The sequence below is a fragment of the Phyllostomus hastatus genome, unplaced genomic scaffold (genome assembly GCF_019186645.2).
Source record: "Phyllostomus hastatus isolate PE091 unplaced genomic scaffold, TTU_PhHast_1.1 phas_contig_1048, whole genome shotgun sequence".
NCBI lineage: Eukaryota > Metazoa > Chordata > Mammalia > Chiroptera > Phyllostomidae > Phyllostomus > Phyllostomus hastatus.
Window position 1 is genome coordinate 2489409 of NW_025333513.1, and position 142891 is coordinate 2632299.

The 142891-nt window shown below is 42.5% G+C and overlaps 5 protein-coding genes and 4 pseudogenes across 6 annotated transcripts; 7 read left to right on the top strand and 2 right to left on the bottom strand.

The window, feature by feature from the left end:
* The first annotated feature begins 9537 nt into the window (after positions 1-9537).
* On the top strand, positions 9538-10329 carry LOC123816450 (annotated as a pseudogene).
* A 20574-nt stretch (positions 10330-30903) lies between these two features.
* PSMB9 (proteasome 20S subunit beta 9) lies at positions 30904-35666 on the bottom strand. Its single transcript, XM_045835560.1, has 6 exons — positions 35512-35666; positions 33678-33745; positions 32830-32961; positions 32038-32167; positions 31651-31792; positions 30904-31082 (listed from the first exon to the last, which is right to left on the bottom strand). Exons 1-6 carry the CDS (start codon positions 35569-35571, stop codon positions 30955-30957), a joined length of 660 nt encoding a protein of 219 aa, XP_045691516.1. The 5' UTR covers positions 35572-35666; the 3' UTR covers positions 30904-30954.
* Positions 35667-35749: 83 nt separating this feature from the next.
* TAP1 (transporter 1, ATP binding cassette subfamily B member) lies at positions 35750-43717 on the top strand. 2 transcript variants are annotated; one of them, XM_045835527.1, is made up of 11 exons: positions 35750-35883; positions 37266-37380; positions 37517-37647; positions 38558-38763; positions 39212-39409; positions 40239-40367; positions 40526-40714; positions 41270-41443; positions 41696-41858; positions 42194-42330; positions 43115-43717. In XM_045835527.1, exons 2-11 carry the CDS (start codon positions 37271-37273, stop codon positions 43325-43327), a joined length of 1650 nt encoding a protein of 549 aa, XP_045691483.1. In that variant the 5' UTR covers positions 35750-35883; positions 37266-37270; the 3' UTR covers positions 43328-43717. The 2 variants fall into 2 exon arrangements, with proteins under 2 accessions (XP_045691483.1, XP_045691476.1); XM_045835520.1 differs by lacking the exon at positions 35750-35883 and adding an exon at positions 35982-36784.
* Positions 43718-44717: 1000 nt separating this feature from the next.
* On the top strand, positions 44718-47936 carry PSMB8 (proteasome 20S subunit beta 8). The gene is made up of 7 exons (XM_045835549.1): positions 44718-44736; positions 44925-45105; positions 45835-45982; positions 46141-46252; positions 46683-46812; positions 47190-47394; positions 47632-47936. Exons 2-7 carry the CDS (start codon positions 44959-44961, stop codon positions 47718-47720), a joined length of 831 nt encoding a protein of 276 aa, XP_045691505.1. The 5' UTR covers positions 44718-44736; positions 44925-44958; the 3' UTR covers positions 47721-47936.
* Positions 47937-49393: 1457 nt separating this feature from the next.
* On the top strand, positions 49394-61821 carry TAP2 (transporter 2, ATP binding cassette subfamily B member). Its single transcript, XM_045835537.1, has 12 exons — positions 49394-49558; positions 49960-50459; positions 50547-50661; positions 55281-55411; positions 55600-55805; positions 57953-58150; positions 58337-58465; positions 59735-59923; positions 60107-60280; positions 60449-60608; positions 60890-61026; positions 61402-61821. Exons 2-12 carry the CDS (start codon positions 49967-49969, stop codon positions 61579-61581), a joined length of 2112 nt encoding a protein of 703 aa, XP_045691493.1. The 5' UTR covers positions 49394-49558; positions 49960-49966; the 3' UTR covers positions 61582-61821.
* Positions 61822-72785: 10964 nt separating this feature from the next.
* LOC123816135 lies at positions 72786-77036 on the top strand (annotated as a pseudogene).
* Positions 77037-77933: 897 nt separating this feature from the next.
* LOC123816140 lies at positions 77934-81608 on the bottom strand (annotated as a pseudogene).
* Positions 81609-94901: 13293 nt separating this feature from the next.
* On the top strand, positions 94902-101326 carry LOC123816146 (annotated as a pseudogene).
* A 21788-nt stretch (positions 101327-123114) lies between these two features.
* Positions 123115-128560, top strand: LOC123815923 (HLA class II histocompatibility antigen, DQ beta 1 chain-like). The gene is given in 7 exon segments (XM_045834653.1): positions 123115-123298; positions 125140-125312; positions 125314-125413; positions 126286-126567; positions 127073-127183; positions 127640-127663; positions 128235-128560. Coding segments are annotated over 7 exon segments (813 nt in total). The 5' UTR covers positions 123115-123189; the 3' UTR covers positions 128249-128560.
* Positions 128561-142891: the final 14331 nt, after the last annotated feature.

Sequence of the window (142891 nt, forward strand, 5' to 3'; positions counted from 1 at the left end):
TAATCATCATCTATAGAAAGAATTGAATTGATTGTTGAGTGTCTTCCCACAAAGAAAACTCAAAGCCCTGTTTGCTACACCACCCACCCGTTGTACCAAATACTTAAGGAAAAGTAATTCTAATCCTACGCAAGTTTGTACAGAAAATAAAAGAGGATATATCTCCTCATTTTATGAAGCTAGTATAACCTTTATACTAAAAGCATGACAAAGACATTAAAGAAAAAAATTATGTCAGTCATACTCATGAATATAGATACAGATCCCTAAACACAAGTTCCCATGAGCTTTCACACAGGGAGAATAAATCTCCCACTCAAATGAAAGATATCATTGGTTCCTTGGGAAAGCTGAAGATTGTACATAGCACTTCCTTCCAAGAAAAAGCAAGGAGAAAATACATATGGGGTTGGCAAATGTAGGCTTATAATTGTGAGTACATGAAACAGTTTATTCTTGTATTATCATTTATTAATTATTGTATTATTTATTTGTATTACAACTGTAAACCTCCTTTAGCCCAACCCTGTATATCTAGAAGAGGAAAATATATACAGAACTTCCTTAAGTTTTCTTCCTTCCTCCCCTCCCTTTCTTTTCTCCTTGTTTTTAATCTCGGAGTGGTGGGTTGTGGATCTCAGTTACTGAGGAGAAGCAACCAGTTGGAACCTCTGTGTTCTGCACCATGTCCACCCATAGGGTGGGAATACACTCCATCTTAGCCTCATTTCTCACAAAGAATTATTTCAAATCAGATGAAATTATTACTTGATCAACTCAAAAAAGCAAAAGACAGGACATGTTGGAGTAACAACTGTTCTATGCCAGTAGTTTTCAAAATGTGATCCCTAAACCACATTTGGCAGCTTCAGCATCCCCTGGAAATGTATTAACATGCAAATTCTCAAGTCTGACCCCAGACCCACTGAATCAGAAATGGTGGGTGTGGAGCCCAGGAATCTGCATTTTAACAGCCCTCCAGATGATTCTGATGCACTCATTTGGGACCGTCTGCTTTGACTCAACTGCTGCTTATACTGCCAGTGACTTCTTGTAAAATCCTCTAGACAAAAGTCAACAACCTAATAAAACCTCATAATTGTCTCACTTTCTAATAGCTCTGGATTTCCAGTACAAATAATTCTTTAACAAAGTTTTGATTTAACTAGGGAAAGATAACAGAGGTAGGTAAGCTCCCACTGAGGCCCAAAGGGAGAATCATCTTACTTGCCTTAAAAAAAATATATATGTTATTTATTTATTTATTTTAGAGAGAGGTGAAGGGGAGGAGAAAGAGAGGGAGAGAAACATCATTGTGTGGTTGCCTCTCTCACACCCCCTACTGGGGGCCCGACCCGGCCCATAACCCAGGCATGTGCCTTGACTGGGAATTGAACCTGAGAACCTTCAATTTGCAGGCCAGTGCTCGATCCACTGAGCCACATCAGTGAGGGCTTACTTGACTTTAAAAAATTTTTTTTTTATTATGGGCTAATTTTTAGGCCCAGCATGGAATCACCCTCATGTCCCCAACTCCCTGCTTGGTTCTGTCATCCAGCAGTCTCTCACACTTTGTTTAAGAAAAATCCAGGAGAGCCATTTATTTCTGTATGTGAGAGAAAAGGGGAATGCCAATGATCCTTTTCTAGTTTGACAAAAAAAAAAATCACAAATAATTTTACCTTTTTGTAGATGGAGATGTTAACATTGTCACCAGAGCATTAAAGTGTTAAGATGAGTGGTCAAAATTACAGATGTTTCATAGGTTAAGGGTCATTTTAAAAGGTCTGTCCAAAGTCTTTGAGGTCTAGAGGTTTGACAAATTATCTTTGTTAAAAATATTTACAAAGACAGATTTATGTTTTAAAAAATACATTTGTTGCTCTCCCCTGCTTTTGGGGCAGGAAAGAACCTTTTTCTTTCTTATCTGGCTGGGAATTTTGTGACTAGCATTTCAAGGCTAAGAACTAAAATTTCATTATTGACATTGAATTAAAAAGAGGCAGACCCTTTTAGAAAATCAAATTTTATAATGTGAAATGGAAAATGCTGTAGTAGAACTGTAAGGGGTGTGGAAAGAGGTTCAGAACAGGATGTAGGCTAAGAAGCACCCCCCTCCAACACCCCACCAAGCCTAGCTTGGGGGCTGGGAAAAGCAGCAGCACAGGGGTTGAGAGTTGTTTTGCATATCAACAACAGCTAGGCTAGCTTCATAGTCTGCCTGGGTCACAGAGATGGGCATGACTTGGAACTGTAATGTAGCTGGGAGGCAGCCTCCCTGGTCACAGGGCCTGCACAAGAGGTTAGAGATGGTTGGCGCCATGCCCCGGAGCCACCCCTGCCCAGACTCACTAAGGCAGCTAAGGAAGGCAGAAAAATACAAGAGTGATAGCAGGTGTATCCTATTGTGGGAGGAGTCAGAAATGGGGTTACTTATGGAGGAGGATCCAGGCTGGGATTTAAACAAAAAGGTGGGTTGCCTGCCTTATCCACATTGTGACAGGGACAATGCAGGACCTTCTGAGACCATGAGGGTCAATAGGGGGTGAAAGGACTCTTGTCAGCCAGCCGTGAAGTGATACCATGTAGTTTTGGATTAAGAACTGGAGATTACAGTGACACAGCTGATACTGCTGGGAACTGTGGAAGATGTGTTCAACTGAGCACAGATTATGGAGAGGAAGCTGGAGAAGTGAGCTTCAGACTTCTGTTTTGTTTTTTTTTTTTCTTTTGGAAAGCAGTACTTCTGGCTGGAATGCTCTGAGACTGGTCAGACTGGGCAGAGGGGGAGGGCAGAACTATGTCTTTGTGGGTGTAATCTTCGTTTCTAAAGGGAGTGAGATTTACTGGCAGAATTCTGATTGTTCTAAACCTGTATAACTTTTAATTAAATAATTCCTTTCCATTTTACCAAACTCTGGCTTTGAGAGCCAAAATTCCTACCAGTGGGCAAAGAAGAACCATAAAACAAAAAGACCCCTGAGGGTGTTTTCTGTAACAGAACTAGTTAGGTAGGGAGTAGGGGACTTTTAACAATAGCCAAAAAGAAAAAAAGGAAAGAAAGAAAAGAAAAGAAAAGAAAAGAAACAGGAAAGAAAGGGAAAGGAAAGGAAAGGAAAGGAAAGGAAAGGAAAGGAAAGGAAAGGAAAGGAAAGGAAAGGAGACAGAAAGACCCAATTTTCCTAAGGCCACCCCACCCAAAAAAAAATACATCACTCAATTTGGACCTATTCAACCAGGAAAGGAGACAGACAGAAAATTCAGAATAAGAAATAAGAATAAGAAATAAGAAATTAAGAATAAGAAAGGAAGAAAGCAAGCTTTCATTATTCATAGGTGATCTGATATGATTATAGAGAAAATGTAAAAGAATCTAAGATAAGAATTAATAAGAGAATTTAGTAAGGTGGTTGGATAAATATGCAAAATCTCAACTGCATTTTTCTATCAAAGCAAAAAAGAAATGTGATAAAATAATCTCATTTAATAGCAAAATTATATTAATCAGTAATAAAATCTTACAAAGAAAAGACATGCAGGATCTTTTTAAATTAAATTTATTGGGGTTACATAGGTTAATAAAATTATATAGGTTTCAAGTGTACAATTGTATATACATCATCTGTATGTTGTATTGTGTGTTCACCATTGAAAGTCTAGTCTGCTTCTGTACCATTTATCCCATTTACCCACTTCTACCTGCTCCATTCCCATTCCCTTTCCCTCTGAACTCGCCATGCTGTTGACTGTTTTGGTTTTGGGTTTTTTTGTTTTTGTTTTTGTTTTCTTGCTTAGTCCCTTCACCTATTTCACCCAGTCCCCGAGTCTCACTCCCCTCTGACAGCTGTCAGTCTCTTCACTGTACCTATGAGTCTGTTTCTATTTTTTTATTTTGTTCATTAGATTCCACATATAAATGCAATCATATGGTGTTTGTCTTTCTATGACTGGTTTATTTCACTTAAAATAAAACCCTCTAGGGTTCATCCATGCTCTCATGAAAGGTAGAATTTCCTTTTTTATGAGTGGGTAGTATTCATTGTGTAAATGTACACAGATTTTTTATCCACTTACCTACTGATGGGCACTTGGGCTGCTTCCAAATCTTGGTTATTGTAAATAGCATGACAAAGAACATAGAGGTGCATGTATTCTTTTTTAACACTGATTTTTAGAGAGAGAGGAAAGTGGGGAGAGACAGCGAAACATCAATTGGTTGTCTCCAATACACACCCCAACTGGGGATTAAACCCAAAATTTAGGTATGTGCCCTCAATGGGGATCAAACCCACAACTTTTAGTGTATGGGATGATGCTCCAACCATCTGAGTCACTCTGCCAGGGCTATTCTTTTGTTTTAGTATTTTGGGTTTCTTTGGATATATTCCTAGAAATGGAATCACTGGGTCATAAGGCAGTTGCATAAGACAGTTTACTTTTTTGAGGAAACTCCATATTGTTTTCCACAACGGTTGCAGAAACTGCTTTTTTACCAATAGTGAATGAGGGTTTCTTTTTCTCCATGTCCTCACCAACTCTTGTCATTTGTGGATTTATCGATAATAGACATTCTGACAGGTGTGTGAGGTGGTCTCTCATAGTTTTAATTTGCATTTCTCTGATGATTAGTGACATTGAGCATCTTTTCATATATCTATTGGCCAACTACATGTCCTCTTTGGGAAAGTACCTATTCAAGTCTGTTGCCCATTTTTTAATTGAATTTTTCATTTTTTGTTTGGTGTTGAGTGGTTTGAATTTTTTATAAATTTTGGATATTAACCCCTTATCAGAAGCATCATTGGCAAATATATTCTCCCATTCAGTGTCTAGTCTTTTCATTTTGTTAATGATTTCCTTTGCTGTACAAAATGTTTTTGTTTTGATGTAGTCCCATTTGTTTATTTTTTCTTTTGTTTCCCTTGACTCAGGCTATATATATAAAAAAAGTATTGCTTTGAGAAATGTCTGAGATTTTATTGCCTTAGTTTTCTTCTAGGACTTTTATGGTTTCAAGTCTTACATTTGTCTTTAATACATTTTGCATTATTTCTTGTGTCTGGTGTAAGAAAGTGGTTTGATTTCATTTCTTTGCATGAATCTATCCAATTTTCCCAATACCATTTATTGAATAAACTATCTTTATCCCATTGTATGTTCTTGCCTCCATTGTCAAATACTAATTGACCATAGACACATATAGGTGTATTTCTGGGCTATTTTGTTCCATTGATCTGTATGTCTGTTTTTATGAGAGTAGCATGCTGTTTTGATTACTATGGCCTTGTAGTATAGTTGAATATCAGGTAGTGTGATTTCTCCAACTTTGTTCTTCTTTCTCAAGATTGTTGTGTCTATTTGGGGTCTTTTGTGGTTCCATGTAAATGTTAGGAATATTTGTTTTAGTTCTGTGAAATATACCATTGGTATTTTGATAGGAATTTTGTTGACCCTATAGATTGCTTTGGGAAGGATGGACATTTTTATAATGTTAACTCTTTCTATTCATGGACACAGTATATGCTTCTACTTATTTATATCTTCCTCAATTTCTTTCTTTAGTATCTTATAATTTTCTGAGTACAGATCTAGCTCCTTGGTTAAATTTATTCCTAGGTACTTTATTCATTTATTTTTTTTACATGCAAGATCATAATGGGGAAAATTAAAAACACTGAAAGATGTTGCCAAAGTCCTGTATAAATGGAGAGATATATCATAATTATGGTCAGGGAACATCAATGTTACAAAAATGTGAGTCGTTCCCAATATGATCTATAGGTTCAATGCTATTTCTACAAAAATCTATACCAGGTGTTTATAGAATTTAGACAAGAAGTGGCAAGATACAAGTGAAGACAAAGATGAAGTTGGGTGCTTCCAAAAATATAACAAGAGAGTATAGTGTCATTGTAGCAAGACTGTGCACTATTGATGGTGGTAGGATGTGTGGAAAACTGGACCAACAGAATAGGGTGGAAAAACAGCAGCAGGCCCCCTTGAATATGAAGAGTGGGTGTTAAAGATGAGGGTAAAAGATGCACTGTTCAATAAATGATGCTGGAATAATTGTATATACATTCATCATACATAAAAAAAAATTCCAAGTGAACTAAGAACTAAAATGTTGAAGACAAAACATTAAAGATTTCAAACAAAAATGCAAATAAATAACTATGACTTCAATAAAGGAAATATTGATTAAACATGACACAAATGTTTTAAAAAACATAAAAGTAAAAGAAACCTGGCTACATTAAAGTCAGAAACTTTTTATTAAAGTACACTCTAAAGAAAGAAGACTGAAAAGCCACAAACTAGATTTATTTGCCTCACACATAATTTACATAGGATTATATCCAGAATATTTAACAATAATCCAGGAGAAAAATGGTGAAAAGGTGTGAATAGGAATTTCATGAAAAAGGAAATAAAAGTGACCAGTAAATATATTTTAAAATTATGCACATCTATAGTAGTTACCAGAGAATTATGAATTAGAACTGCCTTTGAAATCTCACATTTTAAAATCATTAGCCAGGATGACTTCCAGAGCTATTAAAAAGTAAAATCCCCTGAGACTGTGCCCACCCAACTCTCTGGCCCACCCAAGCTATTAACAGAGATTTTTCCTTATAAATGGCTGGTCTGGGCTTATGCTTCACAACTTCCTAAATCCTCTCAAACAAGCAACAGCTGGCTTCAGTGAGCCCCCAGCCCTTTATCTCTTGCTAAGGTACCCCAATCAGGCATTAGCAGTAGCTAGCCTAAGTTCACAGCTTGGCTTTGCCTGGGAATCTCTAAGCCCAGCAGAAGTAGCAGCCATCTCAGATTGCTTTATAGCCCAGGCAAGGTGACCTGAGGAAACACACAGGTGGGGGCTGAGCTTGGCCTGCACCACCCGGGAAACCCCAGAGCCTGTGCACCCAGTGGACACCTACAGACCATGTTGGAGCACCACCACCCTGCCCCTGCACAATTGATCCTCGACAGAGGGTGGAGGTTGGTGATGAGTGGTCACAGCCAGTCCTTGAAGATGACTGACCTGGGTAAATCCCTCCCCCTCCATTGACCTGCTAACAGCAATCAAGGCTCAACTACAAGAGGAGGGTGTATTCAGCAAACATGAAGGGTGCACCTCAAGGACCCAGCTGGGGTCGTAGGGGAGGCTGTGCTACTGGACCTTACAGGACACCAGTACCTTAGGCCACGCTAATAAGACAGGGAGTCATAGCAGCTCTACCTAATACACAGAAACAAACACAGGGATGCTGCCAAAATGAAGAGACAAAGAAACATGGCCCAAATGAAAGAACAGATCAAAGCATCAGAAAAAGAACTAAACAAAAGTGAAGATAAGCAATCTTCAGATGCAGAGTTTAAAACACTGGTCATAAGGATGCTCAAGGAACTTAATGAGGACCTCAACAGCATAAAAAAAAGATCCAGTCAGAACTGAAGGATACACTAATTGAAATAAAAAAAAAATTTATAGGTAAACAACAGTAGAGTGGATGAAGCTGACAATCAAATCAATGATTTGGAACAGAAGGAAGCAAAAAAAACAGCCAAGCAGAATGACAAGAAGAAAAAGCAATAAAAACAACAACAACAATGAATAACCAAGGATAATGTAAGCAGACTCTGGGACAACTTCAAGTGTTTCAAATGAACTAATGAAAAGATGTGAATAGGAATTTCATGAAAAAGGAAATATAAGTGACCAGTAAATATATTTTAAAATTTATTTTAAATAAATTAGAACAGATAAAGATCTTCCCAGGCAAGAAAAAAACTAAAGGAGTTCATCATCACCAAACCATTATTATACAAAATGTTACAGGGAGTTATTTAAGAAAAAGAAGAAGATCAAAACTATGAACAACAAAATGGCAAACACATATCAACAATCAAATCTATAAAACAAACTAAGCAAACAAGAACAGAGACAGAATCATGGATACAGAGAGGATTTTCAAGGTTGTTAGATGTGAGGGGGCTATGGGAACAGGTGAAGAGGTGAGGGGATTAAGAAGTATAAATTGGTAGTTACAGAATAGCCATGGGGATGTAAAGTATAGTATAGGAAATGGAGTAGCCGAAGAACTTATACTCATGACCCATGGACAGTGGTGTGGGGATTACCTGAGGGAATGAGGGGTGCTCGGTGGAGGGGGTAAAGGGGGAGAATTTGGACAACTGCAATAGCATGATCAATAAAATATAATTTAAAAATAATTTAAAAAATAAAATCATTGGGCAGACAAAAATCAAAATGTCTAACTGTAACTGGAAAAGACACTGGCATTTGGGCTGCCTGTCACTACCAAACCCAATAAGCAATGACAGTGATTGAATCTTTATGGGTGCTTTATTCAGATGGCCAGCGATCTGAGAAGATGATGGGTTCATACCCTAAAAGACCATCTTCCCTTTTCTTTCTAGGCCAGACCTTTTATAAGGGTGGGGGAGGATAAACAAGGTACAGTGAAGGCTTTGAGATTCAGAAGCTGCAATATGCCTGTCATGGGCAGTTAGCTGTTCCCAGGGGACAGTCTACTCTCCCTGGAACACAAAGACCCAGATGCCTCCAACTTGTCCCCTGCGGTAATCTCTAGCAGTGCCCCAGGAGATCGGCTGTTTTTCCAAGAGCCAGGATGGACCTTATCTGTAGTTTCTGAAATAAAAGCTTTAACATACACATCACTTGCTAGACTTACAACTTTTTACCTTAAGCTAAAGTTTTCCAAGTCTTGAATCCCCTGTCATAACATTCCCAAGCTTACTTGACAAAGGATTCAGTGTGCTAAAGTGGGAGAAAGAGCACAAGTTATTAAATTTGAAAATAAATAGTAATGAGAGAAATGCTGTGTGAATTGAAAGGAAATGGCCAGGCAATTAAAAGTAAGTCATGAGGGAGAGAGAGTGATTTTTGAACTTAAAATAGGTCTGGCCCTGGCCAGGTAGCTCACTTGGTCAGAGAGTGTCCCCATATGCCAAGGTTGGGGGTTAGATCCCCAGTCAGGACACATACAACAATTGAATGCATAAATAAGTGGAACAAAAAAATTGATCTATCTCTCTCTCTCAAAAAAAATTAATACATTTAAAAAGAAAGAAAGAAAGAAATAAGTCTGGTTTGCCCATTAGTCACAGGGGAGTACTGATTTCATTGTTAAAATGCTGAAGGTTTCCTGCCCAGTTTGCTGGGAACTCTGACCGGTGATGTTGGAACCTGACTTGTGCTTCCTCTGGAATTGGCACTAGTTAGAATTAAAGAAAATTAACTAAGGCTGAGCTTGAGGGGAGGGGGCACGAGTAGCAAGAGTCATGAACCAGAGTCTGATAGAACACACTGAGGGTTTAAACTGCTGTCCAGTGTGGCAGATTTCAGATCCCAAGGGAAATGGACCTGAGGGGTCACAGGAGCCCCAGGCATAGGGAAGTGAGTTTGGCACACACTGCAAAGGGTCCCTGCAAGATGACACAAGTAGTTCTTAGAAACCAGATCTGGCTTTTGGCTCTCTGAGCAGCACCATGGCAGTGGTCACAAACAAGTGCCTGACAAAAGGTGCAAAAAGGGAAAAAAAGAAGAAAGTGTTTGCTCTATTTTCTAAGAAAGATTGGTATGATGTGAAAGCACCAGCTGTGCTCAATATATGAAATGTTGGAAAAACACTAGTCATGAGAACTCGAGGAACCAAAATTGGGTCAGATGGTCTGAAGGGTCATGCATTTGAAGTGAGCCTAGCTGATCTGCAATATGATGAAGCTGCATTTAGAAAATTCAAGCTGATTACTGAGGAGGTTCAGGGAAAAAACTGTATGACTGATTTCCATGGCATGGATCTTACCTGTGACAAAATGTGCTCCATGGTCAAAAAATGGCAGACCATGATTGAAGCTCTCATGCTGATGTCAAGTCTACCAATGGGTACTTGCTTCATCTGTTCTGTGTTGGTTTTACTAAAAACCGCAACAATCAGATTCAGAAGACCTCTTCCGCTCAGCATCAACAGGTCCTCCAAATCCGAAAGAGGATGATGGAAATCATGATCCAAGAGGTGCAGACAAATGACTTGAAAGAAGTGGTTAATAAATCGACTTCAGATGGCACTGGAAAAGACATGGAAAAGGCTTGGCAATCTATCTGCTTCATGTTGTCTTTGTTGGAAAAGTCAAAATGCTGAAGAAGCCGAGGTTTGAAGTGGGAAAACCATGGAGCTTCACGGTGAAGGTGGCAGTTCTGGAAAAGCTACTGGGGATGAGACAGGCACTAAAGTTGAATGAGCTGATGGATTTAAACCCCCAGTCCAAGAATCTGTTTAAATTCTGACATTTAATGGTGACAAATAAAAAAGCCTATTTGTGACATTTAAGAAAAAAGAAAAAAAAACATCTAGATGTGGCCTCTAGAAAAAAGAAATATGTCACAGGTAAGAATATCCAGATCTTACACCTGCTGGCCAGATCAGACCTGGGGCCCAGCTGGGGTGGGAGAGAGTAAAAGGAACGGGCAAAGGCACTGGGCAGAGTTGTAATGGTCATTGAGCAGACCAGTTAAACATGGGGGGTTTGGGGGCAGAGTGCTGCAACCCCCTTGTTTTTGCTCCTCCTTTTACCCCGGAGACTTAGGGAGAGGAATGTGTGCTGGTCCAGTGTGTATTACTACATTTTTATGTCACCTAAGGAAAAAGAGTGTATATACTTTTATCAATGTGTGTATCTGTTCTCAAGTTTCTAGCATTCTGACCACAGTGGACACCAATTGTTCAGTTTCAGTAGTGGTATACATCTCATGCCAGTTCACAGAAAAGCAGGTTATGGTAGAACATAACCAGAAGAGCATTGCTCAGAAAAGCATACTACGTATCAACTGGCATTTACAAAAGACAACCTTAGACTGAACTAGTAGTGTTTGATTTTCAGCTTAAAGACTATTTCCTCCTGCCCTTCAGTTTCCGACTGATATTATGATTCTTTACTACCACCTAGTGGAAATTCATTCATTGTTTAATGCACACACACCTAAATTCATTCTTGTTATAAAATGTTCAAGCTGCATAGAGTAGTGTAGGGTAAAAGGTATCCATTCATCATTCCCCCCCACCCCGCTCCCCATCTCACTCTGCTTCCCAGAGGGAACTCTGCCATGTCCTGCTAGAACACTGCCTGTGCAATTAAGTATTCAGGTGCGTGGCACCACAAGTTCCTCTGAGATATCCACAGAGGACTGTGTTGTCTTTCTACTATAGAAGCAGATACAGCATTTTCCCTTCATGCTTTGAGTGAACACAGCAAAACAATGGTGATCAAAAGATTAAGCTCTTGAATTTAAAATCTACTATTGGAAGCTATGGTAGAGACAAGATGGAAGAAAAGCCTAGATTAGTAAATATCTGAAGTCAATGCTTATGCATCAGTAACAGATTTGGGAAGGACTCTTGATGAAGGTGGAGCCAGTTTCCTTCCTTCCTTTCTTTTTCTTTCTTTCTTTCTTTCTTTCTTTCTTTCTTTCTTTCTTTCTTTCTTTCTTTCTTTCTTTCAAGGAGAACTGAATGGGAATTTTATTTTATTTATTTATTTTATTCCAAATTATATTTTTATTTTCTTTTTTAATTTTTAATTTTTTAATTTTATTGTTGTTCAAGTACAGTTTTCTGTCTTTACTCCCATCCCAGCCACCCCCATTCTCCCCACCTCCCTCCCATCCCCCCCCCCACCCAGTTTTTGTCCATGTGTCCTTTATACTTGTTCCTGTAAACCCTTCCCCTTTTCCCCTGAAATTCCCTCCCCTCTCCCCTCTGGTCACTGTCAGCCTGTTCTCTATTTCAGTGTCTTTGGTTATATTTTGCTGCCGGGAGCTGACACGGTCCATGGGCTGAGGATGGGGAGTGTCGGGAGTGGCTGGGGGCCCTCGCTCTGCACTTCCTTTCCGCTGTCACAAGTGAGCAGTGCGCCCCCAACTCAGATATTTTTGGCATAAAGGGCAGGACCAGAGATGTATAGTCTGTCTTATTATAAATTTGAACAAAATAAAATATTTCTGACAGTTTTTAAACTGTCTTTGCTTAATGTTCAGGGGAATGGATGGTCATCCATGCTGAAGAAAGAAAGGTCTAGGCAAGGAAAGAAAGAAGCATGGAGATCTTGAGAGCCTGGGTGCAAGAGACCCTGGCACCGAGAGAGAGCCATGGTTTATGACTCTTGGGTAATGGGTAGAGAGGTGACTTACACTGCTGTGCAGCAAATAAAAACCAGCTCAGCATCTTAGTTTGGTTTCTTCCAGAAGCAGTTCCTGACACAAGAACAAGTGAAAGTAGTTAATTTGGGAGGGAATTCAGAAGCACAGGAAACTTCAGAAGCGATGGTGAAGGGTTGGGGAAGGAGGGCAGCTCAAATAACTGGAGTTCAATCCCACAGGGAAACCCTGGGAAACGATGTGGGACTCCGTGCCTCAGAGTTACTGAGGAGTGAGGGAGCTGCTCCTGGCATGTGAATTCCCTGCATTGTCCAAGCTATGTGAGGCAGGGCAGAGTGGCCTCCATGGCTTTGGAGAAATCCTTCAGGAAAGAGATGCAATTGCTGGTGTAAGGGGTACAGCCAGCATTCACTGCAGTAGTAAGGTCCAGGGACACGGGCAGACACTGGGGGCAGTGGCCTCCTCTGGTCTGTTTCCAGGTGGGAAACCTCTACATGGGCTTGGGCCTGTGGTCTCTAAGATCCATTGTATTTGCCATCAAAATTGAAGGCTTTAATAGTGTCATTTTCTTCAGTTGTGTCCAAACCTTCAGTAAAGTCTTATTAAATGTTACAGTCTTATCTAGCAGTTCTTTAATTAATAAAGACTAGGCCTAGGTGCAAATATAGGAGGCAGTATTGGTTTGCTTCGGGCTGCCATAACACAGTGCCACAGACTGGGAGGCTGAAACAACACAAATTGATTTTCTCAGCGTGCTGGAGGCTGGAAGTTTGAGATTGAAGTGTCAGCAGGGTTGATGTCTTCGGAGACCTCTTTCCTTGGCTTGGAGATGATCATCTTCTCCCTGTGTCTTCCTACGGCCTTCCCCTTGTGCGTGCCTGTGCCCTAATCTCTTCTTGTAACACCACCAGTCATATTGTGTTAGATCCTATCCTCGTTGTAACTTAATTATCTGTTTAAAGACATTATCTCCCAATAAAGTCATATTCTGAGGTATTAGGGGTTGGGACTTGAACAAGACATGAATCTTAGAGGGGTGAGGGACTACAGTTTATGACAGAGGATGGTAGGGCAAAGGGAAGATCCTCCTCCTGCATCTCCTTTTCTTTTCCCTCCCAAAGGTCAAGGTGAGTGAGAACAAATGGCATCACGGGGTTTGGGTGGTTCTTTGACTCAGGAGACATGTGGCTCCAATGTGAACAGTGAGCGACAGCAGGACTGAGAGCTAACCTGGGGCTGGATCACACAAGCGTCAGGCTACATTTTCCCAGGCTAATTTGCAGTCAGAACTCCAGGTATAATTTTGGTTCACTTTCTGCTCAGGCATTTCCTAAAATTATTTTGAAAAACTATAAACATCTTCATATATATTTAAAAAATTAACTCTTTTATTTTGAGATAGTTGTAAATCCACATGCAGTTGTAAGAAACAGGATAGTGAGGTCCTCCTAGTGGGGACTCAGGCAGTACAGACAGGACACTGCCCTTTGCTTGGTTCCCCCCATAGTGACATCCTGTGAAACTGTAGCACAATGTCCCAACCGCAACATCGATATTGATACAGTACAGACACAGAGCATTTCCTTCACACCCAGTAGCCTTCCTCTTGCCCTTTTATAGTTTCCCCACCTTCCTCCCACTCCTACTACCTCCTTACTTCCAGACAACCACTGATCTTTTCTGCATTTCTACACTTTTTATAATTTCCTGTATGTTATATGAATGGGATCATACAGCATGTATGGCCTCTCCACACAGCATTCCAATAGGGATAGGCAGGTGAGCTTCATTACTTCCGGAACTCTGGTTTCCCGTTCGGTCCCAGCTGACGCACAGAGGGGTCCTTGTTGCTGGAGTGGGAATTCTATTCCCCACTAGGCCCTCACTGGAACCCCCTGCTGGTTGGGGCAGGAGTGCCTCTTACTACTCCCCACCTGGGAGCAGAACTGACTCCACAATGGGGGTGTGGGTCACAGGTATTGGGGTTGCCTGATTAGCTCTGGGTTGTGATAAAAATCCCAACCGTCTACTAGGCATTGTGTGACACCACCCAATAGGGGTGGGGAACAGGTTCTGCAATGCTGGGGAGTGTGTCTAGATCTCCACTGATAACCTTGGGGACTGGGGGAGGGGCCCATTTCCACTGGGAAGGGATGACTATTCTGGCTCCCTACTCACTTTCTCTGGCATCATCCCGGCGAGCGCGGGCGCGCACGTGTGTGTGTGTGTGTGTGTGTGTGTGTGTGTGTGTGTGTGTGCATGTGCGCTTGCGTAAGTTCTTTACTGCCTGATGAGGGTGGATGGAAGTTTAGGCTCCTCAGTGGGCTTTTGCTGGTGGGGGTGGAGTGAAGTTTTTGTGGGGTTTGGCTGAAGCAGAGCAGTTGTCTAAATGTTTTCCATCTGTCTTGGTAGGTGGCCTCCCTCCCTCCCTCCCCCTTTATTCCCTGTAGCTGTTGGTGTTTCTGGGCTGCTGGCTTTTTGAGCTCAAAGTCTGAGAGATATGAGGCCAAGAGAAAGTGTGGTCCCTTGGGTCCTGAAGTCCCTAGCCAATCTGTCTTCTCGCCACCTTTCTGAGTCTTCTTGTATCTGTTTTACAATAACATTCAGTATCTGTGGTTGTACTTAGCAGGAGAAAGAGGAAAAAGGACATCTACTTTATTTATTGGAAGCAGAAATCTTCTCTCCATAAGATTCTTATTGTAAGTTTAAATATGTGCAAGTTTCTGATCAATATTGGCATTTAAAAAATAAAATTGCTACATCATTTAAAAAATGTATCTAGTATTTTAAATGCCCTCATCTGTATCATAAATATAAACATGTAGACATTTTGCATTGTTTCTTTTTTCCAATTTCATTCTCAACTTACCAGAATTTTATCCTAAATTTAAACTCCCAATTATTTTTTGTTTGGTCACCATATCATACTTCTGTGCAACAACAAACTCAATAAATAAAAAGTTTTTATGGCCATAAAGTTCTAAGAATTATATATTTTTTTGTTTGACTTACTACAATTAGGTACAGTACACTATAGTTCAAAACAGTATTCATTTATTACACATTTTTATAAATAATTATCAGCCACAAAAGTATTTTGGCAGTGAATCTTTTAACTGAATAGATGAGGCTTTTCCAATTAGCTGAATGTATCTGTGAATGAATAATATTTATTTCTAGAATAAGATAAAATTCAGCATCAGTGTTATTTTGAATTCTCCTCTTATATACATATACTTGCAAACTTTGTGCATATAAGTAAGTAGATGGTAATGGAATTTTGTCATAACATTTTTACTTAACTGTTTGAAATACTGCAGAAGTATATTTCCTAAATCATCAAAAATTACTCTAAATGATGTGATAGCTGACGGCTTGGTTAAGTCCTCTTTCCATTCTGTTGGAAGCAAAGAACTAGAAACTACCCAACTTGCAAAAAGGATTCGAGTGGGTGAGAGAAATGGGTAAAGTGTATTTTTTCTTTTAGTTTAAATAAATTGAATAAAGAAGACTGATCTACTAAATTAGGGGGCAGAAAGGAAAAAGGTGTTTGCACTATCCTTGACATAACAACCTGTTTGGTTCTCTGTTGCTAAGGCCCACAGACTCCACACATGAAACTTTTGATCTCATTGTATGGTTTTAAATAAACTTTATTGCGGTATAATTTACATAAACAAATGGAAACATTTAAAATGTTTGGTTTGATGTTTTGATAAATGCGTACTGCTGCAACCACCGCCCCAATCAACATACAGGACATCGTTGTTCCCCAGGAGCCCTCCTCAGCCCAAGTGCGCTCACTCCGCCTAGTCCTTAGCCCTCCCCACTTGCCGCAGCTACTTCTTTGCTTTCTATCACTGTAAATGGTTTTGTAAAAAAAAAAAAAAGGTTCTTCATCCTTAGACTCATTCACTGTCCCAATTTCTGGGATCCAAACTTAAATGTAAACATAAGCATTTAATATAATTTAATTATCATAACAGATGCTTTTATTTGTTTAAACTATTGGCTCCTGTGAACTTTAAGCTGGTAAGAACAGCTTAAGAACTGCCTATGAGTCTGTCTCTGGTTTGTTTGTTAGTTCAGTTTGTTTATTAGGTTCCACATATGAGTGACATCATATGGTGCTTGTCTTTCTCTGCCTGGTTTATTTCACTTAGCATAATGTTCTCCAGGTCCATCCATACTGTTGCATTGGGTAAATTTTTATTCTTTTTTATGACCAAGTAGTATCCATTGTGTAAATACCCCATAGTTGTTTTATCCACTCATCTATTGATAGACACTTGGGCTCTAAAACTTCTTATAATTGTCACACACTTTTTTATATTTATTTTATGTTTTTAGAAGAAATCAGTTGGTTTTTAATTTTTTATACTTTTACCTTAGGACTTATTTTTCCCAATGCTTATAGAGAGGGAGGGAGGGGGAAAGAAATACTGATGTGAGAGGGAAGCACCTACCGATTGCCTCCCTTGTGTGCCCAGACCAGGGGAGTGAACCCAACACTCACCCAGGTATGTGCCCTGAGCAGGATTTGAACCTGCAACCCTCCAACCACTGAACCACACTGGCTAAGGCCTTTATATTTATTTTAAAATGTTTTGTCACTCTGGTCATTGGGATAGAAAAAACTATTTCACTCTCAGGTACCTGTGCACTTACATTAATTAAGTGGTCAGTTTCTGTGAAAATTCTTTTTGATTATTGCCTTCCTGACACCCAGACCCTGAATTCAGAATGTTAAACTATCATGCTATCTTTTATTCTGAAAAAAGTTTTGTTTTTTTTCCCCCCACTGGGTAGTCATTACCCACTTGACCACTAGATAGCACCAAAAGGTTAATCTTTCACCTGATAAATGGAGCCAATTTTAAAATGGAGCCGTAGCTGTGACCCCAGAGGATTTAAATGCCTTGTATGTCTTATGCCTCAAGCCTTTGGATATTAAAACAGGGCAGAATAACCTTTGCACTGGGCCTGAAGCAACATTGTGTCCCAAAGAACTGTTTGCAAAAAAGAAAGCAGATATGACTAGACTGAGGACTATGGGACTGAACATTTAAAACATTGTTTAGAATGAATGTCACTATGTTGTTTTCTGCACCAATAGGAATGCCTTCCTTCTGTGGATGTAATCGTTCCCCTTCCCTTCTCATAAATATCATCGCCTTCGTCTCCTAATCTGAACACTATTTGGGCTTCTGCCTGAATCACTGCATCCTGACAGGCTATTCTTAGTAATCTCAACTAAGTATTTATTGCCTCTCACTTTGAAAGGCCTTTATTTTTAGGTTTAGAAGTAACTAGGCACATTTGGCATGCTTTATGTATTTTAAATTAATTTCATACTATCAAACAGCTATCCTGTGTATCAAATCTACAATGTGGAAAAAGCTGACAAATTTAAAAAAAACAAACCCTTTCTTGATTAATTTTGTTTAGGCAAAAATATTAATATAGGTTTTAATGATTATGTTTTAGGATAGGTAAAAGCATGCTCTTTTTCATATTTCAAGTTGGGCATGAAGACACTCATTTTTAAGAAGATTTTGTTTTTGGGTTTAAGATACCCAGAATTGGTAGGAATTGGTAAGAACCCTAATACACATGTTATGGGATGGCTAGAGGACTGTGGACAGCTGTCAGTGCCCTCACTACCTGCGACGGGGGGCGGGGGAGGCCAACTTTTTGGAGTCTCTGCACCACACTGGAAGAAGAGTCATCTTGGGCCACACATTAAACATACTGCAACACCTAATCACAAAAAAAATCTCATAATGTTTTAAGTAAAACATTACAATTTTGTATTGGGTCATATTCAAAGCCATCTTGGGCCTCAAACCTCATTAATTTTTTAAAAACTAGGTCTTCTGAGGGAAACAACAGAAAAAGACAATCTCAGAAGCTCAGTGTAAATGACTCTGCCAGGTTATTGCAGAGAGTAGAATTATGAGAACAAACTTCCCAGTTTAAGCATTGGAATTTAGGACTTTTAGGACAGAAGCAGATGAATTTATGGATGTGTGTTAGCCCAAGATCAGTAGAACAAGAAATGAGACTGGATGAAACTGTTATCCTATGCTTAGTCATGATAATTAGTTTTAGAATATTGTTTTAAATGTTTTATTTTCTGAGATGAGCATATAAGAAAACTATTTAATTTTCTTCTTGATTTGTCTATCTATAACTCTCAACTTTGCTCGTGGAAACAAACCAAATGTTCTTTGAATGGTGTCTTTTTTCCAATGGAACCTAAGAATTCAGGAAAAAACATCCTATAGTAAATCTTAATATAGATTACAAAATATAAATATCAGGAGAAATTACTGATGACGATGACTCTATTAACTGAAATTCCGAGAAATGCTTCTACAATTTTTTAAACTAAAAAAATCTCAGTTATTTTTTGTTAAAGGACATTAACTGAAATTTTGCTTTTTATAACTACCACACATCTACAAGCCATTGAACATTTCTGTGACAGCATCACTTGTAGAATGTATGGTGATTCTATTGAAAATTTGGTATATAGTTCTTTTCTGCAAATACTATGCAAAGTGTTTTATGGGCTGCTTTATATTTCATGGCAATGTATTGATGTGCAGTGGTTCAGCAGTCTTATCTCCAAACTGGGACCCTGATCATGCCAGAAATGTCCCATTCAAAGGAAAATCCATTCAATTGGGCATGACAAGTCACCACTTAAGAGAAAAGACTGCAGCGTGTGTGGAAACAGGGCCTACACGGCTCTCCTAGCGCTCTCCCTGGCTCCTGGTGTAAGTCCCCGCCTGACAGGTGGAAAAGGACGCTACTTTCGAGCAGCCCGATCACTGGTGAACTTTGGGCACCTCAGAGAAAATGGGATTTCGTCCACAGGTATAGGCACTGCAAGTGAAACTCTGCGGAGTTGAATTGAGGGAGTGTTCTCCGAATGGATGAGCTGACAGGTGGCAACAAAAATATTTCTGGTTATGATAGCAGTGGTTAAAATTATGACTTTATGGGCTAAATCCTTCCAGACAGATGAGAACTCTCTAGGTTTAATATCTTAAAACCTTTGTTTTGTTGACTACACATCAGAAAGTTTTTGACATCTTAATCCTAAAACAGGCCAAATAAAAGAGATTATCCAACTAATGATACTGAATTAGAACATTTCTAGAAATGTTCTAATCTTATTTGGTCAATTCTGTACCTTAGGGGCAGGAATTGACCAGGGAAAGTATTCCAAAAATTATAAATAAGGCAGAATTGTGCTTGCTTAATCATTTAATACCACACCTGAATGTTTTCTCATAACCCTGCCCTGCCAGAGTCTGAGGGTTTTAGGGATTGTACTTGACTGAAAAGAGCCCGGCTGGCCCTGTGCTGGTAGAAAGCTGATACCGTGTGATGGCTTTGCTTTTTCTCTGGTATCGAAGATAATACCAAGGTTATGATTTTGTTGCCCTGTAGTACAGTAAACACTTTGCATCTCTAAGGTAGCGATTTCTTCTGACTACAAGCATAGTTCATTTTGCAAATACTCTTTGATTAAGTCTCTTGTATTCTTCCTGGTTAACTGGCTTGATAAAACTTTAAAGTCTAACCATTTTTCCTCAGAATTGGAATAACAGATGGGCAGCTCATTATAAACAGAAGAAGACGCTCCCTTCCTCCTCACCCCAGATCTGATAAACCGCACCACTGCTGCTGTGTCTCCTCCCTCATTAAAAGGGGACTTTAGCGGACTTTACTGCAACCAGTACTGACGTACCTCCTGAGCCACTGCTGTTCCAGGAAGTTCCCTTTTTTGGTCACCACTTCCCCAAAAGCCAGTTGCATCTTTGGTCACCTTCGTCAGTGGGAGGAATGCAGAAAGAACCCCCATTTCCTCCTGTTGCTCAGATTGAACTGAAGTCTCAGGTGGATGAATTTGATGGTGGGCCTTAGGTTCCACATACGTGCCCCAGCTTCCAAGAAGACTAGGGAAGTGAGTGTTCTGAACTCGCTATGGGGAGACCAGACTCATAATGTGGGGGACATGATTACGGCATTCTAAAGATGTTCAAATCCGACGGGCAGCCGGCAGAGCCAGTGCCTGCACAGAGCATAAGGTGCTGCGCGAGTGGCTGCCGGGGGTGGGAGTGGGGGTGCTTTGGTTCATGGGACGCTTCAGTATTCTTAAGGCCCAGTAAACCCGCAGACTCACAAAAAATAACGAAATGATCGTTTTTGTTTTAAGCCACAAAATTTAGGGGTGGTTTCCCACACAGCAATAGAGAACTGAAACACAGATTGTGTATTTTTGTGTGTATCTGGCATCTTCACTCAATATATTTTTTTTAAGATTTTATTTATTTATTTTTAGAGAGGGAAGGGAGGGAGAAAGCGAGAGAGAGAGAAACATCAATGTGTGGTTGCTGGGGGTCATGGCCTGCAACCCAGGCATGTACCCTGACTGGGAATCGAACCTGTGACACTTTGGTTCGCAGCCCACGCTCAATCCACTGAGCTACACCAGCCAGGGCTCCTCAATATTATTTCTGTAAAATTTATCCATGTTGCTGCATTACCAGCAGTTGGTTAAAATACATTATTTACATAGTATTTCATGATGTAGGTGCCCTACATTTTATTTATCCATCTACTGTTGAGGAATTATTTTGTTAAGCATCTGACAGTAATCTGTGGGCACTATGACGTCATGCCCCTAAACAGTTCGAGGTGTGTGTTTTAAGAGCGAGGACATTTCTCCTGTATGACCACAATACCAGCATCACCCCAGGACACTTAGAGTTGACTCAGTATTATCAAATCTTCACGTCCATGATCGTATTTTCCTGATTGTCTCATTAGTGCCCGGTTGTAAAGCACTGGGTCTGTTTCTGCAAAGCTGTTCTGGGAATTTGGGGTTCACAGTTCTCAGGCTCTTCTGTATCTGTTCATACACCACCATTTCATATCTCAGGATCCAAACCCATCCCAACCCGTGGCCTTACCTCAGCATAACCCCTGTGGGGTTATGCGATTAATATTTCTACAACTTCACAGCCTTTATCTTCAGACCCTACCCTTGGCCCTCATCTGTATCTGTGCTGAGTCATAGGAGAAAAGGTTATAGTGGCTTTTCAAATTTTTTCATTCTTGTCCTGAGTTTGGATGAAAAGCTTTGACTTTAGTCTTTTTTCTTTGTATGCTCTCTAGGGTAAAGGCAGGAGAATGGGGGACATTTGTAATAGTGTCAACAATTTAAATAAGTAAATAAATAAGTGGAACATGTTAACTAGATTCTAAAAGATTTGGAATCAAATTATGCATATGCACTGGAGAGAGGTGCTACAAATGTAGGGAAAATCCGAATATTTTTAATTCCTACCATCTCTAAATCCTGACCTTCAATTGAACACTTTGTTTCCTGTTTATTTATTGGATGGGAAAATATGAAATTATCTATTACTTATCATGAAAATATAGAAGAAATTGCTCTCAGAGCTATGTTTTTCTTTGACTCATTGACTTTTTAAAATGTTTAGATGCAGCCCTGGCTGGTGTAGCTCAGTGGACTGAGCACCGGCCTGCAAACAAAAAGGTCTCTGGTTCGATTCCCAGTCAGGGCACATGTCTGGGTTGCAGGCCAGATCCCTGGCCAGGGGCGCATGAGAGGCAACCACACATTGATATTTTCTCCTTCTCTCTTTCCTTCCCTTTCTCTCTCTCTAAAAATAAATAAAATCTTAAAAAAATAAAATGTTTAGATGCAAATGGCAGAATTAATTATATTCTTCATTTCATGGCACATGCTCATCATTCCATACAAAATATCCTATGTTTGTTATTTCTTATTCATTTTTATCCCCACTTTCCACTTCCAATTTCTGTTCCCTCACTGAGTGCAACCATTCTAATGTGTCTTATGTGTATCTTTTCGTTATATGTATTCTTCCAAAATGTGTATTGTTTTATGTATATTTTTTTTACTTAAAGTGAATAATTTTGTGCTAAATAAGCTCATCCTGTTACTTGTATTTTCCCTCTACCCTCTGTTTTAAACATCCACCCATGTTACTGTGTGTGCATTTAATGAACTTCTTTTTAACTTCTTCCTACTACTCCAGGGTACACATTCACAACATTTTCCTATGGTCTTTCTGGTGGACTCAAAGTTGGCCTCTATTTATCTGCTAGCACAATAACTTATAGATGGCATCCTTGTACGGGTCTTCTCATGGGCCTGCAGGAGGAAGGAATGGGGTGTATTCCCAGTAGTGGAATCATTGGATCATAATATTTTTGCACTGAATTTGATTAAGCATCACAGAATTCTCTCCAGAAAGGTTGCCCTCGTTTGTTTTCACTAGCAGGCTTCCTTATTCCTGTTTTCTCACCAGTACTTGGCATTATCTAAGTCTCTAATATGTCCAGTCTAATAGCTCTAATGTATAAATTTGTTTTTCTGTGATTTTTGTTGAATCCAATTATCTCTTCAAATGCTTGTTATCTTCTTTGTTTTCTTTTCTGTAAAGTCTGTGTCTGTCCCTTGTGCATTTTTCTTGAGGGGTTGCTGCCTTTTGTTACTGATTTGCATTTCATTGCATATTCTGGATATTATCCCTGGTTGGTTTGAGATGATGCAAATATCCTCTCCCATTCTGTTATTTGTCTGAAAGAGTTGTCCATGGTCTTCGTTTAAAAAAAGTCTTTAATTTTGATGCAATGAAATAATATTTCCCATTATGATTTGGGGGGATTTATATAAAAAGTCCTTCTTTGTCTCTAGTCACACAGGTAATTTTTATGTTTTATTCTATCACATTTAAAGTTTCCCATTTCTCTTTTGGGGCTTCAATTCACCTGCTATTGTATGTGGCATTAGGTCAGGATGTAGCTTTGTGTTTCCTTATATGTGAGCCATTTTTAATAATTATACCTATTAAACAATCCATAATTTCCTTATTAATTTTTGGTGCCAATTTTATTGTATATTAGGTTCCCATAGGCTTGTCTGTCAGCTTTCTAGTTCCATACCTCACTTTGGATTTCCATTCCTTTGTCAATTTATTATATTTTTAAGATAACTATTGCTGGAAGCAACCCAGGTGTCTGTCAGTGAATGAATGGATCAAAAAATTATGGCACATTTACACAATGGAATTCTATGCAGCATAAAGAAAGAAGGAACTCCTACCCTTTGCGACAGCATGGATGGAACTGGAAAGCATTATGCTAAGTGAAATAAGCCAGGTGGTAAAAGACAAATACCATATGATCTCACCTTTAACAGGAACCTAATCAACAAAATGAACAAACAAACAAAATATAACTGAAGACGTTGAAATTGAGAACAGGCTGCAGTGACCAAGGGGAGAGGGGAGGGAATTTCAGGGGAAAAGGGGAAAGGTTTGCAGGAACAAGTATAAAGGACACATGGACAGTAACAATGGGGGTTGGAAATGGGAAGGAGGTGGGGAGAGCAGGGGTGGGACTGGAATGGGGGTAAAGGCAGAAAACTGTACTTGAACAACAATTAAAAAATAAAATAAAAAGAAAACTATTGGATTTATAGTATGATTTTTCTCTTTTTAAATTTAATCTTTATTGTATTTTTTCATTATGATTTAGTCCTCTTATACCTCCCTCCCCTGATCAATTGCCATACTGTTGTCCATGTCCATGAGTCTTTTTTTCCTTTTTGTTCAATCCTTCCACTCCCTCCCTTTTCCTCCCCTACTAGCTAGCTGTCACCCTGCTCTCCATCTATGAGTCTGTCCCCATTTTCCTTGTCAGTTCAGTTTGTTCATTAGATTCCACATACAAGTGAAATCATATGGTATTTGTCTTTCTCTCACTGGCTTATTTCACTTAGCATAATGTTCTCCAGGTTCATCCATACTGTTGCAAAGGGTAAAATTTCCTTTGTAGTTGTATTCCATTGTGTAAATGTCCCATAGTTGTTTTATCCACTCATCTATTGATGGACACTTGGGCTGCTTCTATATCTTGGGTATTGTAAATAACACTGCAGTGAACAAAGGGGTGCTTATATTCTTTTGAATTAGTGTTTTGGGTTCCTTCGGATATATTCCCAGAAGTAGGATCACTGGGTCAAAAGGCAGACCCATTTTTAATTTTTCAAGGTATCTCCACACTGCTTTCCACAGTGGGTGCACCAATCTGCATTCTCACCAACAGGGCAAAAGTGTTTCTCTTTCTCCACATCCTGTCCAGCACTTGCTGTTGGTTGATTTATTGATGATAGCCATTCTGACAGGTGTGAGATGGTATCTCATTGTGGTTGTAATTTGCATGTCTCTGATGATTAGTGAAGTTGAGAGTCTTTTCATATGTCTATTGGCTATAATAATCATATAATGTTTTATATACTGTTTTAATATTTTTTAAGACAAGTTTCTCTTTACATTGCATTTACTTAAAGTTTTGCTTAGCTATTTGAAGGCCTTTGTCCTAATATATGTTCTTTTTTAAAAATATCTTATTTATTGATTTTTAGACAGAGGGGAAGGGAGTGAGAAAAAGAGGGAAAGAAACATCAATGTGTGGTTGCCTCTCACGTGCCCGCTACTGAGGACCTGGCCGGCAACCCAGGCATGTGCCCTGACCGGGAATTGAACTGGTGACCTTTTGGTTTGCAGGCCAGCACTCAATCCACTGAGCCACACCAGCCAGGGCCTATTATATGTTCTTTAGGGTAAATTTATAAATTTCTCAAAAAGATCAAATGGAGTTTCAATTGGGATTGCACTCAATTTAAAGATTAGTTTTGGGAGGGGTAATTGATATCTTTATAATATTATGATCTTATCTACGAATGCCAAATGACTTTCTATTATTTGAAGTTATATTCAATAACTTTTTTAGAGTTTTAAATTTTTCAATGAATTCTTATTTGAATTAGTCAGTAAATACTTTAATAATCTTTTAGCTATTGTAAATTATTTCTAATTTATATCCTATTTCTTATTGGTTATTCTGATTCAGAGAAATGCTATTAATTTTCTTGTTGTTCTTATGGTTAGAAATCTTGTTAATTTTTTGTTATTTTGATAGTTTGCTGCTTCTGTTGTTTTTATTTTTAACTAGATGGTTATATAATCTTCAAGTAACAATAGTTTTATCCAGTCCTCTTATTTCTCTTTCCTTCCTCATGCATCAGCTTGAACTCCAGTGCTCTTTCACTAGTAATTACAGTGCACATCCTAATCTTGTGCACTTAAGATTTTTTCCATTCAGTATGCTGCTCATCATAAATCATTTGGAATATAACCTTTACTAAGATAAGAAAGTTTATTTGATTCCTGGTTCCTTAACTGTTTTTTCACAAATCATAAATGGATACTTAACTTTATAAATTGATTGAGAAAAGTGGGGGATTTTCCTCTTTAGTTTATGAATATGGTGACTTACAGTGATATATTTTATTATATTGAAGTATCTTTTCATTCTAAGAATTCTCCATTTAATCTTGATATAACATTATTATTTTTAATACTGTTGAATTTAGTTCATAAATAATTATTTATTCTTCCCAACAATGTTCAAGGTGAAATTGGCCTATTTTCTTTCCTTGACTTTTCCATAACTCAATTTGAAATCAAGATTATGCTAGCCAGATTACATTAGCTGAGCAGCTTTTAATCTTCTTTTTTCCTGTTTTCTGGAAAAGTATATAGGATAAGAGTTGCATATTACTTGAATGTTTGATGTTTTTCACCTTTGAAACCATCCGGACAGGTTTTTTTTAACAAATTATTTTTATCAGAGGTATTTGACAACTTTTTCTATTTCTTCAATGTTTACTGACATAGCAAATTTTGTATTTTTGACAATTTTGGTAGCTTAAAGTTTTCTAGGAATTTATCTATCTCACAGAGGTTGTTTTTTTTTAAGATTTTATTTATTTATTTTATTTTTTTTTAGGGAGGGAAGGGAGAGAGAGAGAGAGAGAGAGAGGGAGAGAGAGAGAGGGAGAGAGAGAGAGAAACATCAATGTGAGGTTGCTGGGGGTTATGGCCTGCAACCCAGGAATGTACCCTGGCTGGGAATCGAACCTGGGACACTTTGGTTCCCAGCCCACGCTCAATCCACTGAGCTACATCAGCTATCTCACAGAGGTTTTTAAATTTATTAGTATATACTTGTTCATAAAACCATTTATTTTTCATATCTTTATTATATCTGATGGTTATCCCCTCCTTTTCATTCTGTACTTTGTTTGTTCATTCTTTTCACTCCTTTATTCATAGTCCGTCTGGTTCTAAGTCTGAATATCTCACAAATAATTTTTAAGAAGCATCTTTGGGTTTTGTGAGTCTTTACTACATAGTTTTGTTCTCTATTGAATTGCTTTCTATTCTATCCTTATAATTTCCCTCTTATTTCTTTAGGTTTGCTCAATTGCCCTTATTCTAGATTTTTAGAAGAATTTTTAGGTTATTTACTTTTAAGTTTGCTTATTCTAATAAATGTATATTTGAAGCTATAAGTTCTAAGTACTATTTTAACCATGTTTAGCTGTTATGTATCAAAGTTTGATATGTCACATTTTTACTACCTTGCTCTAAATGAGTTAACTTCCTTTATGATTGCTTTTAAAATCCATGTAATTTATCCACTTTTCTTAGTTTGCATACCATGAGAACATCAGGTATCCTTTTGTTCTTAAGTTCTGATTTTATATACAGTCTGACCACAGACTGTATATAAATATACCCACAGAATGTGGGTATTTTCAAGGATACAAACACTTTGGAATTTATTGGAGTTTTCTATGTGGCCTAGTGTATATTCTATTTCAGTAAATCTGTGACTTGAAAAATTTTATGTTTTTATGGCTTTTCATTTCTTAATGAATCTTTTGAATCTTGTACCTAATTTCATTTCTTTCTTTGCTTTCACTACCCTGTGGCTCAGAGCCAGTTGGTTCCTACCCATCTATAGCTGGCTGATAAGTGTGTGTCCTGGTAATCTGGCTCTCTGGGCGGGGAAGCTCTGACTGGTAGCATTGCTGGTTTCTGTGGCATAATTTTTTCACCACGGTCAAGGTCCACCTGCCACTGCTTAACAGCTTCCTTTCAAAATTCATGAGTACTTTACAATCTGCTCTTATTACCCAGTATAAGACAGTTCCAACACACACTTTTCAAAAAAAAATATGTATGATGTATATTAGTTTTACCCCTTGGCTTCTTTTCCTTTCCTTTCCTTTCCTTTCCTTTCCTTTCCTTTCCTTTCCTTTCCTTTCCTTTCCTTTCCTTTCCTTTCCTTTCCTTTCCTTTCCTTTCCTTTCCTTTCCTTTCCTTTCCTTTCCTTTCCTTTCATTTTCTTAAGTAATAATTATCCATGCACTCATTGGTTGATTCTTGTACTTGCCCTGACTGGGGATGGTACCTGCAGCCTTGGCCTACAAGGACAAGGTTCTAATCAACTGAGCTACCCAGTCAGGACGAATAAAATTACCTCCTTAATAGCATGTTTAATACTAATATTAAGCCTCCCCCTTCTTGGTTTCTTTGCATTTTGTGCAACATCACTTTTACTCGATTACTCATTAGTCTGTTTGGCTTCACTTATTTCTAAACTTTGTTTTTCTTTGTTCCAATTTCTTTTTCTCTTCTTTTTTTTTAAAAGATTTTATTCATTTCTTTTTAGAGAGCGTGGAAGGGAGGCAGAAAGAGAAGGAGAAAAACATCGATGCGCTGCCTCTTGCACCCACACAGCACTCCCCCAGACCGGGGACCCAGCCCTGCAACCCAGGCATGTGCCCTGACTGGGAATCAAACTGACACCCCCCTGGTTCGCAGGCTGGAGCTCAATCCACTGAGCCACACCAGCCACGGCTCTTGCTTCTTTTTAAATTGTGTCTGTCTCTGTAAATTGCTATAAGCCCTTTTTGGAATAAGGGGCATAAGAACATAATTTATTAGCCAATAAAGAAAAAGACAGCCTTCTGCTTTTAAAAGGTCTAAGTCTTTGCTGTGGTGTTTCGGGCATGTCACGGGCTTGTGCAGCTCAGTGGTCACCGGTGCTCATGAGGTTCATGTCTCATGAGCGAGGGACTCCCCTTCTTCCCACTCCTGTTTTGGAGGTTCCCCTACCCTCTCCCACCCACAGGATCCCTTTTCTCATTTCCTTTGGCCAGAACAAGGGATGTCTCCTGGTTCTGCACTGCAGCTCTCACTGGAGACCATGAGAAGAAAGAGGAAAAACAATTGAAAACCACCCCAGGAAGTTGGCTTTTCAAGTGTTGACTCTTCACAATCTGCTTTGGTTTCTTTTTCAGAGTCCTTTAGTACTTGATTTTGTCTGCTCTCCAGCTCCTAGTTGTGATCACTAGGTGACGTGGGCTTCTAAACTATTATTTTAAACTTTAAAATAAATTAAATATCATGGCTAGAAAGAACTCAAGGATTTAGTAATTTTAGATCCTCCCGTCAAGGGCATAAGACTGTTTTTAGGGTAATTTGAATTTGTATGTTTAGCCTGAGGTCCAGAAAGACAAGCAGACAGAGCTTCTGAGGGAGCCTACTAAGATTTCTAAGTCCTCGGGTATCTCTTCACTGCTCACTTACTAGCAAGCTGGCATTGAATGTCAAAGCAGTAAACCGCAGTAGAAGTCACTCAACAATTTCATTTGACAGAAGAGGCAATGAAGGCCCCAGCGGGAAATAATTTGTGCTGTCACTCAGGAAGTGCACAGCAAAGATAGGACCAGAACTCGGCTTCTTTAATACAGTTAACTCAAGCATCTGGTAACAACTTCAGTTTCCTAAGTGGTAACTAATGTGCTTGGCTAATTGCTGATTTCAAGGAGGAGATGATATATGAAGCTTGAGGGAATGGGAAGCTTTATGTACTGGGAGGAAAGGCAGATTGCAGCTTTTGAACTTGCTATGACTTTGGTCAAGTGACTTGCTCTTTCTAAGCCCAATCTGTCCTTAAACAGAAGTAGTAGTAGGACCTATTGTGAACCCTGAGAAAAAAGACACCTACTAAGAAGGGCTCCTGGTGGCTAACTGGGCTCAAATTAAAAAAAAAAAAAAAAAAAGCAATGCCTAGTAGGCTTTCTGCAGAGGGACCTCTGCACAAAATGCACTTCAGGGAGGGGCCTACACTGTCTTCCTGCCATCTGAGCCAGCCCTTATAAAGGAGTCCCTGGAATCCTGTTTTAACCAAAAGAACCGAAGTTTTTCCTGTCCAATTGGAGCTGCACAGCTCTGACCAATCAGAGTGGTTCTATTCTGACCAATCAGTACAGTGTCTTTTAGACCAATCAAATTTTAAGGATTTGGAGTTCTTATTTGCATGAGGATGGACTAGTCAGGGACTAGGGGCCAGGTGGGACTTGGTGTCAATATAAAGCAGCTCCCCTTCCCACCCAAGACTGAAGTCTGTTTCCCCAGAGAAGACCAGGACAGGGTTGACTGGACCAGGACAGAGTTGAGCTGACTAGCTGGAGAGGGGCCTAGCCCCAAGGTGGCTTTCCAGCCATGCTGTATCACAACTGAGCAGTTCCACAGCTGTGCTGTATCGTCAGTGAGCTGTTTGCACTGAATAAAATATCCTTCACTGCACCCCATCTGAGAGTTCCTATTGGCGTTGAATTGGCTCCAACAACCATCAGCTGACACCATACAGGCTTTTTTGTTTGGGTTCTAAGAGATAAAGTTTATAAGCATTTAGCAAATGACTGGTTTAATAAATTTAGATTTGTTTGGTTGTTATTATCATTTGAAATTCACAAGTGCCCCTTTGAAATGCCTTTTTAAAAAATATTTTATTTATTTATTTTTAGAGAGGGGAAGGGAGGGAGAAAGAGAGAAACATCAATGTGTGGTTGCCTCTCACATGGCCCCCACTGGGCACGTGGTCCACAACCCAGGCATGTGCCCTGACTGGGAATTGAAACTGCGATGTTTTGGTTCGCAGCCTGTGCTCAATCTACTGAGCTATGCCAGCCAGGGCTTGAAATGTTTTTTAAGAAAGTCTAAGCATTTATCATGTGCTGAGATCTAGTGTAAATGTATGCATTATGAAAGAAAGTCTTTTCTGGGTGAGGCTGCTGGTGCCCTTAGTGACCTCTCATGTGTGTCGCTGTCTTATCTACCTCTCAGGCTAGGCCAGCGGTTTTCAGCCTTGTTCACCTCATGGCACATATAAACCAATTACCAAAATTCTGTGGCACACCGAAAAATATATTTTTCCTGATCTGACAAAAAATAGTATAACTTTGATTCATTCACACCTAATGGTTATTGTTGTGTTGGCTGTTGCCATTTTTTAAATTTGACAATCTAAGGAAAAAGAGGTCCATGCCCCTGACTAAAATGGGGAGGTATTGCATGTTTTAAAAACTCTTGCCACACACTGGTTGCTGTGGCACACCACTTGAAAATCGCTGGCCTAATTTAAGGCTTGAAAATTAGCCTTAAAGGGATGAATCCCTACTCTTCAACTTCCACCCTCATCCTTGGGGTGTCAGAATGAATTTTTATTGATATTGTTTCAATATCACTCAGTACATGATGACCTGCCATGTATGAGGCTCTTTCTGGTACACTCCCCACCCTTTTCCTGGGAAAGACGTTTTAGACCTGGGGGCAAAAGGATAAAAAGGGTATGCTGACACCTGGGGTGGAAGGAGCCCCTCCCCTAAGCTTCATTTCTCTGAATACCCATTTCCCATTAACCAGGCTAGGTCACTTATTGGAGAGTTTATTACAAAATAAGGAGAGGCATCTGAGGAAGATTCACTCGTCATAGAATTTCGGCAGCTCATTGCCCAGGATCACTCGATGGTCCACACCAGCAGCTGTAATAGTGGCCAGGTATATGACACCCCCACTAGAGCCATCCCGGCCCATGGCCAGAGTAATAGCTGCAGAGGATTAAAGTTGGAGAGAGAGAATGGCTCAACTTCAAAAGTCATTTCCTTCCCCTCCTGTCCATATGCCTACTACCACCTTCTGACCTCAAAACCCATCTCCTAGAGAGGCATATTAGGTGGTGTGTTAATAAACCAACTTAAAAGTAAAAAAAAAAGCAAAAAAAAAATCCAAATCCTACCTTATATGAAATATCTCCAAATGTCCATGGTCTCAATATTCCTACCATGATCCATTTCAAGTTATAAATAGCTTAAGCAGAAGCTCCCAAATCCTTGAATATTTGACAGTTGGCTCTCATGAGCTAGCCCAAGACAGCTCCAGCACACCACTGGTTCTTATAGTAACCACTTATCTTAACTTGATGCACACAGAACTTTGTCCTGAAGTCCCATCTATATAGTTTAGCATTTGTTCTGCCCCCTTTCACTTTCAAAAGTGTCCCAGTTTGGACATTAAATTAAATGGTCACCCGACATATTCCTCTTCCTGTTCCTCCTACTCTACATCCTTCCCACGTTAGAACCCCTTCCCCTGGTACCCTTTCACTTGGTTAATTACCATCCGTGGTGAAGCGCCTGCACTCCTCAGGAGACATGCCTGGTTTATATGCTGCATCCACATAGCCGTAGATATAGGTGCTCCCAGAGCCACCAATTGCAAAGGGCTGTCGAGTCAGCATTCCATCCAGGGTTCCATATACCTGGGGGAGGCATCCTCAAGTCAGACTAAAGAAGCACCAATCCTCTTCTTGCCACTGAGACAAGCAGGTGGTCTCCATGATCTGCAGTGAAGCATCAGCATCTCCTACCCCCATCAGTGCAGACTGTCCCATGTTTTTAGAGGCAGAGTCTTTGGAACTCAATGCTAGATGGACAAATGACCTCCAGCTCCCTCTCGAGAGGAGTGGGGAATCCCAAGGGAGAGAGTGCACTGCGAGAGACTCACCTGGCCACCTTCGCGTTGGTCCCAGCCGGCTACCATGAGGTGTGCAGACAGATCCTCCCGGTATTTGTAGCTGATATTTCTCACCACGTTTGCAGCAGCGAGAACAAGCGGAGGTTCTTCCAGTTCCATCCTGAAGGAAATGTTAGAAAGAAGGGTCAATATAATTTCCTGCTGTTCTACCCTTGTGTGCCATTATCATCTGCCTTGCCAAGTGACACCTGAAACCTGTAGCTGCAATAGGGGTCAAACTCCAGCTCCCCTCCCACATGTGCAGGGGAATCAAACCACACCATCAACTGGTAAGAAGATTTCAGCCGTTCCCCTCCTTTACCCTGTTCCACCCGCCACCTGCTCCCTGCCCAGTGATATGACTCTCTGGGCTACCAGAGCCCTGTCCTTGTGGGTAAAAGCAGATAAGCATTACTTCCACCCCAGTGGCCTTGGTTTCCCATAGGGTGACATGATACATGGGCCATATCATCATTTTCTCCCTCATTATTTATATTAGGATAGTGATGTACAGTTTTCAAACTGCCTTCACATCTATCATATGATTCTCAAAATAACTATCTGGTGAGTTGGGTAGGTACTATTATCTCCACTTTATGGATGTGGGAATCAGCCTGGAGACATGCAAGTGCCAGTTAAAAGTTAATAAAAGCAGGAGTTAAAACCAGAATTTTTCTTTAAGTTTCCAGTGCAGTGCTCCTGGAACAGGGCGCTCACTGTATGGGGGTCCACTGGTTGGGGGAGCTCCAGCAGGGGTAGTGTGAGGACCCCAAAGCTTCATACCCATGGAGCTCCAGCTGGTAGGCAGCCATGTCGGCCACAGCCTGGGCGTCGGCAGCCGAACCAGAGAGCGCACAGTAGATGCGATCGTGTAAGGGGGACAGCTTGTCAAACACCCGGTTCACCACAGCCTGTCTGTAGAGAGGAGTCAACAATCATCAACATTAGAGTTTCAGGAGAGCGTCCAGTGTTTCCCAAATTTATTTGACGGGAGAACAGCACGAGTGCATGCAATTTAATGCTTGGATTAAAGCAGGAAGCCAAACATCATCTCAAGTAAATGAACCACTGCAAGTAACCAAAATTACACTTATGTTCAGGCTTAGATTTTATAATAAGATAAAAAATATTAAGTTAAGAATAATGCTACTCTTATCAATTTTTCTTTACTGTTAACCATCCTGAGGAAGTTATGTGTTCTATGGAACATAAAGTAATATTGCTCTAATATCATATTCATTTTTCATGTGAGGAAACTGGCAAGGAGGGAGAAAGACACAATTAGTTCAACATGTGGCAGATGAGAAACCAGGATACCTGCTTGTCAGAACCATCTTTTCTATCTCTAAATATAGATGGATGGCAGGCCCCTCAGGTCTCTATCTGTATCCCTTTCTCAGACCCTGTTCCCTCCAGGGACAGGCCACACAGCATTCAGGTCATGGCTCTTCTCCGTGAATTCAGAGACCCAAGTACCCACCCACCCAATATCTTATTATAGTGACCTTTCTGAAAGGTTAACTCCATTTCTCCAGAGTTCTAGTTCAACATGCTCTTCATGAATGGGTAAAAACCTGCATATTTGGGGCCCTTAGCTTATTTCCAAAACATATACCTTCACTGGTACTTACCCTGCAGACACCCGAGAATCAGAACCCACCACAACACCTCCATGGAACTCTACTGCCATAATGGTTGTCTGCAGAGACACAGAGAATGGATGTCAGAGTAAGAAGAGCCCTGATTCCCTCAGGTCAGAGGTGAGGGAACATTCCCAGAGAGGGGAGGGGACTGGCTCAAGGCCACACATTTATTCAGGCCAGATCTGACTCCCAGTATAGGACTTTTCTCCATCTTCCCATTTTCTCCATTGTCCCTCCTGGATGCAAGGGAGTGCCACAGCCTGGCCGTGGTGCAGCACAGGAGGGACTGCAGCGTATGCCCCAACCTTCTGAGTGGAATCCTTCCCACTGCAAAGAGAGAGGTGGGGATGAGGCTCCTAGAGGCAGAAGTCTGGTTCAGGGGGCCCTTCGAAGCACCAGCGAGGCAGCCCCACAAGTGAATTACAATCTCCACATGTGCTTGTATGTGTGCAGATGTGGTACAGACCCGACAGAGCAACTACTGTGACCTTGGAAACAAGTTCAGGTCTATATTGGGCCCAGAACCCTCCACCCACACCCTTCTTAATTAGGATTGAGCCCGTCAATTTAATGAACACAGGAAAACATTGAGGGGGGCCGTGGTCAGCAGGGCAGTGTCTTAAGGAAGGAGGAAAGCAGGAAAGCACATGAGGCAGTTTAAAACAAAGATTTCATTCAAGGATTTCTGACGAAGAGGTAAACAGATACTCAGCAGTCAGGAGAAGAGATCTGTACCAAGAAATGATTTGAAGAGTTTGAGCTGACTTTTCCAGGTCAAGAAAAGAAATTAAGGAAGTGTAAAGGAGGATAAAGGTAGACTTTTCCCACTTTCATTGAGTTGGAAAAAGCCTTAAAGATCCCCGGTTCAAATAAGAAACTGAGTCAGAGAAGGTAAGTGACTTGTCCAAGGTCACATAATTAATAGCAGACCTGAGACTAGAATCCAGGTCTAACTGCCATGTCCCGATGGGCTTCTATTTCCTACTTTCTACAGCCCATTGGCAGCAATGGGAGGTTTTCTAACTTCTCACCACTCTGTAAATTACTCTGGCTCTCAGGGATACTGTCTACTGTCCAAGCAGTGCTTTCCTGAACACTGATTTACCTACTGATTTACTGAATAGAGGCCCAGAGGACAGGGGCAACCACACCCTCAGGGTTAATCCTCTGTAACAAAGTGCCCCCAAGAGAAGGCGGTGGCAGTAGTCTGGGAGCAGAAGCCAGCCAGCGTTGGGCTGCCATCCCCCACCCCTCCGGCAAAGTCCCCGGCACGTGCACGGCAGTGGGCAGGGATGGGAGCTGGCACCCTTCTGGGCCAAGCTGGAAAAGAGCACCACCGTCTCACATGGAACCCCCATTACCAGTGCTGGGGCCATGATTACCCAGGTGCCAGTTTATCAAAAGTCTGCGTGATGAGTTGGCCCTTCTCATTCAGTGCCCGTATTACCCTCTCCCAAATGCTGTCCTATTTCACCCGGGGCACCATTTCCTTATCTCTTTGAACCGTCTCTAATCTCCTGTCTAGGTTTAACCACCCCTTTTTCTAGCTAGAGTGAAAGCGAAAGCGCTTTAGAGCTTCCAGCTAAGCGCCAAAGAACCCCCTTCTCCACCAGCCTCGCGGGCCCAGACCCCTCGGGGGCCCCTAGATGATCCCCTTCGGAACACAAACGCCCTATATTCATTGCGGTGACTGGGGCACTGAGGTCTACAAGCTACCACCTCACTGTTGTTAGTCTCCGCATTCACTCCTTGTTGCTTCCAGAGCCCCCAGTCGCTCCACCTCCTCCACCCTTCTGCTAACTCTCAAGCCCAGACTGATTACCCCAGTGTGGACTTCTCCGGCCCGGGGTAAATCCCCCGTTGGTGGTCCCGCCCGCAGCATCACGGCGCCGCACTCCTCGCTGCCCGGGGCACTGAGTTCTGACCTGGGACTGTGCGCAGCGAGCAGCCTGCAGCCCCGCCCCTTCGCCACGCCCGCCAGGGGGCGCCAAAGTCCTCTCAGTGAGGCTAGCACCTAGGCGCTAACCTGTGTGGGGCAGTTCTGCCTGGAGACTGGTGACCAAAGAGCCCCGCCCTGAGGCTGGGGTAGGAAAGTCTGGACGAGTGGGTTAGCTAGAGGCAGCCAGGAAAGGAGGAGGGGCGGGTGTGAGTGATGGAGAAGGGAGAGCACCGACGCTGCTCCCCAGAACCTCAGGTCTGATTTCCACGCCCTTTCTAAGATAGTCTGGGCTGGCACGTCGTTAGTGGGAGGGTCTAGTGAGCCCAAGGCGCTTTCATTTTCTCTTTCCCCTAAACCGCTCGCTTCTAGCCAGCGCCACTAGGCTGAGCCGGTTCCCGGGACTTTCCGGGAGCAGCGGCCCGGCCCGCCCTTCTCCCTCGCCAGTCCCGCGTCCCCGCCCGCCCCCGCGCGCCCCGGAGGGGACTCTGGCAGCACAGCGAGACTCCAGCCCAGCCGGGACCGCAGAGAGTCCCGGGCCCGGCGGGATCCCGGCGCGCAATGGCTAGCTCAGGGTCCCCCGCTCCGTGCGGGTGCCTCTGCCTCTCTCGAGCTTCCCTCGCGTGGCTGGGGGCAGCCCTGCTGCTTCTCGCCGACTGGGTGCTGCTCCGGCCGGCGCTGCCCAGAGTATCGTCCCTGCTGGTGCCCGCCGCTTTGCCGCTGCTCCGGGTCTGGGTGGTGGGCCTGAGCCGCTGGGCTGGGCTGTGGCTGGGGGCCCGTGGGGTCCTCGGGGCCACAGCTGGCACCAAGAGTGAAAGCGGAGGAGTCCAGGGATGGCTGCCTTCTTTGGAGCCACTGGCGGCGGCTTTGGGCTTGGCCCTGCCGGGACTTGCCTTGTTCCGTGAACTGAGCTCGTGGAGAGGCGCCAGGGACGCCGACAGCACCGGGCTACTGCACTGGGGAAGTCGCCTCGACGTCTTCGCCCTAAGCTATGCGGCGGCACTGCCCGCAGCTGCCCTGTGGCATAAACTTAGGAGCCTTTGGGTGCGGGGATGTCGCGGCAGTTCAGGAGACTCTGTGCGTCGGCTTCTAGGCTGCCTGGGCTCAGAGATACGCCGCCTCCCGCCCTTTCTGGTCCTATTGATCCTCTCCTGTCTTGGTAAGGGATTCAGGGGAGAGGGACGAGCGCTGGGGGACTGGGCAGGAATCAAGAGTCATGGTCAGTGAGATAGGTTAGTGAGTTCTGGGAAATGTGGATTGGGGGAAGACGACCCAGCTCCGGCGTTGAGGATGCCAGCTCCGGACCGGGCGGGAGTCAGGAGTCAGGACTCCAGACACTGCTTCATTTGACCGCCCGGGGCAGGGCCTTTCCTCTCGGGCAGCGTCTTTCATACACGTGCATCTTGCTCCATGACCTCTAGGCTTCCTAATTCAACTCGTAAGGGTCTGACGGGGCCCCAGGACTGCGAGTTCCAGGGAGGCCTGTTCAGGCGCAAGGTCCTGCTCTCTGCGTTGTTCCTGCGCCGCCCTCCCGGACGTGGGTGAAGGGTGGAAGAGGGCTGCGCTGGGCCAGACTGATCCTGGCTGACCTGCTGAGACTTGATGTTTGTGACTGACACGTCTCTCCTCTCCCTCCCCAGGCGAGATGGCCATTCCATTCTTCACCGGCCGCCTCACTGACTGGATTCTACAAGATAAGACAGCCGCTGCCTTCACTCGAAACATAATTCTCATGTCCATTCTCACCATAGCCAGGTCTGCGGCCCGCGGGGGAAGGCTGAAAATGGGGGACTCTGAAAAAGTGCCCTCCGAAGTGTACTTCTGTGGGAACCTTCCCCCTGCTCCTCGAACACGCCCTGACCCTCCACCTTCTGTCTCTGTCTCTCTCTAGTGCAGTGCTGGAGTTCGTGGGTGATGGGATCTACAACAGCACCATGGGCCACGTGCACAGCCGCTTGCAGGGCGAGGTGTTCGGTGCCGTCCTCCGCCAGGAAACAGAGTTTTTCCAACAGAACCAAACAGGTTTCTTCTGGAACTCCTTTTTTATACATCTGCATATTAGTTATATCCCCATGGGTCCCCTTTTACTTACAGCCTTGATCTCCCTCTCACACATAGACATTGTCATTTCTTATTCCTGGTGTACCTCCAGGGCACAACATTGCACTCTTTGCCTTCAGAAAAAAACTGGGTTTCCACCCAAGACTTTTACATAAATTTACCACTATATGTGTATTTAGAAGAATTGGCAACCCTGGAAATTTTGAGATCACAGAGCCCAAGTTCCTCATTTTACAGAAAAGGAAACTGAGGCCTAGACTCTAAATGCTGAAATGTGCATGGTCACGTATGGTTAGAGATGAACTTGGGGACCAAACCCATTTTTCAATTTCGAATTCAGTGCTTGGTAGAAATCTAACAGGGGTGCAGAGAACCAGAATTCTTAGCATTACAGAAATAAAAAGTCTCTTTCTGCCTACATACAGCTGGAGGCTCAATAAGTAGAAAGGAGGAATGAACCATAGAGGCCCATGGAGTCTTATTCGGTAGAAGTCATCAGTATCACAGGTCCTGGACTGCTGTCCAGCAGGACCCTCCTTTTTCTCCAGCTCTGTCACATGATCAACTTAAGCTATCCCAGCCTATGTGTGCAGAGGGGGATGCACAAGTTCAAGGAACACAAATCTTCCTAGAAGTGGGAATTTACATGGGTGTCAGTTTCTGTATAGTTAAATGAAGGCTTTTAGCTAGACTTTCCCGCTCTAACACACTCTCCCTGTATTGAAATCTCAGAACTTCCCTATATCCCTGACTTTCTTTTCCCCATCCCCCTTAGAAATCCATGTTGACACCCCTCCCCCTGGCATCCTGGCTCACTGCCAGTCCCTCTCATTCCTCTGAGACCCTCAGTCACTCCACTCACCCCTGGCAGGAGCCATCACATCTCGGATAACAGAGGATACGTCCACCCTGAGCGAGTCTCTGAGTGAGAAGCTGAGCCTGTTGCTGTGGTACCTGGTGCGGGGGCTGTGTCTCTTGGGGCTCATGCTCTGGGGATCACTGTCCCTCACCGTCGTCACCCTAGTTGCCTTGCCTCTGCTTTTCCTCCTGCCTAAGAAGCTGGGGAAGTGGTACCAGGTATGTCCAGGGAATTGCCTCAACCTACACAGACTCTCATCTCCCACTCAGTTTCTCTCAGATTTCTTTCCTGGCACCTCAGTGATTCTCCATTCATGGACTCCTTGTCTCTGTAGTCTGTGTCCCCACACTCAGTGGGAGTGTTGCTCTTCATATTCTCAGTGTCTTCTAACTTCTGCCCACAACTAGTCTTTAAGAACATGATTGCTAAGCTAATCTCAAGAATATGATTCCCACCACTGCCCCCACCACCCCTGCCATCAACCTCCCGAGTCATTTTCTTCTCTTCTGGATCCCTTTTTTATCCAAGGGGTAGATCTGTGTCTCTTTTACTTCTCTCCTGCCCCTCTGCCTCTTCTCACCTTTAACCTTTAACCAGGTAACCCAGATACTAGTTTCTTTGTGGTTTGCCAATCCTGTGTGGCATCTCTTGTCTATGTCTCCACAGGTACTGGCAGCACAGGTGCAGGAATCTCTGGCAAAGTCCAGCCAGGTGGCCATTGAAGTTTTGTCAGCTATGCCTACAGTCCGGAGCTTTGCCAACGAGGAGGGTGAGGCCCAGAAGTTCAGGCAAAAACAGCAGGAAATGAAGGCACTCAACCAGAAAGAGGCCCTGGCCTATGCAGTTAACCTCTGGACTACCAGTGTGAGCACCTGGAGATGAATGCCCTTTCCCTTGTCCCCAGGGTGCCTTGGGTCCATTCCCTTTTCTGTGACCCTGCTCCACACTCCTCTTCCCCTGGGCAATGGTTGGTTCAGTGTTCTCATCCCAGCAATCTGAGGCTCAGTCACCCTACTCAGTGTTCCTGACCCACACTCCCTTTTTAGGCTAGAAGGCTTCCTCTCATTGTGATAGACAAAACTACCCAACCCCCTTTTAGGAAGATGCCATGTCTTCCAGTGCTAGGACCTCCCCTTGTTTCTCAGGGGTTGTTCAATAAGCCACAAATTCCTACATCTGGGCCTGCCTCATGCTGGGACTGTGTGGATGTGCTAGTGAGAGCCATGGAAGTAGCAGAGCCAAGCATGGGGTGGCATCTGTGATGTCCTCAAAAAAGAACTAGACCAGCATTCACAAGTTCCCGGCTTGGTGCTGCATTCACTAACTCTGTGACCATGGCCTTGTAACTTATCTTCTCCGAGACTGTTTCGTCACTTTAAAAAATGGTATACACTTAACCTTGTTTATAGAGCTCTTGATACAAATGTTAGATTATTCATGGAAGCCTTTTTTGAAGAGCAAAATGCTCCCCAAACAAGGCGATAATAGTTATGGTGGTGGTGATAACGATGACTTCTACCATGTGTAATTGAATAAGACTCCATGGGTCCCTGTGGTTCATTCTTTCCTTCTAGTTGAGCCTCCTGCCATCACTGGGGGGAAAGGAACTTTATATCTCCTTAATGCTAAGGATTCTGGTTCTTTCTTCATTAGATTTCTACCACAATCCCTTTTCTCTGTGGTTTCTCCACAGATCTCAGGGATGCTGCTGAAGGTGGTAATCCTCTATATTGGCGGGCAGCTGGTGACAAGTGGGGTTGTGAGCAGTGGGAACCTTGTCACATTTGTCCTCTACCAGATGCAGTTCACCACAGCCGTTGAGGTGAGTTACTTCCAGTTTCACTCCCTGGTGCTCCTCCTTCTCTTCTTCCATCACCATCCGTGTCACTCTCCTTCCATTCTTTACCTTTCTTGTATCACATAACCCCTGGCAAGTAGATTAGGTGCCTCTGCCACTCACTATTCATGACTCCCTTCCAGGTACTGCTCTCCACCTACCCCAGTGTGCTGAAGGCTGTGGGCTCCTCAGAGAAAATATTTGAGTACATGGACCGGATCCCTTGCTACCCAGCCAGTGGTGTGTTGACTCCTGCAAACTTGGAGGGTCTTGTTCAGTTCCAGGATGTCTCTTTCGCCTACCCCAACCGCCCAGATGTCCCAGTGCTGCAGGTATAACCTCCCAGTCCTTGCATTCCACCACCCACTCTTTCACTCTACCATCCTAAACTGTCTTTCTCCCTTCAGCCTGCTTAACCAGATACAGAGAGATCCTTCCTAGCCCCTCAAAGGCAAAGATGGGCATCACCTATTCCATAAAACTGCCCCAAATTGAAGAACCAGTTTGGGTTTCTAAGGGGAATGGCAGAGGAGGCTCTCAGGGAGGAAGCTCTCACATCCTAAGGAATTGCTAAAGCAAAATTTGGCCTCCAGCCTCCTATCATTCCTATTTCTTGTCTTTTGTGATTTTGAATGTGAATTTTTCCTGTTTTCTCATGGTATCTGATAGCAAGTGTGTGGCATGGTGGTGCTTAGTCTTTGTTCCTGTCTCAGTTTCATCTTCCATCCCTACTGTGTGCATGTGGGAGGGTAGGAGAGACTGTATTTCCTCATTTTGCTCCTTTTCCCCCTGTGGTAAGACATCATGTGATGTAACAGACAGTGACATCCTCAGATCTAGGGGCCTCAGGCTGCCTCTTAATGTGTGATTGATCCTCTGGCACCCAGGGGCTGACGTTCACCCTGCGTCCTGGTGAGGTGACAGCACTGGTGGGTCCCAATGGGTCTGGGAAGAGCACAGTGGCCGCCCTGCTGCAGAACCTGTACCAGCCTACTGAGGGGAAGCTGCTGCTGGATGGGAAGCCCCTGCCCCAATATGAACACCACTACCTGCACCGACAGGTGAGCAGAAAAGTGGTCTGGGGAAGGGTGGGGAGCACCAAGTAAGAAGAATATTCTCACTAAGCACTCACTGAATACTCTGAAAGGAGGGTTAAGGAATGATGGGAGACCTTGGGTGGAGATGGGAATGTGGTTAGGAGGGAGAGTGTGTCATTTTGTGGTAAGATACCAGTGCAGATTTTGAGCCTCTAATTTCTATACAACTACTCCAATATTCCTTGTTCCTTGACTCTTCATCATATTTTTTCCCAGGTAGCTGCAGTGGGGCAAGAACCAGTGTTATTTGGAAGAAGTTTCCAAGAAAATATCGCTTATGGCCTGATCCAGAAGCCAACTATGGAGGAAGTCATAGCTGCTGCAGTGGAGTCCAGGGCCCACAGTTTCATCTCTGAACTCCCTCAGGGCTACAGCACAGGTGCTCTCTCCACTCTTGTCACCACCCAGGCATCTGGACCTTGAAACTCCAGTAGTCTTGTGTTTATTCATCAGTTCTTCTCATCCCACTGACATCAGTTTGAAGTTTTAAGATCTTGTTCCCATGGTTCCTTCATCCACACATCCTCAGAACTCCTCCACTTTCCCAGAGTCTCCCCTGTCCAACTGCATCCACGTACTCCTTGTTCCATGATTCTTTGTCATATTTTGTCTTGGGTGGTGCAGTCCTCGGGGTGTGTGCCTGTGTGTGTGTATAAGTAGAGAATGGGTCTACATGTGGTTATCCAGCTGTCACCTTGGTTCTTGTCTGTGCAGAGGTAGGCGAGGCTGGGAGCCAGCTATCAGGGGGTCAGCGACAGGCAGTGGCCTTGGCTCGAGCATTGATCCGAAAACCACGTGTACTCATCCTAGACGATGCTACCAGTGCCCTGGATGCAAACAACCAGTTATGGGTGAGACAGTCCTCTTCTTAATGCCAGTATCCCACCAATCATCCTTCCTTCCTTCTCTCATGTCACGTTAGTTATATTAACATCATAATAATTCAAACTGGTCCTTGCAATTCTCAGCTTCTATTAGCTTCTCCCCAAGATATGTAAAACCAGTTACAAGAAAGTATCTGCATTCTCAGGATTTCTGAAGCCAGAAGTAAAGGAAAAACATCCTAATATCAATATTAATATTAACTGAGCTTATACCATTGCCAGGCATGCTACTGGGCCCATTGCATGCACTGTCTCACTCGTTTATTCATCGTGAATGCCAGTGAGCTGGGCGCTGCCATCCTCTTTCTGCAGAGGATGAAATGGAGGCTAAGAGAGGTTGAATAACCTGTCTAATGGCATTCATCTGTTGAGTAGCAGATCCTGGACCCAAATTCAAGTCCCTAACTTGAATGCTCATGCCCTTTACCACTAAGTTATATTTCTTTAAAACAATATAAAAATTCCCAGTCCATAGGTAGAAACACTGTTTAATACCATTTTCTCTTTTCTTATTAGTTTTACCCTAGGGCTCTGACTTTTATTCCACCATTGCCTCCTCATGTAAAGTCCTTAACAAATCAAAGATTTTACAGAGAAACACTCAGAACTGAGTCTTCTTTGACCCCCATCCCATGGGGTTGTTGACACAAATGGCAGTGATCCTGGTGAGGTCTGTCCTGGCTCAGGAAAAACATGTCTCCCTGGGCAGGGAGTGGTCCCCAGCTCTGACAGAGTCCATGTCCTTTCTCAGGTGGAGCAGCTCCTCTATCAAAGTCCTGAGCGGTGCTCCCGGTCTGTGCTTCTCATCACCCAGTGTCTCAGCTTGGTGGAACAGGCTGACCACATCCTCTTCCTGGAAGGAGGCACCATCTGTGAGGCAGGAAAGCACCAGCAGCTCATGAAGAACAGGAAACACTACTCGATGATGGTGCAGGCTCCTGGTGGGTTAGGTGCTCCAGAATGAAAGACTTCTCATTGCCCTCTCTTTTTTTCCTCCTTTGTATACTGGAGAATTTGGGAACTAAGATCTTACCAGAGTCACAGAGTTGTCAGGAGTGACATCCTAAAATGACCCCCTCTAGGTGATACTTGAAATTCTGCCATGAATATTACCCTGTCTTGAAGATCCTCTTGAAAAAACAGATTCCCTGGAAGAAAACCTGTTTATAACTAATTCCTTAGTATAACTAAGTGGACAGCCAGGGTCAGTGTGGATAGCATTCTGAAAATATTTATAATATAAAGAAAGGGAAGATCAGCTAGTGCTAATGAAACCAAAGGCATATATATGCTGGCCCATAAGTACCTTGTAGATTTTTTGGTATTTATAATAAAATTGGTGTTTTGTACTGTGGTTTCTTGCGTTTTCAGCGCACCAAATGACTCGCTGACTTCCGCAGCGCACGTTTCAGGAGCCTGGCGTCTTCTCTTTAGTATCCTCCGTGTTTCACAGCCCAGTGTGAGCCATCTTTTCCCTTAAGTGTTCTGTATCCTATGGTTGCCCCTCCACTTCCCAATCCCCCCATGCCCAACCCCAAGGATGGGCCAGACTGGGATATGGCGCCTTCTAAGGTACTAGCAGCAGCGCTCACAGCTATGGCCTTTCTAAGGTGGAAGGTAAGGGCCAGCGCGGTTACAGGAAGCGCAAGTATGCGAGGGGAGGACTCCACGCTTCACTTCGCTGTTCAGGTCCTTTCGTATAGGGTTCCACCGGCAGCGCCACCGAAGTGGCACCTGTCTGGCAAGCCTCAGCACAGTGGCCAGGGTTATCTAGAAAATCCCAATTAGGGAGGGTCATGGTATGTGACGGTAACAGTTGCTGGGCAGATTAGGCCAGCACAGGTTGCAAAGAGAGGCGGGGTTTAGAGGAGTTTTAAACTCTGCTTTGCTCAGTCAAGCAAGAATTAAGCTAGGAGGTTTGGGCAGAAACGGCAGTTCTTGTGGGTGGCTACAAGTTTGGGAGACCGCTGAACCCCGAGAAGCCGTATGAAAGGCCACGTGGAAAGGTGTAGAGTCTGCGCTCTCTCCTTGGTGCCCCCTTCCGCCACACGCAGGCGGTATATTCTGTTGCCTCAAGACTTGTCTTCAAGACTCAGTGCCTCCACTTAACTCCTACACCTCCCCCACTTTTAAAAAATGATGCTCATGTGAACACTCCTCCTCCACCCCGGACATGAAACTGCTCGCAGCCTCTTTCTTGCTGACATCCAGCCCTCTGGTCGAGGCTACATCTTTAGATGATACGACCCATTGCCTGTACTGTTTCACTACCCACTCCGCAACTTCCCCGAGGGTGCCCCGAGCTGTTGGTGTCTCTCACGGTAATCTCATCGCTAGGGGGGCTTTCGAAGCCGCTCCATCTCTTCATTTCTTGTGAGTCTATCACCCATTGTCTCCCCAGCCTTCCTGAAGGCGGAGCAGAGAAGTTTATCCCCAATATAATAAAATATACCTGGTGCCCAGACACCCACTAGCTTCTTCTCGGAAAGGTCAGCGGGATGTGGAAGGGATTCTGGTTCCCTCCCCTTAAGGCTGCGGGCTTTCGCTTTCACTTCCTCCAGCGGGTGCGGGCAGATCTCCCGGTGCTAGGAGATCATGGCGCTGCAGGCGGTGTGCGGAGCCCCCCGAGGACAGTCGGAGGACTGGGCTTTCCCCCTTTCGGGAAGCCGGCACTGCTCGGACCCAGGACACTACAGTTTCTCTATGCGATCTCCGGAGCTCGCCCTCCCCCGGGGAATGCAGGTCAGGGCTGTAAGAGAACCCTGGGGGAGGCATGGCGAGGGCGCGGAGGAACCGCGGGTCTGTCTGGAGACGGCCCAGAGGCGGGGAAACGCGGAGGGGGCCATCCTTGAGCCTTGGAAAGCCACGACCAGGGAAGGGGCCACGTGGGACTCGCGACTGACCATCTGAGGGTTAGAGGTGCGGGATCAGGACAAAGTTAGAGGTGGGTGGGTGCGCACATGGAAAGACAGGAGCGCTTTCCTTTCGGACTGCATCACACACAAAGCACGAAACCTTTCTCACGGGACTGTCCTATGATACAGGGGCTGTGCAGTGCCCTGGAAAACCTATAAACATGGGCGGTTAGCCTTGCCTTAAAAAGTCACTCACTGGGTGACTGGGATCAAGTCGCCCAGACTAGATTTTGGGACTCCTCAGTAAAGCAGGGATACTAGTGATAAATGTGTTTTGTGAAGGTTAGATGACCTATTAAAATTATTAAAGTCACCCTTAAAAGTTTTAGTTATGATAACATTTATTTTCTTTTGGAAAAAATTGGTGTCACATGCCTCTTTTTTCCTTCTCCCCGGGCCATTTCCTTGTAGAGACGGGTTATTAACTATTCCATTTACTCATGGTGGGAGAATCGCTGTGTATCTCCTCACCAGAACACTCTCTAAGACCCTTTCTGGGAGCCTCTTGCATCAGAAGTTTTCATTGCCCCTTTCTCTGCCTCTTCTCTCTGACTAGCCCACTGAATTCTTCCAGTCTCTGGGTGGGAATGGAGAAAGAAACGTTCAGATTGAGATGGCCCATGGCACTACCACCCTCGCCTTCAAGTTCCAACATGGAGTGATTGTGGCTGTGGATTCTCGGGCTTCCGCTGGGAATTACATTGGTGAGAGCCCTGACCCAGCAGGCCGACTCTGGGGAGCTGGGGCCTCTTCTCAGCAGGGGCCCAACTTCTGCACCAGAATGGAAGCAAATATTGAAGTAAGACACACAGGGAAAGGTGTGGGATCATTCTTGTTCTCTCAAAACTCCATCTTCTTCCAGCCACCTTAAGGGTGAATAAGGTGATTGAGATTAACCCTTACCTGCTGGGCACCATGTCTGGCTGTGCAGCAGACTGTCAGTACTGGGAGCGGCTGCTGGCGAAGGAGTGCCGGTAAGCGGGGCCTCTCTTCCCCCTTCTAAGGCTACTGGTTGATTCTGGATCCTAGATCTTCCAAACCACTAACCCTTTCCCCCTGTGCTAACTCAGAATATTAGCTCGAATGTAGGTTTGCTCAAAATAGCCTTTCGGTGATAACCTCCCCCAAAACTCACTTGGTGTTCTTATCAATAAGCCAGATAATTTGTCAATTATTTAGCACTGTCGCCATCAATCCTGGTGGGGTGGTATTATTACTAGACATTCTTTATGTGGTTTAGATACTTTAAATCTCAAATCTCTTCCTAATTCTTAGATCCTACAAAGCCATTCCCTTCAAATGCTTATCTCCTTAATTACTTCCTACCCATCAAGTAGGCAGCTCACAGACCTCGCCTTCTGCCACCCCTAAGCCCTCTGCCCCCACCACCCTGTCCTCACCCAGGCTGTATTATCTGCGAAATGGCGAGCGGATCTCAGTGTCAGCAGCCTCCAAACTGCTCTCCAACATGATGTGTCAGTACCGGGGCATGGGCCTCTCCATGGGCAGCATGATCTGTGGCTGGGACAAGAAGGTGGGTGCTCTCATTTCTCATATTGCCCCCCTACTGTTGAGAGATTAGTTCCCCACTGTACATTCCCACTCCCTCCCCTATAAGGTATGTGGTGCTTAGGGTGCTCTGTCATTGGTATAAGGCTGTCCCTGCATATCCATGGCCATTTCTGGGTCCAGATGTTTCAAAAGCTCGTCCCTTTTGATACACTAGCTGACTTGAAGTTTATTCTTCCCCCCTTCCAAAGTTTTATGATTGTTACAAAAGTCCTGTCCTAGCTCAAATATGCTTGTGGTAAACTTTTCTTTTTTTGTCTACTTTTTGTGATTCATACTTGAAACTGTGTGTGACTAGCAACTCCCTCTGTTTCCAACCTGGACCCTTCTTGCATCCATTAGGGTCCTGGACTCTACTACGTGGATGAAAATGGGACTCGGCTCTCAGGAAGAATGTTCTCCACTGGTAGTGGGAACAGCTATGCCTATGGGGTCATGGATAGTGGCTACCGGCCCAATCTTAGCCCTGAAGAGGCCTACGACCTGGGCCGCAGGGCTATTGTTCATGCCACCCACCGAGACAGCTATTCTGGAGGCGTTGTCAATAGTAAGACCAGTGGTCCCACTGGCAAGCCCTGGGTGGGGAAGGGGGATTTGATGTTGGGAGACTGGGGGAGGCAGAGGGAAAGGGAGGAGGTTTTCAGGGTCGGAAGAGGGACACTGAAGTCTCAGTAACAAATGCTGTGGTGTGTGCGCACTCTTGTCAGGGCCTTGAACACAACATCATTAATAGGAACTTGCTGAAGTGAAAGGTGACTCCATGTTCTTTCTCATTTGTCCACAGTGTACCACATGAAGGAGGATGGTTGGGTGAAGGTGGAAAGTACAGATGTCAGTGACTTGATGCACCAGTACCAGGAGGCCAGTCAGTAACAGTGGTGGCGGCTGGGCAGGCGGCTGGAACCTGAGCCAGCTTAGCCTCCAGGAGAAAGGGAGGCCCAACCTGAGCCCAGAGACAGGGAACCTGCATCCAGAGGGGTTGGAGCAACGTTTATCCCACACATATTCTCTGTTTCAAAGAGCATCCCCCCACCTCAACCATCTGGGTGCCCCCCACTAAGCACAATAAAGCAAAAACGGTTATGACAACCTCTGTATTGTGGCTGAGTGGGCTTGGTGGTTGGAACAGGAAATAAAGAAAAATGTTTCCTGAGAAGACAGACTCAAACCCCTACCTAAGAAATGGGGCCTCACCAAATATTTCTCCTGGGTCCCCCCTACCCCCCCATCATCTCTTCAGGACCTCAGGAAGCCTGACTGTTGTTATCTGTGGACACTTGTTTGAAATTTAATTCAGGTTAGGGCACCTAGAACAACTGTTTTTGAATTAGTAGAGTTAGATGAAAAAGCTTCCACTGTGAATGTGTGTGGTAATTGTAAACACGGTACCATTGATCTCTAATAGCACTTTGGAGATACTGGATATTGAATATAATATAGACATTAGAGGTTCAGTTTCATGGTGTGTCACGCTTAATTGCAAGATGACAGGACCCTGACTGAAGAGGAAGAGATAAGGAGGACGCCCTCAACTGGGAACTCTGAGGAAAAAGTAAGGGGTTTAGAAAAATGAGACAAACATTGAGATTTTTCTGGAGTAGGCTGGAACATGGACGATTCACCTCTCAGAAGGAAAGTCAGTAAAAGGAAGAACTTGAAAGTAGGAAGTAGCTGAGCATGAAGTTTTTTTTCATTAGGGAGAGACCCTTAAATTCCCAGAAAGGGCAGGGGTGGAGAAATTTTAGTAATCCCTCACTTTAAATTTCTCCCCTTCCCCATTATCTTCAATCTGAAGTGATTCATTGGTAGTCAGACCAATGTTTGCAAAGGGGGGTCCGGAATCCCAGTGATCACCTCTTTGTTTCAACCTGAAGAGCCAGTTCTGGAATCAACAAACTTGCACACTCCCTAGACAGGCTTGGGGTCAGGCAGGGCCTAGGGACCGCTGATGACTGCTCTAGTCAGTGTTAAACCAAACCAAGAAACCGAGTCCATTCCCTCACGTGTGGAAGGTGCTCCAACATAATTTGGAACACATGCCAGAGGCCTTTCAACACAGGCTCTGCCCAAGGTGCTGTGTTAAGGGCGAATGAGGGTCAGGGCCTTCTCAGCTCAAAATCTGTAAGTGGAAACCCTCTTAGGTCCCGGTGAGAGTGCCTGCTGCCTTCTGCTTAGGAGACCCTATGTGTTTTTCTGCTCAGAACTTGGCTGTTTTTACCCCAAGACCCTAAAACTGGAGTTTGGGTAGGGAAGAGGGCACTTTTCAAAACAGGTTCAAAGCTTGAGGTAGTTAGACATCGAGGTCAGACAACCCAGTGGTTCTCCGATTAGAAAGCAGCCCAATCCTTGAAAAAGCTTTACTTAGTGACAATTTTTAAAAACTGCAGTAGTTTTCTACTAGAGTAACAGTTGTTGCTAAGAGCGAGATACTCAACAGGGTCTGGCAAGTACCGGCAAGCGGTTAAGGCCCAGGTGCAGAGTTTGCGGGTGTCGCGCCCCCCTCGTCCCCACGCTGTGCACACGGCCCAGAATCCCGCCCCGGCGGGAAGCGAAAGCGAAAGCGGTGTCGGCGGCGCGGGGACGCCCTCGCTGGGGAGAGTCCTGGGCGGACGGAAGGGGAAAGGAGCCGAGGCAGAGGGAGCGGGTGTCGGAGCTCAGTCCTCAGCACTTCACGGAAGACCTCCGGAGCTGCAGTCCTCCAGCGGCCGCCAGTGAGTTCGTGCGGATGGGAACTTGGAGTGCTACCGGGACGCATCCCAACCCGCCAGCACCCCGCGTTCATTGCCCCTTGTACCCCTGGAACCTAGTGGTGGGTCGGGGGAGGGTGTAAGGGGCGGGCAGGGACCGCCAGACTTTTCCGAACTCCGCGCGGGCAGGTGGCGGAAGTGTGGGGCGGGGCGGTGGAGGCCTCGGAAGCCCGGGCTCTCCAGCTCCCATGGAAGGGCAGCGCGCCATCTGTCGGGAGAGGGATGTACTGATGAGCACGGGCTACTCAGGGGAACTTTGGGGCTAGGATCAGCTAAAGTGAGAAGCCGATTCGGCGGAGTGGGAGTGGGGAGCATAGGGACAAGGACCGTTCCACCTCTATAATTTCTCACCTTCCCTCCCGTAGTCACACCATGCGGCTCCCTGACCTGAGACCCTGGGCCTCCCTGCTACTGACGGACGCGGCTTTACTCTGGCTGCTTCGGGGGACTCTGGGGGCTCTGCTACCCCGAGGGCTTCCAGGCCTGTGGCTGGAGGGGACCCTGCGACTTGGAGGGCTGTGGTGCCTGCTGAAGCTGGGGGGTCTGCTGGGATTCGTTGGGACGCTGCTGCCCCCGCTCTGCCTTGGGACTCCCCTGTACCTCTCCCTGAGGGCCCTGATTCCCGGGGCCTTGAATGCCCCCCCAGTCAGAGTGGCTTCAGCTCCCTGGAGCTGGCTGCTGGTCGGGTGCGGGGCTGCAGCGCTAAGCTGGGCGGTGTGGGCCGTGCTGAGCCCTCCAGGAGCTCCGGAGAGGGAGCAGGGCCAGGAAAACAGCAAAGCCTTGATGTGGCGGTTGCTGAGGCTCTCCAGGCCAGACCTGCCGTTCCTCGCCGCTGCCTTCTTCTTCCTTGTGGTTGCCGTGTTGGGTGAGTCAGGAGAAGTCTTTGGGAATTGGAGGTGGGAAAGGAGCTTGGCATCAGCACATTCGTTTCTCATCCTGCCTGGTCTTTCAGGTGAGACATTAATCCCTTACTATGCTGGTCGAGTGATTGACATCCTGGGAGGTGATTTTGACCCTGAAGCCTTCGTCAGCGCCATCTTTTTCATGTGTCTCTTCTCCGTTGGGAGGTAGGTGATGGGCGATTGGATTATTTGCAAAGACCCAAATCTTTACAGGGTCACGCACACTCCTAATTCTGTTTTCAGATACTTTTGTGCACAAAGCACAAAATATTTAAAACTAAAACACGCATGTATTTATTTATTCACCATTCTATTTCATGTATTCACTCTTTCACGTCATTCTCCATTTTTGCCCACCATCTTTAAAGTTTACGTTACTTTACTATAGTACAAATACAGTGAATGTGGTACAAAAGGTGTTCATGTATCAAATGAAATGTTTCTCAGTGGCTTCTTAACATTTTTATCTCCATGAAATTCCAGTTCTCCTTTGTTTTCTACCTCCCACCTTAAGTTTGTTTCTATCTTCTTAGGGCCGGCGAGTTTCTTCCTTTGACCCTCCCCCCCTACTCATCTTGTGACTCTTTGAATTCGATCCCTGATGCATCTTTTCTTTTTCACTTCACTTGCTTTTCCCTTTCTTTTTAGACAGGAATCTGCTGTCAGCTAGCTAACTAAGTAAGGCTTAGACTAGGATGAAGTGAGTGAGGCACCTAGGATGCAAAGTTCAAGGAGTTGCCCACTCTCAGGGTCCTGCCAGTACCTCCCTCTCTTCCCCCTAGAACCTGATAGCTCTCCTTTTAGGGTCATTTTTCATTCAGAGTATCACAGAAACCAATTCTTCATTATGTCATCATTTCATTCTTGCTACTTTTTGCTGAAACCAATTACTCAAAAGTTTGTTTTAAAATTAAACTTAAAAAAATAGGTCCTCAATTCTCTTTGTTTCTCTGTAGCATTTGGCGCTAGAATAATCTCTTATTGATCTCTTTCCCAAGTTAGCTTTTCTGAACTCCCTTTCTACTTCCCAACCTACTCTCCCTACTCAGGTGAACCTTTTTCTTCTGGACCCTTAAATATGGACTTTTCTCATGACTCAGTTCTTTATCTTTAAGAACATTTTTCCTATTGAGCTCAGTTCATTTCTGTAGGAGACTCCAAGGTCCATATTTCCCTGCCCAGCTCCAGTCTTGTAATCCATCTGCTGCCTTGAGAGTCCCATTGGACAACCCACTCTCATGTCACGCTCCACATACCCAGAGCTCCAAATCCATCACACTCCCTCCTGGTCTTCTTGGAAGTGGTTTCCTCTCCTTATTCCCCTTTGTGAGACCATCAGTATCCTACACTACAAGCATCAGCCTCACCGATGCCTTTCTCATGGTTAAAACTAGCCCTGTCATTTTCTGTTTTCGAAATGTTTCTCCTGGGCTCCTTTCTCTTCATTCTTTTAAAAACAATTTAAAGAAGATTTTATTTACTTATTTTTAGAGAGAGGGGAAGGGACGAGAAAGAGAGGGAGAGAAACAACAATGCGTGGTTGCCTCTTGTGCTCTCCCCACCGGGGACCTGGCCCAGCAGCCCAGGAATGTGCCCTGACTGGGAATTGACTGTGACCTTCTGGTTCTCAGGCTGGTACTCAATCCACTGAGCCGTACCAGCCAGGGCCATTCTTTTCTTTTTCATTGTATTTATTGTTGTTCAGCTACAGTTGTCCACCTTTTTCTCTATTGCTCACCCCTACCCGGTCCCCGCCCCACTCCCACAGTCAATTCCCACCCCCCACACCCCCTTGTCCATATCCATGAGTCCCCTCTTCCTGTTCCTTTGCTTGCCACTTCTCCTTCTTTGTCCCATTATTCCCCTTCCTCCTTCCCTCTGGTCACTGTCAGTTTGTTCTTAATTTCACTGTCTCTTATTCTGTTTTGCTCATTTGCTTGTTTTGTTGATTAGGTTCCACTTATAGGTGGGATCATATGGTATTTGCCTTTTACCACTTGGCTTATTTCATTTAGCATAGTGCTCTTCAGGTCCATCCATGCTGTCACAAAGGGTAGGAGCTCCTCCTTTCTTACTGCTGCATAGCTTTCCATTGTGTCAATGTACTATAGTTTTTTTGATCCACTTATTTACTGATGGGCCCTTAGCCTGTTTCCAGCACTTGGCTATTGTAAATAATGCTGCTATGAACATTGGGGTGCATTGATTCTTTTGAATTGGTGATTCAGGATTCTTAGGGTATAGTCCCAGCAGTGGGATCATTGGATCGAGAGGCAGTTGCATCTTTAGTTTTTTGAGGAAATTCCATACTGTTTTTCACAGTGGCTGCACCAGTCTAAATTCCCACCAACAGTGTATTAGGGTTCCCTTTTCTCTACAGCCTCACCAGCACTTGTTTGTTGATTTATTAATGATGGCCATTTTGACCAGTGTGAAGAGGTATCTCATGGTGGTTTTAATTTGCATCTCTGTAATGGTCAGTGATGCTAAGCATCTTTTCATATGTCTCTGGACCCTCTGTATGTCCTCCTTAGAGAAGTGTCTGTTCAGGTGCTTTGCCCATTTTTTTAATTGGATTGTTTGATTTCTTGGTGTGGGGTTGTGTGAGTTCTTTATACATTTTGGAGATCAAACCCTTGTCCAAGGTATCATCGGCAAATATGTTTTCCCATACAGTGGGTTCCCTTTCCATTTTGTTGATGCTTTCTTAAGCCGTGCAGAAGCTTTTTAGTTTAATGTATTCTCATTTGTTTAGTCCTTCCTTCCCTTGCCCTAGGGGATGTACTGGTGAAAATATTGCTTTGTGGGATATCTGAAATTTTCTTGCCTATGTTCTCCTGTAGGACTTTTATGGTGTCATGACTTATACTTAAGTCTTTTATCCATTTTGAATTTATTTTGTTGTATGGTATAAGTTGTTAGTTTAGTTTCATTTTTTGCATGTACTTGTCCAAATCTCTTAACATCATTTATTGAAGAGGCTCTTTTTACTTCATTTTATGTTCCTGCCCCCTTTGTTAAATATTAAGTGACCGTATTGACATGGCTTTATTTCTAGTCTCTCTATTCTGTTCCATTGGTCTATGTGTCTGTTCTTATGCCACTACCAGACTATTTTGATTACAGTGTCCTTGTAATATAGTTTGATATCAGGTATTGTGTTCTCTCCTACTTTTTTGTTCTTTCTGAGAATTGCTGAGGCTATTCAGAGTCATTTATAGTTGCATATACATTTTTGAAATATTTGTTCTATATCTATGATGCATGTCATTAGTATTTTGATAGAGATTGCATTGAATTTATAGATTGCTTTGGGTAGTATGGAAATTTTAATGATGTTAATTCTTTCAGTCCATGAATATGTTATATGCTTCCATTTATTTATGTCTTCCTTAATTTCTTTCTTCAGTGTTGTGTAGTTTTCTGAGTATAGGCCTTTTACCTCCTTGGTTAAGTTCATTCCTAAGTGTTTTATTTTTCTTGTTGCTATGGTAAATGGAATTTTTTCCCCTAATATCTGTTTCTGATGTTTCAGTGTTGGTGTACAAAAATGCCTTCAGTTTTTGAATTTTGACTTTGTATTCCATCGTTTTGCCAAATTCATTTATTAAGTCAAGTAGTTTTTTTTGGTGGAGTCTATAGGGTTTTCTATGTACACTATCATGACATCTGCAAACAGTGACAGCTTTACTTCCTGCTTTCCAAATTGGATGCCTTTCATTTCTTTTTCTTGTCTGATTACTGTGGCTAGAACTTCCAATACTACATTGAGTAGAAGTGGTGAAAGCATACACTCTTGTCTTGTGCCTGACTTATGGGGAAAACTTTTAAATTTTGACTCTTGAGTATGATATTGGTTATAGGTTTCTGATATATGGCCTTTATTATGTTGAGGAATGCTCTCTCTGTTCCCACTTTGTTGAGTGTTTTTGTCATAAATGGGTGCTGTACCTTTTCAAATATTTTTTCAGCATCTGTTGATATGATGTGTGGTTTTTGTCTTTTGTATTGTTTATGTGGTTAGTACATTTATTGATTTGTGAATATCGTACCATCCTTGCATCCCTGGGATGAATCCCACTAATCATGGTGTATGATTTTTTTAATGTATTGCTGGATTTGGTTTGCTAATATTTGTCGAGGATTCTATCATCTATTTTCTTCAGTGATTTTGGCCTGTAGTTTTCTTCCTTTGTTGTGTCCTCTCTCTTCATTCTCATTGTGATCACCAAAGTCCATACTATCATTTTATCTCTTCACAGCCTTCTAAACATAGTAACTAGATTTGTATAAGAAACCCATATTTTATAAAATATCTGCTTCCATGTTTTCACACTTTTCCTTCACATTTTATTGTAAAAATCTGGTTGGTCTAAGAGGAGTTGTCCAGCTCCAGGGACTGTAGTAATGGGGAACAGCGATGGAGGGATAGCTGGGGGAGGCCTTGTCAGCCACAGCCTGTTTCTATTTACAATGTCTTTTCACTTCTATTGTATTTTTCCCTTGTGTCTAGCACAGAGTGAACTCCATAAGTACCGGTGAATTTATATGGGTTAGGGGTTAGGATTTTGTTCTCATGTTCATCATGCCCTTTTTTCTTCCTTTGTTTATTTCTGCCCCTCTTGCCACCCTCTCTCTGCTGTTTCTCGCCTTCTTCTCATGGTATACTTCTCCCAACTTTGCATTTATTTTCATTCTGTGCTTTCCCTTCTGTTTCCCTCACTTATTCCCTCCCTCTCTGTTCTATGTCCCCTTCATTCTCCTGTCCCCTCCCTACTCTGCAGCTCACTATCTGCAGGTTGCCGAGGAGGCTGCTTCGTCCTCACCATGTCCAGAGTCAACTTGCGGATCCGAGAGCAGCTTTTCTCCTCCCTTCTGCGCCAGGACCTCGGTTTTTTCCAGGAGACCAAGACAGGTGGGACCTGGAGTCCAGGTGTGGGGTTCCCCTGCACCCACACACAGCCTGTCCCTTCACCTGCACCTGTCTCTCTGCAAGTGAGGGAGGCTGCTCAGAGGAGGGGGCCGTGTCAAAGGGGAAGGTCTGAAGGGAATTTCTGAGGGTTTAATTGCACAGGGCTTCCCTGTCTGCTATGTCTTGCCTAGGGGAGTTGAATTCACGACTGAACTCCGATACCAAACTGATGAGCTCCTGGCTTCCTCTTAATGCCAATGTGCTCCTGCGAAGCCTGGTGAAAGTGGTGGGACTGTACGGCTTCATGTTCAAACTTTCGCCTCGACTCACCCTCCTGTCTCTGCTTGATGTGCCTCTCACGATAGCGGCTGAAAAGGTGTACAATGTCCGTCATCAGGTATATATGGCTGTTAGGGAGCCCCCAGAAAAGAATTGGTCCTGGATATCTTCTCTTCTCAGCCCTTAGAGCAGCAGTTCTGACAGGCTTCAGAAGGTCCATGACCCCTGGGGCTGTATGCAAGTGTGTGTGTGTGTTTGAGAGAGAGGAAAGGAAGGAGGGAAGACACGTTTTTCCGGGGAGAGGATAATTGTCATCAGATTCTCAAATGAGTTTGTACATACCTTCCCCACAAAAGCTTAAAAATGCCTCTTAGAGGGGTTTTAGGTAGAGTTTTCCCCTTTATAATCAGCAGGAGTGAAGAGAAAGTAGAACATGAAGGGCTTGAATTTGAATGTTAACTCCACCTTCTCTCTCTTTTTTAAAAAATTTGAGGTAAAATAGGCATAATGTAAAATTTACCATTGTAAACTATTTTTAAATGTGCCATTTCAGTGGCATTAAATACACTCACATTGTTGCCCAGTCACCATCCATTTGCAGAACTCTGTTCATCTTCCCACAAGGAAACTCGGTGCCCATTAAACAATCACTCCCCATTCCCTGTGGGCCAGCCCCGGGCAGCCACCACTCTACTTTCTGTCTCTATGAATTTGATGACTTAGGTATCTTATAAATGGGTTCATACATCTTTGTCTTTTTGTGACTGACATTTTACTTAGCATAATGTCTTTGAGGTTCATCTATGCGGTCGCATGTGTTAGAGTTTTTTTTCTTTTTTTAAGGCTGAATAATATTCCATAGATGCAGACAGAACGTTTTGTTTACCCAGCCATCTGTTGATGTGCACTTGGGTTGCTCCCACCTTTTGGCTGTTGTGAATAATATTACTATGACCATAAACACACAAATACCTGTTGGCATCCCTGCTTTCAATTCTTTTGGGCACATACCCAGAAGTAGGATCGCTGGATTGCATGGTAACTTTATTTTTAATGTTTGGAGAGCCGCTGTGCAGTTTTCCATGGCAGCTGCACCATTTTATGTCCCCACCAGCAATGCACAGGGTTTGGTTCAATTTTTCCACATTCTTCTCCGACACTTACCTTCTGTGTTTTTTTTTATTACATTTCTTGTACTTATTTGTTTTTAACTGGAAGTTTGTACCTTTTGACCACCATCATTCAATTTTCCTGTTGTCCACACTTGCCTTTGGTAACCATGAGTCTGATCTCTTTTTCTTTCAATTTGTTGAAATTTTTTTTTAGATTCCACTAATAAATGAGCTCACATAGTTTATGTCTTTATTTGACTTATCTCACTGAGCATAATGCCATCAAGGTCCATGTTGTTGCAATGTTGTTGCAAAAGGCAGGATTTCCATTTTTAATGGCCTAATAATGTATATGTCACTTACAATAACTATCCTAATGATTGTGAGGTGATACCTCATTGTGGTTTTGATTCCCATTTCCCTAGTGATGAGTGATGCTGAGCATCTTTTCAAATGCTTATTGGCTACTTTTGTATCTTTTTGGGAGAAATGTCTATTCAGGCCTGTTGTTCATTTTTAAATTGGGTTGTTTTTCAGTTGTTGAGTTGTAGGAGTTCTTTATATATCTTGTGTATTATCCCCTTATCAGCTATAAGCAAATGTTTTCCTGTTCCGTGGATTTCCTTTTCACTCTGTTGATAGAGTCCTTTGATGCACAGTTTTTAATTTTGATGAAGTCTAATTTATTTCTTTTTATTTTGTTACCTGTGCTTTTAGTGTCATATTCAAGAAACATTTGCCAAATCGAGTGTCATGAAGCTTTCCTTGTGTTTTCCTCTAAGAGTTTTATAGTTTTAGTTTTCAGGTCTAGGTCTTTGGTCTGTTTTAAGTTACATCTCCACCCTCTGTTAATCAACTGTGGCTCCTTGGGGGACTGCTCTGTTCATTCAGACACGGGTGGTGTGAATTAGCTTTAATGAAGGTAAAAAAAATAGTGTGCGTCTCCTACATTAACTAGCATTGAGAGCCCAGTGAGAGTTCCCTCCCTCCTTCACTCTCCTTATTCCTTCCAAAAATAAATGTAAGGAAGAGGGAAAGAAGACAGTTTGCTCTTCTTAGGTAAGTTGGGGAGCATCCAGGGTCTGGAATGGGACGTAAGGTTTGCTGCCTTCTGCCGAGTGAACCCGGTACATCTTCTGTCCCGCTTTTCCAGGAGGTGCTTCTGAAGATCCAGGACGCGGTGGCGAAGGCAGGGCAGGTGGTGCGGGAGGCAGTTGGAGGGCTGCAGACCGTGCGCAGTTTTGGGGCTGAGAAGCAGGAATTGTGTCGCTATGAGGAGGCCCTTGAAAGATGCCGGCAACTGTGGTGGCGACGAGACCTGGAACGAGCCCTTTACCTGCTCTTACGGAGGGTGAGAGGGCTGAGTGGCTGGGGGTGGGGGCAGGGGAGGGCCCAGGAAGAGGGCAGGGTCAGGAAGCGGGGAAAGCCTGGGAAACCTCCATCGAGTCCCAGGTTTCTGCTGCTCAGCGTTGTGAGAGCAGGGAGGGAAGGAATTGGGAGGAATCTTTCTCAGTCCCTCCTTTCTTGTCCTTTCCAGATGCTGCACTTGGGGACGCAAGTGCTGATGCTGCGCTATGGGCTGCAGCAGATCCTGGCCGGGCACCTCACCCAGGGCGGCCTGCTCTCCTTTCTGCTCTTCCAGGAGCACGGAGCTGGTTTTGTGCGGGTGAGTTGGGAACCCGCGCATGCTCTCTTTGTCCCTGTTTTTCTCTCTGGCCCCTGGGCCTTGGGCTTTATTGATTTCATTAAAAAATATAAAACAAATCCCAGCTGGTGTGGATCAGTGGGTAGGGCAGCCTCTCTTAAACCAAAATGTTACTGGTTTGTTCCTAGTCAGGGCACATGTGTGGGATGCAGGCCAGGTCCCATCCCCTGTTGTCGGCGGGGGGCTTGCAGGAGGCAGCCTGTGGGCAGCTTGATGATGTTTCTCTCACACTCGGATGTTTCTTTTCCTCTTTCTCTCTCCTTTCCCCTCTCTCTAAAAACAAGGAAATAAAATCTTTAAAAAATGCAAAACGCCAGCTCACTGTGTTGTGAAGAGTTTAAAACATGCAAAAAAGAAAAAAAAGAGACAAACTATAATGAACCTGCATGTACCTGCTTTGAAAATTACCAATTCATAGCCAATCTGGTTTCATTTGTATCCTCACCCTCTTCTCTCCCACCCATATTATTTTGAAGAAAATGCAAGGTATAATTCCACCTGTAAATATTGTATTTAAAAAAATGTAAGCATTAAAAATATAACCACGAAGCGATTATCACACCTGAAAAGTTAACAAGTTTCTAAAATTCATCAAATATAGTCAGGGTCAAATTTCCATTTGTCTCATACATGCAATACGTGTATGTACTGCATTTATCTCTCTCTTGTGTGTATCTGGTGGCATCAGCCATGGTGCCCAATGAACTTACTAAGATCCATGAACTTAGTAAGGCTGCAAAAATGGCTGCACCCTACCAACCCTCATCTACTGCTTGGTTATCCAGTCATGCAGTTGGACTAGGAAAGGCAGAATGAGCATTCAGCTGTTCCTCTATATTTACCAGGTTTCAAACTAGTTACATTTGTTAAATATCTCTTGTGTGTGGAGAACTGTGGGAGGCACCTGCCTTTAAGGACTTCCCCATCTCCTCAGGCAGGCTGGGCCTGTGCACAAGGAGCACAGAACAGTGACTGAGAAGGTCGGGGTAGAAGTCACGCTGTGGGGGAGGGTGTAGACAGCTCATCTTTCACAATGCAGTTGGGATGGGGTGTCAGGGAGTTGGTGCTGCTTTTAAATGTCATCCAAATTGCACATGTGAGAGAGGGGAGTCTTTCTGGATGAGGGGAAGTGTGGCTGGGGTGAGGTGTGGCTGACGCGTGTGAGCAGTGGGGAAGTTGGTTTCTGGTGGAGCTACACTGGGTTAGTCGACCCTCCACTCTGTTTTCCAGACCCTGGTGCACATGTGTGGGGACATGCTGAGCAACGTGGGGGCTGCCGAGAAGGTTTTCCGCTACTTGGACCGGCAGCCAAATGTGCCTCCACCGGGGACTCTGGAACCTCCCACTGTGCAGGGGCTGGTGGAATTCCAGGATGTTTCCTTCGCCTATCCCAACCGCCCTGACCAGCCTGTGCTCAAGGTGCCCGGAAGAGGCCAGGGGAGGAAACGGAAGTTCTCACTCCCTGCTGCTTAAGTGTGACCAGGCATCAGATCCTGTAGATCAGTTGCTTCTGAGAAGCTGATGTTACCTCTGATAGGAAGAGAAGGGGAGGGGGCCTGAGGGAGGAGAGGCAGTCCCCTTACTCTTTCCTGGCTTTTCTAGGGGCTGACGTTCACCCTGCGTCCTGGTGAGGTGACGGCACTGGTGGGGCCTAATGGGTCTGGGAAGAGCACAGTGGCCGCCCTGCTGCAGAACCTGTACCAGCCCACTGAGGGGAAGCTGCTGCTGGATGGGAAGCCCCTGCCCCAATATGAACACCACTACCTGCACCGACAGGTGAGTGGTGAGGAACAGGGATAGGAGAGAGGAGGGAAGAAGCAAGTGCAGAGAACATGGGAGATCCATGGGGGGAAACTCAGAGTCCATTCTGGAGGAGGTAGAGGAAGAGGTAGGGGAGACAAGGAGGATCTTGCTGAGGGAGTTCACATACCGTCCCCTGCACAGGTGGCCTTGGTTGGGCAGGAGCCTGTGCTGTTCTCGGGTTCTGTGAGGGACAACATTGCTTATGGGCTGAAGGGCTGCAGTGATGAGCAGGTGATGGCAGCTGCCCGGGCAGCCCAAGCAGATGAGTTCATTAACAAGATGGAGCATGGGCTACATACAGGTACCTCCGTCAAAGCAGAAACGAGCTTATTCCTGGGCGAGGGTTGTGTCCCTGTAACTCCATGTGTGCTGTTCCCTCACCCTTTCCTTGGCTCCCACTGCCTCCCTCTCCTACACCAGGAGCTCTACAGGGGCCACCAGCAGGTGCAACCCCATTCCTACCTTACCCAGGGCCATCCTATTTGTGCCAGTGGAAATACTGTCTGCCCTTGTCCCTGCTTGTGTGGAGGGTGTCATCATGGTTACTTGTGTCTGAGAAAGGGTGTTTGCCTGTTCCCTCAGATGTAGGGGAGAAGGGGAACCTGCTGGCTGTGGGACAGAAACAGCGTCTGGCCATTGCCCGGGCCCTTGTGCGGGACCCACGTGTCCTCATCCTGGACGAAGCCACCAGTGCCCTGGACGTCCAGTGTGAGCGGGCTGTGAGTACTGACCGGGGCAGGGGACAGCGGGGTATGGCCCGTGACATTTGAAGAACTAGCCTCTGCAGAGCCAGGCAGCGGGGCACAAGTGGCCACTGGCGGAAAGAGTATCTGTGCCTTTTTGGTGGTGGGAAGTGGAATGGAGAAAGTGGTGCTGTGGGGACAGTCCCAGGTGGGCATCCCTGGCTTTAGCATCCGCCAGCAGCCACCGTGCAGTGGCAGAAGGGCAGTGCAGCCCTTCATCTTCCCCTCTCTCCTACCTTCTCTTGTTTCACACCTTCTGAACCCTAAACAAGAAGATGGGCCAGTGCGGGTGTGGTGTCCATCCTGTTCTCTCTTCCTGAGGTGTTATAGCCCTCCCCCTTCCCTCTTCAGCTGCAGGACTGGCAATCCCGCGGGGACCGGACGGTGCTGGTGATTGCGCATAGGCTGCAGACCGTCCAGAGTGCCAACCAGGTCCTGGTGCTCAGGCAGGGACAGCTGCTGGAGCGCGCCCAGCTCATGGCGGGACAGGACCTCTATTCCCGCCTGGCGCAGCAGCAGCTGGAGGACTGAGGCCCTGGACACTGGCCCTTCTCCTGGCCATTTTCCTGATCTAGCAGCTCCACTTTGAGCCTCCCTGGGGCTGTGCCTCTGGGTAGTCGGTTGTTCTGTGATGGAGATTGGGACCACGTGTGCCTTTGTCCACAGGGAGAGGGGGTTGCTGTCTGTGTCCAAGGACCTTACTTCCTTGGTGAACAGAGCTGTGCCTGGTGCTGAGTAGTGCACTGTGCGTAATAAATGTACTTTAAAACACTTTTGCTTATTACCCGTATTTTTCTGACTATAAGATGCATCTTCCCCCCCTAATTTGGGAGGAAAGGGGGTGCAACTTATAATCTGAATGTAGCTTACCTGGCTTGCTGTGAAATATTATGTTATTTATGTTATTAAATGTTTTACCACAATTTTTGCTTCAAAGTTTTTTTTTTTTCCTATTTTCCTCCTCTAAAACCTAGGTGTGTCTTATGGTCTGAAAAACATGGTATATAAATAGCACACATTCATATAGAGAAGTAAATTTAACCTTTGTTTCACTTCCCAGAGATATCATGGTTACTGTTTTGCTGGCTATCCTATTAGTCTTTTATCTGTTCTCTGAGTACATGTGAGCCAGTTTGACATGAATATTGATGAGGTTGCCTTTCTGTACCCTTCCCCATTCCCGCCAGTGTCTGATACTTGGGAGCTAGGGTGTAGAAGGGCAAAATATAGTTTCATAATTAAGTGTTAATAGAAATTGGTAATAGGCCCTGGCCGGGTATCTCCATTGGTTAGAGAGTCGTACTGATTTGCCAAAGTTTTGGGTTTGATCCTATCCTGGTCAGGGCACATACAAGAATTAACCAACAAATGCATAAATAAGTGGAACAACAAATTGATGTTTCTCTCTATCTCTCTCCCTCTCCCTCTTCCTAAAAAAAAACCACAAAAAACAAATAAAATTTAAAAAGTGATAATAGCTCCTGTTTATAGAGTTTAACTTGAGTGAGAACTGTGCTAAGCATTTTTAGTGTATTACCATTTTGTGTCCTTATTCTTAATCCTATGAAGTTATTATTATCCCCATTATGTAGATGAGGAAGCTGAGTCTCAAAGAGATTAAATAACTTCCCCAAGCTTACACAGTGGTAGAACTGGAGTTTGAATCCAGGCCTGACCTCAGAGTCCACACTAGGCCACCTATCATAATAAACTTTATATCTACTATCTGGCACAGGGTTCAATGCATAGTAGACAGTAATAAATGTCTGTTGGGTAAATGAATAAATCTTATTCCTCCATTGTCCTCATTCCCAATCTTCCTTTCAAGTACCAACCAATGAACATCCAAAGCTGTACACCTAACTGGTTACTGGATGGACTTACCATTAAAGATTCCTATTCTAGGAACAGAAACTTCACGTTCCCAGAAATAGCAGGTACTTTCCAGCTCTAGCAATGAACTAGCCAGGGCTTCTGCTGCGTGGGAGGGATTTTGTTCTGCCTGGCAACCTCAGGCAGCAGGATCAGAAGCTCCTTACCCACAGAAGCCTTGGCTTCATCCTGCTCGCACCCTGCAGCTCCACATCTGTCCCAAATGTCGCAAAGGTGAAATACACCCCTGGAGGGGGGAAGGCTTGCCTGGCTCTTCCCCTTCCCACCAAATGTCCTTCCTGTGTTTATACGATGGGAATTGTAATTCCTGTGTCTCCCAACCATGGAAACTGTATGTAGCCCTCGTGGAAAATGATCTGTTAAACTTCTGTGACATCCTCAGCACATTTACACCCCCAGGCTCATAATCCTTTCATTGGGAAGGCCTCATAAAAATAATAAAGCGAGCAGTCAAATCTTACATTATAGAAAAGGGAAGTGGCCTGAAATGACACAGCTAATTGTCTGTGTCAGAGCTGGGAGGAAAAGTTGGGCATCCATTGGCAGTACAGGTAGACGCAGAAGACCTTGGGATCTTAAAGTGTCCCCGAAATCTGTCATCTCAGGAGAAACTGCCAGGTACACCTTATTTCAGGGACACAGGAAAATGTCTCCTGACAATCAAGGTGGTCATCCTGGACAGACAAACCCTACAGGTGTGGTCTGTCTGTAAGCACAGGTGTTGGTGATGCTGTTGCCCCAGAGTTCTAGTTCTTTTCAGTCACCCCTCCTATCCTCCTATCCCCGTAACACCATTGGACTTCCTCTTACTCTTGCCACTGACATTCGGTATCTTCCCCACTCAGTCATGTTTTGTTTTTGTTCCAAAGGAAAACATGAATGGAAAGGGGGAATCTTAAGAAACTCATGTCTTTGGAGCCCCAAACACCCCCACCTCATCTGCTCTGCTCGGTCTTGAATTTCAAGTCCTTTGTGCCCTAGCCGAGTGGGGCAGCCACCAAACGGCAGGGGTGAATCAAGAAGAGGAAGAGTAAAGTTGTCAGAATTTGGGAGGGGGGAAGAAGTGACTTAGGGAATAAGGAAAACAAGTATCTGCCATTTTGGGTGCTAGTGAGTGAAAGGAACACCCATTTATTTGAGTCTGATGCCATCTAGTAGTTCTAGGAAATCCTGGGTTTTCTATCTAGAGTCTTAATGGACTCATGAACTTTAATAATTCAATAACAATAACAATCGGTTATTGAGTCCTTCCTGTGTACTACTGCTGAGCTAAGTGCCTGGATATATCTTCTTATTTTATCTTCAAGATAATTCTATGTGGCAGGTATTGCTGTTCCCAATTCTGGGAATGAGAAAAATGGAGATTTTGAAACGTTACTAACTTGCCTGGGTCACACACTAGGAAAAAGTGACCTCTGCCCAACTTTACAGCAAAACTCTTCAAAACAGTTGCCTATACTTTCTGCATCCACTTACCCTTCTATTATTTTCTTTTTTAAAAGAAGCTATTTATTTGAGTAGGCAATATACTAATGTGGTTTAAAATTTAAGACACAAAAGGGTTTAGAGGAGAGCCTCACTCCCATCCTTCCCCACAGTGCGCCAACACCCCTGGTAGGTGATCCATACCTGGAGCTTTATGTTACCCTTCCAGAGAAATTAATGTATATTTAATCATATATGTGTGTATATGCTTGCTTTCTATTTTTACATGTAGCAACTCCCTGAATTCCTTGTTTTGAGCTTAACTTTTTAGATTTCAGAAATACATGGTTTTTTAAAAAAACAGTAGTACTGTATTTCATTTAACCTGTCTCTTGCTATTGATGAATAGTTAGGCTATTGGATGTTTTTCACTCTTATAAGTAATGTCTTGCATAGACTTCGTAAAACACAAAGAAATTGCAAGATGTGCAAGAAATTCACAACAATAAAACCCTGATGGGGGAGTTGCTGAGTCCAGGTGTACTATATATATAAATTTTTAAAGGTTTTATTTATTTTTAGACAGAGAGGAAGGGAGGGAGAAAGAGAGGGAGAGAAACATCAATGTGTGGTTGCTTCTAATGTGCCCCCTACTAGGGACCTGGCCTACAACCCAGGCATGTGTCCTGATTGGGAATTGAACCAGTAACCCTTTAGTTTGAAGGCTGGTGCTCAATCCACTGAGACACACCAGCTAAGGCCAAGTGTACTATATTAGTAATATTGACAGATATTGCAGAATTGCCTTACTAGAGATTGTGCTACTGCACAGTTCCATCAGCAATATGAGGTTTTCTGTTTCCCCACATTCTCACCAACACAGTTTTGTTAACTTTTTAGATTTTTTCCAGTCTTATGGATAAAAGGTAGCATCATACTGTAGTTGTCATTTGATTTTCTTTTATTACCACTTAAGAACTTGGAAGAAAAAAGTAAGCTCCAAGCAGCAAAGCTGAGAAACACACACAGGCACAACAACAAACAGCAGCAATGACTAGCCTGTCTGACATATTGGCAAATTAAACTGGAAAATGACAAGTGACTGTGACTATAAAAATCACTAGCAATAATGACTATTAAATTTAAGAACAAAAGGGACAAATCACAAATAACATGAGAATGGGGCAGTAAAGTAAAAGCGTTATAAAATTTTTGTCTTGTTTGGAAGGAGGGTAGAGGTATCGATGAACTTCAATTGTTAGTCAATTGTTGCCAAGTTGTCATGTTAAAAGTGCAGGGGTAACTCTTAACTAATTGGATGTAAAACTCCTAAGCCAGTAGGAGGACATTAGAGATTACTTAAAAATTTAATCTATTTACTATAAAGCATGAAAGGAGAAGAAAAGAAGCAAAGAGACAACATAAAATAAAAAGCAAAATGTATGATAATGAAAACAAATCCAGAAACCCTGGTAATGACAACAAATGTAAATAGCTTAAATTTAGGAGTTAAAAATTCTCAGATTGTATTAATAACATCACCAAGTCCAGTTATATGCTCTTCACATGAGTCACAAAAAATGCCCTAAAGACATGAAAAGGTTAAAATAAAACATGCAATATGATACACAACACCAACAATAACAGAGGACAGCTTGTGAAGTTACACTGACATTTAAAAAGATAATCTAGTGCCCTGGCTGGTATGGCTCAGTGGATTGAGTACCAGCCTGCAAACCAAAAGGTCACTGGTTGGATTCCCAGTCAGGGCATATGCCTAGGTTGCTGGCCGGATCCTCAGCTGAGGGAGCATGAGAGGCAATCACACATTGATGTTTCTCTCCCCGCTTTTCTCCCTCCTTTTCTGCAAAAACAAATAAATAAAATCTTAAAAAATAAATGAAACAATTACAGCCTAAGACCAAAGGCAATTGTAGAGACAAAGATGATCATTGCATGATGATAACAAGAAGTCACCAGAATATTATACAAGTGTATTTAAAGTTTCTTCATTGAAAGTAGAGAGCACAATTTTCAAGTTCCAACAAAACAAAATAAAAAGAGACCACTTTTGCCCTGGCTGCTGTGGGTCAGTAGATTGAGCACCGCCTGCAAACTGAAAGGCCGCCTGCTCAATTCCCAGTCAGGGCACATGCCTGGGTTGTGGGCCAGGACCCCTGCTGGGGGCATGGGAAAGGCAACCAATCTATTATTTCCTGTTCATTGATATTTCTCTTCTCTCTTTCTGCCTCTTTTCCCCTCTCTGTCTAAAAGTAAATAAATGAAATCTTTAAAAAATAGACCAGTTTTTATGGCACAAAAAACTTCAATAAATTCCTAAAAGTAGGAATGACATAGATGCTACTCTCTGACCATAATGGAACAAGGTAGATAATAATAAGAAAATCAGAAAAAAATAAATACTCTGTTCCACAAAAAATCAGAAAGGATAAATGTGCTTTCACATCGAAACTTTAAAAAATTATTTCTCTCTTGACCAGAGAGAGAAATTTAAAAAATAAACTAAGAAAATTCTAGAAAAATGACAAAAATCACATTTCAAAAATTTTGAGATATAGTTAAAGCAGTATTCAGAGGAGAATCCATGGTTTTATTTACATCAGTGAAAGGAAAGAACAAAACAAAGTAAATTAAGTGAAAAGAACAACAAGATCAATTAAATGAAAGCAGGAGTAGGTAACAAAGATAAGAGCAGAAATTAAAAAGTTAGAAAACTAAAGAAGAGTATAACGCATAAATTCAAAAACCTTAACATTATTTTTCAGTAAGATAAGTCTCATCATAAAAAAAAGTAGAGCAGTTGCAACTAAAGAAAATAAGAAATGACAAGGACAAAATAAATACAGAAACAGAGGAAAAATCACAAGAGACTACTTTGCTCAATATAACTCTCTATCAAAACCACCCCCTACAGAGGTATATCAATAAAATAATTTCCATAGAAGAAATAGAGAAAATTGTAAAAGAGTTATCCCCAGATACTTAGGGAATATAATAAAGTCTTTAAAGAGAAAAAAGGGATAATTCCAATTCTAATTAAATGGCTCAATAGCATAAAAGCATTCTTTTGATGTAGTAAGTATAATATTAATGTTAAACTATGACAATACACAACAAATTATAAATTATTAATATCAATGCAAAAGTTCTAAAAATATTGCAAACAGAATTTAGCACAGATTTAAAATAAACTCATCAGGACCAAACTGGGTTTGTTCTAAAAAACCTTTCTGAAGTTCATGATATTATAATTTCAGTAGCTATTTCCTAGGAACAATGAGTTCAAATGGACACATCAGCAAGACAAAAGGCCACATGCATTCACTTTCCCAGGATGAGATGACAGACAAAACCATCACAGGAGAATTGTGTCATGTAATACACACAAATCAATACGTGGGTGGATCCATATCAGACATCATATCAAAGGAGTGATTGCTGCTTAGAACCCAGAACCTTTAGTTAGTTCCTCAGTTCCCAAAAGGATTCTTTGGGTGAGATCATGAGTTTGCTTCAGACACCCCAAACTCCACCTACTTCTGTTGTTTCTTACACCTTTTCCTTTTTACCTTCCCCTCATGTGATGTGTCCCTCTGGTTTGGAGCTCCAGTCACCACTGAGGGACAGTTCAGGGCTTTGAACTGGCAATGTTCTTAGCCTAGTACAGTGCCTTCAATTAAACTGTAGCTTAACACATAATGTTCTCTAAAGATATGTTTAATTTCCTGTCTAGTTATCTCAGAATATTTTTCTAACTTCTGTAAGGCAGCTGATGTTTCTGGTAATAAGAGAGCATAGAAAGAGGAACATGAATTTAAATGAACAGTTTATTTAAAATTTAAGGTCACCAAAATAGCAACTGAAGGGGTAATTGCATCAGGTAATAGGGAGAATTATTGTTAGCACTATCAAGAAACAACCACATGTATCACACCCAGCTCCTCTCACTCCCTAAGGAATGGGGGGAGAAAGAGGAAGAGAAATGTAAAACATGAGCCAGAGTGAAAAATCACAGAAAGCCCATATTTGTATCAGGTAGGGCTCTTGGCTAAAGTCAGGCAGGATGAGATCAAAATGCCCCACCTTTTTTCCAAGCTCATATTGTACAAGTAGAGCACAACAACAAAAATGTGGGAGAAAGGAACCAGGCCACAGCCTCTCCCTTTATTAGCTGTCTCCCCAGAACTGCACATTCTCTCTGATAAGCCTGGGGAGCCAGGCTGTAGACATTGACACTTAAGTGTGGGCAATGACTCCACAGAGGCCACTGGCAAGGGAGATTCACAGGCTGCTTTGTTTTCTCTTCTTAGTGCCTACAGATAGACTGTGCCATTCCTGCTTGTGATACATGAGACCACTGGCTTCCTTCTGTAAGAGAGAATATGTCGGAGGTCTGTCCCAATACCAAATAGTTATAATAAAAATCTTCGGTTATTTTGCCTCTTTGTGCACCCTATCATTAGAGACGCTGAACTTTAGAAATAAAGTTTTCCTGGGTTCTCAAGTAAGAAGTACAGTGCAATGGAATGAGAACAGCCTAGGGACTCACTGTGATGTGACCTTCGGTTCATTCTTTCATTACTTCATCTATAAAATGGGGTCATAATAGTATGTACTATGAAGGACTGTTGTGATGATTCTCTCCCTCTTCTCCTCTCTGTCTTTCTCTCTCCCTCGTCCTCACATAGTCATATAGTGCTTAGAAAACTGTCTCATAATAGCAGTCAGCAAATATTAGTTCTTATTATTATGATGTAGGCAAGTTTGATCTTAGTGTTTATGGGCCTTGGAAACATTTACCTCAGAAGTAAGAAGGAGCAGTCCTCCTAACCTTCTGGATCAGCATCCATATCCTCCGATCTTCCCTCATCACCCCTTACCATCTGACAACTCCTTCTCTTCCCTCTAAATCCAAATGCAAGCCTCCATTTAATTTCTATTCCCTAGGCCCCAATTTTTCTCCACTCCCCCTGGTCTCTGAGAGCAGCTGCAGAAGCCCAGCCAGGGTAGTGCCTGCAGGGAACAGAAAAGGTTTAGTCTTATGTCTCATCCACCCTGTCAGGCTTTTACTGTGTCTAATAACCTCATTCACTCAGCCTCAAGTCAAATGTTTTTCTCCATTGTCAAATGAGCTAACATATACCAGAAAGACTAAAGTAGGTGTGGGGAAGAAGGGAGGAAGTTAAAACTCAGGAGCTCGAGCTCCTTCTGTCTGTTGCCATTTTACTCAGCTTCACACATGCCCTCCCAAATGGGAGCAACACAGCTATCCACCTCCAGAAGAAGAATTCACAATCAAAGGGCATGTGCTCTGCATTGTGTCTACTGTTTTGTGGTTTGTGGACAGACTTCTTTTATTCATGAATATTCAAATCTACCTGAGGTATGTGGTCGGGGTGGGTCAACATCTTGTTCCTCTCCTATGTTAGTTAGGTCAGGTTAGACCAGGCTGTGGTAACAAACAACCCCTAGTACCTTAATTAAGCAACAGTTATCTCTCATTCACACGGTATCTGTTGTAGGCTTGGGTGATTCTCTGGGTAGCTGCCCTCCATGATCACTCAGCTAATTAGACTACTTTTATACTCTCATTCCACATTTCAACACAAGGCTGTCTTGGTTGACTTGGGAGGGGAAGAGAAGAAGAATCATGCAATGGTAGTTTCATTTTTTTTACCAAGAACCTTTTTTCCCACTAACCATTAGCTAGAACTAGTCACATAGTCCCAGGAGGCTAGGAGGTATAGTTTCCCATGTGCCTAGGAAGCCGAGGACGTTTTCCACTTCTCTGCATCTTTTCCTTTGTTTGTCATGATCTTCAAGAGAAGAACTTATTCTGATTGGTCAGATTCCAGAGCAGGACATGTTTAGTAAGAGTTTGGGGGGTGGTCATAGTACATTAAAAGGTTCCATAGTAGCATTTTACTTCTCTTTTCTGAATCCATTCCTGTTACTTTGAACAGAGTCCCTTTGTGACCCAATCATCTTTCTTCTTCCCACAGCACTGGATGTTCTTAATTCTTCAGGATTTACAGTTGGCCGGTGGCACAGTGGGATTTAAGAGGCAACGCGAGACCTAACTTGGGGTTACATGCTTCAGAGAAGCTTTCCATAAGACTATTGGATGTTAGGGATTTGACCAGCTAAGTGTAGAGTAAAGCTTTGATTGACAATTTGCTATTACTATTTATGGGTCAAGCTTTCCCGAGGTCATCACAGCATATTTGGGAAGGCATCACTCAAGTATTCCTGAGTCTCCTGGTCAACTATCATAATCCCACCTTACCTACCCATCAAAGCCTGTGTTCCTTTAGCGAAAAGAAGAAAAATTCTATTGCATTTGCTCCCATCAATGAAGTAGTTTGCATACGTATTTATTGTGGATAACAAGTATTTTTTCAGGGATTCCAAATAAACTTTTTTTGTTTCACTGTTTATCTCCTCTGTTGTCCACATGTACTGGGTATTTTGAATCCTAAAATTCTGCTTGTTAGGCCAATTGTATCAAACATTAACTACATCATAGACTCTTTCTAGACTAAGTTAAAATTACTCTTTTTGTGTGCTTGGTCATTACAAAGCTAGCTTCATTCTTCCTGACATTACAGTAGATTGTTTCCCTGTCTCTGCACTGAGGTTATTGAAGTCTGGAGGACAAGGGACTTGTCTGTTCATCATTGTACAACCCATGGTATTGAGCACAGATAGCTCTATCCCAAATACATGATAATACACTTACTGAGACACTACTTTGGTGAAAACAGACTCATGCTCTCCTTAGTTATCAAATATATTTTATTGCAGCTCTTTGAGCAGAAAATCTTGCCTTATTCTAAAATGACTTCATTGAAGTCATACAACTGGAGCTTCCTAATTTCTCTCTTTTTCTTCCCAAATCTGCCTGTGTTCATTCTTGCATGTGAAGAAGTATCCCTTTTTATGACCATCTCTCTCATTTTTGGATTCTATTCAGCATTTTGGGAGAAATTTCTCCTTTCTTCTCTCTTTTTTTTTTTATCTTCAATCTCTCTTATCTACAGATGTCCTCTACTTGTTTCAGAAACTGAAGTTCTTTCCCATCTTAAAAGTAATTTTTGCCTGGTGTTGCTTTCCTCTCAAGTGATAGTCTCATCTTTTCTTTCTTTCTTTTTTTTTTTAAAGTACTTATATTTTATTTATTTATTTTTTAAAGATTTTTATTTTTTAAATTTATTTTTAGAGAGGGAAGGAAGGGAGAAAGAGAGAAACATCAATGTGTGGTTGCTGGGGGCCATGGCCTGCAACCCAGGTATGTGCCCTGACTGGGAATCGAACCTGCGACACTTTGGTTCGCAGCCTGTGCTCAATCCACTGAGCTACACCAGCCAGGGTCATCTTTTCTTTTCTTTTTACCGTATTTTTTGGACTGTAAGACACACTGTTTTTACCACAATTTTTGCTTCAAAATTTTCCCCCATTTTCCTCCTCTAAAACCTAGATGTGTCTTATGGTGCAGACCCCAGATGCACCTAGGTTTTAGAAGAGGAAAATAGGGGGAAAACTTTTGAAGCAAAAATTGTGGTAAAAGTGTGTCTTATAGTCCAAAAAAATACAGTATTTGCAAAATTTGAAGGGCTGTTTACATCTACTGCCTTCATTTCCTCATTTCTAATTTACTTTTTACTCTTTTGAAATACAGCTTCAACATTTAACACTCTATGTCTTAATGAAGTTTATTGGTGCCTCAATAATCATAAAATATAAACATGTATTTTAATATTTTATCCTCTTGAACATTTTTACAGCATTTTATTCTCTTGAGAATCCTCTCTTCATGTCCCCCCTGCACCCCGCTTTTTGTGGTGCTGTTTGGTTTATAGGAAAGCATATTTTCTAGGTTATTCCCACATTCCTAGTCTCTTCTATTCTCTGATAATCGCTTTACTAACTGGTCTTAAGGCATATGCTTCAGAATTCTGTCTACTTCCTTCTTAATTAACAAACTCTCTGTTGGCAAAGTCAACCAACCCATAGGTGAGGACAGGCCAGGGACATGCCAAATGAGGACATCAGGATACATAATAAACAATCTGCCCAGTTCTTCTAGTACCACCTACTGTGTAGAACATTTTTTTCTTTTTTTCCCAAACCATTTTCCACATACCTAAACTACTGTCAGTGATTCTGCAGGTAAGCAATACTCGATTGGTATAACACAACTTTATGAAACTATTCTACCCAGCACCTAATGATGCAAATCTTCTCTATCTTGATTGGTTAGCAATGTGGGGAGTTTCCAATCTGGGAGAGGCCAGCAAGGTATACACTTGATGAATAATTTTTGACTGAGCTGTGTAAGGGCAAGCCCCATTCTGAAGAGGTTGATGGTTTTCCTGTCCTGTTTTTTTCCTTCCAGAATGGGTTCTGGGTGGGTTCCCTGGGTGGTAGCTCTGCCAGTGCATCTAATCAGGCTGGATTCCTCTATGACTCAAGGCAGAGACTGGTAAAAACAGAGTGATTTTTTCAGGCGTGTATGCAATAATTGATATGGGGAAGGGATTCCTTTCTGTGTAGGTTCAGGCTACAGGCACGACAGGGAGTGGCTTCTGGCTTTCAGGAGGGTGTTCTTCCCTTTGACAGAAAAGTGTTTCTTCTTACCTCTTTACCATACACACTGCTGGGAAAGGGACTTCTTGTACCAGAGCCACAGATTCAAGGAGTAGGGAGGCAGGAAGGGCAACATTTTATTTTGCTTACCGTTTTTATTGCATCAAGGTCAGTCAGGAGGCAGTCTGAGAAAAGCTGCCATTTTTCGTGGGGAATTTGCTCTGATGATCATGACTGTTTCTATATTTATTCAACTGGGTTATATATGGACACAAGAAATTGGAAACAGGTTGCTTCTTTTGCATTTGTTAAGACCATGTTATGTGGTTAGAATAGTACCACACAATTTTGAGAAATTAGAGAAGTTGAGTACATTATCCCTGTCTTCAGGTTACAGGGTATATGTATTTATTGCTGTTATTTTTCTAGCTGAGGAGATAGGCTATGCAAATCTGAAGCAATATTACACAATGAAAACATATTTATCAGCAGAAAACAGGATAATGTGCTAAGAATGAAATCCCTTTGAAAGTCTCATTAATGACAAAAGAGAAAAAACCTGGAGGTTGGGGTAGGGTGGGGTGGGGTGGAGAGTGGGTGGGAGATCATTGTTCTTAGACAATAGAAACCTCTTTGAGATTATAATGTCCATTAAACAACACAGATGAAAAACATCCAGCCCAAGTCTTAATCTGAACCAGAGGTATGGCAAATAAAAAAAATACCGTATTTTGCCATGTAAATGAGCAGCCACATTTTTGACCCAAACTTTCAGGGAAAAAAATCTTTTGTTTTAATTTTTTAATTCAATTATTTATTTATATTTAGAAATAAAACTGATTATCATATTCCAGGGCATTATTTTGTATAAGGATATCGTTATCGCTTTCTAGAGTTACACTTTTAATGCATAAGTATAAATAAATTAATTAAAAACATATAGATATGGAATTATACTCATGTATAATGCACATCCCTATTTTTCCCTAAAAAATTTGGGCAAAAAGTGCACATTATATGTGGCAAAATACGGTATGTTTTTCCTGATTTTGACTGTAAGAGGGAATAGAGAACTGGAAGTGAGAGCCTCCTCAGAAATTAGCTGTTGAGGGAGAGAGGACTGTGGCTGACCCAGGAAGGATCCTGCCGCCCTGACAGCTCAGCTCAGTGGTTCCTGGAGGAGGCCTCTGAACTTGGAAATGAAAGTAAATTTACAACTTAAGATCAGTAACAATGATCTTTCAAGTCTCAACTCCAATGCCCTTTCTTCAGGGAGATCTTTCCTGCCAACCTGCATTATTAACCACCTGAATTTTCTTTTATTATTGTTCTCAAGTGTACAGGAGGGAGTTACTCTGACCTAGTGAGTTCACAGACATTGCAGTCATCAGTCAGTGAAAAGACTCTCTCCTCCCTCCCCTTGTCTCCATTCTCACCCCTCTCTTTCTCAGATATCCATTTTAATAGGTCTGGTATGTCTTTAAGTATGAGGGTGGCCTTTAAAATGTAACATTGTTTATTCTTTGCACATTTAAAAATTTTAACAGATGTTACTGTGCATTGAATTACGTTTTCTTTTTCTCATTTAATACTATGCTTTTGAGCTCTCCCTCAGTGTTGCTGGATGTGAACCCAAACCCAACCCTATCAACGGGGAAACAGGTCAGGGAGGGTCCGCGTCTGTTTCTATGTCAAACAACTGGATTTAGAACTAGAACTCATACCAACTGAGACTACCCCAGAGCCATTTGCCAGTATGTCTCTTAAACTTTTCCAGTTCTTGAAATCTAAGACAAATATCACTCACTGTCTTAGTCTGTTTGAGCTGCTATAACAAAATGCCACAGATTGGGTGACTTATAAACAGTAGAAATTTATTTCTCACAGTTCTGTAGGCTGGGAAGTCCCAGATCAGGCACCAGCGTGGCTGTGTTCTGGTGGAGGTTCTCTTCCTGGTTCACAGCTGGTGCCTTCTCACTGTGTCTCACATGGTGGAAGTGGTGAGGGATTTTTCTGGAGCTGTTTCTATAATGGCACCAATCCCATTCATCAGGGCTCTACCCTCATGACCTAGAGCATCCCCAAAGGCCCCACCTAATGATACTATCACCTTTGGGTTTTAGAATTTCAACATACGAATTTGGGAGGAATATAATGTTCAGATCATAGCACACTGCTCTACAAATTAGCCACACTTTTTCTTAAACAATCCATGAGGACTGATTGAATAGCTTTGAAAAATTAAATTACTTTGCAGAACATAAGCAGATTAGAAATGAGGTATTAAAGTTAACATACTGCCTGGTGCTGAGCTGTGGAACAGTGGGCTGGATATATTGGAGAAAAGTAGAGCTTCTGTAGTAGTGGATATGCTCTGCAGACACAACTGCAACCTGGGGCACCCTTCCCTGTGGGGAGAGAAGGTGAGGCGGAGGGCGAGGTCTGGTGGGATCAGGGATCTCTGGCCATCATTCTTCTTCCTTATCGGGAAATTTCTAGCTTCAGGATAAGTGGATTAGGAGCCAGGGAGTCTGTGTATAAATTCTGTCCCCTGTGACTCACTCATTATCCTCACAGATCAGTTCACTTGATTTTGGTCCCAGGTCTCTGGGTTCTCAGGGACTTTAAGGGCCAGTGTGATGTCAAACATAGGGGGTAATTGTGGGAGTGTCTGCTGAGGCCTACATCCTTGCTGGGGTGGGGGCTGGGAGGAATGACATGTTTGGTTTTGAGATTTTCTCACATTTCCCGTTTCTGAGAGCATGATCTGGGAAGAGATTAGGGAGAGAGCTAGTCCCCAAAGAAACTCCAGAGTTGGCTTTGTGGTTTTCCCTCATAATGTCTCAGTTTTCTCTCCCTTGCTAGTGCAACCAGAGGTGACAGTGTATCTGGAAATACCCCCAATGCTGCGCCACCACAGTGTGCTGCTGTGCTCCGTGACAGGCTTCTATCCAGGGTACATCAGGATCAGGTGGTCCTGAAATGGGCAGGAAGAAAGAGGTGGTCAGGTCCACTGGCCTTATCAGGAATGAAGCCTGGAACTCTCACACAATGGTGATGCTGGAAATGACTCCAGAACTGGGAGGTGTCTACACCTGCCTTGTTGATCACGTCAGCCTGTTGAGCCCTGTTTCTGTGGAGTGGAGTGAGAATCTGGGCCCGACTCAGGGTCGTACTGACTGATTAGGGGCCTGTGTTACCTCCACACTCACCTCAGTCACAGCACTAATTCTTTTCCCCTGATCTGAGGGAGTTAGGGTGTCACTGGTGTCCTTGAGGCAAAGTGGGAGAAAACATGGTAGATATCTACCCTTAATCTTCCAAGAAATAAGGAGGTCTAATCACCTTGTCACTTACTTCCAGCACTGGGAGCCAGTATCCTCTAATACTTTGGTCTTGGTGTTTAGGGTACATTCTTATGAGCTGTAGGAATCTATAACAGAAACTCCATGGGTGCAAACCTTGCTTTCAAAGAACCATTTCTAAATTTATTTTCTCCAGATAGCATTGTATTGCTGTCCAGCACCGGTTCTGGGATTTCAGGAAGGTTCACCAAACAGTGGGAGCTTTTTACGGACTTAAAGGCATGTTTCCCATAGGAGCCCAATCTGAATATTCTTGGAGAAAGATGCTAAGCAGAGTGGCAGCCTTCCTGCTTGGGCTGATCTTCCTTCTGGTGGGTTTGCCATCTGCCTGAGGGCTTGGAAAGGTAATGAGTCCCTGGGGAGGACCCTGCCACCCATCCTGTGGTTTCCTCACTTCCCAGTTTTCCCAACATCAAAAGTGTGAGGCAGGGGAGGGTGACTGTACTTCTCAGGGATCTGTAGGACAGTTTTTTCTGAAGCCCAAACCAACAGGGGTGGGCAGAGTCATGATGCACATCATCTGCTGCCTTTCAATTAATCACAACATTTAGTCTTCATTGGGGCATCATGTTTCTTCCCTCACTTTCATTCCAAGATAATGTGGATACTCAGCTGTCTGTGTAATTTCTTCCTGGTCTTTCAGATGGTTCTCTTAGTCCTTTGGCCAGAGTGGGACATCGTGAGGAAGAGATGTAAGGTGGCTTTGGCTGGGAGGCACCACCTGCTGAGTCCCTGGAATGTGAAGGTGGGGGTCACTCATGAGACTTTTATCACTGTCCCTGCAGGTCTCAGGAGCTGTTTGTTCTTCTACCACAGAAACACCAGGGTCCTAACTGAAGCTTCGCCACTGAAGCCTGAAGTAGCACTGAGTGGCGTGGGCCAAAGTAAAGGGCACTCATGAGGTCAGTGTTCTGGAACAACCCTTTTCTGTGAGGCCTTGGAGGAGTACTGAACTGTTTCTAGATTTGTTGGGTTCTGAGATCATGCATCTGTCATCCTTCTGCCCTTCTTCTTCCTACTAGTATATGTCATGAGTCCCTGTTTCCAGGACAGTGTCTAGAAATCCGCTCAGACCTGACTCCTTCCAGTCCCAGACTGTTTACTTTTCTGTGGTCCAGCCTTAACCCCGTAAGTGGTCATTCCCCAGTCTTCCTCTTCCAGCTGCAGTCTCCACAGTCTACACAGACAAATGCTCAGATGGTCAGTTTTCTTTTCCCTCTTAAAAAAGTTTTAAAAAGTAAAATAAAATTGAGATACAGATAACAACACAAATGTACAATTTACTAAATCATTTAAGACAAAACCCATGTAATGCCCACCCAGGTCAGGTAACAGAACTTTACCAGCCACTGCAGCCTGTGTGCTGCAGGCCAATCAAAGGCCCTTCCTCCTGTGGATGATAGTCATATCCTGACCATGATGGGAACCAGTTTTGGATATTTCTTTAGCTGTCTTCTATGTCTCTTATACTTCACAGGTTTCTCCTCCGTGCCTTTCTTTTCCTAATGATCAATATGTAGGAAAGCCTGAGCCATTTGACTTGTAGAGTTTTCCGTAGTCTGGATTTTGCTGATGACAGATACCAGGGACAGTTTAACACATTCCCCGCTCCCTCTGCAAGTCAACATCTGGATGCAGAGGCTGGATCAGGCTTAGCTTGGGCTCCTTTAGAAAGTCTGTAGGGGGTGGTGTGGGTTTTGCCACTAGGAGCACAATGTTTGCTTGTCTGTCTTTTTGTGATGTTAGGAATCACTGATGCTCATTGCTGAGGTCCCTCGATTCACTGGGGATTGCAGGTTGGGGGTATTCTAATTCTAGCCTTCCTCCATTTATATGCTTTATTGCAGCATCTAAATAATGTTTCTGTATTTTCATGTAACATTGGTATTGAAAAGTCTGATGATAATCTAATTATTAAGTCATTCTTTTTGCTGGGATGCCCTGGTGATATTTTCTTTTTTTCTATTATGTTCAGAAATTTTATTAGAATATATATTTATTATGTTGTTCATCTTTAAAAAATTTTAGGAATGTTTTGTAGAGTTACATTCTTTTAGTATTCCCTTTGGGTTTTCCTATTTGGGGACTCACCATTTACATGTTAGGGCTTTTTTTTTCATATCTTCAATATTTGTCATTTTTCTTGAATCCTTTAAATCTCATTTCTTTTTCATTAAAAATTTTCCTCCTTTTCACCTTCTCTCATTCTACTGAGGTCTTCTACATTATGTTTATTTGTTCTTCTGTTCCTTCTAGTTTACTCTTCATTTCTGAAATGGATTTAAACATTTTTCTAATTATTTTCTGAGTATTACCATCATACTTCTGAGATTTTCTAATTCTTTAAAAATTATTATTTTTATTTGATAAATTGACATTATATCTTGTACATTTAGGGTGTAGCTGTGTTGTTGTGATTAATTTTTATATTGTAGCATGATTGTCACTGTCATTATTTTATATCTTCTAATACTTTCTTAATGACTTCGAGATTGTTTTGAAATAGATTATAATTTAGTATTTTTGGTAGCATAATTTTTCTGGTGTGCCTTCGTTGTAAAGATTTTATGCTGCTTTCCACATTTCTTCTTACTTCCATGAACTTTGTATGAGATACAGCTTTCACCCTCTTCTGTTGCTCTGCCTGTACGGCATTCAGTGACCTGGGCTTTAGAAGGAGGCACAGCCAGGAGCATGTCCTTGACTTTAGGGAGCTCTCTCTTCTGTTGTTTCTTGTAGCACTTGACAATATGAACGCTTGCTTTTTGAGAGTTCAAGTTTCTACCTCTTACTTTGAACTTCCCTCTCTCCTTGTCCCTATCTGGCTCATTCTCGATTCTACCACCTCTAATTTTTCCTTGACCTAGGGCACTGCCCTGGGAAGGTGCCTGGAGGGTCAGTTTAGAGACTTGGAGTGGGTAAGACTACTCCATGCCCTTCTGATCTTCCCCAGGGCCACTGTGTCCACCTGATTTTGGAATGGGCAGACCCTCCTCCCAAATCCTCAGTTTCATTTGCTCTACTTGCATTGCTTTGCTGTGGTTTTGGAGGAGTGCCTGTCGGCTGGCTGGCAACTACCATATCCTCATGTGTGGAGTGCCTGGTTGCTCCCCTGCATGGCAGAACAGACACCAATTCCAGGCAGACCATGTGACTCTCAGTGGTTTGTCCCCACCAACTTGTATTTTAAGGTTCATGGAGGTACCCTATCACCTAGTTTTGTTGAAAATATTTTTAACATACTTTTAAAAATAAAGCTTTCACAAGTATACCTCAGAGATATTGTAGGTTTGGTCCCAGACCACCACAATAAAGTATCTCAGTAAAGTGAGTCATGTGAATGCTTTGGTTTCCCAGAGCATATAAAAATAATGTTTCCACTATACTGTGGTCTGTGAAGTGTACAATAGCATTATGTCTAAAAACAATGTATGTACCTTAATTGAAAAATACTCTGTCGCTAAAGAATGCTCATCATCACCTGAACCTTCAGTGAGTTGTAATCTTTTTTGCTGGGGGAGGGTCTTGACTCCAAGTTCATGAAAACATGGTATCAGAATCACAATAAAGTGAGACCTGCCCTTATTCTGACATAATTATAGATTCACATACACTGATAAGAATAATTTAGAGATCCCAGGTACGCTTTCCCTGTTCTATCTTGTAAACTGTCCCGACCTGGGTGTGGACACTGATGTGGTAGAGACAGAACATTTTCATCACCGTGATTTCTGCACCTTGCCCTTTTACAGCCACACCCACTTCCCTCCCTTCTCGCCCCTCCCGTAACCCCAGGCAAACACTAATCCTTTCTGATTTCTATAATGTCACTTCAAAGTGTTATATAAATGGAATCAATCATACAGTATACAATCTGGGGTTAGTTTTCCCACCCAGCCTAATTCCCTGGAGAGTCAGCCAGGTTGTTGCTTGTGTCTCCAGTTTGTGTTTTTATTGTCGAGTAGGATTTCATGATATATATATGTGACCGTTTGTTTGCAGTGTCTGGCTGTTATGAAACTGATGAAACATTCACGTGTATATTTTTGTGTGATCACAAATCTTTGATTCTCTGTGATAAATGCTTAGGAATATAACTGCTGAGTTGTATGGTAGTGGCATGGTTAGGTTTTAAAGAAGCTTCCCGAATGGCTGTACTGTATCATGTTCCCACCAGCAGTGTCTGAGTAATCCCATTTCTCTGCATCTTCACCAGCATTTGGTGTTGTCCTTATTTTTAATTTTAGCCATTCTGATAGGTGTATAGTGATATGCTATTTTAGCTTTAATTTGCATTTCTCTAATGGCTAATGATGTTGTACATCTTTTCATATCCATACTCCTATTGTATACATCTATATATCCTCTTTAGTAAAATCTCACTTTATGCTTTTTACCCATTTTCTAATGGATTGCTTGTCTTTTACTGCTGAATTTTGAAAGTTCTTTATAGGGTCATCCCTTGGTATCCATGGAGGATTTGTTCCAGGACCCTCCACAGACACCAAGATCCATCGATGCCCAAGTCCCTTATATAAAATGGCACTTCATATAACCTACCCACATCCTCTCATATACTTTAAACCATCTGATAATACCTAATACAATGTAAACAACCCTGTAAATGGTTGTTACACTGTATTGTTTAAGGAGTAATGACAAAAAAAGTCTGCCCATGTTCAGTACAGATGCAATAATTGTAAGCTTCACTACATTGTAACAATTTGGGGGGAATATATTTGATTGTGGTTGGTTGAATCTGCAGATGCTGAACCCACGGATATGGAGAGCCAACTGTATTATATCTAGGTACTAGTCTTTTGTTAGTTCTGTGATTTGCAAATAGCCTGTAATTTGTCTTTTCAAAGAAAGGGAGAGGAACATTGATGTGCATCCATCAGTTGCCTCTCACACGCTCCCAACTGGGGACCTGGCCTGCATACGCCCTGACTGGGAATTGAACCGGTGACACTGTGGGTCTCAGGCTGGCACTCAATCCACTGAGCCACACCAGCCAGGGCAGCGCTGCTTCTTTCTGAAGGAGCATCTTTCTATCAGTCTTGCTTTTCCACCTGCAGGCTGACGGAGGACGGTGGAGCCAACAACACACGAAACTACCCTTTGTGCTGGCTAAAGGCGGTGGTGATTTTATGGCACCCCGAGCATTTCACATCCATGAAGTAGGAATTGGGGCTCTGCACCAGGCACTTCTTTTAGTGTTTCCTCTTCTTCTGGAGAGGGATGAAGGAGGTTGTTAATGAGAGGCATGTTCTTACGTGGAAATCACTTCCAGAAATCTTGAGCAATTTTTAATGGTATTGTATTTTTAAATTTTGGTGTTTGTGAGTTCATTGCTAGTATATAGAAATACAGCTAGTTCATCTTTGTGTGTTTATCTTGTATCCTGTGACTTTCTTGAACTCACTTTTAGTTCTAATAGTTAATGTGTAGATTCCTTGGACTTTCTGCATACACAATAGTGTCATCTGAAAAAATTTATTTTTTCCTTTGCAATCTGTATGCTTTTAATGTCCTTTTCTTGCTTATCTGGCTAGAACCCCCAACACTATGTTGAATGATGTTGAATGAGGGAGAGGAGAGATCCTTGCTTTGTCTTCAGTCTTCAGGTGAAAAACATTCAGTGTTAACTGCTAAGTATAATGTTAGCTATTAGGTTTTTGTAGATGCTCTTTATCAGGTTGAGGAAGTTCCCTTCTATTCCTACTTTTCTGAGCATTTTGTCATGAGTAGGTATTGAACTATGTAACCTAAAACTCCATACATGTACCTCATAACTCAAATGATACTTTTCTTACAGCTGCTTTTTCTACTGGTTGTCAAATAAGTTAAATTCTTTTCATTAACTGTCTGCATAAAGTCTTTGAACATGGACTCTATGTCATATATTTATTCCCTTTCAGGTTTCCAACATAAATTGATACTGTTTCATCTACTTAAATGCTTATTTTGGTCTATGCTTCATACAATTTAATTTTTAATTTTAATTTTTAAAAATATATTTTATTGACTATGCTATTACAGTTGTCCCGGCTTTCCCCCTTTTGTCTCCCTCCATCCAGTAACCCCCTTCTCTCCAGCAATCTCCCCTTAGTTCATGCCCACGGGTCATGCATACACATTCTTTGGTTTCTCCATTTCCTATACTATTCTTAACATCTCCCAATCTATTTTGTACCTACCAATTATGCTTCTTTTTAATTTATTATTATTTTTATTTTTTAAAAATATATTTTATTGATTATGCTATTACAGTTGTCCCATTTCCCCCCTTCACTCCCCTCCCACCTGCACATTCCTCCCATTTTAGCTCATGTCCATGGATCATATAATAAGTTCTCTGGCTTCTACATTTCCTATACTATTCTTACCCTCCCCCTTTCTATTTTCTACCTACCATCTATGCTACTTATTTTCTGTACCTTTCCCCCCTCTCTCCCCCTCCCCTGTTGATAGCCCTCCATGTGATCTCCATTTCTGTGGTTCTGTTCCTGTTCTAGTTGTTTGCTTAGTTTGCTTTTGTTTTTGTTTTAGGTGTGATTGTTAACGATTGTGAGTTTGCTGTCATTTTATTGTTCATATTTTTTATCTTCTTTTTCTTAGATAAGTCCCTTTAACATCTCATATAATAAGGGCTTGGTGAGGATGAACTCCTTTAACTTGACCTTATCTGAGAAGCACTTTATCTGCCCTTCCATTCTAAATGCAAGCTTTGCTAGATAGAGCAATCTTGGATGTAGGTCCTTGCCTTTCATGACTTCTTGGAATACTTCCTTTCCAGCCCCATTCTTGCCTGTAAGGTCTCTTTTGAGAAATCAGCTGACAGTCTGATGGGAACTCCTTTGTAGGTGACTGTCTCCTTTATCTCTTGCTGCTTCTAGGATTTCTCTCCTTTCATTTTTAATCTTGGCTATTGTAATTATGATGTGCCTTGGTGTGTTCCTTCTTGGGTCCAATTTCCCTGGGACTCTGAGCTTCCTGGACTTCTGGGAACCTATTTCCTTTGCCAGATTGGAGAAGTTCTCCTTTATTATTTGTTCAAATAAGTTTTCCACTTGTTGCTCTTCCTCTTCACCTTCTGGTACCCCTATAATTCAGATGTTGGAACATTTAAAGATGTCCTGGAGGTTCCTAAACCTCTCCTTGTGTTTTTGAATTCTTGTTCCTTCATTTTTTTTTCTGGTTGGATGTTTCTTTCTTCCTTGTGGTCCACTCCATTGATTTGAGTCCCAGTTTCCTTCCCATCACAATTGGTTCTCTGTACATTTTCCTTTATTTCACTTAGAGTAGCCTTCATTTTTTTTCACCTAATTTGCAACCAAATTCAACCAATTTTGTGAGCACCCTGATCACCAGTGCTTTGAACTGTGCATCTGATAGGTTGGCTTTCTCTTCATTGCTTAGGTGTATTTTTTCTGAAGCTTTGATCTGTTCTTTCATTTGGGCCATTTTTTAAAATCTTGTCACACCTGTTACATAGTGAGGGGCAGAGCCTTAGGTGTTCACCAGGGTGGGGTAACCCACGTAGCTGCTTTGTGATGTTGTGTGGGGGAGGGGTCCTGATTGGAACAATGGTGCTTGTTCTACTCTCTGCTGGATTTCAGTCACTTCCCCTGCTACCCACAATCAAATTGGACTTTTCTGGTGCTGATTCCCATGTGGGTGGGTTTGTGTATGTTCTAGGACCCTGTGGGTCTCTCCAGTGAACTCTCCTGTGAGGGTGGGAGTTTCTTCCAGCACCTCAACCTCTACAAATGTTTTTAATCAGTTGTTTGAGGCTCTATTTCCCTGAGCTGGGGCCCCAGGTTGCACACTCCCTCCTGCTCCCCAGTTGTTTCTCCTGGTTTATTTGCACTCGAATGTGGGACTGCCCAGTCTGCAATCTGCGCCTTGCCTGTCTGCCTGCAGCTGCCTTGCTGGCCAGCTGGAGTCTTGTGCTCCCTGCTCCACAATCCACCGCCTCTCTGAATCAGCCAGCTGCCACCTTGCCCATGTGGGTCTTCCAGCCCCCTGCCTTGCCGCAAGTCCTCTCTGCCTGGCTGCCTGTCTCTGCCCCACCTACCAGCCTGGATGGATGTGTCTTCTTTAACTCCTTGGTTGTCAGACTTCCAGATAGTTCGGTTTTCTGTCAGTTCTGGCTGTTTCTTGTTTTTAAATTGTTGTTGTCCTTCTTTTGGTTGTGCGAGGAGGCACAGTATGTCTACCTATGCCTCCATCTTGGCTGGAAGTCCTGCTTCTTTTTTAAAAATAATTATATTTATTTATTTTTAGAGAGAGAGGAAGGGAGGGAGAAAGAGGGAGAGAAACATCAATGTGTGGTTGCTTCTCATATGCCCTCTACTGGGGGCCTGGCCTGCAATCCAGGCATGTGCCCTGACTGAGAGTTGAACCAGCAACCCTTTGGTTTGCAGGCCTGCATTCAATCCACTGAGCTACACCAGCAGGGGACAATTATGCTTCTTAATCCCTGTACATTTCCCCAAATTCTCCCCTGTCCCCCTCCCAGATGATAACCCTCCAAATGATCTCCATATCCATGGTTCTGTTCCTTTTCTGGTTGCTTGCTCAGTTTTTTGTTTTTGTTTTTTAAGATTCCATTGTTGATAGTTGTGAATTTGTTGCTATTTTAATGTTCATAGTTTTTATTTTCTTTTTATTAAATAAGCCCCTTTAACACTTCATGTAATAATGGCTTGGTGATGATGAATTCCTTTAGCCTTACCTTCTCTGGGAAGTACTTTATTTGCCCTTCCATTTTAAGTGATAGCTTTGCTGGTTAAAATAATTTAGGGTGTAGGTCCTTGCTTTTCATCATTTTGAATATTTCTTGCCAGTTCCTTCTAGCCTACAAAATTTGTTTTGAGAAATCAGCTGACAGCCTTATGGGAACTCCTTTGCAGGGAAAGGACCCTACAAAGGACCCTCCTCTGCTTTTCTCTTGCTGCTTTTAAGATTCTCTCTTTGTCTTTAACCTTTGACATTTTAATTATGATGTGTCTTGGTGTGGTCCTTTTTGTGTCCAATTTGTTTGGGACTCTCTATGCTTCCTGGACTTGTATGTCTATTTCCCTCACCAAATAAAGGAAGTTTTCTTTCATTATTTTTTCAAATAAGTTTTCAATTTCTTGCTCTTCCTCTTCTCCTTTGGGCATCCCTATGATTCGGGTGTTGGCACATTTGGAGATGACCCAGAGACTTCTTATATTATCCTCATTTTAAAAAATTCTTACTTCTTCTTTCTGTCCTGGTTAAATGCTTACTTCTTCCTTATGTTCCAAATTATTGATTTGAATCCCATCTTCCTTCCTTCTACTGTTGGTTCCCTGTATATTTTTCTTTATTGCACTTAGTGTGACCTTCATTTCTTCCTTTATGTTGTTGCTGCATGCAATGAGTTCTTTGAGTATCCTGATCACCAGTGTTTTAAACTCTGCATCTGATAGATTGTTTATCTCCATTTCATATAGTTATCTTCTGGAGTTTTGTTCTGTTCTTTCATTTGGGCCATGTTTCTTTGTCTCCTCAATTTGGCAGCCTCCCTGTGTTTGTTTCTGTGTACTAGGTAGAGCTGCATTGACTCCCTGTCTTTGTAGCGTGTCCTACTATAGAAAAGGCATCTGTAACAATGTGGGGCAGAGCCTTAGGTAATCATCAGGGTGGGGCAGTGTGGTTCACCACTTTGTGGCTCTTTGTGGGGCGAGGGCTCAGAGAGGGGACAGTACTGCTGTCTGGCTTCTGGAGGTGTGCCTGGCACTTGCCCTGTTTCTAGTCACTTCACCCACTCCCCATCAATCCCAGAGTGGGTGGGTTTGTGTACATTCTAAGACTGTGCAGGTCCTTTAAGCAGAGTTTCCTGAAAATCTGGCAGTTTATTCTGCCACCCCAACCCCTACTGGTTTTTACAGCCAGAAGTTATAGGGATTTATCTTCTTGGTGCTGGAACCCTGGGCTCTGTGTTCTGGCCTGAGGCTGGAATTGCTTGCTTGTGAGGTATCCCTGCTGATTTTTATCCACCACACATGAGTGTGGGACCCGCATTCCACCACTGCTGCTGCCTCCATGCCATACCATATCTCCTCATATCTCTGCCCATCTCCATAACTCTGCCCCATCTACCTGCCTGGATGAATGTGGCTACTTTAAATCCTTTGTTGTTGGACTTCCATACAACTTGATTTTCTGACAGTCTGGGTGTTATTTGCTTTGAGGTTTAGTTATAATTCCCTTTGTTGTTGCTCAAGGAGGCAAAATGTGTCTACCTATGGCTCCATCTTGACTGGCCATACAGTTTAGTTTTGTTATGAGACTGCACTTGAATTTGATTCCTTTTCATACTCCTACTATCTTTTTTTCCTAAACGAGTGGCATGTGTGCTTGGACTCACAGTTACTATGCATTTGCTGTTACCAGGGAAGCACCTCCTCATGTGCTGTAGCTTCTGTTCTTCAATAGCCTGTTGTGTTATGTATTTCCTCTTAGACAAGTCCTCGTGTCATTTGAGGGCCAAGACTACATTCAAGATTATTTAGGTTGATGTAACCTCCATTAATAAAGCATTCGAAAGTCATAATTATTTATATTTTAGGAATAATTCACACACAGAATTCTGACTTATTTCCAAATATTCTGTATCTCAAATCATCTATCAGAGTTTATTTCTAATCTTGGAAAGTTCTTTTTGCTCTCAGAACTGCCTTATTTGTTTGTGTAGCTCACTGTCCAGTGAAGTGATTCACTTTTGTCCATTTCTTAGTATATTCTGTTTATCAAGTGACATCAGAACTGTTTTGACTTAACAGTGTAATGAACACCCAGAATCTTCTAGTATGTTTCACATTTCCTGTTGTGCAAGAAGGGCAAGCTCTATTCCTCTGCTGACAGTCTCCTAAGCCCTTTAAGTTGGACGATAGCAGTGGTAATTTAGCATAATATTTTTAACATTTTAGCTTAATGTTGTTAATTAAATATCTATTAAACAAATTCTGATCTAAGATATATATTCTGATAAATTTAATATTAACTGTGTGCAACTTTCTATAAATTTCAGAAGTATGGTAATTACTTTTTTCTGAAGGGTATTTTTTCTTCATTAAAAAATGAAGTGTATAAAAATTTTCATCTCAGAAAATAGAAATAAAAGATTTTATTTCCCTGAGTATTTTAATATTTTAGAGTTATTTTACTTTTTAAACATATATGGACATAGTTTGCAATGCCAGTATTTCTATGTGGCTTGTTATGAAGAACAGCGGACCTTGCTGCCTCCCATTTTCTCTTTCCAGACACAAACTCTATTAGAGGGCCCCATTTTACATGTTAGGAAACAGAAGCTGAGAGGGGTTGGTGAACTACACCCAGAGTCACATGGGTGGGAAGTGACAGAGTTATAATAAGAACTCAAATCCTCGATTCCCAGCCAGGGTACATGCCTGGGTTGCAGGCCATAACCCCCAGCAACCACACATTGATGTTTCTCTCTCTCTCTCTCTCTCTCTCTCTCTCTCTCTCTCTCTCTCTCTTCCTCCCCTCCCTCTCTAAAAATAAATAAAATCTTAAAAAAAAAGAACTCAAATCCTTTTGATCCCAGAGCCCGAGTTCTGAGCTATATTGCATCTCAGTTACAAGATGTACAAGTTTCCTATTTCTGCTGTAACAAATTACCACAAATTTAGTTCCCTAAAAAACACAAATGTATTATTTGATAGTCCTGGAGGTTATAATCCTGAAGTAGGTATATGGGACCAAAGTGTCCGCAGGTCTGTGTTCCTTCTGGAGGCTCTGGAGGAAAATCTATTTCCTGCCTTTTTCAGCTTCCAGAAGCCACATACCAGCCTTGGCTTGTGGCTCCTCCCAGAAATAACTTTACTCTGACCTCTGCTTCCATCATCACATCTCCTTCATTGACTCTCCTGCCTCCCTCTTTCACTTATAAGGACTCCTGTGATTATATTTGGCCCAATTGGATAATCCAGGATTCTCTCCCATGTCAGTATGCTTAATCACACATACAAAGTTCATTTGCCACGTAAGGTAACCACAAGCTGTGGGGGTTTGGATGGCAGGGGCCAGGGGTGGGAGTTATTCTGCCAACCATCTGAATGACCCACAGTGCATGAAAAATATCCAAATGGAGAATGTCCCCTTTCTCCTTAAATCTCCATCTGTCCTGCTGTCCTCAGTGGTTGGAGCCCTCCCTCTGCTCTCCCAAGCATGTCCTGCTCTTACCCTCTCCCCTCCCACATACAACTGATGGAGGCACAGCAGGCGGCACCAGTTCCTCACATCTCCTGGAAACTTGCCCGCCCCCTACTTTAGTTCCGGCCCCATCACGCCTGGCCTGTGTTGCCCTAACAGCCATCTCACTGCTCTCTCTGCCTCCAGTTTTATGTCCCTCTAGCCCACCTCCCTGCTGGAGTATTCTTCCTGGAACATGAAACTATTCTTGGCACTGGGCTGGCCAAAAGTGTTGTTTGGTTTTTAAGTGAAAAACGAAAGACATATTTTTCATTTTCACCAATAACTTTATTGAACAACATATTCACCATTTGGTTCCATTACCTTCTGCCATCTTTCAGGCAACTTCATAATGCCATCTTCCCAAAACTTTTTATCCTTTTGAGCAAAGAACTCTTCCACATGTCTTTTGTAGTCTTCCAGGAAATCGAAATTTTTCCATTAAGAGAATTTTTTTTAAAGACCTGAATAAATGGAAACCCAAAGGTGAAATGTCTGGTCAATATGGAGGATGAATCAGAGCTTCCCAGCCAAGCTGTTAGTTTTTGCCTGGACATCAAAGAAACATGCAGTTTTATGTTATCCTGATGGAAGATTATGCGTTTTCTGTTGACTAATTCCAGATGCTTTTTGTCAAGTGGAGCTTTCAGTTGGTATAATTAGGAGTTGTACTTGTTGATATTACTCGTTTGGTTTTCTGGAGGGAGCTCATAATAGAGGACCTCCTTCCAGTTGCACCACATATACATCAACACCTTCTTTGGATGAAGACCAGCCTTCAGTGAGGTTGGTGGTGGTTCATCTCGCTTGCCCCACGATGTCCTCCATTCCACATTAAAGTATCTACTTTTCATTGCCTATCACAATTTCTTTTAAAAATGGCATGTTTTTGTTACATTTAAGTAGATAATTGCATGTGGAAATATGATCAAGAAGGATTTTTACATTTAACTTAAATGTGGAACCCAAACATCAAAGTGACTAGCATAACCAAGCTGGTGCAAATGATTTTCAACACGTGATTTGGATATTTCCAGTATGTCAGTTATCTCCCACATGGAATAATGTTGATTGTTCTCAACTAATATCTCGATGTGATTGCTACTGACTTCAGCTGGTCTACCCAACTGTGGAACATCATCCAGTGAGAAATCTCCAGCACGAAACTTCACAAACCACTTTTGACATGTTCGATCAGTCACAGCACCTTCTCCATACACTGCACAGCTCTTTTTTTTTTTGTTTCAGTTGTGTTCTTATCTTCTTGGAATAGTAAAGCATAATATGCTGAAAATGTGTATTTTCTTCCATCTTCAAAATTAAAATGGCTACACAAAAAATCACCAATTTTGATGTTTTTTAAAAAAACGCATGCTGATATGGCAGCTGTCACAACACAATCTGAAGAAAAAATTTTTTTAATGAAGTTAAAGGCTAAGCATTGCTAGAGCCATCATCTTATGGGAAAAACTGAATGAATGTTTTGGCCAATCCAGTGCTTTCCTTATCATCAGCCTGCATAAAGGCCCTGGCTGTCTGCAGAATAAAGTGACATTCCTTAGCCTGATAATGAGACATCTGTCCCTAACCTGTTAGCTTCATCTGCACCCTCCTACTTACCAGTCCCAAGTATATCACCTCTCTCAAAACCCGGCGTCTTTCCCTGTCTCCACACCCCTCCAGCGTCATTAGACTTGGCAGCCATTCTTCATGATCTTCTGGGTCAGCTGGGATGTCTGTCCCATAGAAAGTTTTCCTAATCCTTTGTGACTCCAGTGTATTTTAGACTTATCTCACCTGCGCCCCCTTGTTTATGTTTTCTAGATGATAAAGAGGGTACCACATTTTATTTATTTTTTATATGTCTCCAGAGCTCTGCTGACTGTTCCTCACACTGGAGTTTAATGATGAGTGACTCTACTTCATTGCTCCTGCCCCATTACCAACTTCCACAACAAAACAGTCTCTCCTGTCCTTGCCTGCTGCCACATCACATTCCCAGGGCAAGGAAACACAGATGGGCACATTTTTGAGCCTCCTCCACCTGTGGCAATGCATCACCTTGCTCCCCAACCTGCCCTCTCCCTTGCTCTGGTGCAGATTTTAATTTTTGTGGTTCTCAAGCTCAGGGTGTCTCCGTGTCTCTTGCGTTCTGATTTGGGTGGTGAGCAGCAGCGTTGATCATACCAGCCTCACTTGTCTCTGCTGCTTTGAGTTTTGTCCTGAATTTGGAGGCACAGCTTTTGATGGGTTGTCAGTGAGAAGGTTTCCAGGCTCCCTCCAGCATATTTTTCATGTTGATTGCTTGAGCCTACGTGATTGCTAAGAGACTAAGAGTCTATGGAGTGCCCCTGGAAGCAAAGATTGTCCCCAGAATTTGACCAGATGCTGTGTTTCTGCCACCTTGCTCCATCAGGAAGATTTTTTTTTCATTATTGTACCAAGGAGGTGCAGTGGCCTGTGAAACAGCCCAAAGTTTTGCCACCTTGAAACTTTTTTTTAGGATATTGATTTTAAGATGTTTATTAAGAAACAAGACTCAGAGGGAGCCTTTGACCCACCCCACTTTCCTGCCCAAGAGATTCAGACAGAAAAACCTGCTTTGGGAAGGGAGCCTTGGCTCGATCACCTAAGGACCTTCACCCTAGCTTCAGTGAGGAAGACTGCAGGCCTGGTAGCTAGATACCCGGGTCCCATGGTTTCCGAGTCGCCTGAGGAATCTGCCTGCCACGTGTGTTCTGCTCTTCCTCACCTGCCTGTAAACCTCCTGTTCTCACTTTGGAACTCTAGCGCCCTGTCCCCATTCCTCCTGTGTCCAAAAATGTCTTATATACCCAGTGTTGCCTCACTGTCTTTGGAATTTTTGTGCTTATGTGAATTTCCCATGTGCATGTATTAAAACTTGATTTTTCTCCTGTTAATCTGTCCCTAGTAATTTGATTACTAGCCCAGCCTAGAACTTAGAAGGTGGGAGGAAAAGTATGTATATGTATTTATTCCCTGCACCTCTTAGGGCTGGGGCGCAGGGTGTGCCGCGAGATGGAGAGGCAGTCACAGGTCCTCTGTGGGTGGGGTTTTAGGGACAGAAAGATCTCATTTAATAAACCCACACCCTTCATAAGCCAGGTATAAGCTGAAATAGGATGGGATCTCATGTCAAAGAGAGAGACACCCTCATGATGTCAGATTAACCATCAAAAAAATTCTAGCTGAGAAAAGTTCAGAAATAATCTTACACTTGAGCCCCATTCTCTCCTGCAACAATGCTTCGAGGATGTGATGTATCACTTCAACCGCCAGAGGGCGACAGAGACCAAAATTTAAGTTGAGTTTTGCCTTCCTCCGTGGAGGGAATCCCCGTGGAAACCCTCGGTTTATAAGGCGCTTTTCCCATTGGCTTTCCTGTCTCTTTCCTTTCTCACCGTACAGAGGATGTGGGAGGCTCTGAGAGCAGCGGTAGGGGTGTGGAAATTCAGGGAAGGGAGAAGTCTTGGTGGGAAGCTGCCCAGCTGGTGGGAAGCCTCCTGCTGCCGTGTCCTCACTGCTGGGCATTTTCTCTGAATGTCTCCCGCCCCACCCCGCTGCTGTTTTTTAAATTTTTGTTTAAGAAATCATTATAACTTTTTTCAACTACATTTTACACTCAATATTATTTTGTATGAGTTTCAGGTGTACAGCATAGTGATTTTACAATCATGTACATTACAAAGTGGTTCCCCTTATACCCAGCTGACATCATACACAGTTGTTACAGCATCATTGACTGTATTCCCTATGCTGTGCTTTATATCCCTGGGACTGTTTTGTGACTACCGATCTGTACTTCTCAACCCCCTCACCTATTTCAGCCAGCCCCCTAACCCCCCCTTCCCCTCTGGCAGCCATCAGTCTGTTCTGTGCCTGTAAGTCTGTTTTGTTTGTTCCTTTATTTTGTTCTTTAGATTCCACATAAGTGAAATCACTGTATTTATCTTTCTCTGTCTGACTTAGCTCACTTAGCAAAATTCACCGTAGGTCCATCCATCTTCGGCTGCTGTTCTTAATCACCTTGCTTGACTTTTATCACCAAAGTCTCCAGTGATAGGAACCTGGCTCAAAGACAAATTTAATTTAATAATCTACAAAATGGTCTTATGCATACAAACAAAATCTGGTTAATTAAAACTTAAGAGTTACAAGAACTAAGTCCATTTGGTGAACTGGCTCTCCTGTGACCCCAGGGCACCGGCCAGCTCCCCAGTCACCATGAGATGACCGTGGGCTCCAGTCTCAGGTGGAAGGCCTGCAAGGGACAAGAGAGAGAACCGAGGTCAGTCCATGTATGCTGTGGAGCATAATGTGGTCCTCGAACTGAGCCCTGAAGGGCCCAAATGCTGCCTATTTTTTTCACTGCTGTATTCCCAGGGCCTAGAATAGTGCTGCTCCATAAATATTTGTTTAATGAAAGAATGAAGTAGAAAAATCTAGGCTGTACTGTTCTACATTGTTTATCCAGGGTCACACAGCCAGCTAGTGGTCAGGCCACTTCTAGGACTCAGGTGTTTTATCTTCAGTTTGTGTTCCTTTTGCTAATTTGTATAATACCAACAATGTTTCTATTTTGAGATTTTGCGTCTTTTAGTCTTAATTATTGTATGAAAGTCTTCATGCCCTCTTAAAGCAGTTTAGTTGCAAGAGAACTGGAAAGATTTTCTTTTTGTTAGCAGTATCTAAATGATATATTATTTTCTTTATTTTTGCTACAATATTTCTTCCCCTGGAGAACAGTTTGTTAGCACCTCTCACCTGAATATGAATGTACAGGCACACACGTATATAAATTCATACATATGCATAGATAGACACACACAGTCACTATCTGGTGTTTCTTGGGGGACGTATTAAAATTCCTGCCCTTATTGGCCTTAGAATATTCTGTAAGTTTCTTCATGCAAAATTACAACTTGGGCACAAACCAGTTTTGGCAGTTCTGCAACTCTGACTTTATATCTATAGTTTTTAATTAGGGGCTCATATTTGCAGCCACCACTTGCTGATTGTTCTCCAACCACGGGGCTGTGTACGGAGCAGCCACACAGGTCTCCCAACCTAACTGACCGCTGTGCTACGAGGGGAGAGGCCCCACCCCCGGTGCTCAGTGGATGGCCTGACGCAGAGCATGCTGGTGCAGGGAAGCCATCTTGCCAGCCGATGGCCTGAACTGAGTGAGGCCAGCCTTCAACTTCCCATCAACCAGAGACGTGGCCCTCTCCCCAGCCTGAGATCACGACTCCTCAGGCTGAAGGTCCCCAGAAGTTCTGTGGGTGTTTCCAGACAACTTTCAAATATCTGTGCCCGAATCCTCTCTTCTTGGTACCAGAGTAAACCAGACATCTGCAGTGACAGGGCCACCTGCTCAGTGTGGCTTGTGAAGGGGGGAGCAATGAGGACATGAGGTCCCAGCCCTGGAGTGCAGACTCTCCACGCAGGTGCCTTTCCTTCTGCGGTTGACCCCTGGCCTTAGAAATTTCTCACTTCTCCAGTGAGTCCATAACATGCAGTGAGATATTTCAGACTTTTCCCAGACCCTCACCCTTTGTTCCACACTCACCGCTTTGCAGGAAGGCTGCCCTCCTCGGCGAGTGCCGCACCGAGCTGGGCCTGCTGTATGAGCTGCGGCTGTTGATGCACAACGAGTCTCTCACGCTGCTTCTGTGCAGAGGTGATGGAGAAACAGACGGGCGACACACACAAGCTCTCCTCCCCTCGCCCTCCCCGAGTCTGCCTGTTATCTATCATCTATCCATCCATCATCACCATCTTATACCATATCCCACGGTGTCTCAGTGCTAAGTCAAGGAAGAAAATAAACAGGTTTTAATGATTTTCTCTTCCAGAGAATAACATTTCATTTCTTCCTATTTTCTTACTGTTAAACTCCAAATATAAAATCAGAGAAATTAAATAAATGTCCCAGGAAGAAGTATTCCAAATCTCATTCTTCTCTTGGTTCCTGAAACTTCCAAACGTGTTTTCAGTACCTCACAAAGTTCAGTGATATTTGGTGATGACCTAGTGCTGGCACCAAGAAGGTGGTCCAGGAATGAATGTTTGCATTGAGAGCTTTCATCCAAAGTGTTTACCCAGAGACAAGTGAGAACTTACATTATTGGGTTGATTGGCTCTTCCCCTAAAAACTGTCCAATCCCCAAATTCATAGAAGGCTTTCTAATTTTCATTTTCTGCAAAGTGAAACATCAGGTGAACTGGTGGCAGCTGAGCTGTCTGCCAATGTTTCTGTGAAATTGTTTCTGTTTCAAGTGTGGAAAGATGACCCTGACAACCCCCTAGAGCCCTAGGATGGTAGCCAGAATTGTGATGGTTATTCTCACGGTGCTGAGGACTCCCGTGGCTCACCACAGCGGTGCTCTGGACAGCTGCTCTCCAGAGACCCCAGATCTGGATTTCATTTCTTGGGGGCACTGGGGCTTAGGGTTAGGTGTGTTGCATTCTGACCAAATGTCAGGTAGAATCTGGAAGGCCTCCTATTGACAGCCCAGATTCCTCCTTCTTAGGAAAAAGAATTTTGTTACATTCCTTTTTTCAACCTCTGCAGTTGAAGGGAAGATAGTTTCTCTCAGGGAAAAGATCTTGGGATTTCAGAGTTGGCAGAAAAAGAGAAAGTACGTTTTTATACCAAATGCAAGACAAAGTTACCATACAATCATTGACTATGTTCCCCTTCATGTTTTCCTTTTCATCCATCCTTTCCCCTTCTCCCCTTTGGCAACCAACAGTTTGTTCTTTGTTTCTATGAGTCGTTTTTGTTTCATTTTGTTTGCTCACTAGTTTTTATTTAATTAATTTACTTGTTTTTAAAAAGATTTTACTTTATTTTATTTATTTATTTATTTATTTATTTTTTAGAGAGGGAAGGGAGGGAGAAAGAGAGAGACAGAGAAACATCAATGTGTGGTTGCTGGGGGCCGTGGCCTGCAACCCAGGCATGTGCCCTGACTGGGAGTCGACCTTCGACACTTTGGTTCTCAGCCCACGCTCAATCCACTGAGCTATGCCAGCCAGGGCTTGTTTTGATTTTTTAAAAAAATTCTACATGTAAGTGAAATCATGTGGTTTTTGTCTTTCTCTGTCTGACTTATTTCACTGAGCATAATACCCTCTATGTCCATTCGTGTTGCCAAAAACAGCAACAATGCACTTTGCACCGTGGCAGATGGCTACTAGGCTTAGTGTGGTGTGGTGTTCACATTGTATGATGTATAAATGTCAAATCACTGTTGTACACCTGAAACTAACAGAATATTATATTCAAACTATACTTTAGTAAATAAATAAGTAAAGGGGAAAAATGCATGAGACCACTTGAGATGCATTAAGAAACCTCAAAGTAAGTTAAAAGGATTTGCCACCGAGGGACTTTCTGGACAAGCGGGGTTCATGTACTGTGGGACTCAGGGCTGCAGAAACTCAAGCAGCCAGTCTCTGCAGCTCACTGTCTGCTGAGCACCGTCCTCTCCTGAGTGCAAGCAGCGGGGTCACGGAGGTAATGTTGTGGAGTCTCAGATGAGAACCCTCATGGCCTGAGGACACGCAGCAACTGTCACTAAGTTTGAATTGATGTACAACCCTGAGTCAGTATCGATGGTGAATAGAGCTATGAGAATGATGGAAAACAAGAAAAATTAATATTTATTTGGCATCCACTGATTCCCCAGTTCTGTGGTGATAGCATTATACAAACCACCTCACTAAATCTGTCTAACACACACACTCACACACACACACATGGATGACTCTAGGGTATTATTATTCCAGTTTCTAAAATTAATTACTCTGAAATATAACATAATACAGGTATTATATCAAGTATATATAAAAAAATTTAACTAAAGTTATAAAGAAGTATCCAAATAAATAATAATCAGGTAAAAAAGGACTGAATATCACTAGTACCCCATAAGAGTACCATGTGCCTCTTCTCAATTACACCCACTTTTACTTCCCAGAAGTCAGCACTATTGTGACCCTTGTAACCTTAATATTATTACTTTTTGTTATGTATTTAACATACATGAATGTATCCTTAAACAATATATATTAGTATTTACCCTTACATGTTCCATAAATATTTCATCTTGCTTCTTTTGTCCAGTCCTATGTCTGTGGAGATCTGTCCAGACCTCTCAGGTAGCTGTCCGTCCATTTTCATTGTCACGGACTAGGTTCCGCTTGATGAGGGTGTAACACTGTACTCACCACTCTAGTGCGGATGCACTTTGGGGTTGCTTCTATTTTTCCATGTGTCCTGGAGTACACGAGCCTGACTTTCTTAGACTGGAGTGTATACTTAGATTGGAATCGGTGGGTCATGACAGTCTGCTTATCTTCAGCTCTACAAGGGAGTGTCTGACTGCCATGCACATTGTTTGTCTCTGCCACTTGCACAGTGGTTTACAAGAGAGCCCAGTTGTTGGCAGCTCTTGGACGTTTACACTTCCTTGTGTTTCCCTGTCTTGTGGGTGTGCAGTGCTGTTTCACCATGTTTTTAACTTGCATTTCTCTGATTACTAATAAGGACGAGCCATTCTGCATGTTTATTGTCCATTGGTTTTACTCTTTTTGAAGTCTCTATTTAGATATTTTCTTATTTTTTCTATTATATTATCTATCTTATTTTTTTTAAAAAGATATAAAAATATGTTGTAAATCAAGCCCATTGTCAGTAGGTGCTTTGCAGATACTTGTTTGTATTTTGTGTGAATTTTGTGTATTGTATTTTGTGTATTGTATTTTGTGTACTTAGTGAAGTTGAATTTATCAAGATTTTGTCTGTAAGGTTAGTTTTTTAAATGATTTGTTTAAGAAACACTTTACAACTTCAAAGTCATGAAGATGACTTTGTACTATTGAATTTCATTTGCAGGTCTTTAACTCATCTAGGTTTAGTTTGTAAACTGTTTGAGGCATATGCCCCCCTATCTCTCTTCCCCACCATGGGAACACCACTTAGTAACAAAAACACTGTCTCCCCACTGACTATGCCACCTTGGTCATACATTCAGTGTGAGTATATGCATGGAACTTATTTTGGGACATATTGTGCCATCTGCCTATTTTCCTATGCCTGTATCAGTAACACAGTATGTAATTACCATGGTTTTATTTGATATTTTGATATTTAGTAGAACAGAATTTTTTATGATATTTACTTCTTCAATAGTAGTTTGGCTAATCTTTGCTCCTTTTATTAAATTTTAGAATCAGCTTATGAAGTTTTAAGCAATAAAAAAATTCTAGGAATTTTAATTGAAATGCATAAAATCCATAAATTCACTTGGGATAACTGTCATGTTCAGAATATGAGTCTTCCAATCCATGCAGAAAATGTATTTTTAAATTTATTTAGGAATCATTTAATATATTTCATACAATTTTATTTCCTTCAAGAAATCTTGTATATCTTTTGTAGGTTTTATTCCTAGGTAATGTTCTTTTCAGTGTGGTGATAATTGAAAATTTGTTCTTGGTCTATACAATGTTTTAAAATGGATCTTGTATTCAGCTACTTGATAAACTATTGCTTGAAATCATTTAGCAGTAGACTATTAGGATTTCTTTATTCACAGATTTCTCATATGCAAACAACTGACAGTTTCATTTCTTCATTACCTGTCATTAATTGCCCCGTTATTTTTCTTGCTTTACATTCAATTTTCTTTTATAGTGTTCAGAATCTGAGGCAGAGAAGTCATCTAAATTCTTCCTGGGGATAAAATTCTGAGGGTTGAGAGCAGGTTTTGTTTGCTCTATTGGCTGTGCTGTTGTCTTCCTTCCCTTCCCCTCCGTCCCCACTCGAAGCGGTTGGTTGTGAGCCAGGCGGCGGTTCCCCACAGAGGTCTTCGTGTACCAGTTTAAGGACATGAGTTACTTCACTAGCAGGATCCAGCGTGTGCGGCTTGTGGCAAGACAAATCTACAACGAGGTGGAGATAGTGCGCTTTGACAGCGACATGGGGGTGTTTGTGGCTGTCACAGTTGGGGTGGTCGAGTGAGCAGAGTTGAAACAGCCAGAAGAATCTCCAGGCGGAGTATCTGGTACAGGTGGACACCCTGTACAGACATAGTTTCAAAGAGACTGTTCACTTCACTGTTCAGCGGAGAGGTGAGAGGGGATGGGCCAGAGCTTCTTCGCCCAGATCCTAGTGGGGAGGGTCTGGGGAAGGGATCAGCTTGGTTGACCTGGAAGGGGTTTCATCTTCTAAAGGGAGAGGCCTGGCTGGTAAGGGAGACTGAAATCTAGGCAGAGTGAACTCTGCATTTGGGGCAGTGGCTGGCATGTCACTGCTCTGAACTTCAGTCCTTCAAAGGTCACAGGACCCAGCCTTATCTGGCTGGCTGGGAGCCCCTCATGTTGATGGACACCTATAGCTCCTGCTACATCTACTTGTGTTCCCTGCCTGTGGGTCAGACCTGGCCCCCCAGCTGTGTGCACATATGTGTATATATGCACATATATGTATATACATGCACATTTAAAACATTATCAGTCCATGTTGCAAAGAGTTTTCACATAAATTATCTTGTTTAATAACTAAGTAAAATCTAAGTAAAGGTATAATTTCCCTAAAGAGCTGGCTAACAAGTCAGCTGAGTAAAACCAGAGCTGGGTTTCTAATAAAAGACTATTTAAAACCTGTTATCCTTCTACTTTAGTACAAAAGGAGGCACTTGAGCCCATGGTGAGAAGTTCTTTGCTGCTTCACCCTCTAACCTTCTGGGTCTGTTATTCCTCCCACTGCAGCCTACAGTGACCATCTCCCCAGCCAGGACAGAGGTCCTAGACCACCATAACCTGCTGGTCTGCTCGGTGACAAATTTCTATCCTTGCCAAGTTAAAGTCACATGGTTCTGGAATGAACAGGAGGAGACAGCTAGGGTTGTATTAGGAATGGGGACTGGAACTACTGGATTCTTGTGATACTAGAAACAATCCCACAGCGAGGAGATATCTACACCTGCCACGCGGAGCACCCCAGCCTGCAGAGCCCCATCACAGTGGAGTGGCGTAAGGGGCACTTCATGGGCACCATGAACTCAGAAAACACACAGGGCAGGGAGGACCCTGGTCTGGTGGGGTGAGGTCCTTCCTTATCTCTGCTGTGTCAGGCATGTCTCATACCTTCTCCCCTACATAACTCCCTGATCAAATTTCTGGGATTATGGAAGACTGAGATCCCATTATCTCAAGCTAAAAGGCACATATGTTGAACACTGATTTTATCTTCTCCCAAGACATTATGGCAGTCCCTTTACATAAACTGACTCCCTGGGCTGCAGTTCAGCCTTGGCAGTGTGTCTCCTCAGTGTTGGAGTTCTGGGCTTCGACATTAAGGCTGGTGTCTTGGAGAAGGTCTATGGGGATATAGATGGACATACTTCCTGAGGAGCTGCCACCTCCCTTGCATCTACACTGCCATCTTGGGGTCTATGCATGCCTTTGACCCTCCTCTATTTGCTTTCAGAGCTCCTCTGAGTCTTGTGTCCTGGAGTAGAATCCAGGCTTCCTGGTGAGGACACTGTGGAGTGTGGGGACAGACACTGACCTGCAGGCTTTTACTTCCCAGGGGCACAGCCTGAATCTGCCCAGAGCAAGATACTGAGTGGAATTCGGGGTTTTGTGCTGGGGCTGGTCTTTCTTGATTTGGGCCTTATCACCCCCATTTGGAAGAAGAAGGGTAAGGCATGTTGGGAGAAAATGGGGGAAGACTGGGCCTGGGACAGTAGCAGTCTGTTGTGACTTTTCCTACCTCACACCAAGAGGAAGGGAAGCTGAGATGAGGATGGAGGAAGGTTGCAGAAATTAGGGAGACTAGACCTTCTTGTCCTAGATCAAGTTTGCTTCATCACAGAGGTGAGTGGTGTAGGTTTCTTTTTTTTTTTCAACTCTTCAATATTTTATTATATAATTTTTTATTGTTGTTCAACTACAGTTGTCCCCATTTTCCCCCTACCACTCACTCTCATACTACCCACCCCCATCACCCACCTTCAATCCTACCCCCTCTTTGGCTTTGTCCATGGGTCTTTTATACATGTTTCTCAATGACCCTTCCCCATCTTTCCATCATTTCCCCTTTCCCCCCTCCCCTCTGGTTATTGTCTGTTTGTTCTTTATTTCAATGTCTCTGTCTTTGTTTTGCTGATTAGGTTCCACTTATAGGTGAGATCATATGGTATTTGTCTTTTACCACCTGGCTTATTTCACTTAGCATAATGCTCTCCAGTTCCATCCATGCTGTTGTGAAGGGTACGAGTTCATTTTTTCCTTTCTGCTGCATAGTATTCCATCGTGTAAATGTACCACAGTTTTTTATCCACTTGTTTACTGATGGACACTTACGTTGCTTCCAGCACTTGGCTATTGTAAATTGTGCTGCTATGAACATTGAGGTACATAGGTTCTTTTGAATTGGTGTTTCAGGATCCTTAGGATATAATCCCAGCAGTCAAATTGCCAGGTCAAAAGTCAGTTTCATTTTCAGTTTTCTTAGGGAATTCCATACTGGTTTCCACAGTGGCTGCACCAGTCTGCAGTCCCACCAACAGTGCACTACAGTCTCTCTTCATCTTCCTTCAGTGACTGGCTCAGTGACTTTGGGGTGCTCTCACTGTATGACAGTTGAAGTCTTATTGAGCCTGGGTTGTAGTGCAGGGGAGAACATCTGGAGTTCGTGAATTTCCTTTTGGAGGGTGAGATAAGGAGAAACAGATACAATTTTCCCTCTACTCAGATCTATGAGCTTTTTTCCTTTCTCTTTTCATTCTTCCTGATGATAGAACCCCTGAGACTCCACTCACAGGTAATATTCCCATTCTTCTTGCCCAGAACTATGACTCACATAAGATAGTAAAAGGGGATGAGTGGATTTGTTTTGACATGCTTCTGTTAGGTTGTTCTGGCTTCATGCTGCATTCATTCTAATGTGAGTTGGGGCCAGAGAAAATTCTGGATCACTTTGCATAGTCTCTGCAGGAAACTTCAGAGATCACTTCCCAGACTAAGACCCAAACTTTGGCCTCAGCCATTCAGTGAGGTTTGGATGTGCCCCAGAGTCCAAATTACAGAAAATGCTGCTGAAGTTGCTGAACTTGAGATGACAGGGAATTACAGTTCTTACCATTCTTTTAGTCGCTGGACTATGCTTCACCAAAGCATTTTGTTATACCCCTTCAAGCTGAGGTCTGTGCTCACTTTAGCAGAGTGTGGTGTTTACTCATTGCCAGGGGAGCAGGTGTTGATACAAGATTAACCTTTGAGTCCTGATCCTGCAGACAGGCCCCAGGGTGGGCAGGGGCTGAATTTATTCAGGGGTGGTGTGGCTTATGACTCTTTCTGCTCTCTCCTCCAGGGCTTGAGCACTGACACAAACATTCTTCTTCCTGGGATCTGTCACTTCTCTTCCTGTTTTTACCCAGCCTGCCTTCCATCAGGCCCTTGAGCAAGCCACCCATGCCAGCTGTCACCCATCGAGATCCTGCTCCCATGGGACTGAGAAGCAGCTGCCTTGTCTCCTTTTGGTTCTTGTCTTTCCTGCATTTCTGCCTGTGACTGATCTGCACCCTGTTGCTGGAGGCTCATTCCCTATGCTGACAGCTGTGTCTGTTTGAACTTCAAGTATTCTCAATTGGCACTTCAGATCTTGTTCTCTCTCTGAAGACTGACTATGAATTAAATCTCAAGTTCTTATTTTTCAATAAATTTTTTCAAAATTAAATAGATTTTCATATCACTTGTGTTCCAGTTCTGCTCATGTAGAATGGTGGTGGTTAGTGGGGAAACACTGAGCAAAGCAAAAGTCAGATTCTCAAGTTCATTTACACTCCAAAGAAGGCACTATCCAGGCAAGGAGGCTAGAAAATCATGGGTCTCCACACTTGGTCTAACTCAGGTGCCATATAAGAATGTGACATGCGGTATGAAACAAATTCAATTTTCCACCATCCACGGGGCCTTGGAACTGGGATTGTGTGCAGCAGCCTCTCCTGGCTCCCACTGAGGTCTGATGAGTTTTGAGTATGGTGCAAGTGCATTTGTTTTGTGTCAGTGATGGTACCTTATGCCTAGTGCTGTGAGGAACAGAACTGACAGCACAGGGATCTCCTGTCAAGGGCCCTGTCTGTGTGCACTGGGGCAAAAACAATGATTATTAATTGAATATGACTCACCCCACTGTAATCAGCAATGGAGGCTTTATTAGATAGTACTTTTTCAGCTGCACATGATGAAAACCCTACTAATACCAGCTTAAGGGAGAAATTAATTTGGGGGGTTCACATGATTTGAACATTCATATGTGAGTTGATCTTAAGAAACAGGCATTATTCTGGGTTAGCATGGCCTAGTAAGGTGAGCACTGAAATGGAACTGAACTCTTTCAAAGAGAGATTCAATGTGAGGGAGATTTGTTGTTGCTGATTTTGAATATGGAGAGGACCCAAGGAAGGATCTGAGAGGTGCCTCCAGGAGCTGAGTGGCTCCCTGCTGACAGCCAGCCTGAAATAGGAACTTAACACAGGCAAGGAAAAGAATTCTCCTAAGAGCCAGCAGGACTGGCTGAGGAGGACCCTAATCCTCAGAGAAATGAAACCTCAGCTTGTGACTTCAGTCTTGTGAGACCTTAAGCAGAGAGCACAGTTGGACCCTGCCTAGACTTCTGACCCAGAAACCAGAGATAATAAAGGAGTGTTGTTTTAATCTGCTAAGTTAGCACTAATTTTTTATGGCAGTGGTAGAAAACTAGGACAGTACCTTTTGTTCATTTAAGTTTTATATACTGCATCTTAAGTATGTTTTATATAGCTGGATACTCAATGATTGATAATCATTTCACATATTAATTTGTGATTTTTATATAACTTATGGTGACATTTACAATGATTTTCAAATATAAACTTTAAAAAATATAGTATAATAATGTTTTTCTCTATACTTTCTTACAGTTCTGTTATGTAAAATCATTTCACTATCTTTTGAAAGATCAAAGATGGTGGAGGAGTAAGTGGAAGCTACACTAACCTCCTCCTAAGACCAATCTGGAATTACAAATAAACTATAGAGAAATCATCCAGAAAAAACAACTGAACAATAGCTGGAGAGAAGCCTTACAACCACAGACAGACAGAAAAAACCAATTCACCACAAAGTGACTGGCACGGAGTGCAGAGGAGATGTGAGAGGGCTGGCTGGGCTCCCATGGGCAGCAGCTGAAGTGCTGGAGGGATATTTCAGTGGCTGGGGGTATTCCCCGGAGAAGTGTGGGGTCTAAACCCCAAGCTTGGCTCCTCAGCCTACAGCACCAGAGTGGGAAAGGAATCCAGATAACATCTAGCTGTGAAAAGTGGCAGGGTTTCTGTCTGTCAGGGAATGATGGCTGGAAATGCAGAGAGCCTCTTAAAGGGCCAACCTACAAGATTTAGTTTGCAACCACTTACCCAGGGCTCTGGCAGAGGGAGGGCAGAGTGAACTAGAGACGCTTGAGGAGAATCTGGGGTTGGTGGCTTTGGGGAGAGAATTGAGGGAACAGCTACCAAGATCCCTGTGCTGAGAATTCCCCATACTGTAGGAGACATCTCTCTCAGGCTAAGCACTCTTCACTCTTCCCTGAATGTTGTCAACCTGAGGGGAAGCAATAGCCTCACCCACAGAAATTATTCTGCCCCACCCTTGTGGTGCTTAAGCCTGACTGCTGATTACAGATTAGTTAGGTTAACAGCTGAAGGACACAGGCACAGACTGTGGATCACTCAAAGTCTTGAACAGGCTGCCTAGGGCCAGACTGGGACACTATCTGACATCACCAGGGGAAGATCCAGAAAGAGAAGACAGTGGTAAACATTAGATTCTACTGAGACAAATTCCACTGCAATCTTCTTCATGGTTTGTATTATTTTGTCTCCTGCAAGCTGTTTAACATTCATTTCTTGTCCTTCAAGTTTGTGCCTATTATGTCACTAGTTTTTACATTACAATTTATTTCAAATCTCATATATTGCTCCTTCCTTCTCTTACTCCATTTTACCTTCTTCTTTCCTCTTATTTTCATTTTAAGTTTTATTTTTTCTCTTGCTACAACTTGTTTCTATTCCATGCTCTTACCATTTCTACCACCCCCAGCCTCTCAAAACCATTTTTTGTCATTAGTCACCTCACATTCTTTTTCCCATTCTTAAAGTACCCTTATTCTCTCTCCATCTTTATCAATCTTTGCTCATTAGTTGTGGATACGGTGGTTGTTGTTGCATTTCTTCAACTTTATTTCTAGATCTTCACTAGTTTGTATTTCAAATCTCAAATTTCACTATTCCCCTCTCCTACTCCATTTTCCCATCCTCCTGCCCTTTTTTTGTTTTAAATTTTCATTTTTCCTGGTCTTAGCCTAGTTTTCATTCTTCACTCTTAGTATTCCTTTTCCCTCTATCCTCTCAAAATCTATGTCCCTTTCCTCAAGACATCCCTTAAGCCTTTCTTTCTTTCTTTCTTTCTTTCTTTCTTTCTTTCTTTCTTTCTTTCTTTCTTTCTTTCTTTCTTTCTTCCTTCCTTCCTTCCTTCCTTCCTTCCTTCCTTCCTTCCTTCCTTCCTTCCTTTCTTTCTTTCTTTCTTTCTTTCTTTCTTTCTTTCTTTCTTTCTTTCTTTCTCTTCCCACTATTCTCAACTCACCTATAATACTTTGCTCATTTGTTGTTGATATTGCTGTGGTGGATCTTTTTCCAATTTGGTTCCTATATTTTTTCTTTCTCACCATATATTTTTAAAATTTCTGTTTAAAAACAATATTATATGCTTCTCTTTTTCCATTCTGCCTTTTTCTCTCTCCCATTTTTATTTACGCTGTCAATTTTATTTTTTTCCCCTCTTTGCCTTGTCTCTATTCCCTACTACTATTATTGGTCCTCTCTCTACACTCTCAAAATCATTTTTCTTTTAGTTAGTCATCTCATATTCATTTTTCCTTTCTTGTAATAGTCTTAATCTTATTATACCTTTATTAATATTGGCTCATTTCCTGTTGATAGTATGGCTGTGGGTAAGGGTTATTTTTGAAGGTGTGGGTTTGTTTTCTGGGCTGTTTGGTTTTGTTATGGCAGTACCTGTACAACAGCATACAAGACTTGGTGGGTGGAATGACTCTTAGTCAGCCAGCCAGAAGGAAGAAACCACAATGGAATGACCTAAGAACAACCAAAACCCAATATGTCCAGAGAGTCAATATAAATGACATAAAGGGCATCCCAAGAGGATGAAATCATCTAGGAGATCAAGGAGACTGCACAACTGAGTCCCACAGGTCTACCATAGAGGGTTGTATCACAAAGAAAGGGAGTCTAAGCAGATTGATCTAATGTGGAGAAAAAAAGAGCAAGAAGAGTCATTTAAAATGGGGAGACAAAGAAACAAGCTACAGTCAAAAGGAAAGGAGGAATCCCCAGAAAGAGTGATAAGTGAAATAGAGTCAAGCAAACTATCAGACACTGGGTTAAAAATAAAGGTTATAAGGATGCTCAAAAGACTCAGTGAGAACTACAAAGAACTCTAGGGAAGCTACAAAGAACTTACTGTGAACCACACCAGCATGAATAAGGACATAGAAGCTATCAATAAAAAACGGGAGGGAATGTAGAATACAATATCTGAAATGAAGAACACAGTAGAAGGAATTAAAAGCAGATTAGATGAAACAGGATTGAATCAATGAGATGGGGGGAAGGTAGAAAAAAATTCCCAGACAGAGCAACAAAATGAAAAAAAAAAAGCTCAAAAAGAATGAAGATGGTTTAAGGGGGCTTCAGGACAACATGAAATTTAATAATCCATATCACAGGAGTACCAGAAGGAGAAGAGAAGCAAGCATAGAAAACCTGTTTGAAAAGTAATGACAGAAAACCTCCTTAACTTGAGAGAAAAAGTCATGCAAGTCTAGGAAGCACAGAGGGTCCCAATCAAGATGAACCCAAAGAGGCCCACTCCAAAACACATCATCATTAAAATGGCAAAATTTAAAGACAAAGGGAGAATCTTAAAGGTAATAAGGGACAAACAGCTAGTAACATACAAGGGAGCCCCGATAAGGCCGTCAGCTGATTACTCAATAGAAACACTACAAGCCAGAAGGGAATGGCAAGAAATATTCCAAGTAATGAAAAGCAAAGGACTGAAACCAAGACTACTCTGCCCAGTAAAGCTCTCATTTAAAATGAAGGGTGAAATAAAGAGCTTACCAGACCAAAACAATAAAATAAAATAAAATAAAATAAAATAAAATACTCAAAGAACATATCTCCACCAAATCAGCATTGCAAGACATGCCAAAGGTACTGCTTTAAGAAGATGAAGAAAAAGAGAGATGGGGAGAGGAACACAAGTACAAAGGGAAAAAATGGCAATGAGTAAGTACCTATCAATAATAATCTTAAATGTAAATGGATTAAATTCTTCAATCAAAGACATAGGTACCTGAATGGGTAAGAAAACATGACCTGCACATATGCTTTCTACAAGAGACCCACCTCAGAACAAAAGATCTACACAGATTGAAAGTGAAAGGATGGAAAATATACTCCAAGCAAACAGATATGAAAAAATAAAAAAGATAGGGAAGTAATGCTTGTATCAGACAAAATAGATTTCAAAACAAAGGCCATAAAAACAGACAAAGGAGGACACTATATAATACTTAGGGGAACAATCCATCAGGAATATAAAACCCTTATAAACATATATGCAATCAACATAAGAGCACCCAAATATATAAGAATATCTTGTAGGATTTCAAGAAAGTGCCCTGGATGGTGTGGCTCAGTGGATTGAGTGCTGGCCTGTCAGCCAAAGGTTTGCCTGTTCAATTCCCAGTCAGGGCACATGTCTTGGGTTGTGGGCCAAGTCCCCAGTAGGTGGTACACCAATACAACCACACATTGATGTTCTTCCTCTCTTTCCCCTCTTCACTCTGCCTAAAAATAAATAAATAAAATTAAAAAAAAGAAAGATATTGACAGCAACACACTCATAGTAGGGATTTTAACACTTAGTGTCAAATATAGGTAGATCTTCCACGCAAAGAATCAGCAAGTATATGGTGGCATTGAACAACACTGTAGATCAAATGGACTTAATTGGTACTCACATATAGAACTTTTCACCCAAAAGAAGCAAAATATACATTTTTTTTTGAAATACACATCAAACATTTTCAAAGAATGACCACATGGTAGGACAAACAAACAAGCCTCAACAAATTCAAGAAAAATCTAAATCACATCAGGCATTTTCTCAGATCACAATGGCTTGAAACCAGAAACCAACCCCAAGGAGAAAACTCAAACACACTAAAATACATGGAGACTGAATAATATACTATTAAATAATGAATGGGTTAACAACAAGATCAAAGAAGAAAGTTATGGAAACAAATGAACACACAACAGCAAAAGAGCTATGGGACACAGCAAAGGTAGTTCTGAGAGCAAAGTTCATAGCAATAGAGGCCTACCTAAAAAAAGATAGAAAAATCTCAAATTAACAGGCCAATCCTACATCTACAAGAACTAGAGGAAAAACAACAAACAAAGCCCAGCATGAGTAGAAGAAAGGCGATAATCAGGGTCAGAGTGAATTAAGTGACATAGAGACTAAAAGAGCAATTCAAGGATCAATAATTACAGAAGCTGATTCTTTGAAAAGATAAAAAAATAGACAAGCCTTTAACCAGATTCATCAAAAGAAAAAAAAAGACAGAAGACCCAAATAAATAAAATCAGAAACAAAAGAAGAGAAATTACAAAAGATACCACAGGAATACAAAGAATTGCCAGAAATTACAATGAACAACTAATTATATGCCAAGAAATTTGAAAGTCAAGGTGAAATGGATAAATTTCTAGAAACATAATTTTCCAAAACTGAATCAAGAAGTGGAAACTTGGAAAAGAATGATAACAACTAGTGAAACTGAAGCAGTAATAAAAAAACGCCTGCCACACGAAAACCCTGGACTGGATGGTTTCACAGGTGAATTTTACCAAACATGTAGGGAAGAGCTAACGCTTATCCTTACCAAACTATGCCAAAAAATTCAAGAAGAGAGAAGACACCCAAATTTTTTTTATGAGGCCAGTATTATCCTAATCTCAAAGCCAGATAAAAACACAACAAAGAAAGAAAACTATAGTCAATATCTCTGATGAACATAGATGCTAAAATCCTTAACAAAATATTGGCAAACTGGATCCAGCAATACATTAAACAGATCATACACCATGGTGTGATTCATCCCAGGGATACAAGGATGGAATAGTAGTTGCAGATCATTAACATAATACACCACATAAACAAAATGAAAGACATAAATCACATCTTCATATCAATAAATGTTGAGATAGCATTTGATAAGGTTCAGCACCAATTTATGATAAATTCACCTAGCAAAATGGGGATAGAGGGAGCATTCCTCAACATAATAAAGGCCATATACAAGAGACCTACAGTCAACATCATATTCAATGAGCAAAAACTTAAAGTTTTCACCCTATGATCAGGAACAAGACAAGGTGTCCACTTTCACCACTTGTCTTCCAAACAGTATGGGAAGTTCTGGTCACAACAACCAGATTAAAAAAAAAAGAAATAAAAGGCATCTAAATTGTAAAGGAGAAAGTAAAACTGTCATTGTTTACAGATGACATGACAGCATACATAGAAAACCCTATATACTCTACCAAAAAACTACTCTACTAATAAGTGAATTTGGCAAAATAGTGGGATACAAAGTCAATATTCAGAAATTGAAGGCATTTTTGTACACCAACAGTGAAATATCAGAAACAGAAACTGGGAAAGAAACCCCATTTACTCTAGCAACAAGAAAAATAAAATACCTAGGAATAAATTTAACCAAGGAAATAAAAGGCCTGTACTTGGAAATCTACAGAACACAGAAATAAGAAATTAAGGAAGATACAAATAAATGGAAGTATATTCCGTGTTCATGAATTGGAAAAATTAACAGCATTAAAATATCTATACTACCCAAAACAATCTATAGATTCAACACAATCCCTATTAAAACACTAATGACATATTTCTCATATTTAGAACAAATATTTCAAACATTTATATGGGATCAAAAATGACTCCAATAACCTCAGTAATCTTGAGAAGAAGAACAAAGTAAGAGGGATCACAGTACCTGATATCAAATTTATTACAAGGCCACTGTAATCAAAACAGTCTTATACTGGCATAAGAACAGACACATGGATCAATGGAATGGAATAGAGAGCCCAGAAATAAACCCAAGTCTCTATGGTCAATTAATATTTGACAAAGGGGGCAAAAGCATAAAATGGAGTAAACATAGCCTCTTCAACAAATGGTGATGGGAGATCTGGACTGGTACATGCAAAAGAATGAAACTAGACCACTAACTTACACCATAACCAGAATAAACTTAAAATGGATGAAAGACTCAAACACAGCTGTCACACTAAAAGTCCTAGAGGAAAACATAGGCAATAAAATTTCAGATATCTCATACAGCAATATTTTCACCAATATATTCTCTAGGGAAGGAAAATAAAGGAAAGAATAAACAAATAGGGTTACATCAAATTAAAAAGCTTCTGCATGGCTAATGTAAACATCAGCAAAATGAAAAGGGAACAAACCATATGGGAAAATATATTTGCCAATACCTTGGACAAGGGTTTGATCTTCAAAATATTCACATGACTCCACTCTAGGAAAACAAACAATCCAATTAAAAAATGGGCAAAGGACATGACAGATACTTATCCAAGGAGGACATACGGAGGACCCAGAGACATATGAAAGGATGCTTAACATCACTAGCCATCAGAGAGATGCAAATTAAAACCACAATGAGATACAATTTCATACTAGTCAGAATGACCATCATGAACAAATCAACAAATAAGGGCTCATGAGGATGTGGAGAAAAGGAAACGCTAGTGCACTATTGGTGGGAATGTAGACTGGTGCAGCCTCTGTGGAAAATTGTATGGGTTTTCCTCAAAAAACTTAAAAATGGAACTGCCTTTTGATTCAGTGATTCCACTGCTGGGGTTATACCCCTAAGAATCCTGAAACATCAATTCAAAAGAACTTATGCATCCCTATGTTCATAGCAGTGTTATTTACAATAGTCAAGTGCTGGGAATAGCCTATGTGCCCATTAGTAGATCTACGGATCAAAAAACTGTGCTTCATTTACACAGCGGAATACTATGCAGTATTAAGAAAGAAGGAGCGCCTACCATTAGCGACAGAATGGATGGAATTGGAGAGTGCTAAGTGAAATAAGCCGGTGATGAAAGACAAATACCATACGATCTACCTATAAGAGGAACCTAATAAACAAAAACAAATGAACAAAATAGAACCAGAGTCATGAAAATAAGGAACAGACTGACAGTGACCAGAAGGAAGCAGGGAGGAGGAAAATGGTGGAAAGCAGGGGAAGGGTCCAGTCAAGGAACATGTATGAATGACCCATGGACAACAAGGTGGTGGCTGACTGTGGAAGGGGGTGGGTGGGTGAGGCAGCGAAGAGCAACAGAGGAAAAATTGGGACAACTCTAATAGAACAACAATAAAGAATGAAGTCATTTCACTTCTTTTAATAAAATAAATATCACATTTTTTTCTATATTTGGAGTTTCTTCTTTTACATTTGAACTTTAAAAAAAATTTTTTATTTTAATCATTGCTCAAGTACAGTTTTCTCCCTTTTACTCCCATTCCAGCCCACCCACCCAACCCTCCCCACTTCCCTCCCATTATCACCCTCTCCCTAGTTTTTGTCCATGTGTCCTTTAAATTTGTTCTTGTAAACCCTTCCCATTCTCCCCTGAAATTCCCTCTTCTCTCCCCTCTGGACATTTGAACTTTTCATACAGCTCAATACTGTCCAAGTGTGTGTTTATATATGGGCTCCTTTTATTTTCCAAATAAGTAACCAATTGACATAATGTTATTTTCAGTAAACTTTCCTCACTCCACTAAATTAAAAATTTACTTTTATCATGCACTACATGCTTTATTTATTCAATGTAAAGATGGAATAACTTGTTCTGTCTTTGAAAACAGCCCCAATGTAGCATTCTTTTAAAGAAGCAAGAGAAAATGCCTGGTATATATTTTTAAACAATTCAAACTTTTATTGCAGTTGCTTGAAAAATTTCAAATTTGAATTGTATTTCTAACACCAAGAAAAATGATTTAAATTTCTTTTTAAATATCTTCTTCTCCTAAAATCTCACACTAGAATTTTTCCACTCACCGCAGTTACCCCACCACCACCCGCTTTCCCTTCTGCTCTGTCTGTGGGTGCTGGTTGAAGATCAAGCACCTGTCTCCTGACCCTTCACACCTCACTGAGTTCCAGTGCCCACCAGCTACTGCCCTCTACCCCACAAATCAAGATGGACTCCAGAAGAGTGAAGTGGGTCCTTCTGCTATGGAGAAGTAAAGAATATGAAGTATAACATGAAAGCTTCTTAGACTTATGTCTCTGTTTCTCATCCCCAAATTTTCTCAAAGGGTTAACTCCTTCCTAGAAATATAGTGAATAATTTCTCAAGCTTGTTGATCTTAATGTAAATTAGGTTCTGTTCTGTGAAGTCAATTGTATTCCACAGTTGTCTTTTTTTTGTAGCAGTATAAATGTTTTAATTGTTTAGCTTTATAATCCTTTGTAAATATCTATTAGAACAGCTCCCCCATTTTTATTATAGTTATTTTTGTACATTTATTATTCATAAAAAGAAAGATTTTATTTATAAAATGATCTTATTGATACTTAGATTAAAGCGACACCAAGTCTAAGTGTTTGGTTTGGGAAACTGACACAGGCTGTCCTGTTCAAGAACAGGTTATCTTTATTTATTTTTAAAACTTCCTTCTGTCCTTTAGCCAACTTTTGTTCTGTAGATTGTACACAGGGCTGGTAGAATCTATTGCTTTTCTCATTTTGTATATTTATCGATCTTCTAAATAGATTGTTTTCTTAAACAGACTAAGTGGCTTAGTCTGCTGGAGACAAGTGATGCTGCCTCACATGAGCTCATTGGCTGGAGAGGAAAGTATTCCAAGGTTTACCTTAAACACAACTTCTGTGAATCCTCCTACCTTTTTAAGCAACAGTCCATATCTGGTTACTCCCTGGACTAGTAACCACTTCCTTCAGCAAGGCAACCCTCTCCTCCTCCAAGAACCAGGGATATGATAAAAATTGTCCTTTGTGGTCACTTAGTCATTGCTTCTCTTATCTTCAGGGTTTGAACTGCTAGTTTTATGTGTTCACTTTCAACTAAAACCTTTCTTACCAAAATAAAAGGAAGTTTATAGTAAGTTTTGATTCACAAAATATTTTAGGCTGGTCTATAATGATTGCTCACAAGTGTGAAGAATGTATAATTTGAAGGAATATCAGTATGAGAGTACAGGACAGAGTACCCAGATTCACATATAATTTTCAACAAGGTAGTCTTTCTATATGGTGCTTTCAAAATAATCAAAATCAATTTGATTGACAACTCAGGAAGCAATATGTTTATGAAAGGCAAGCCTCATGTCTGAGGAAGAGAAGCTGGTGAAAACTGCCTTGCTCTGAACGATAGGGTAAGGAGGGGGCAGAGGGTTGATATGGTCTGAATTCTGGATACGTAGCCCCACTGTTAGTTGGGAGTCATTAGCTAGAATATTTTCATGAGATCCTGTCTTATATCTCTGACAGTCCTAAGATTAAAAAAATGAGTATCATTTCATGTGAGTCTGGTCTGTGAGAAACCATTAAAATAGTTATATTCTCATTTATTTTTCCCACACTTTTTTGGTTGTTTTAAAATTCAACTTAAGTAGCTAACACACATTCATGACAAAAAATTCAGCACAGAGGTGTATTACAGCAGAAAGTTTTTCTGTCTTCCAACCCAAACTTGTATCTGTCAAGAGAGCCTCTGTGGAAACAACCACTGTTAGTGCTTTCTGGTTATCTTTCCTTAAATAGTCAACACAGACAAACAAAAACCTATCTCCATCTACCATCTGAATAGCTCTCTACTAATAACATAAATCATAGTATGCTATACACTTGTCTTTTCCAATGAATCACATCTTAGAGGTGTTTTCATATCTGAACATAAGTATCTGCTCATTTTGAAAATAGCTGCTTGGTACTCTGGTAGTGATAGATATCCAGGTAGCTTTCTATCTTTGCTCTTATAAACAGTGGTGCAACAAATAGCCTTATGCATACATTACTTTCTACATCAAGTTATATCAAAATAATTTGTTAGAAGTGGAATTGTTAGATCAAAGACTATACACTTGTAATTTTGATCGACAGTAACAAATTTCCCTCCATAAAAATTTTATCAATTTACAACTCACCATTAATGTACGAGAGTGGATTATAACATTTCTTGAGTTCTTCCCATGTTGTAAGTGAGAAGAGATATGTCCCCACACTTTTTTTATTATACTAATTAGAGCAGGGCAAACTGCTGTAATAAACAGACCCAAAAGTGTATGGTGATTCAAATACAGCAGTTACACAGTCAGTTGGGCACTCAATGAGGGGGAAAGTAGCACCTGCTTCAAAGCCAAACCCCTCCATTTCTGCCAGAGTGTCCAACTCTAGTTTCCCCAAGATGGCTTGCTACAGATTCAGGTTGGGTACAACCAGCTATGCACTTTGAAGGAGTGAACTCAGTAGCCCTGGGCTCAAGGGGAGAGATCAAGAGTCTCTTGTTGGGGATGATGCCAGCCCAGCCGGCAGGAGGGGGCTAAGATCTCAGAAACTCTCTCAGAAAGTAGCCTCCAAGGGTCTTATACTTTGGAAGTCTCGGTTATGAGCTGCTGTTCCTGCTGCCCTACTCCCAACCACAGCACTGCACTTGGGGGTGGAAGGGGTTGGGAGTATTCAGGATTTGGCAGGGCTGATCTAAATGGTTTCTGGAGTGGTGCCCAGTACAGGTACACCCATAGGAGTGGGGCAGGCAATTCTTTTTCCCAAGATAGCATGGGCTGAACTAACCCCAGGAGAAGTTGGATTTGTCTTCCCACAATGTAGCCAGGCAACTCACACTCACCCATCTGGCTCCCAAAAAGAAGCCTCCCCAGTAGACACAGTCTGAAAATCTCGGCTCTGTCTGCTCCCTTGCTTGCTGCCAGACCAAACAGGGCAGGGCTAAAAATTCTATCCCTGTACCACACTCTGATGTCTTCAGGTGGCTGGTCTCAGTTGGGTGGAGCCAAAAGTTGCTGCAGTAGCTCCTAACCTAACCCAGCAAGCTGGGGCCAGATGTCCCAGCTTGGCTGGCATGGTGCCTTTGTGCCTCTGAATTCAGCACCATGAGTCACTCCAAGTTGAGGGAGAGGTGCTTGCTGTGCACTTGAGGTGGGGGTGACCAGTCCTCTTTCCTAAACCACACTGTTAAGTCACTCTCTGAGTTTCCACCCAAAATTGAGGGCCCCCTAAAGTCACTGCTGGGTATAGCCAGCAGACCCCTCCACAGGACCAGAGTATGGCAGCATGGGCTCTCCAGCAGTGCAGACCGTGAATCCCCCAGGTTGTTACTGTAATAATAGGAGCTCTCTACCCTGGACAACGCACTCTGAGTCTCCCAGCCTCACTGAATCCCCCCTGAGTCTCACTGCTAGAGGCTATACAAACTCCTCTTCACAGGGACTCCTGCATGACCCCATACTTCTAGGAGAAGGGAGTGCTGCAGCCTTGATATCTCTGGCTTCTCAGCTGCCCAAGTACCTTCATGCAGGGGCTTTCCCCCCCTGCATCTCAACCCTTCTCACCTATAGACAGTGTTGATATAGCATCTTCTCTACTCGTTTGTTATAGTATTTCACTTCAGCTACCTTTCAGTGTGTTGTTTGGGTTGATTGCTTTGCAATTTAGCTGTTAATTTGATTTGGGGCTGGGAGCATGTGAACACAGCTTCCATGTACTTTCCATCTTGGAAATCTGGTATATATCTTTTTCTTCAAATATTATTTTTTTCTGAACAGAGCCTAATTCACTGAAAAAACATGCAATGAACAAGGATTGTGCCAATTTTTGCCAGTACTCCATGGTTCAGAGAACCATACTAGGTTCAATGTAGTTGCTGAGTAGTCAATGAGGAGACTTTCTGAGAGAAGCCAGAGATTAGCCAACTGTCTCCAAGCCAGATAATACCACTCTCAATGGTGGGACTTGGTCATATATCCAAATTGTAATCTCATTCTGACTTCATATCCCTCTTCAAGTAAGATTATCAAAGGGGCTGGGAGTAGTGATAGATGTAGTACAACACCCACCTCAGTCCCTGGTTCCTCAGAATATCTTCAGCTTTCATGTATGAGAATATAAGATCATTCTTCCCCAAATATGATTGCTGATGATGCAGTTGTGCATCAGCCATGACTTTTGGTATGAGCTTGATCACGGCTAAATATGTTTCATGGAGTTGAATATTAGAGCCTCTCTTACTGGTAAGAACTCATAGAAGAAGGCAACATTATAAAAATTCCATGGAGAGATATTTAAGGTTTTTCTGATGAAGAAGCAACGTGGTGACCACAGATCCAAAAGCAGGGGGAAGAATGATCTCTGGAAATATCCCAGGAATCAGTAGGGAAAAGGAAACAGAGATGAGAGGGGGAAAACCAGAGGTCAGCAGGAAAGAGTGACCTGTGGAGGTGAGTGCTGAGTGACCCCACTGAAGTGGGAAGGGGATGAGGAGATTGACAGGAAGAAAGAACCTGAAGAAATGGAGCAGAAGATAAGGCTCAGTCATACAGCAAGCCCATAGCTCTTGGCCTGGGTTCTCATCACATTCCTCTTCTGTTTTGAAGGGGCATTTCTCTGCATGAAATTGATGTTTCAGGCTCCTATGCCAGGGCCACATACTTCTAATATATCCCCAGATTTTGAAAATACCTTATGTCATCTGATTTTCTATCTTCCTTCTAAACCTATTTCCATAGTCCTAGTCTTTTCACCCTCCAACACCCTTAGCACCATCTGAGCACAGCTGTTGAATGATAAGGAAGGAGTTCTCCACAATGCCCATGTGAACTCTGCAGACTGGTGTCTCTCTTCTCTGAAAATGGGTTGGAACTAGGGATTCTGGGAAAAGAGACGATGGGTTTAGAAAGGCACAGGGTCCCATGGGGAGCAGAAAGGGTCCATCAATCAGAGGGGCAGGAGTGAGGGTGTGGGCAGAGTTGGAACATTCAGTCATGATGTCCAGACCAGCCTTTTGAGTGAGCAGTGTTCCTTGGTTCTCCAAAGGGTCAAATTCTACAAACCTGCCACTCTCAGGTTACTCCCACTTGATCCTCTTTTCCAGGTTCCATGTAGACCTGCTCATCTGGATCAAAATCGTAGGGGAACCTGGCATAAAGGGTGTGCCATATGCCTAAGTGGTCAGTTACTGATCAAAGGTGGCAGAGCAGGGCAAGAGGAGAGGATGGGTAAGACTACAGGAGGGCGTCTGACACTCTGTGTGCACACTGATGGAATGGAACCAATGCTTGAAAGTGCCTGGGTACAAATCCCAGTTTCCTTTCTTTTTCTCTTAGGTTCCTCAGGTGTCTGGGGTTTTCTGTTGTCATATATTTGAGAAGTCTGGTCCAGAAGCTAGAACTGGATAAAAACAACTTGTGGTTAGAGAATCCTGTGCACTCACAGGGATGTGTCTTACAAACTAGCCCATATATTGATTTGTTGACTGATATACAGCCCAGATTTAGTAAAGTTAGCAATTTACTAAAACTTTGCTTGAGGAATAGTTGAATTTATTTATTCATTGTCTAGTGAACATTACAAAATGTCAGCATTTCAGAAAGAAAATTTTCTTTATTTTAATCTATATTGTTATCATGATGTGGACCCTGGCCAGCAGGGTCTGTGTGTTGTGGCTGCGATAAACAAATCGCAGTCCGTGTGGCTGCAAATTCACACAGACTGCAGATGTCCTGTGGAGAAAAGGAATGGCATGGCTGCTCTCTAAGTGAGAGAGAGGGCCCTGACCACTGCCTGGACAAGCTTTTGTTGCTTTTCTGGGCACATTACATAGAGGATGGTCCTCATTTACTGTGCACAGGTTCACTGTAGGTGATTACCTTTTATAGATAACAAAGGAAAGAATGTTGCTAATACTTCAAAGAGAAGGATGTTGTAGATGCAAGGGGAAAAGTGTTTGAACTGGTTACACTCCATGCTTGGGAGGTTTAGCATAGATTTCAGGAAGTTACTTTAGAGAAACACAGTAAACATTTGCTGCCTCAATTCAGAATGAGGGAGTTTTAGCAAAAGCAAGCCTTATAGCAGTCTGGGTATAATGCAGGCCTGATTCTCCATGGGAAAACCTATCCGTGGGCATGGGTCCTGTGTACTAACCTGACTCCCCACTGGCCTTTACGAGTAGGTGCTGGGCTACATTCCCATACCATGCAGATAGGTTTCCTACAGTATCAATTCCTTTTTGAAAAGTTATATTTTATTTTTATAAATGTTAACAATTCAAAGTCTCTTTTGCTAATTTCTCTGAAGGATCAATTTACAATAGATACCAAATTCATCCAAAACATATTTTTAACTAAAACATTTTTATTTCAATTTACATTCAAAGTATTTTAAACAACCTCTGAAATTTTAAGTGGATTGTAATTGTCCAGTTTTCATTTTGTGTTTATAAATGCACTTACTATAAAGCTTAACAGAACCCTAGGATGCTCATTGGCAGGAAGATGGAGTAGAGCCTTAGAGAACAAGAGAACGGGGCTGGGGGAGAAAGAGGGCCCCTGGATACTTGGGGGTGTGTGATTCTCAGCCTTCAAATACACTCCCAAAGCCTCCAACTGTGGTTTAGCATATTTTTAACAACTTCAGAGATATAAAAAAGAAATGAATTTGAGGTACATTAATAATTGTAGTATTTATAGAAAACTGACCATTGGCAAATTAGTTTCTTAGTAATGCAGTTTTTGATGGATTTGTGTTTCTCCAATTAATCTGGATCTTTTTTGAATCACATACAGTAATCTACAGCCCATTTCAAATGTTCCCTCCACACTGCTTCCCAGGTAGCTTTATGAACAGAAAACCATGTCTTGGTACTTCTCTGCTTAAATTTCTTCTATTTTCTCTTGTCATACTGGGAAGAAAAAATTAAGTGAATTTCAATAGTGCTATTGTTAAATCTTGCAAAGACCAGAATACCTGAATCCCACCCTCTAAGCACACCAAACCACATGGTGTGAGTTCTTCCCTCCAACCCTTGCAGCCCTGAAGTCTTTCCTAACTTCCCTGTCTACAGTCAGGTAAGTCTCTGTGTGGCATTTTTGTTTTTGTTTTTGTTTTTGTTTTGTTCCATTTTGTTTTTGCCCGGGATGGCCATTATCAGCTCAGCCATCACCTGCTCTGAGAAGCACACCTGGAAAATCTGTCTCAGTCCTGTTGTGATCTTTACACCATCAACTCCCCATCCTCCTTATCTTGAAAAAGTATTATTCATGAATTAATCCACAAATAATACTCATCTTCTAGCCCTACATTGCCAACCCTTTGCAAGGGAAAAAAATAACTGAACCAATGGGTACCCCTATAAAAACTATTAATTTATAGTCCTGTGCCCCTGAACCTTCAGCATGGTTTTTAGTCAGCACATATGCCCTTCCCTTTAGTGGCTGTTGCAAACTTTTGTCTTCTTTTTTCCTCCATATACATCTCCCTTTCCATGTGTGAACTCCTGGAAGGCAGGATTCTTGTAGTTTCATCTTTGAAACCAAAGACCTTACTTCTTTAGGGGTATAAAAATGTTGTTAAATGACAGTACCCACCATCTTGTATCTGCTGGGTTTTTGTGAAAAGGGAAAAAGCTATTGGGAACTAGACTGCATGGATGTGTCAGCGCTGAGATGGAGGGGACCCTGATCATGGGGTGGGAAATGCAAGGCATTCAGCCTGTATGGTCAGGACAGGGCTTTAGAGATTTGACAGTAGCTACAACAAGGAGCAGTAAGTCCCTCTTCCTCTAAATCTAATCAAGATGTAGGTGAAGTGTGGTCCTGGACTCTCTGCCATAATAGCCCACATAGCTCACAGAGCTGCACTCACTTTGTTCTCCTTTCATCAGTCTGTGTTATGACTTTGTTTTGCACTCAAGTTTCTGCATTTGTGAGCCCACTGAAAGGATGACCAAGTTCTGAGACCTGAAATTATAACTAAAAGGCAGTTCTGTGCAGGGGTAGTCATATCACTACAGAGAAAGAAAAGGCAGGGATTCGTGATCAAATACATGTAAAGTGCTTTCTGCCCCCCCTTTTCCTCTGTAATGAAGGGATAAGGGGTAAGGATTCAAAATCATAGTAATTCCATCATGTGCACAGAGATGGGAAATGACAAGAAGACTTTGCTATCTTTGTTAGTGATGTCAAAAAAACCCCAACAAAATGATGAACTCGCTATTATATTAGAACTCACGTGTATGCAGCTCAGCACAGATCATAGAGGATTTTTCCACATTATGCTGCATCCTGACAGTGTCCTGTGAGGTGTCCATTCTTTCTACAGATGAGGCAAAACTAAGTCTCCCAGAGCTAAAATATTTTATCCTTGGTCACTCTGCTACTAATTTGACTCTTTTTCAGATTATCTAAAATGTGATTTTAAAGAGATAATTTTGTGTAAAGAGAAAGGACCCACTTTATATTAGTAGTCATGGAAAATTCACCTAACTGGTTACCTAAGGGATCATATGGGAACATATTTGAGTAGCATTGTAAAGACTTAGAAAAATTTAGGGATAGATGCTTGCTAAATTTTTAATAAAAGGAAATAATATTCTGGGAGCAGTATTTCTAATTATACTACCATTGGCATTAAAAAGGCCACAGAGCCCTTTAATATAAATAATGTTTCTTAATTCCTGAAGTGAACGTAGAATGGGGTCCTGGATGGCAATTCAGGTGACAAGATAATCATTTAGTTTATGGTTAGTGCACTGACTACGCACAGATGCCAGGGGATGCTGACCAGGGAAGATGATTTCTCTGTGGATTTCCTCAAAGAAGGAGTCCACACCTTTAATCTTCTACACTGAGGGAACAGAGGATGTCCCTGGGGGGACTCTCCCTACTGTGCCCTCAGTCATGTTAATGACTGTTTCCTCATCTCATTGTCTACCCACATGGGCACACACTGCCCTCCTCCAAAGTGCCCTGCCTCTGGGCCGGTGGGGTGATTCAGGTGAGGTGCCAGCAATGGGGATGTCTGTCTGAGTGGCCTTCATCTCAGACCAGGCTAGCACTGGCTGCACTGAAGAATGTAGCCAGAATAGGGACACTGGAAGGAACTCTAGACAATGTAGAGAATGATGACTGGGTCAGGGCAAGTGGCTGGAAGAAGCCCAAACCAGGGCCTTTCAGATGAGATTTCAGCCAATCAGAAAACGGAGCCTAAGCTGACACTTTTGTTGCTAGTAGAGAAGTCTGTGTGAAGAGGCCTGTGAGATGGGGAATACCCAGGTCTGACACAGCCTGTTCTGCACAGGTCCAGAACAGAAGTGACAAATTTTCCCTTTAAGACGAGGGAGGGTGGTGTAGGGTGGGGGGAAATGGACCAGAGGCCTCTGTTATTCTGAGGGACCCTGAGGTGAGGGTTGAGGAAACTGAAGAACCTTCAAGTACTTTCTCTGACTATTCTTTCTTGTCCCCAAACCCTACTCCAGGTCTGAGTTGGATGTTCGCCCTGTATGCTTCCACCCTCATTCTTGAGTTACACTGACCCTGATACCCCACTGTGCCAGGAAGCCCAGGGACAAATTCCCAGGCTCAGGTGCTCTGGAGTGATGGGCCCAATAGAGAAGACTGGAAGAACTCACTGCTTCCATGGGCCACTAATGGGACTTCTTGTCTTGCTTCTTCCCTATTTCTTTTTACCTGGCAAATTTCTTATGCTCTGCTTTTAGATCTTGTCCTCAATTTTAACAAGGAGATGTCAAAATGCAGGGAAGAGGGGGAAGAAGGTAGAGAAGAGAGGAGATGCTTATTATCTTGTTTATGAATGTTTGCCAGGCATTGTTTTAATTGCTCTATAACTTTTAGTACTACCCCTAGTCATGAGCAAGAGGAGCCTGATAAATAACACATTTATTAAAAGCCCCACATCGATAGTCCTGCCACATGGGGTTTGATGCTTATGGGCTGGCACCATACAAGCTATGACTCTGAATATCTCCCTCAGTTAACACTGTTCAGGTCCCCAAGGAATGCTTCTCCACATCTTTTGCTCTCTGTTCTGGAAACTGAAGGTAACTGTGTCTGAACATTGTGAACAGTTGTGGATTGTACCTTTGCTGACAACTGATGAACCTGTTTCATGGTTCAGGGAGGATTTAAGCAGCTGAAGCACTTCTAAGAAAAAAATCAAATTCAATGTAGAACCCACCTCAGAGTTATCCCCTTTGATAAGTGAGGGTACAGTGGTACTTATCACCTGATTCCCATCTTTCATTGGCCAACAGATACTCTCAGGGCCATTAAACCTCCAGCTCTTGTGGCCTGCCCCAACTGCATTGCAGGCTGAGAAAACCTCATGATGGAGAATTTTAAGACCTTGCAATAGGCTCCATCAAGAACAAACAAACAAACATGCAAACAATGCCCTTTTCCTCCAAAAAGAAAAAAAAAGAAAAAACTAACTTAACTTTCAAATACTTTCATTCAAAGAGCACAAATGCAATACATTTTTTTCATAATGAAGAATCACTTGCCAGCAGGGCTGGGTATCATTTGTTTGTGACATTACTAATGGTTACATGTGACAGGAGAGAGGAACACTGTGATATTAACCAGTGATATTACTGGTAAGTTTGTATGTAAGAAGCCATAGATGTAAAATGGATGAAACATGATCCACATTTTCCAAAGAGAAGCCTGAGGCAAAAAGAGGTTGAGTAGTGATTTGTTGACTCTCATGAAGCACATCTGAGATAGAACTTCAGCCCCAAACCATTTCCTCTCAGAGCTCAGCTCTTCCCACCACAATTTAAGGCCCCTGGAGTGTTTAAGATAATAGAAGGGAATGTCTCCATGACAACAATTTTCTCTTTCCTGATATATGATCCCCATTCACTTGCCTCTACTAAAAAACTCAGGTATAAGAACAATAGATTTTAACTGAATATCACACAAAGATATCTACCAGAACAATTTTTCTCTTTGCATTCTGTAAACCCCTAAGACATTCAATCTTCAGATCTTCTATAACAGAAAATCTTCAGTGCAGTTTGATGAAGACTAGGTTCCAGGCATCAGGTAAAGAACCTTCATAAAAAAAACATCTGCTCAGAGACAGATGAGGGCCTTCAGCTGCAGTGCTGATTGGTTCCTGTCCTGGGGACTCTCCAATCCCACCTTGCATCTGACACTTTCACTGGTTTTTATTCTCTGAACTCTACCTCAGAGTCATCAGGAGGAGCTGTGATCACTAGTGTTACTTTTTCCTTTGTTCTCAGTTATGTCTGGGAAAATGGCTCTGCGGATCCCCAGGGGCCCTTGGACAGCAGCTGCGATGGTGACCTTGCTGGTGCTGAGTGCCCTGGTGGCTGAGGGCAGAGACTCTCCACGTGAGTGCAGGGTAGCTGTTCCCCAGAGCCCCCAGCCTGGGGACCAGGCTCTGAGGGACCCTTGGGCTGGGGCGTGGGCTGACTATGATCTGAGAATACAGTCTTTTATCACTCATTTCCTCTCTTCTGTAGAAATAGCTATGTTACATTTTCTCTTTTGCCTTCTAAAGTGAAAGTGAGGACAATAACAATCCACTGGCTCAAGGCTGGGGATGTTATAATGGGAGAAAGGAGTTGGTGTGCACCTGCCACCAGTGATAGGAAAAGGGGTTATTTTTGAAGATAAGAGTTTCTCCAAGGAAGACAGAGCAGGATTTGTCTTTTCAGGGTCCCCCAAGATCTTGTCTGGACTAAATATTGGGTTGGTCAAAAAGTTTGTTTAGTTTTTTCCCTTATGATGACTCTAGTAGTGCTTAGTTGTCTTTAATTTAATTCAAAACAATTTTGTTAGATTGTATTGTGACATTGTCATATCAGGATACATTTTAAAAATCATCTAAAATTGGTGAATTTTTGTACAGTCATTTTAATATTGCAGATGGAAAAACATATGCAATGTTTTTGGTATATTATGCTTTATTATTTCAAGAAAGGTAAAAAAAGCAACTGAAATGCAAAAAGAGATTTATGCAGTGTATGGAGAAGATGTTGTGACTGATCAAACATGTCAAAACTGGTTTGAGAACTTTTTTGGTACTATTGAAATTTTGGGCAAACAATCCTTTCCTGTGGGGCTGTCTTATGCATTGGAAGATGTTTAGCAGTAACCCTGGCCTCTACCCACTAGGAGCCAATAGTGGGAGATAGCCGATATACTTAAAATATCCAAAGCAATAATTATTGGTGAAATGAAAAATGTCTTTTATTTTATAGAAAGAACCATATGGACTATGTGGCCAACCCAACACTAAGGGATTCTGAGTTGGGGAAATGTGGCAGTAGGGGTCTCAGATTTGAAGGAAAGGACCCCACACCCCTGAGTCAGAGTGGGAGGTTCTGGAGGTGAAGTTTTGGGGCCTGAGTGCAGCTGACTGACTGGGCAACCACAGACAGGGAGTCTCAACTCCCAGTTTCACTGATTTAGGGTCAAATAGTAAATTGAGGGATTCAGAGTCTTGTGTTGATGGTGGACTGAATTTAAGAGAAAGGAGAATGTGAAGAGGGGAGTAGTACATATAGAGAGACCATTTGTTTCAGACACAGGACTCTCTCCACATACATTCTCTGCCAGTCTTCCTAACACCCCGTGTGCAGGCATTACGGTCTTCCTTGCACACACCTGCATTTATGCTACAGATGCTCCAGGTGCCCTGTTCAAGCTGGGAACTGGCAGTTTAACTGGAATCTAACTCATGTAATTGAAAGCCCGTGCTCTTTGCATGAGTAAATGCTACTTTCTAGGCGTCGGGAGGTGTCCGCCCCTTCCCGCGGCAGTGGGGGGGGGGCGGGGGAGGAAGGCACTTTGTCAGGGGCCCGGAGATTGTGACCGTCGGCACGAGGACGGGCTTAATCCCAGACCCTCCCGTCGCCGCTTCCCTTGAACTGTGGTGCTCGTGCGGGCACTCGTCTCTGAGGCCCCCGGGGCTCTGGGGAAAGGGGGGTTTCCTGTGACAGCGCCCCGGTTCTCTGAGGACAGGGGTGGACGTGAGGTCGCCCCGACTGCCCGACTGCCCGGGTGTCCGGCTCCGGCGGGGACCGCCGGTCGCAGCGCCGTCCCCTCCCCACACACCAGCCGTTCCGGGCCCGGGGATGGGGGAGCGGCGGGAGGAGCCCCCGGAGGGTGGCTCGGGGTGGGGCGGCCGCGCGGGGCGGCGGGCTGACCGGGCGGCGGTTCCCCGCAGGGGACTTCGTGTTCCAGACTAGGGCCCTGTGCTACTTCACCAACGGGACGCAGCGGGTGCGGTATCTGAACAGATGGATCTACAACCGGCAGGAGTTCCTGCGCTTCGACAGCGACGTGGGGCAGCACCGCGCGGTGACCGAGCTGGGGCGGCCGAGCGCCGAGTACTGGAACCGGGAACCAGGGACATCCATGGACCAGGAAGCGGGCCGAGGTGGACACGGTGTGCAGACACAACTACCCGATGGACGAGGCCCAGGCCTTGCACCAGCGAGGTGAGCGCCGCGCCGGCTGCCGGGGCGGCCTGTGGGGCGGAGCCCGGGCCGCCAGGACCGGGAGGCGGTTCCGGTGGCGGCAGCGGCGGGGACTCGGGACCACAGCCTTCCTGGGGCCGCCTGAGAGGTCTGCTGCTCCCTCCACCGGTTTGCACCTCCTGCCTCACCTCCGACCTTCGCCGGAGCGGCGCCCGGTGCCCCCGAGTGCCCCGGCCCAGGCCCTGCCGTGAGCGCCCCGCACCGCGGGTCTCCGGCTGAACCGGCGCGGCCGGGTGGGCTCGGCGGCTCCCCAGCTGCCGTCGGGGCCCGGGCACACGGTCTGATATATCACAGTTGTCGTATCTATCATGTTTTGACTTTTTGGCCTAAAATTATTATTCATCTCAATTCTGATTTCTTAAGTGACTGTCACTAGTCCTGGGACCTCTTTGAGGCAGGGACTGTCACTTGTCTTTGTGTGCCTGACACGCTGACTGGCTCAGTGTGAGCTCAGTAAACCTTCATGAGATTAACGAGTAAATGTTCTCAGCTGCCATCCACTCAATAGAAAATAGAAGGTAAGTAGAGCCTTAACAATGGACTTTATTAATGATTTTGTGCTATTTTGCTTAATGCATTAAACTAAGCTCTTCTTGACTGGGATCTTAATTTGCAATTTGTAAATGCAAAGTCAGAGGAAAAAATTGTTTCCAAAAAACAAAAACAACCTTCAATGGTGTTGTAAAGCAGAATGTAATTTCTTAGAAAAGCTCAACAGAGCTGGAGTTTTGAAGTAAATAAATTGATGCTATTAAATTACTGAATACAAACGGTTTCAGGTTTCTTTGCCCTAGACCCAGCCTATTGTCTCTTCCCGTCTGTTCCTCCCTCAGTGGAGCCTACAGTGACCATCTCCCCGTCCAGGACAGAGGCTCTAAACCACCACAACATGCTGGTCTGCTCCGTGACAGATTTCTATCCAGGCCAGGTCAAAGTTCGCTGGTTCCGGAATAACCAAGAAGAGACAGCCGGCATTGTGTCCACCCCCCTTATTAGGAATGGGGACTGGACCTTCCAGATCCTTGTGATGCTGGAAATGACCCCCCAGCGAGGAGATGTCTACACCTGCCACGTGGAGCACCCCAGCCGCGAGAGCCCCATCACAGTGGAGTGGAGTAAGGGGCGCTTTGCTTCCTTCCACTGCGGGCCCACAGGACAGAGAGCAAACAGAGCTTCCCCTGGCCCACCCCATCTCATCCCCTATCCCTGATGTCACTGCTGAGCTGGACACCGTGGGATGCAAGAGCTGTGACCTGGCATCAGAGGATTCCTGATCTCATTGTCTTTCCAGACACTAGGGAGGTCAATCTGCACACTTTGGTCCCAGAGCACAGCCCTGAGAGCTCTGAAGGACTGACTCCTGCAGCTGGTGACTGTGGTCTCAGGGTCCAAGGATAAAGATGTGTCTCAAAGAGCAGGGATCTGCTTCCCCCTCTCTCTCACCCGCTTGTGGTGTCCAGAGATTTAATTGGCTGGTACTTCCCCTAGGGGTGGTCAGAATGGAGAACTAGGTTCCCCTGGTACCTCCACCTTCTGTACCTCAGACTGGATGTTAGGGGTTTCCCTAAAGGGCCACAGTGGGTGTGGGGACAAATGCTGACCTCAGGCTCTGCTACCCAGGGGCGCAGTCTGAATCTGCCCAGAGCAAGATGCTGACTGGCGTCGGGGGCTTCGTGCTGGGGCTGATCTTCCTTGGGCTGGGCCTTTTCATTCGTCAGAGGAAACAGAAGGGTAAGGAACTCTGGGGAAGTGGGGAAGATGAGCTACAACTGAGACCCTGTCTTGAGGAAGGTCCCTGCTTCTAGGTGTATTTCCTCCTGACCTGGAAAGAAAGAGGCTGGGCTGGTGGTGGGAGGAGACAGAACAGCCTAGGGGAGGCTTTGAGCTCTGATTCCACTGGCTGAAAGGCAGCCCTGCCACAGACAGGACTGGTGGTAGCATGAGTCCTAGCACTCACAGCTCATCATCGTCTCACTGGCCCCTGTCCTCAGCGTGTTGCCCTCCCTTCCTTCTAGTGATGTTCATTCATTTGGGGATTTTAGCTTGTGGCAGTTTAAGGCCTTGTGGCCAATGGGTAGGGAGAACACAAATTTTTCAATTAGGTTGTTTCTCTCATTTCCCTTCGGGTTGGCGAGACACTGGTTGCTCATGTAATGAGACCTTTCTTTGTATAACTTCCTTTTGTAGGATCTCACGGGCCTCCTCCAGCAGGTACTGTTTCTGCTCTGATTCAGTGCAGGGGAGGGTGTGTGTGTGTGCTGTGAAGACAGGTGCATGGCTTATTCTCTGCCACGGGATCAAGAGTCAGGGGAGAAGTTTGTTCAGTTTCTGAAGGAGGCTCTGGGGTTTGTTAGGCAGAACCAGGGCTTAACGTGGGTGGCATCTTTCTGTGAAACTTGGAGCCAGAGCCACATCTTGGGTGTTAGATACCAGGACGATGCCCAGTTTGTGCCTCATGTTGGTGGCTACAGTCTGTGGGCATTTATAAATGACTGCAAGAGGCTACTAATGGTAGAAGGAAGGTTAGTTATTAAATTTTCTTAGAAAGATTGAAGTGCCCAAATATCCTCCACCCCCAAGGAATAACAGCTGTGCCCCTGCCTTCTGCACATCTGTGTGCAGCTGAAGGGCATGTCCTTTTGGTTGGTTTCACCTTTACACAGATATTGGGAAGAGGTGATGACCCTGTGCCCCAGACCTCAGCTCTCTCTGATGCTGCAGGGACCCGGAGGGGAGGGGGGAGGGCATGTGCTCAGGGTGATGATCACTCTGTCTTTCACAGGGCTCCTGCGCTGACTCCTGAGGATACTTCAACTGGGATTGGCTGTGTCTTCTGTAATGCCTGCTTGCCCCTGCCTAGAATTCCCAGCTGCCTGTCAGCCTGTCCCCCTCTGAGATCAGAGTCCTACAGTGACTCCCACACAGTTGCTGGGTCACCTCCTGTGACCCTATAGTCTGTGCCTCTGGGCTGCCAGCTGAACCTACTCAAGGCTCCAAGACATTTTGTTTGTTTCTATTTCCTCCCACAGACTGTTCAAGAGAAGCATGTTAAAGCCTTCACCTGACTATAGAGCTTTTATTATAATTAAACATGTTATGTGTTATCTGTATACTGAGACTTCTTAGCTGGAGGGAGGCAGGAAAACCACTGCAGAATGAAAGGAACATATTTTGTTCCCTGAGGGAGACTGGAGGCACTTTGGGGAGCTGTGTGAAAAGCGGGCAGAGGAGGCAAAAACTGTAATAGCATAAACAAAATATAATAAATTTTAAAACCTTAGGACAACTGCTTGTGAGGATGTGGATAGAAAAGAGAATCCTCATACACTGTTGGTAGGATTGTAAATTAGTGCAGCCACCAATGGGAAACAGTTTAAAGGTTCCTCAAAAATTATAAATTAAGCTGCCATATGATCTAGTAATTCCACTTCTGGGTATGTATCTGATGAAAACAAAACCACTAACAGTAAAAATTATATGTACCCCAATGTTCATTGCAGCAATACTAATAAGAGCCAAGATATGGATGCCCCCTAGATATCCATCATTAGATGAGTGCATAGAAAAGATGGGACATCACACACACACACAGAAGAATATTTTCAGCAATAAAAAGTAGTAAAATCTTGTCATTTGCACATGGTTGGTCTAGAGGTGATTATACCTAGTGAAACACATCATACAGAGAACAAAAAATACCTTGTGATCCATTTATATGTAGAATATAAAAGCAAAATAAATGGACAAACAAAAAATATGGGCAGAAGAGATAGAAATCAATTCAGTCATCATCCTTCCTGGCTCTTTAGCACTGACGTTCAGGGCGGTGGCCTAGGATGTGCCGGCCCCTCTTCCAGTTCAGTCAGAGGTGTGTCTGTCAGCAGAGTGGAGTTACCTGGGCACAGGTCAAGTGGCCCCTGGTGTCACGAAGAACTAAACTGCTGTTTCAACTATATCTTGGCAACTCACATTGGTCAAGGTCAATTTTTATTTTTGGAAAAGTATAACCAGTAATAAAAGCAATATTTTTTGGTTCAAAATGATTGAAACCCATCTGAAATTTAGTTAGTTCATGTTGCAAGGAGGCCTGGGGTCAAACTGATTTCAGAAGAGAGTAGATGCAGATATTCAATGAGGTCTTTGTCTTTCCTCTTCCTGTTATATCTCTACCTGTGCCACTTTTTCTCATTGTTCCTGCATATTTTTTGCATTGTGTCTCTCTGCATCTTTTTATGTCTGTCTCTGCATCTCTGTGTCTCTCACTCTCTCATTGCATCTCTGTCTCCCTATTTTTCTCTAGCTTCACCTTTGTCACTATTTACCTGCCTCTTTTGACCTTTCTGTGGTTGTTTTTTGCATCCCTCTCTATTTTCTGCATTTCTCTCATCACCTCACAACTTATCTCTGTTTCTGTGTATGTGTGTGTCTGTCTCTTGTGTGTTTCTAGAGTGTCTACCAAAGTTTGAACAATTTTAGGAAAGATTATGAATGACCACATCTGAGTAACATGCACAGCTCTTAAAAACATCATCATGTAAATACATGGGACACAGATAGTCAGCCCTATGTTCACTCTCCCCCTTTAGTAGGAATATGGACTGGACCTTCCAGATCTTGGTGATGCTGTAAATGACTCCAAACCCCAGCACAGTAGAGTGGCATAAGGGACAGTTTGTTTCCTGTGGACCCCAGGAGGTAAATGGTAGTTTCCTCTGCTTCTAGTGCACATTGTCGGTGATGCTGACTCACACTCACCTCATCCCTTATCTCCTGCACAGTAGTCACCTGGTGGCACTGCTGAGCTAGAATTCTCAGAGGATAGAGCTTTCCTTGTCAGTGGACAGTGACCTGTTGTTTCCTTATGGCGTTCTCTTTCCAGGGGTTAAGGAAGTTGCTACACACTGAAGTTCCCATGACATGAGCCCAGCACTAACAGCTGGTCTCCATCTCATTCTCTGGGAGCTTATCTTCAGGGTATGGAAGGCTATGCCATTGAGGAGCAGGCATCCCCTCCTCCCTGCTCCCTCGCCCACTCATTGGGCCTAAGGAGCCAATGGAAGCCCTGTCTCTCTCTTGGATAAAGTGAGAATGGAGAACTAGGCATTCTTGGGCCCATTGTCTTCTGTACTCCAGGCTGTAATGCAGGTCACCAGGCATGGGCACTATGAATGTGTGGACAAATACTCTCAGGATGATTCTGTTCCCCAAGGTCATAATTTGAATCTGCCCAAAACAAGACACTGAGTGGTCAGAGGTTTTGTGCTGGTTTTGTCATCTTCCTGAAGGTGGACATTGTCATTTACCATAGGAGTCAAGAGGGAGTGACAGGGGAATGGAGAGGATTTGTGTTGGGTGTCCAGGAAGTCTTTGGTCTTTATATGTAGCTCTTTGCTTTTGACCCTGCAAAGACAAAAGGCAGGGCTGGATACTGAACCAGACCCAGAGCTTAGGGAGACATTGAGACCTGACTTTTCTAGTTGAAATATAACCCCTATTATGAGGGTAACTGATAGACTATATTATGGGACATTCTTACAGTTCCACATTGTCACACTGGCCCCCATGCTGGAAGAGTCTTTTTAATGAGAGAGTCAGAGTCTTCTTCCCTTCCAGTGACAGTTTCATAGAGACCACTGTTTTTTGTTTTTTGTTTTGCACTCAGATTTCATTGAATAATATAATCTTTAACTGATAATATTTGATAACCAAAACAACAAATACATTCTTTACAAACAAATTTTCTAACAAAAAAGAGCTGAGTAGGAAGTGTCTTAGTAGGCATATATCTTGGAGATAGTGTATGGGTACTACTAGATGAAAGCCTACTAGTATTTAGCCTTTGGCTCTTTCCCTGCATCATATCAGTCCATATGGGACAGTGTTCTCACCAATATTCCATAAGCTTGTGCACATTCCTTAGATTCCTCTGTGGTTAGGTTGGGGTCATGTGTCTAGTACCAGCCAACAGGACTTAAAACTGGGTGTCTGCTTGTGTTTTCCTACTACTGCAAGTCTGAAGGCCATTGTTGAGGTGAAGGTGTACAAGATGTTGGAGACTCATTAGTGAGTCCCTTGAATATCTGTAGAATTCAGTCCCACTTATTCAGTTAATGTTTTTACTGAGATTTAATGTTTACTGCAGGTTAATATCATACTGCAGCATATCATAGCCCTTCCTGATTATCCTAGAATGTTTAACTTAAGAAAGAGAGCTTGTAAGTTAATAAGGTGAACCAACTGAGTTAATGGAAGTTAAGAGATGATGAATTTCTAAAAGCGTTTATTTCTTTGTTTGCTTTCTTCCACCCCCCTGCCATACATCCCCCCACCAAAAAAACCATGTATGTCCAGTGACTAGAACATGCTTCTGTAATGATGCTGCCCTGGTCCACCTGGACTCCTTCCTCCTAGTACTGAAGGATTTATGCCCTTGGTTGCTGGCTGACAGTCCTCAGCCCTTAGGCCTCCTCCAGAATTGCCTTAGGTGAGGAGAGCTGCCTCACCCAATTTCACCCCACTTGCCAGGGGCACTCTCTTCCATGACTGCTCAGTGTGGGGCTACAGATGTCCCAAACCTCACCCTAATTTGGGCCAACTCTGAAGGTCTCTTTCAGCATCAGAACTCACTGGAGATTTTGATAAGGACCTTTATTTGACTGTATAATAGTCCACCTTCTAAAACCCTGCTTTAAACCACAAGACACCTTACAATTCAGGGGTGTCAAACTCATTTTCACTGGGAGCCACATCAGCCTCATGGTTGCCTTCAGAGGGCAGAAATACTTTTAGGACTGTATAAATGTAACTACTCCTTAACTGTTAAGGAGTTGAAATTACATTCAGCCCTTTGAAGGTAACCTCGAGGCTGATGTGGCCCCAGATGAAAATGAGTTTGAGCCCTGGCTGGCATAGCTCAGTGGATTGAGCATGGGCTGCGAACCAAAGTGTTGCAGGTTCGATTCCCAGTCAGGGTACATACCTGGGTTGCAGGCCATGACCCCCAGCAACTGCACATTGATGTTTCTCTCTCTCTCTCTCTCTTTCTCCCTCCCTTCCCCCTCTAAAAATAAATAAATAAAATCTTTAAAAAAAAAGAAAATGAGTTTGACACCCCTGCTTTAATCATCCTTCTTTCAGTTACTGTTGTAATTTATACACATTTATTTTTGTGTCTTCATACCTTTAGTATGGTGTTCTTGGAACATGGCAGTATCGGCATCTCTGCTCTTCCTTTCTCCTGTCCTACACACTTCCACATGCCAAACTGGGGTAACTGCACTATTTTTCATTCTGTCAAAGTAAAAAATATTAAAATTCTGCTGTAACAATTATTGTCTTGGGGTATGTTCATAGCTTATTTATAAAAGTTGAAAAAATGTTGTTTAACACTTTATTTTATTTATTTTCTTATTTTTAAGCATTTTTATTGTTGTTTGAATACAGTTTTCTGCCTTTTTCCCCCACCCCTCCCTACCACCCCAGCCCTCCCCACCTTCTTCCCCTGTTTCCACCCCTCCTTGTTATTGTCCATGTGTCCTTTATAATTGTTCCTGTAAACCCTTCACCCTTTTTCCCCATTATCTCCTCCCATCTCACCTTTGTCACTGTCAGACTGTTCTTAATTTCAGTGTCTTTGCTTATATTTTGCTTGCTTGTTCATTTTGTTGATTATATTCCAGTTAAAGGTGAGATCATATGGTATTTGTCTTTCGCCACCTGGTTTATTCCACTTAGCATAATGTTCTCCATTTCCATCTACCCTGTCACAAAGAGTAGGAGCACCTTCTTTCTCTCTGCTGCATAGAATTCCATTGCGTAAATGTAGCACAGTTTTTTGATCCATTCACTGATGGGCACTTAGGTTGCTTCCAGCACTTGGCTATTGTAAATTGTGCTGCTATGAACATTAGGGATACAAAGAAAGGTTGTTTTGGATTGGTGTTTCAGGGTTCTTAGAATATAATCCTAGCAGTGGAATTGCTGGGTCAAAGGCAGTTCCATTTTTAGTTTTCTGAGGAAATTCCATACTGCTTTCCATAGTGGTTGTACCAGTCTGCAGTCCCACGAACAGTGCACTAGGGTTCCCTTTTGTCCACAACCTCTCCAACACTTGTTGTTTGTTGCTTTGTTACTTGATGGCCGTTCTCACCAATGTGAAGTGGTATCTCACTGTGGTTTTAATTTGCATCTCTCTGATGGCTAGTGATGCTGAGCATCTTTTCATGTGTCTCTGGGCCCTCTGTATGTGCTCCTTGGAGAAGTGTCTGTTCAAGTCCTTTGCCCACTTTTTAATTGGGTTGCTTGTCTTCTTAGAGTGGAGTTATGTGAGTTCTTTATACATTTTGGAGATCAACCCCTTGTCTGAGGTATCATTGGGAAAATATGTTTTCCTGTACAGTTGGTTCTCTTTTCATTTTAATACTGTTTTTTTTTTTTAGCCATGCAGAAGCTTTTTATTTTGATGGGATCCCATTTGTTTATTCTTTCCTTTGTATCATTTGCTCTAAGGACATGTTGGTGAAAATATATTGCTGAGTGGAATATCTGAGATTTTCCTGCCTATGTTCTCCTCTAGGACTTTCATGGTGTCATGACTTATATTTAAATCTTTTATCTATTGAATTTATTTTTGTGTATGGTGTCTGTTGGTGATTGAGTTTCATTTTTTTGCATATAGCTGTCCAGATCTCCCAGCACCTCTTATTGAAGAGGCTATTTTTACTCCATTTTATGTTGTTGCCCCCTTTGTCAAATATTAATTGACCATAGAGACTTGGGTTTATTTCTGGGCTCTCTATTCTGTTCCATTGGTCTATGTGTCTGTTCTTATGCACATACCAGGCTGTTTTGATACAGTGGCCTTATAATATAGTTTGATATCAGGTATTGTGATCCCTCCTGCTTTGTTCTTCTTTCTCAAAATTGCTTCAGCTATTTGGGGTCATTTATGGTTCCATATAAATTTTTGAAGTGTTTGTTCTATGCCTGTGAAATATGCCATTGGTACTTTAATGAGGATTGCATTGAATCTATACATTGTTTTGGGTAGTATGGACATTTTGAGGATGTTAATTCTTCCAATTCATGAACATAGTATATGTTTCCAGTTGTTTGTGTCTTCCTTAATTTCTTTCTTCAGTGTTGCATAGTTTTCTGAGGATAGGTCTTTTACATCCGTGGTTAGGTTTATTCTTAGGTATTTTATTTTTCTTGTTGCTATATCAAATGGGATTTTTTTTCCTGATTTATGTTTCTGATGTTTCATTGCTGGTATACAAAAATGCCTTTGATTTCTGGATATTGACTTTGTATCCTGCTGTTTTGCTGAATTCATTTATTAGACTGAGCAGTTTTTTGTGGAGACTATAGGATTTTCTATGTACACTATCATGTCATCTGCAAACAGTGACAGTTTTGTTTCTTCCTTTCCAATTTGGATGCCTTTTATTTCTTTTTCTTGTCTCATTGCTGTAGCTAGGACTTCCAATACTATATTGAATAGAAGTAGTGTAAGTAGACAACCTTGTCTTCTTCCTAGTCTTAGTGGAAAAGTTGTTAGTTTTCACCCATTGAATACGGTGTTGCCTGTAAGTCTCTAATATATGGCCATTATTATGTTGAAGAATGCTCCCTCTATTCCCACTTTGCTGAGTGTTTTTTATCATAAATGAGTACTGTACCTTATCAAATGCTTTTTCTGCATCTATTCATATGATCATGTGATTTTTGTCTTTGCTTTTGTTTATGGGATGTATTACATTTGTTGATTTGCAAATATTGCACCATCCTTACATCCCTGGGATGAATCCCACTTGATCATAGTGTATGATATTTTAATATGCTGCTGGATGCAGTTTGCCAATATTTTGTTGAGGATTTTAGCATGTATGTTCATCAGCGATATTGGCCTGAAGTTTTCTTTCTTTGTTGTGTCTTTCTCTGGTTTTGGAATTAAGATGATGCTGGCTTCATAAAAAAGAGTTTGGGAGTCTTCCATCAAGAGTTTGGGTGTCTTTTGGAATTTTTGGAATAGTCTGTGAAGGATAGGGGTCAGCTCTTCCTTAAATTCTTTGTAGAATTCTCCTGTGAAACCATCTGGTCTGGGGACTTTTTGTGTGTCAGGGAGTTTTTTGATTACTGCTTCAATTTCATCAGCTGTTATTGGTCTGTTCAGGCTTTCTGCTTATTCTTCATTCACTTTTGGAAGATTATATTCTTCTAGAAATTTGTCCATTTCACCTAGGTTTTCAAATTTCTTGGCATGTAGTTCTTCATAGTAATTTCTTACAATCCTTTGTATTTCTGTGGTATCAGTTGTATTCTCTCCTCTTTCATTTCTGATTGTGTTTATTTGGCTCCTCTCTCTCTCTCTCTTTTTTTTTTTTTGATGAGCCTGCTTAAAGGCTTGTCGATTTTGTTTATCTTTTCAAAGAACCAGCTCCTGGATTTCATTGATCCTTTAGAATTGTGCTTTTAGTCTCTATGTCATTTAATTCTGCTGTGATCTTGGTTATTTCTGTCCTTCTGCTTGCTCTGGGCTGTCTTTGTTGTTGTTCTTCGAGTTCTTATAGGTGTAGGGTTAGGTTGTTTATTTGAAACATTTCTATCTTTTTTAGGTAGGCCTGTATCACTGTGAACTTCTCCTCAGGACTGCTTTCACTGTGTCCCATAAATTTTGGGTTGTTGTGAGTTCATTTTCATTTGTTTCCAGAAACTTTTTGATTTCTTCCCTAATTTCATTCTTGACTCATTCATTGTTTAATAGTATGCTATTCAATTTCCATTAGTTTGGGTGTTTTTGAGTTTTTTCTTTACTTGAGATTGGTTTCTAGTTTCAGTTACTTTTGATCAGAGAAAATTCTTGATATGATTTCAATTTTTTTGAATTTGTTGAGGCTGGTTTTGTGTCCTATCATCTGGTCTATCTTTGAAAATGTTCCATGTGCATTTGAAAAGAATGTGTATTTTGCTTCTTTGGGATGAAAGGTTCTATATATATCAGTTAAGTTCATTTGATCTAGGACATTGTTCAATGCCGCAATATCTTTGTTGATATTTTATTTGGAAGATCTATACATTTTGGATACTGGGATGTTGAAATCCCTTACTACAATTGTGTCACTGTCAATATCTTTCTTGAAGTCCTCCAAGATTTTCTTTATGTATTTGAATGCTCCTATGTTGGGTGCATGCATATTTATAATGTTTATGTCTTCTTGATGGATTCTTCCCTTGAGTATCATGAAGTGACCTTCTGGGTATCTTTTTATGGCCCTTTTTTGACATCTATTTTTTCTGATATGAGTATTGCTACCCTGGCATTTTTTTTTCCTGTCCATTTGCTTGGAATATCCATTTCCAGCCCTTCACTTTCAGTCTATTTAGGTCTTTTGTTCTGAGGTGCATCTCTTGTTGGCACCATATGTGTGGGTCATGCTTTCTCATCCATTTAGCTGTTCTATGTCTTTTGATTGGAGCATTTAATTTGTTTACATTTAAGGTTATTATTGATATGTACTTATTAATTGCCATTTTTTGTACCTGTGTTCATCTCTCTCTCACTGTTTTCCTTCCTTTTCTTAAAGCAGTTCCTTTAACATCTCTTGCAGAGCTGGTTTGGTAGAAGTGTGTTCTTTTAGACTTCTTTGTCTGGGAAACTCCTTATTTGGCCTTCCATTTTAATTGAGAGCCTTACTGGGTAAAGTAGCCTTGGTTGCAAGTCTCTGGTTTTCCTTATTTGGAATATTTCTTGTCATTTTCTTCTGGCTTGGAGTATTTCTGTTGAGAAGTCAGCTGCTAGTCATAATGGGGTTCCCTTGTATGTTACTTCCTGTTTCTCCCTTGCTGCCTTTAAGATTATCCCTTTGTCTTGGAATTTAGCCATTTTAATTATGATGTGTCTTGCAGTGGGCCTCTTTGGGTTCTTCTTGATTAGGACTCTCTGTGTTGCCTGGATTTGTGTGTCTTCTTTTCTCACCAAATTAGGGAAGTTTTCCATCATTACTTTTTCAAACAGGTTTTCTATCCCTTGCTCCTCCTCTCCTCCTCCTCCTTCTTCCTTTTCTTTCTTCTTTCTCATCTGTTATCCCTGTTATATGGATATTTGTACGTTCCATGTTGTCCTATATTTCCCTTAATCCCTTTTCATTCTTTCTGAGCCTCTTTTCCTTTTCTTGTTGTTTGGGTGTCTACTTTGTCCTCCAGCTCACTGGTCTGATCCTCTGCCTCATCGAGCCTGCTTTTGATTCCTTCTACTGTGTTCTTCAGTTCAGAAATTGTATTCTTCATTTCTTCTTGGCCCTTGTTGATATTTTCTATTTCCTTTTTCATGTTGATATAGTTTGCAGTAAGTTCATTGTAGTTTCCCTGTAGTTTTGGTGATTCTCTGTGAGCTCATTGAGCTTTCTGATAACCACTGCTTTTGAAAGCAGATACTGAGTTGACTCAGTATCTGATAGTTGACTTGCCTCTATTTCATTTAGCATTCTTTCTGAGGCTTCTTCAGTTCCTTTTATTTGGGGATTGTTTCTTTGTCTTCCCATTGTTTGTGAGACTCTTCTTGTTAGTCTCTGCTTCTTAAATTTATCTGTTCTGACTCCCTGGGTTTATGGAGTGAACTTCTATGGTAGGAGACCTGTGAGATTCAGTGGTGCATTTCCTTGATCTCCTAAGCTCGCTGGTCTTGGACTGTCATTTATGTTAGTTCTCTGTATGTCTTTGGATTTTGATTGTTGTTGGGTCTTTCTTTGGTGGGTCCTTCTCTCCAACTGTTTAACTGAGGGTTACTCTGTCCACCACATCCTGTATTCTGTTGTGCAGGTGTGGACAGGTTGTGTTGAAGCTGGTTCTTCTGTCTGTGTGAGGTTTTGAGGCTTCTCTATTGCTATTGTTCAGTTGTTTGTTGAGGGTAATTTCTCCATTATTTAGTTGTATTTCCATATCAGTCCTGGGCGGAGGTTAGTGTGGTCTCCACACACTCTTTCTCCATCTTCCATTATTATCTATTGGTGGTTCCTTTGTTGGTGGTTTTCCTCTTCCAGCTGGTATACTGGTTTCACAGCTCCCACCTACTCTTTTTTTGTGATCAGTTGGAGGAGGAAGGGAAAATGGTTTAAGACAGCAGGAGTATATTCTATATTATTTAAAGTACTAACCCATAGAGGAGATAGGAGACCCTTTGGATATGTATAGTGTTAACCATGATATTTCATCCAACTAGCCACTTTTCATAAAGGGTGGAAAAAAGATATGACTCTTGTTGAGGGTCGGGGGGAAGAACTGTGAGTTGGATCTAGACAGCAGTGAGTTTATGGGAGGTCAGATTATGAGGTAAAGTGTGAGTAAAAGATGGAAAATAGGTGTAGTGTGTGAGAGAACAGAGTTAACCACAACAGTAATAAAGTTCTAGAAACAGTGAAGTGAGCTAAGATCCAGGAGGGGTGCTGTGCAATATTTACAATTGTATGGAACAGCAATTATTTACAATAGTAATGGAACAACAATCATATGATGGGATCTATGTGATCTGAATAACAAGAATAGGAAGTACAGGACCTAGAGTAGTGTGCTAGTGGAACACAAGTGAAGTGAAAGAGGGAAAATTAAAAATATACTATGAAAGAGAGTACAAGGGAAACCAGTCAAACAATGCAATTTAAAAAAACTCAGTGAAGAAGACTAAACAGAAAGAAGAGAAATAAGAAGATACTAATAAAATAAAAGATGTAAACATAATGAAAGAATAATACTACCAATATGCAATAACTTGCAAGTTCTCTGGAATGGCAAAGTGAAATTTGTCTTACTATCTCAGTTGTTAGGATGATCTCTCTTAGGGTCTAACTGTGATCCTTTCCTAGCTCCAGGTTTTGTTGTGACACTTGTGGGAATAAAAAAAAGGAAGGAAGGAAGGAAAAGAAAGAGAGAGAGAGAGAGGGGAGGGAGAGAGAGAGAGAGAGAGAGAGAGAGAGAGAGAGAGAGGGAGGGAGGGAGAAAAGAAAAGGAAGAAAAGAAAGAAGAAAAAAGGAAGAAAGAATTAAAAAAAGAGAAGAAGAAGAAGAAAAAGAAGAAGAAGAAGAAGAAGGAGAAGAAGAAGAAGAAGAAGAAGAAGAAGGAGAAGAAGAAGGAGAAGAAGAAGGAGAAGAAGAAGCAACAGCAGAAGCAGCTGCTACCTCCTGCTGGCTTTAAACAAGCCAAGCCAGTTCTTCTGGTCTTCCTGGCTGCAGCCTGCTGGTTTCATTTCAGGGACTGAAATTCAGGGACTGGTTTCATTTTTCTCCCTTCCTGTGGTTTTGCAGGGATGGGGGCCAGGTCTGAGCCACCCTCTTAGCGGTTGCTCAGTCTCCAGTCCATTTCCTCAGTTCACTGCCAGCCCCTCAGTGCCCTTCTGTGCCTGGCCTACACCTTCAATCCACCAGTTGTTCTGTCCTTGAGGTGCACCAATTAAGGGCAACTCACACTCCACCTTCTCGCTCTTTGCTGTCTTAGATGCTAGAGACTCTCAGAGTCTCTTCAGGGTAGTTTGGCTCCCCTATTGAGTTAAGTCTTTCTGGGGATTTCTGACTCCCTAAGAGGAGAGCTGTGCTGCTCTCCTCTGCGGGGGGCATCTCTGCCTTCCTCTTAGAGAACCAGTCAGCCCTGCAGGGCTGGGGCGCCACCATGGCTGCTGCAGCGGATAAGGGTGTGCACCTCCTCTGCTGCTGTGCCCTGGGGCAGTGGGGTTGGGACGCCAGGTGCCTCTGGGTGGCGGGGTCAGGCACGCTCAGTCTCCCGGGCTGAGGGCATGAATGCTCAGCCTCAGCTGCTGGGGTGGGATGGGCAGCTGCTGGGCAATGGTTTGGGTGTGCACCATCCCTGGGGTTTCAGATGTCAGCACCCTGGGCCTCCGCTGCTGCAGTGGCAGCTGTGGTGTGGGTGGGGTGGGGATGGCTGGGTCTGTCTCGCACCACTGGGGTCTCGGGCACGGTTGGGTGCCCTCCACCACTGAGGCCAGGGGTAGGGGCTCAGTCATGATCCTGGCAGCAGAGGTGGGCCCACAGCTAAGGCTGCTAAGGCTGCGGAGGCTGCAGAGGCTGCACGGGGACAGCAGGTGGAGGTGGAGGCAGCTACTGCGAGAGAATTCCCTAAACAGCTGCTGAGTGCCTCTTTTCTTTTACATTTTGAAAAACTCCTCCTATTCAAGTCTGCTGCTACAGACAAGCGCCTGGTCTCTCACACCGCACAACTCTCCAACCAGACATGGGACTATCTGGGTCAGGGTCTGTCCCAGCCCAACTCTTCTTAGCCTGCATCCACAGTCTCAGCAGGTGCACACCACCCCTGTGTGTTTGCCATTTTGTCCTTATTCTCCCCAGTGACTTTGAGCATCCAGGTCCCTTCTGGTGCTGCTCAAACCTTGTTTGAGAGGGGAGGGAACCATTGACCTATCTCTCTCCCAAGAACCCTGGGGCAGACCTGGTGGAGCACTGGGCCTGGGGCTGCAGCAGCCCTGGTCTCCCTGTGTGGTCCCGGGACCCTATTATCCCAAAGCACTCTTCTTATCTTCTGATTTTTCAATGTCCTCTACAATTTTGGCCTCCAATCTTCATATATGCTGGGATACCACTGGCTGTTCACTTTGTTCCTCAGAAGATCAGCTAGATGTTCCACCCATGCACAGGGGGAAGTGGACTCTGCTCCCACCTATCTCACCACCATCTTCCTACCCGAGAGACCTCTTATTCAGCCATGTTTCTGACATCAGTCCCCAAGTGCATTCTCATTTCCTGTTTGACAACCTCACTTGACAAGTCATATTCTTCTTAATCAAATTTCAATAATTTGATGCCATACTATGTATGATAAGTAGATTTTATATCCTTTCATGTCTACCAGTATTTTATTCTTTCTTTGTGCCTGATTGTGATTTTATAAAGGTATACATTTCTTAATACAAAATAATTTTCCTTTGGACCTTCAGGCCTTTCTCATTATTTTAATGAGAGAAATGTCTGGCAGTCTGACATTTTGTCTTTTGTCAGTTTGTTTTGTTTTGTTTTCTCCCACTGTATATTTTATGATTTTGCTTTAACCCTTGAGATTCTGAATTTTAAAAATGAAGTATTTAGAAATAAACTCTTTTCTTAATTTTGCTATCTATCAGAAAGTCCCATTCTATATAAAGATTTAGGTCCTTTGTATCTGGAAAAATTTCCCTTATTATTTGTTTTGGTTATCTTCATTTCTCTATTTTTTTCCTCTATTTTTCTCTATTATTTTGTCCTTTATTTCTCTATTTTTTCTTTCTAGTATTGTTACTTGATGTTGGCCCTCCTGGTCTATTCTGTGTGTCTTATCTTTTCCACCATATGTTATATTTCTGTTTACTTTTTTATTTCAGGGAGATATTCTGATTTAATTTTCCAAACTTTTTATTAAATTTTCCAGCTTTATCCCCATTATTACCTTTATAGAGGCAATATCTTTTCACTAAGGATTCTAAGTAACATTTTTGCTCTCTCATGAACTTTCTCTATTAAATCTATGATAATTTTCATTTTATTTTATTCTAGTCTTCTCTTACTACAAGATTTTCTCAACTATTTGCTTTCCCTCTTCAACCTTATTCATTAGATACTGTAAACCATCTTATTTCATCTCAACAGACATTTATTCAAGCCTCCTCTAAACTCTACCATATTATATTTGGTTCTTGTGCAATGCTCTCTCACTTACCTTGTTCTTTTCCTTTATAAATTCTTCAGAGTTTGTAATCTGATGTTTGTCAAGTTATTTCATGTATGTATATTTTCCCCTGAGAGTGTAAGTTTTGTGAAGACAATAAATATATTTGTTTTCACATTATGTTAATGCACTCAGAACAGGTAACATGGCATGTATCACAACACGGGTACTCGATGACTATTTCTGCACTATTGATTGGACTAGTGAATATATTGACAAAATTTGGGGCTGGGTTCAGAGTGTTATTTTGCTTTTCTTTGTTATTATTCCTGGTAGTATACACATTCTTTAGAGTTACATTTCTGAGAGGTTCTTTGGTCTACAGCACACTTTGGATACTCAGGGTTTCCTAAGTGTGATAAAAATTAAGAAAACCTTCAAAACCAATATATCTTCAAACAGAATGCTTCTCTGCCTATATTTTGGCTTTCCTAGAATACTTACAAAGTTTTATATTATGGAAAATCAACTATATAACATAGGAGAGAGAATAGTGTCAGGTGTCAACAGTTTAGCTTTAACAATGATCAATTTATGGGCATATTTGTATGCCCACTAATTAATCCTACATGCTCACTGGATTATTTTGAAGATAATCTCAGACATCATATCATTTTTCTCATAAATATTTTGTTGTGAAAATCTACAATGTAATAACTTTTTAGAAACATAACAACATGTCATTAGCACACCTAAAATTACATAAATAATCCTTTA

Excerpts from the sequence above, each read along its gene's own strand:
- PSMB9 (XM_045835560.1), bottom strand. The coding sequence starts at position 35,571 with ATGCTGCGGGCGGGACCACCAACGGGGGATTTACCCCGGGCCGGAGAA. Across the intron at positions 32,168-32,829 it reads TACCAGCTGGAGCTCCATGG|GATGGAACTGGAAGAACCTC; the intron begins GTATGAAGCTTT and ends CATTTCCTTCAG. Across the intron at positions 31,793-32,037 it reads ACCAACGCGAAGGTGGCCAG|GTATATGGAACCCTGGATGG; the intron begins GTGAGTCTCTCG and ends TGCCTCCCCCAG.
- TAP1 (XM_045835520.1), top strand. The coding sequence starts at position 36,187 with ATGGCTAGCTCAGGGTCCCCCGCTCCGTGCGGGTGCCTCTGCCTCTCT. Across the intron at positions 40,368-40,525 it reads AGTTCACCACAGCCGTTGAG|GTACTGCTCTCCACCTACCC; the intron begins GTGAGTTACTTC and ends ACTCCCTTCCAG. Across the intron at positions 40,715-41,269 it reads CAGATGTCCCAGTGCTGCAG|GGGCTGACGTTCACCCTGCG; the intron begins GTATAACCTCCC and ends TCTGGCACCCAG.
- PSMB8 (XM_045835549.1), top strand. The coding sequence starts at position 44,959 with ATGGCGCTGCAGGCGGTGTGCGGAGCCCCCCGAGGACAGTCGGAGGAC. Across the intron at positions 45,106-45,834 it reads CCCTCCCCCGGGGAATGCAG|CCCACTGAATTCTTCCAGTC; the intron begins GTCAGGGCTGTA and ends CTCTCTGACTAG. Across the intron at positions 47,395-47,631 it reads TTCTGGAGGCGTTGTCAATA|TGTACCACATGAAGGAGGAT; the intron begins GTAAGACCAGTG and ends ATTTGTCCACAG.
- TAP2 (XM_045835537.1), top strand. The coding sequence starts at position 49,967 with ATGCGGCTCCCTGACCTGAGACCCTGGGCCTCCCTGCTACTGACGGAC. Across the intron at positions 55,806-57,952 it reads TGTACAATGTCCGTCATCAG|GAGGTGCTTCTGAAGATCCA; the intron begins GTATATATGGCT and ends CCGCTTTTCCAG. Across the intron at positions 61,027-61,401 it reads ACGTCCAGTGTGAGCGGGCT|CTGCAGGACTGGCAATCCCG; the intron begins GTGAGTACTGAC and ends TTCCCTCTTCAG.